Source organism: Strix aluco, chromosome 6 (genome assembly GCF_031877795.1).
Source record: "Strix aluco isolate bStrAlu1 chromosome 6, bStrAlu1.hap1, whole genome shotgun sequence".
In the NCBI taxonomy this organism is placed as follows: Eukaryota; Metazoa; Chordata; class Aves; order Strigiformes; family Strigidae; genus Strix; species Strix aluco.
Window position 1 is genome coordinate 23574108 of NC_133936.1, and position 121226 is coordinate 23695333.

The window sequence follows — 121226 nt, forward strand, 5'->3', positions numbered from 1 at the left end:
TTTGTTTCATTTGCAATAAGATATTGTAAGATTTCCAAAGGAAGATAAATAGAAGGAAATAACATTCCAGTCATTTTAATGTCAGACATATCACTTAGTGATATCTGTCTGATAACTTTGCACTAGGAGGTGAGGGTGACATCATTTACATTTTTTCCAGCATAAATGAAAAGTGCTGAATTCCTTGAACCGTAAGTGTCCCATCAGTTCTTTTACCCTCACTGTCCCACCTGCTATTATTAACATACCATATCCACTCTGATGCTTTTGATCCTTTTCTATGAAAAGTAATTTGCCTTCTCAATGGAAATAAATATGAAATTTGCTTTAGTACATTTCAGGAGTTCGAACAATGGCCCATAGAAATTTCCACCTACAGAGGTCATCTTTTAACTTTACAAATTTAGAATTTGCAGTCATTTAAAATGTTTACTTTTAAATACTATTTGATATTTAAGAAAAATAGTATGTTCTTCTGAGCTGATTATGGAACTAGGAGTTGGAAGGGCAATTTTTAACTGTCACTTGAATATCTGTGACTGATCTTGAGTTAACTCCTGTAAAACCATGGATAATATTTGTCACCCTTACTTTATACCTCTGTCATGAGGGTAACTGTCAGCTTATGAATGTGGCAGGAGGGAAAGCTCAGAAATCATGCAGGTATGATTCCGTTGTTGATTTCTTTATTAGTAAAGAAGTTAAGATCTATGCCATGCAGATATGATTTTAATAACACTCAAAATTATATATGGTGCCTTCCATTCAAAAAGCTTCCTTTCAAATATCAATTCACATAGCTTTAGCTGTAAGAAATATTATTATTGAAATAAATATGGTTAATTTAACACATTGAGAAACTGAGACTAGGAGAAAATAAAGGTATGTCTGTAACCTAGGAACCAGTGGCAAGAACTACTGGTGGCAATGTACTTTTCCTCCTTTGATATCAAGGTTAAAAAGACTTGACTTAAGTCACTTACTCCCACAATTCCAGAGCAATGACAAGAGCTGGGAAAATGGTTCCTTTTAAGATGAATTGTTCTGTGTACTAGCCACAAGCTTCTTTCTCTCAGAGAAAGAAATCCTACAAAATGCTTATCAGTAAACATAAAAATGATAAACATAAAATTGTAAAATCCAATGGATCTGTATTTTTTACTTCACCTTGAACTCTAAATGGCTGTTGTAAATGTATCACAACAGTTGGTCAGTAACTGTCTGTAGACATATACAATGAATTAAGCAAGCATCTATAGTGGACTTTTTCCTCACTCCTGAATTGCAGCCACCTTTAGGGTAATGAATAGCAAGAAAATATAAAATTCTTTATAGCTACAGCAAAATGAAAAATAATTTCCCCGATTAATGAGATTATTGCTTAAATATCACATACATCCACTGACTTTAAAAACAGCTGTAAGCACATTTTGCTCCTACATACGTATCTGTAAATATTTGTTGGAGCTTGTTAGCGTTACTAGCATACAAAATACTAACAAAAATAATGATGTTTAATTTTTGTCATATTGCTATAAAAAAATTAGATTTAATGGGTTAGACCCTCCTTTGCCTATGTAATGCAGAACAAAAACTGCCAAATCATACATGTAGACTTTTTTCAAGAATATCTGAATATGTTCTATTTCCTGTAAAAATAAATGCAAGTCCCCAGCTATAAATATATTTAATATTTTAATTAAATGAAATTTAAATTTTATTAAAATATTTTTCTGCAAGTATAATGTAGTTGAAGAATTGATTTTTTTCAAATTGTTTATTTTTTGCAGAGAAGCAGAGTTTGATTGTAAACTACTAAAGCTACATAAGATTCCAGATTACTGTTTCACAAGAAGGTGTTGCATGAGAAGAATTACTTCAGTTGTGGGTTTTTTTTCTTCCTGTACTCACAGCACAGGGAACAGACTTGGAAAGAGGAACACAGACTTGGAAAGGACATCCAGAGATCTAGTCCAACATGCTTTAGCAGAATCAGTGTACTTTAACATATAACAGCTGTCTAATCTCCTGTTCAAAATATCCAGAAGAGATTCCAGTAGCAAATTTAACAAAACAAAAACCCAAACTGCTTTCTCTGAGACAAACAGGCTCCTATCTTATAAAACTTTTTCTGACAGAAATGACAGATTTGACTCCACAGAAAACTGAATACTGACAGACATCAAGACCTGTGGTGATGACGACTATGGTTAAAATCATTTATTGGATAAAAATTTGCCAGCAGTAGAGTATCCACTTATGTATATGCATACCAGCAAAATATACCTTATTTGCAGGAAATTGTATACGTCTCTCAGCCTTTAAAAAACTGAGAGCAGCAGCTGTTTGAATTTCTAACATTATATAATGTGTGTATTTCATTGTCTTATGGCTTTCTTGAGTCTTAAAATCATGTGTCACGGGAAAGATGTAGATTTACTTAAGTGCATAAAAGTTCACACATATATATTCCATTTACAAGCCTTACAGAAGGCCTTTTGCAGTTTTTTCCCTTGTTCTGTCTTAATACAACTGCACTGATGTAATTAAGGGAATTGAATGATGTACCATTTAAACCTTAACAGACTACTTTTGTTCAAAATGGTTTTTTTTCTAAACAAACTACTTGCACAGATCAGACTGTTTCACAAGAAAACATAATCCAAAACACTTGTCAAATAGATTAAATAACAGGATATTAATGTGGTCAAAGTAGAAAGACCAAATTTATCCTGGTTTTAAAAACCTCAACAAACAGTTTAAGACAATAGGATGTGTTTGTCTAGAAAACCAATCTAGAAATAAAACAAAGAAAATCCTGTTTGTTTGGAGTATACAACATTAAACTAACATTAGTCCTGAACAAGCAAGTAGATGTTTTTAGCTATCCAAATCATATTTACTAACGTTATATGTGGTTTGAATTTAAAACTTTTTTCTATTATTTTTTCCATAGGAATGCACACAAATTTTGCAGATTCTCAGTGACTGATTTTAACATTTCTGAAATGCAACAAAAATCTGAATCAAATTCAAATACAGTTTAGCGGCAACAGTCTTCATTGACAGCCAATCAGATTTTCAAAATACAAGTTTTTTTTGCATAAAAAAAATCTTGCAAGATCCACAGGAAATCCCCTTACAAACATTCCAAATGATACAAGGCTTAAACACCACTGTTGGGACATTACCTCTGTGAACAAGGAGGATAAAGTTCTATCATACTCTGGTGAATATTCAGCCAGAGAAAAGCTACTTCCAGTTTGGACCAAGTCTCTATAGATTTGTGTGGAACACAGAACACATCCCTGTTACCTTGTCCCTTCTCACTGCATTTGCTCTGCCACTTGTGATATGTTCCAGCAGGGTGTATACTATAAACCAGTAATTGTTACAGATTTACTACATCATCTCCTTTCTGCTCAGGTGCTTTACGAATACGGCCTGGGAGCTTGAGTTCTGCTAGTAATAAATACATTTCCAACTATCTACTGCCTTGCAACTTAGGTTAAAAATAAAGATTTATTTAAGTTAAAAGGAAGAGATATTCTGCGAAAAATCTTATATTAAAAACTGCTGGTTATGTGTTTGCTCTATAGTTTAATTCCATGTAATTTTTCAGACCTTCTTCCAACACATTAGCAAGTTTCTTATTAAAGACCCAAAAAAGGAACAAATTCCATCTTTACTTACATTGCTGTTAGCAGTAAAATGACTCCATGGCACCAGTCTTTATTGAATAGAACTGACTGATGCTGTGAGTCAGTGACTCAAATAATTCTCAAAAGAATGTGAAAACATGAAAAATTATCTGTCACAGTTAACAGTTACAGAAGAATAAATATTACTTTGTGGTTAAGACGACCAGAATGTAGGAATCCTAAATTCTAATCCCTGTGGTCTTGTCACTTTTTAATTCTCTTATTTAATCTGTAAATAATTATGAAGTACTTGATATGGGTAATTATTTAACATTTCTAGAATGAGATAATTTGATGTCACTGGATGCAAAGTGCATTCATTTTTAGTAAAATTTAGTATTTTAGTGTGCCTTTGTTCCTATTAATTCTCATCTAAAATATACTTCAGGATTATATAAGACATCCCTTTTACTTACATACAGAAAAATAATTTAATTCTTAATGAAAAGGTAAATAAAGCCCATGAAAAAAAGTGAACACTTTCTCTCACCTTATTTATCCTATTATCTTTTGGCAAATAACACTAACATAATACAGACAAAAGCAACTCTGTTATCATCTTAACCAATATTCTAACACAGTCTCCCTTTGATGAATACACAAAACTTCCATAAAGGTTAATGGGAGATAGATGCACAAACTGAGAGTAGAATATAGCCTGGCATATCTGAAAATAGTTCTTTTTGGCTGATCTCTTGGCAGTTTCCATACTCTCTCTTAAAACCATTAGAACTAGTGCAGGTTTTGGTGCATTACAGGATCCCTTAAGAAGCTCCCATTATCTCCTCTCTTCTTAACCACATAATAGGAAAAAATGAGAGTACCGTACACAGACCACACAGAGGAAGGAGAACTTGCCTTGGAATTTTTCAACTGGTAAACCTATTTTCTATAATGCTTAGTAGTGAATCACTCTTAAGTGCTGGACCATTCACTAGTGTATGTGTTTTGTGCCAAAGGTTACCAGATTGCAAAAGTGTTCTCATCTCAGAAAGGACCCATCATTCACCATCACCTTATTTTGACACAACAGAAGAAAAATACATCCACCTAGCAGAAATAGGAAAGGGGGAAGAAGGACAGAGAGAAACCTAGATTAGCAATGCAGCAAATTTTCTAAGTGAAAAGCACAAACTATTAAATGATACTAGAAAAATTACATCTTTACATTATGGGATGAGATCTTCATGATTATTTCAATTCCAGCAAGTCTGTAAGATGGACTTTTAACTTTCCTGAAATATGAGAAAAAAAGAAAATTAAAATGGAGCCTCAATGGAGAAAGGTAAGCCAGTGGCGTTTTCCCAGTCTCGGACTGCTAGAGAGGACAGTGCAGCAAGGCAGTTACTTGAGGAGGGAACTACCCTCTCCAGCATAGATCTCTGGCCCATGCTCCAGAGCAAGTCAGTGTTCTCCAGCAGCCCATTGAGATGGCAAAGCAAGCTGAGGGCCAGTTGCCTTTGCTATCTACCCTTCTGATTCAGGCAGCACGGAAGTCTAATGTTTTCCAAAAGACAAAAGTAGAGGCTCTTCTGAATTGAATTACATCTTCTTGTTTAGTCTGGATCCCATCTGCAGCAGAGACCTGATTTATCTTTATCATTCTTTTACATGTCTCAAAATTACTTCTCAGTAGTACACAAATTCTGTTTCATGGGCACAATCACTGCTAAAGCTGGTGTTCACATCTTAACCAAGCTGTGTTCATCTTAGACCCAATGCATAGGATGGGTGCACGAAATTCCCTCCAAGCTGTTTTCCTGGTCCTAGATACAGAAAGGGTCCACCTCACTGTGTAACTTCTCCACATTCCTAGAGACGATTATAAAAATGGGGTTCACTATACCAAAAAATACTGTCACCAAGAAGCTGAGGCTAGATGAAAACACTTGTAAACATCTACAACCAGTATGCTTTCTCAAACCTGTCCACCCACCATATACCTCATGAGCCTTCCAGCTGATGAAAAATGTATCATTTAAACTACTATTACTTGTGAGATCAATCACAAAATCACAAATGTATTTGTATAGAGTTAGCATTCTGTCAGTGTTTGTGTCATTGCTAAACTGACCCAGATAAAGCTACTTGAAAACTATAGCTATCATTTACAAAGAAAAAGGGGGGGAATGTCAGTGCTGCAAAAATTAGCTATTGTAGTTACTGTGTTCTGAAATGAAAGACTAATGTAAAAAATAATAACATGACCTTAGGCAAATACATGCAGGTTCAGGACCAAGAAATAACACTTCAGGGTTGAAGATCAATTACCAAAAATCAATTGGCTAAATTCATTACAAATGTGAAATATCTGGCTCCTACATTCATAATTTTAAATGTAAACTTGAAAAATATTACTGGAAAGCTTCAAATATGAAATTAATATTTTACAGCCAAACAAGAAGCTTTTGTGAAATACAGAAATAAAACACATATTCCTGTTCTCAGGTGTACACATTATTGTAAGTGATATTAAAAAATCCTGGCAAATAAATTCAAATACAACAGCTGTTTGTGGAAGTTCATTACTATCATCTTCATATCTCCATCTCTGAAGAAAAATACAACCCCTTCTCTTGCACATCATACAATTTTCTTTGACAGTTTCACTTACAGCTTTTCTGAATGGTAACACCCATACTCTTATGAAATGCATGAGGGTTATTCAATGATCAGAAGCCATCTAGACAACAGACAGTTTTTCTAATTTTTCTTGAGGTACAGTAGGAACCCTGACTCACATGCAAGACTACAGAGGAGTAAATAATCAACACTGATTCCTGCAGCAATTTAAGTTCTCCTGGGAGCTATCCCGGCAAAGTACCAACCAACCTGTTCAGTTTATTATACATAACAGAATTGCAGCCTGACAGAGCTTGACTGCAAATGCAATCTTTTTCCAGTGCTTGTCAGCAGGAGTTCAGAAGATATACTCACCAGACATAAATGTTTGTAGATCCAATGATTTTAAATATATTATTCCAATTTGTAATAGCAGAAAATTTAACCGTCTCTGAAGCTGATAGTTATTGCCTCTAAAAAAGTCATTTCATATAGTGTTGTGAACACATGCTCCACTTGAACTATATGAGTTGTCCATATTAATTCTGCTTTGGTAGCCCAGTTTTGGAAGATCATCAGTCTGCAGAATTAAGCACTTCATTGAGATAGTAGTCAGTAGCACTAGCTCTGCAGTTGGGAAAAAAAAGCAGAAAAACTTGATATAAGTTTCCACAGGATACAAGTGGCAATATTAATTTAGGATGACTGGGGAACAGCAAAGCCACTTACTACAGGTCGCTACTTGTATCAAAATGAACTGTGTAACTTCATTCCCACATGATGCTCATTGAGGCAGCTTGGGTTTAGCACAGCTTTACCCCATTCCGCACACAGAATCATTCAGGTTGGAAAAGACCCTTTGGATCATCGAGTCCAACCATCAGCCCTACTCTACAAAGTTCTCCCCTACACCATATCCCCCAGCATCTCATCTAAACGACCCTTAAACACATCCAGGGATGGTGACTCCACCACGTCCCTGGGCAGCCTATTCCATGCGGTCTGCTAATGTATAATGGCTCATCAACCTGACAACCTAACTCCACTTGCTGACATCCATGCAAAGCAGACTTAGTGTGGGTAATTTTGTCCCTAGCCTGACGCCCACAGCAAATAAGGTTTTCATATATTTTATCCTCAGGTCACTGCAGCGATCATGGCTACCACCCAGTCTAGCCTACGACTGAAATCATACAGTGAGCGCACCGGGTTGACTCGTTTACTGCTGGCACGGCAGTGCCTAGCGCGGGTCCTCCCTCCCCGGGAAGCCAAACCGCGGGAGAAGGCGAAGCGCGGCACAGGCGGGGCCCCGTCCGGGCCTGCTCTCCTCAGGGCCGCCCGCTGCCTCGGGGCGCCGCAAGGCCCTGCCGCGCCCCTCGCGCGAGCCACCCAGCCGCCGCCGCCCCGCGGTCACTGAAGCAGATCGCGCCTGCGCGCGCACCCGCCGGCCCGCCCCTGGCACGCGGTGGCGCTCGCTTCCCGGACCCCGCGGCCGCCGGGCGCGGCCGGTGTGTCCCCCCGAAAGACTACAACTCCCATCGTGCAACGCGCGGCCTCACCGCCCTCGCGCCGTCGGGCCCCGGGGACGAAGCCCGCCCAGCGGGGCGCGTTGCATGCTGGGCGTCGTTGTTCTTAAAGCCGCTTCGTCCCCGCTTCCCGGGAGGGGTTCGGCCTCTGAATCAGCCCATCCCCGCGTCGTCTCACGCTCCCTCCCTGTGTGAATTCCTTCCAGATCGCTGCCCCCGACGGTGCGAACGAGGGGAGTATTGGTGGCCGAGCGCATCGCGGTGCCCTACAAGGCTCCGCGTCCTTCCGCAGTGCCTGCAAGTTCCGGCGCATCCTGCAACGCTTTCGGAGCTGGTTTGATCCTGGGCGCCCGCCGTACTCTGCTGCCTGTCAGCTGCCGGTGCCTTTGTGGAGCGGCGGAAGCGGAGCGGGGCGCTGGGGCGAGGGGCAGTCGGAGCAGGAGGAGGTCCCGCTGCCAGGTGTGCGGGGGTCCCGCGGCGGCCGCGCCCGACTCGGCGCCGCCGCCTCCCGGCGGGGATCCGCCGCCTTTCGGCCTCGCCCTGTCGCGTGAGGGGCGCGGCAGCAGGGTGGGGCCGGGGGGGTTCGGTAGTGCTGCCTTCTCCTGGGCCTCAGGGTGTGGTAGGGCCCTGTCAGGGCGGGAGTGCGCTGCCAGGCTCCCTCCCCGGTACGACCCGTGTGGGGTCTGGGTGGGGAGCTTGCTGCTGGCGGCAAGCGGTTCGTAGCGCTGTCATCTCGAGGTGGGGCGGGGTGGGCGCTCCGCTCCTCGGGGCTGGCTCGGTTTGTGCCGCTTGGCTCTCCTGGCTCGGCATTAGAAAGACGAGTGGGGGCGGGAAGTCGTGGTGTGGTGACAAAGCGCGTTCCTAGTACTATTTTAAAGCGACACGGGAATGCCACTTAAAAATGCTGACAGTATATTTTAAAATTCAGTTATTAGCACTTAAATGCTTGCAGGCATCATGGAGGAATACATACATTTACCCCAACATACATACTACTGAGTATATTGGGGTAGATACATGGGGCTTGCATCACTGTGAATCCTTTTGTGTGCTTGGATGTGCTATGCAAACACTTGCAGGTGTTAATTTTGATATTAATAACGCTTAATCTAATATCTTTGTTATCAAACAGTGTAAAAGCATTTATAGATCCCTCACCTGTTGTAGAACTACTTCTGCACTTTTTTTAGTGACTTGGATTTGCTTAAAAACAGTAAAATTGATCCTTTATTCACTCAGCCCATTCACACAGTTTTTTCATACCTGTGTTCTAAATCTTTGTTAAGTTCTGAAGTGGGTTTTGTTTTCACCTTTTGTTTATTGTTGACATTCTTGTCTGTATTTAGTTATGTAGCAAAACTTGTAGAATTTTTGTCTTTAAAAGATCCACCAATTTCTTAGCAGTGTACAAAAAGTTTTGGCAAAAATTGATAAAGCATGTATTTTACAGGTTTTTTTGACCATTGCACTTGTATTTACATTGCCTTGCAATTTATAGCAGTCATACTAAATCTTTTAATAAATCTGTATTTTGAATCCTACAACTGTATGTGGAAGGATAGCTTACATACTGCTGAGTTATAGCATGTAAATGTTTGAGCTGTTGAACTCAAATGTAAAAGATAGATCTTGTGTTGGTACCCTCCTTGCTGTTTCCTGTCTCATGGTTGGCTCTGGAGCTGTACAGAATCCTATGGCAAGGTCAGATAGCCCCATCTTCAATGCCTAATGTTGCTTTCAAAGCAGTTCCTTCAAACAGCATGAGAACTACTTTAGGAATGGGTGCTGTCACCATGTTATAGTTCTGTTTGTTTTAAATCAGTCCCTTTAGTATGGAGTATGTGTTAAGTAAAAGAAATGTGGAAATAAGAATATGATTTTTTTTTTTTAATTATTGTGTTAAGACTTTTCACAGTTCTGGTTTTAGTAAGCTAATGTAGTTCCTTTAATGATAGCTTATTTAGAAGAAAGCTGCTATCTTAAAAACAAAACCAGAAAACCCAAACCAAAACCAAACAGTGGTATGATTTCTGTTGATCAGTGTTACAGCCATGTCTGACAAAAGTGAACTGAAGGCAGAGTTGGAGCGCAAGAAGCAACGATTAGCTCAAATCAGAGAGGAGAAGAAAAGAAAGGAGGAAGAAAGAAAGAAAAAAGAAGTAAGAAATAATTTTTTCTGTGAAATTTGACTGTTTGCATATGTAACTTGCCCAAAATTTAAGGTAGGTTCACTTAGACGTTTGCTACATGTTATTCAGGGAGCATCTATTTAATGGTTGGTTGCTGATGCAAAAGTAGCAATTTTGTTTCCTGGTGAGAGCAAACACCTTCTGGTTTTTTAGAATTATCCATATGGTAAGCTAGATTTTAATTTTATTAAGTCCTACACTTGCATAAAGCTTGGATTTCTAAAACTACTTGTGTGCATGGGACATCATTAATCAAATCACTGAAGTATTGCACAAAAGCTCTGCTTCATGAGTTGTCATGGTGTTATTTAGAGAACTCATTTCTGAAGTGCAGTTCCAAGGATGTCCATATGAATTGTCCAACTGTCAGTATTATTATTGTACAAATAATGTGCTGTGTTCTTCTGCTCATTGACTCATCTTTAGCCTGAATTTTAAAATCAGAGCAATGCTCACGATGTATGGGCTACTTGTATGTTAGACTTTGTTAACAGTCTTCTGGATTTCTCTCTGCTAAAGTATGTGTCAGTCAGTGATTCATTCCTACGTTTCTTCTGAATGCAGATTATACCTCATAAATGAAACTTTTGCTGGAATGTTCTGGGGTGCTTTTTCAAGACTTCGCTGTGTTTTGGTTATGATCTTGTAGGTGTTCTAAATTACCATATGACTGAAGACTGGGCAGCTGCCCAGTAATTTTTGTTCTTTTTGTGTGTGTGTGTGAAATCTAGCAGATAATAACACAACTTAAAGAAAGCTACTTAAATGCTCTGTAAACTTGCAGTTACTGCAAAGTTTTTTTTAAGACTTCCTATCTTTTTGTGAAACCTTAGGTCCAAAAGAAAGCTTTCTTACCGAACAGCTTTTTGATCTTTTTGTTTTAAAAAAAGCTTAAAATGCACATATAGACAATCATCACTTTTTCATCTTACACATATTTTCTTAATTGCTACACACTTTATCATGTGCTCTATCTAGCCAAGTGTCCTAATACTTTCTTGATGCAAGAGGGGTGTCTCTTCCAGTCATTCTAACTGTATAGGGTTTTCTTTGACAAATTTATTGTAATTTCAAAAATGGAATGAGATGACTGTGTCTTTAAAATACTTTTATACACAGGTACATGATACATTTTTTTCAGTCTTTGTATTTTACAGTGCTTAGCATTAGTGTGAAAAAGGTATTCTTGATCTTATGAAGTGTCAGTCATTTTGACAAATGAGGAGACACTTTTTGCATGTTATATGTCTTTTAAAGACTGTACCAAAGCTACAAAATTTTATGATTACTGTCTGCTGTTTATTTTATCTACAGAAAGGACCATCAGAATTACTAGAGTCAAATATCTAACCTATATGATGATAGGTTTCAGTAGCATAAAAGAACTTATGAGATCTCAAAAAATAAATGAAACAGTTTTCAGTACCTGTTAAATGCTGTAACTTAATTATGGAATTATTTTTAGACTGATCAGAAGAAAGAAGTTCTTCCTGTACAAGAAGAATCTGATCTTGAAAAGAAGAGAAGAGAAGCTGAAGCATTACTTCAGAGCATGGGGTTGACACCTGAGTCTCCTGTTGGTAGGAATGTTAATATTAGTTTGAGATAAATGTGGTGGAGGTGGTTTGGTTTTGGTTTTGGGGAGGGATAGGGTGTTACTCTTTGTTAGGCTTATGGTATTCATATAACTAGCATGAAAATACTCTGGCCACTATTTTTTGCGCTATACATGTCTGGGTTTTATACTATCTTGTCCTGCATGACCTCTGTTACAAATGTCAAGCGATGTGCTTCAGTACACATTGCTAGTACTATTTTGTAAAAGATACATTTTACACTTTGTGGATTATTTGGAGTCTTTTAGTTAAAAATATATATGTCTTTGGGGATTTTTTGTGGCTTTTTTCTTCCTATTTTTCCTGCACGTTATTATCCTGTATTTTTTCCTTTTTTTCATAATGCTAAATTTTAATTTTGATATTTTTGTGCAAAGTTAGCTAGTTTCCTTTCTGCATCTTTACACCCTAATTTTCCTAATCTCAAATATCTGACTGACTAGCAAGGCTAACTATAACATTTAACTATCACAGATGATAATTTATATCTGTGCCACTCTTAGATGGGTTAGAATATTGGTTGTTGCTTTTTGCCTTTACATAGCCACATCTCTCTGGAAGACAAAAGTAAAGAGGGTGATAATTCAACTCCACTTTTTGTCTCTAGCTCTGAAGTCTAAGGGGTTTAAAACTTAGTGTTCAGTTTGGCTCAGTGGTGAGGGTCTATTTCAACTGTGTTTGCAAATTAATAATAATTTGTTATGGATATAGTATATCTGTGACTATATAGTCATAATAGTTTTTGCATAGTCCTCAAGTGTATAAAGGGAACGTGGAATAAACACCATTATAGCTGCTCCCATTCCAATGGCCACAGCAGTCATTTTTAGTAGTTTGAACTGCTCTCACAGTTTAGAGACTGCATTTGGGCTACATTAGCACTAGTGTACAGCATTTTATGTAATAGGTTCTTACCTACTATAAATTTTGTCAGACAAACGCTGAACACTTTCTTGTGTGAGGTTTTGCTAAGGTGACTGATGAGACTCTTGCAGAAATGCTTATGGTGGTGGTGATTGGTTTTTTGAATCTGTGAGAGAATCTAAAAATGACTGGATAGTCAGTCCTCAAAGCAAATCACTACGTAGACTTAGAGTAGCAGTTTGTGAAAAGCTCTTTAAGGTGCTAGCATGTAAGACTGGGGCACACCTCTGTGAGCATTGTGTTTAATTCCACTGAGCATCTGCTTAACCACAACCTTCAACATACACAGATGCACAGGGAATTCATTCTGTTCCCTTTCAAGATACCCGGATCTGATCTGGATCAAGCTAAATTGTCCCACTCACTACCTCGCAGTACCATGCCTGAGTCACAGGCTCGGTCTGCTGACTGTATAATGGCAAAGTACGATACTACAATGATCGTATGCCTGAACTGAAGGTAACTTACAGCTGGCCAGCTTGGTGTGCAGATAGCTCGAGCTTGCATTGTCGGTGTAGGTGGATAGCTTGAGATTAGACTACTTCATAGAAAATTGTATTAAAAATTCCTAAGGCAATTACTGTCCCGTTAACTGCCAGAGAGAAGTAGCTCTCTTTTGGGAGAAGGGACCCTAACAATGTAAGTATGCTTTTGATCTCTACCATACTCATTAATAAGAGTCATAAGTTAGTGAACCAAAATATCTTTCAAGAAGGTATTATAGTTTCATCCTCTGTTGGGGTAGGTGGAATTTTGCTTGGTCTTTTCACAAGACTGCTGGTCTTTAAATATGTTTCACCTCACGAATGGGAAGACTTTCTTAAAAGCGGTTTGTCCCACACGAGGGCACTGCAGCATCAAAGCTAAGTCACTGGCTGCTTCTGGCCGTGCCTACCTGACTGGCTTTTGTAAATGGGAACAAGATATGTTTTTAATATCACCCCTTCCATTAAGAAAGGCTGACGTTAAAATGTCATTGTTTCTGATAATGCACAAAAATAATGTAGGAATATAAAGCCTTATGGGCATTTACTTTAGGATAAGTTATTCAGTAGATGGTGATGATGAGTTGAATATATACACCCTTTTATATGTGCACATATACACCCTTTTATATGTGCACATATACACCCATATTTCTATAGATATATGTATAAAGTGTAAGTGTGTGCATGTATGAATTTATGAAGTATAACTCTATAAAAGTCTCTTCCATAGGAGGAATGAATTTTTAATAAATCAAAGTATTCACTGTGATTTTTGTAAATTTAGAGTAGAATTTTTGTCAACCAGTGTCACGTCTCTGTTTTGGGATGGAATGGAAGCATTCTTCAGAATTCACAATATACTTGTGATTTCATGAAATTCTCTAGAAATGTTGCAGATCTAAATTCAGAATTCTCCCTTGCCTGATCACTAACAGAGCGGATACGAATTTATTTACATAACTTGTGTTCAGCTGGTTAAAGGTTCTTTTTAAGGGTTGTTGAGTGAACGTGTTCTATGAATGTTTTGCATATCGCAGAAAAATGAAACATATAAGGACCTTCAACACACACCTTGATTCTTAAGCATAAACTGAAGTTTCATTAAATAATGAGTTTCACTATTTCTAAAAAGTTGAAAGAAATACTGCGATAGCTTTGTGTTTGTGTCAGATTGCATGATATCATTCACTATTATGTATCAGTTCCAAAAAACATGTTGCTTTTTAAATGGCAATTGCAATCTTCATCTTCATGCTGAAAATGAACTGACTTTTAAGAAGAAGTTTCATTATAACAGTACTAGACTGTTTGTCCAGTAAAAAGAAAACAAAAATCCCCCAAAACCCAACACTAGCAACTTCGTTGTAATACACAGGATTTGTGTTGCTTTGATTCAAACTAGAACAAAAATAACAGTATGCTGTATGACAAAGCCACTTCTTTTGGTCCACACTTCAGTGATTATATATTTTGAAACGAAAGTACCGGTTAAATACATTCAGTGTCTAATTTTTAAGAAAAACTGATGTCAAAGCTATATTAACAACTATCTTCCTTTTGTTTAAGCAACATGATTTAGTGGAAATCACCCTTTCAGAATTAATGCCATCATTTGTCAGAATTTCAGTTTAAAAATATATTTTCAATTCATTTTCTCTTAAATGTCTTTCCCTCCATGTCTTTTTTTGTATGCTCCAGATGCATAAATGCCAAACAACTGCATGAAAGTCCAGCATGAATTGTTAACATTGTCTTTTCCCCTCTCTTTTTACTGTTCATTTTCATCCATGTATTTTTTGTTTGCCATCACTTTTTTTTTTTAATACTTCATGTTAAATTAATTTGAAAACATCCTAAGCTGTGCAACCTCTGCGAGTAGTAACAGCGGATACCTGTCTGTTTCACTATTTAGTCCCTCCTCCTACCTCCCCGTCTTCCAAATCTGTGAGTACGCCAAGTGAGGCTGGAAGCCAGGACTCTGGTGATGGCGCTGTTGGATCTAGGTATGATGCTTTCCTTGTCATATTCCTTCGCTTAATACTTGTATTCTGAACAATTAAGCTTTAGAAGAAATCAAGGTTAATTGCTTGATTGTAGTGTAATATGAGGTTATGGTGTTACTGAATCTGTGAACAGTGACTGTTTTACAGAAGTACTTTATTTTAAAATTTGAAATGGAACTACACTTTCTAATTTAAAATTGCCAGCATTAATGTGGAGTTGTTTAAACTTGCAAGTTTAAAGTAAAATGAGTCTGAATGTCTTGTGGTAATGTTCTTGTAAGCATTAATGTCTCAGGACAAGAGAAAACTGGCAAAGTCCAACTTCAGGGCTCTTCCCAGCTTTTTCTAAAGCAAGGTGTGTATGGATGATAGGCTGTTTCCTTTTTCCCTCTATTCTAGTTGGTCCAATAAAAGATACTGTCTACAAACTTTGCCTTGCTTCTGATTTAATTTTTTTTTCGGAACTCAGAACAGTATTTCTTGTTATTTCACTTTGCAGCCATTGCTGTAACATACCTATATCACTCACACTCTCATTTGACCAAAACATAGCACCACATTAGTACAGCCATAGGTTTTTTTCAGTTCCAGTACTTGCTACATCTATTTGACCATTTTTTTGTGCATGGCAGTTTGAGAAATGCTGCTCTAAAGAGAGTCATATAAATACTTCTGTTAAACTAGGAATTCAGAGTGGCAATATATGGGTGCTGAGGTGGGAAATGCTACTTCCAAAGGGTATTTCTACTGTTTTTGCACAATCTGCAAATAAGAGCAGTATTTGCCTAATTAATTTTGGTAACTTATATTTTTTCAGCAAATTAAATTCGTGTACTTAAAATTTACTGAGTATGCATTGTGAATGAAGTTTAGTTAAAGCACAGTTACTAAAGCAGTTATCAGTTACTTTTGTGCTTATATGAGTAGCTGTTTTGGAGAAAGGGTGAATACTTACAGCACTTTGAATCATCTTTTAAAAAGACTGCAGTAATGTCTTCTATGTGTGTGGATTATGCATGCATGACTATATGCAATCTTAGTCTGAAAATATTCAAGATTTTAATGACCTGAACAAAGGTTACAAGGTGCCTATTTCTAAGTAGCAACCATTAAGTTAAAACAGGGAATACATCAAGCAGCAGATATGAACCCTATGAACGCAAACTTTTTTTTTAACCGATCTTGCACGTTGCTTATTCCCTATGCAATTGAAATTCACCTGTCATGTTAATAAAGAATTAATATAATTGTTCCTTAACTGAGTAACAAGCAAATTTTAAATTATTTGAAATCTGTGATTATTACTTACTAAACTGTCATTTTATATTTAAATTCACAGTCTAGAAGAAAAAACAAGAATCATATGATCATGACTTTTTTGAAAATATTTTCTTTCCATGCATACATAATTTAAATGCAGTATGAAGCAATATGTATAGGCCACATATCTAGTTGAATACAATGTTGTGTACTGAATTTATCTCCACCTCATAGGTGTACTGTGTTCTCTGATTGTATGTTCCTCAGACATAGTAACATAATGTTGGATGCATACATTTTCTTACGAAGCCTTGAGAAAATTAGTATCCTAAGTCTCTATAGCTTCATGCATTTGCAAACTTTAAACCTAAATCTGTCTCTTGACAATTTCCCCAATGTGGAAACATAGAAAGATTGTGGTCTTGAAGGTGTGGAAGTATGAAAGTCTAGCTAAATTGAGTTCCCTTGCTTGTTCTCCGACCATTGGGTAACATTCTTCCCTTCCCCCAGTGAACAGTTGTCTATATCCTATTAGTACAAGTTTGTACAGCATTCCTAATGTACACATACACTTGAACCTGAAAGTTAACAGGAGAAGTTGGACTGTGTGATATCCCTTAGCGTTATATCTATCATGTCACAGGTGACTTTCATATCAATATGAGATGTGTTAGAAAGCCCGAGTTGTTCCACTATGTTTGATAATCTTAAAAAATCCTTTTGTATTAGTGTATTATTTCAGTTCTTTTTTTTTTTTATTTTGGTCTGTGGCCGTTTGTTCTCTGGTCATGCTGCAGCTATACTTTACAAAGATGATCTACTTTCAGTTTAGTATTTTCTCCTCTATGATGCTGAATCTTGCCAGTAACTTTACTTATTTAGTAATTAGTAGAGCAGCATTCAGACTGTGTTCCTGCTGTTACTTCCATCTGTCTTGCTTTATTTTCATCAGTAAAAAGTTCTGGTTCCCAGTTTGATACTGTTCTTTCTTTCTTTTCGTCAGTTAAGAGTATAAATTCAAGACTGGAAATTAATACAGTTGGTTTACTTTTATGTTAGGTAGGTGTTTCATAGAATTAGTTTAAATGCAGAAAATACTTTTTGGAGATAGGGAAAGCATTAGGAATATGCCTGGATATGGAGAAGTTCAAGCACACGTGGAAGAATAGGAACTTTGTTCACTGAAGCTTGTAGGTAAATTCATTTAACTTAAGGCATAATAAACATCTGGAAAGCAAAACAAACAGTATTTTACATCCTTCTGGTACACATATAGTAGGTGAATTTTGTCTCGGAATGTTACCTTTATTTTAAAAGAATATCTCTGAGAAAGATATAACTGTATGTCCTATCCTGCTTGTTGACTTGAGCTATTTTAAAAGGCAGACTATCCCTGGTACCACTGAAACAACTGTTGAAAGTTAAAAGAATGCTTTGAAAACAGGAAAGTAACCGCAGTAAGGGCCAGGTCTTAAGCAGGCATGAAAGTTGGAGCCTTTTAAATTTGTAGCCATTTCCCCAAGATCCTCTCAAGTGGGATTGAAAAAATTGAGAAAATGTTTTACAAGTATTGTAGTAAGGCAGCATTTGGATCTGTAGGTAAGTCATCCTTTGCAGAAGCAACATGAAGGTTCGGGGGATGGTGGTGGTTTGGTTTTGCTTTATTTGCTTTTTTTTTCCTTTTTTTTTTTTTTCTTAATGCATGATGAACAACATATGAACAATATCCAGCTTGAAATCTTAGGCATCAAATTAAACTCCAAGCTTAAATCTGGTCAAGAAAAACAGCAGAGACCAAAAGAATAAGTATACTCAAAGTAATTAACTTTATGGTAAAATGGTATGTTTTCTGATGCACAAGATATGGAAAGCTTTTAGAGATTTAGGTATTCTAAGATATGGAAAGGTTTTAGAGATTTAGGTGTTCTGTGGATGCAATAGCAGTTATGTAGAATGATTTGCTAAATATGAAGACAGTGGATTTGTAATTCTTAAGTAGACTAGAAGCAATTATTTTTCTAATCATACCTTCTACAAGAACAAGGTAGTGCATGACACACCCATATTTATGAGTGTTTATGGCATTGCCTGTACATTTTTTGAGATCAACTTTACCTCTAGGAATTCTGCACCTGGCTTATAAGAACATTACCATGTATGGGATTGAAATGGAAAATTACCCTTTATTGCCTTTATCATAGCAAAATATTACATATTCTTTATAATTTTTTTTATAAAATATGATTTTTTAAAAAATAGAATAGCATCTAAGAACTTCAGGAAAACCATGCATGTTCATCTGTTAATCTCTCTTATAAGCTTGTTTTAAAATTCTGCCTAAGCCTGATAGCAGGCAGTAGACTAAATGAAAATTTGTGGAGAAGGAATGAAGACTAAAAATGAAGGGAGAGGGAAGATCTATTTCCTCCTTCATATTTTGTCTGGTACAAAAGTGACTTGAAATGGATCTATTCTGTTCATTATTCCACATGACTTTGAAATGTGTCATTCATATAAAGCCACTATTTCTAAGAGATTTAAATATCTTAAATGGAGTTGGCTCTAAATCAGATGACACTTATAAGCCCAAGGCAGTGCTTAACCCATAATTACTGCAGTGTCACATCTTGGAAACTCTAGCAGTTGTCTATCCCAGTGGAAATGCATTTTTGCCCCTCTACCAAAAGGCTTATGTGTTGACTCATTTCCTTTACCAATATGACAGTTTCCTCCACATATTTACTGCTCTGGGCAAGATTGCATTACGTTAACAAATCTGTCTTCATATGACACGAACAAATCTGAACAGATTTTAAAAGGACTTTGAAGTTTTTAATGGTTCTTGCCAGTATTTAAAATATTTTTATTTGCCTCTCATAAAGGCTACGTTTGTTTGCAGATCTTTAACTTTCAATCTTTAAAATAATTCTTTTCTAATAGCTCTGAATTCCATGTTTGCTTTTTAACTTTTGTATTTACTGCATGTATTATTGCACTGAATGTTTGCTGAATTTCCCTTAACTGATGTTACATTGCTTTGTTTCTTGTAAACAATGAAATAACTGTAAGCTTACTGTAACTCTAGCATTTCATAGTGTGTATTTGCTTCACTAATCTCTGGCCTTTTTTGCTAATGCTGCATGATTGTTCAACCTGGGGTATCAGGACGCTGCATTGGGATACTGATCCATCAGTTCTTCAGCTCCACTCTGATTCCGATCTGGGGTATTGCATAGATTTCTTATATTCCCTCTTTCATGTACTTATGGATAATAAGTATGAGAGCTTATTTCTTCTTTAAGACTTCAAGTTGTTAAGAGACTGTTCTGTAACAGAAATTCCCTATCCCTAGACTTAATGCAGTTTGCTTGCAATGGGAAATTTTTATGTTAGTTAATATACATAAGATGCTTATTTCTAATAACAAAACTTACTTATTCATGTTTTTCTTTGAGTCTTTCTTTAGTAAAATGTAAACATTAAAAAGTCATTTCTTTAAAAAGCTTAGAATAACTATTTAAAAACAGAGTAGCTCCCATCTTTTCTTATAAATATGTTTATAAAAGTTGTAGCTCATTATAAGCACTTAATAAAACCCATATTGTGCTATAAGAGTTATGATTCAGCCCACCAAAACCTTTCAAAAGGAGTTACTCTTTTTATTTTGCTTTTACCTTTTGAGAGGGGTGGATAATAAGAAGCTAAATTTGATATAGGTAAACTGTTGTTGGATCATTACAGTATTACTACAATGCGTACTGAAATAGCTTTTATAGGAAGTTACAATGACTGAATTAATGTTGTGTGGTTTTTGGAAGTATGTTATGCATTGTAGTTTGATACTAGCTATATCTGCATTGATGGGATCTTCCATAAGCTAAAGTCAGAAAGCTCAGAGGTTTTCAGTATCATATTCTGATGTATTACGGATAAATCACTTGTCAGTGTGTGAGTTTCAGATTTGAATTCAGTTCTGCATTCTAAATAGTACCTTAGAGGTAGACAAAAAAGGGCAGCAAAGTTAAAAGGACTAGGAAATGCTTTTTCTTTCAGAATAACTAAGCTGGTTTTTAAACTTTAAAATCCTAGAACCATTGCTGTAGAAATCTGACTCGTGAGCAGATCTGTTCCACTAAAAATAGGGATAGTCATATATGTAGCAGTGCCTTAGTCAACCACAAAGACCAAAACTTTAAAGTCATATCCTATAATCCATATATATGTTTGCACATCTTTCTTTGTGTCGTAGATATATAAATAGCTGATGATTTCAAATAATAATTATAGTAAAATATTAGTCATAATCATGTGACTCCTTCAGATTTAAGTTCCACTGGATTTAAGTTTGACTAAACAGTGCTATGGCATGATAACTTGGGTATTATTCTAGGCAAAATATGAAGTAATTAATAAAGTTAAATATTTTTTTCTGATTTCTCTATTAATTTTATTTAGACGTGGACCTGTTAAACTTGGAATGGCCAAAATTACGCAAGTTGACTTTCCTCCTCGAGAAATTGTTACATATACAAAGGAGACGCAAACACCTGTTATGACTCAGCCAAAGGAAGGTGAATGGTTAACTTGTTACTACCTAAGTTGTTTTTCTTCTATTATGATAATGACTGACTGAATTAGAACCAGCACTTGTGATCTTAAAACGTAATAAGGTAGAATGAAGGTTTGTCTGTGAGATAATTGATATAAATTCTATTTTTAAATTCACTTAGGTCTTGCTTAAGACTGTTACTGTCATTCTGCATCTTGTTTAACATTACTCTTATTACTAATACATGGTATTTTCTCACTCCTAGTAAATGTTCAGATTAGACACCAAGTTGCTTAATTAGCTGGCAACTGATAAATAAAAGTGGGCTATATCTTGCGTTTATGACACTTAAGAATCCACACACAACTTACTTGAAGGCTTTGTATCCTTATAACAAACTTTGCAGTTAAACGCCCCAACTTTTTAAGAATTTACATTTTTATACCTGGAGCTTATACATTGAGTTTTAAAAGAAGGAACTCATTTCTTTATTAACCCATACAGTTTCTGTTCTTGGCAATTGAGCATATGCTTTCTTTCAGTCATGACTTGTTTGCTTTTCAGAAAATAAATCTTTCTGAAGAAAACATAGTTGGCTAATAAATTTGCTTTTCAATGTTGGAACACTTGAATTTAGCTGCAAATGAAAATACTGATCTTGACCTAGTTTGTGTGTAGTTCCACAACAAAATCTTAGTTGTTTAATATGACTGACTTTGAGTATGTGTCTTCAGTAGCAATTTTAGCACCTAAATCTACATTCATAATTTTGCATTTTCCTGCTCTTCGGTATGTGAACTTTTGGGTGTTTATGCAAGACGATAAAAGCACTTTTTAAAACCTGAAGAGAATACTCAACTGAAATCTTATGCTGGTGTTTCCAGAAACTGTATAATTTACCTGAAAGTGTAATACAGATGATGTAAAGTGCAATACAAGTGATGCAGAGTTGTTGTTGTTGCTCCAGTTTAATCAATATGCTGCTCTTGTCTAGAGTGTGTCTTGAAGTCACTTTGGCAAGTTTAACTAGATGCAAATGACACTGTGAATGAGTTTAAGTGGGAAGGAAAGGGGAGGGCAAAGAAAGGAAGAAATTGCAACAATACTTAGTGTTGAGAAGTTTCTTCCCTTCTTATTTCTGGATATCCAGTATAAGGGATCGTGTGTCTTCAGAACATAAACCAGATCTTTCAAACTTCATTATTCAGTGAGCCAGAGTAACAGAGGATATGCTTTTTCTCTAACTGCATTTCTTTTCCATTCTTCATTTTATCTGTATCCCTGCACAGACAAGTGTTTTGGGTTTTCCTGCTTTCATTTCTCCTATGCTTTTACCTTTCCCTTTCTCTAATCTCTCAAGTTTTTTTCATCCACTCTGTCAGGATCATGGTGTCTGAAGACTTAGTTCATAGTTTCTGTGCTTGAAGAGTTTACTTCTGCTTGCTGTCAGTGGAAATTGCCTGGGATCATACGATCTTAGTTGCACAGTCAGTAGATATGCTGTAGCTGAGGTTTACTGTAGCAGAGCTGGAAAGACGGATCATCGGTATTTCTGCGTTTACCAGAAAGCGCTCTCAAAACAGATGTTGTCTCCTGATCTATTCCACCTTAAAAATAATACTGGTTTTTTGAGGGTCATCATCATTATTTTATGTATGTGTACTTCACAAAAGTAACTTACAGATGCGTTGTCATCATTTTGTGTCAAGGATCTTTTTAAGGTCCTAAGACTGCCTAAATACATTCATAAATAAGCTTTCTGTTCAAAATTTATGCTGACATCTGAAATAGGACATGGGTTTTTTAAAAAAAAATCACACTGCCTCCAAAAAAAGGGAGTCACTAGGTGACAGATCTTGATTATGGGAAGAAAATTTTGAAGTCTTTAAAACAATTGACAAAAGCAATATGCTGAATTTTCAGAGTGCAGTTAGATATATTCCATCTAATTTTAATTTATCTCAGTGCTTCTTATTTATTCACACTACCTTGAGTTTTTGTGGTTTATTTAGTGAGTATACTGTAAATTAAAAATAATCTTACAAAGTACACTTGAAAGTTGAGCTTGCAGCTGAATTACACATACAAGTAATCTTCAGTAGTTCCCTTGTACAGCAACAAGTTGCATCTCAGCTAGGTTACATCCAGTGTTCACACTCTCTTATGAAATGAAGTGGACTGGACTTTTCATATCTTCAGATTTTAAAATGCTGTTAGAGCTGTGCTTTTGAACAAAGGAAAATAGAAGCAGTTTTATTAGATATGCTGTGCAGTCATTCTGCAGGTTTAGGTCCACTTGTGCTGTAGGTTGAATTGTGCTAACACCGATTTTGAGGAAAAAAGAAAGAAAGAAAAAAAACCCCAAACATAAAAAAACCCAGCCGTCTTTGTTCTGCTTGTGTGTGCCACAATTGTTATGCAGTTATATTGTAACCTGAATTGGGAAACAATCGAGTTTACAACTAATCTATCTGGTGGGTCAGATAGGAAGTAGGGAAAAACTAGTTTTAAACCAAAACAGTTCCTAATTGTCATGAAAATATTTATGGCAACACAAACAAAATGACAGTTACATGGGGAAGATTTGTGTCCTCAACTTCAAGTTGGCCTTTGGAGATGCCCATTTTGTATTCAGTGTAAGAAACAGTTAAATATAAATAATGAGTATCTTTTACCTGAACAATTCTGGTTTTAAAATGTGAAGGTCACTTGTCTTAGAAGTTGATAGAAAAGACTGCATTCAGTAGTTGAGAAATCCAAAACAGGAAAATTCCATAGTTAGAAAAGGGAGGTAGATTAAGTTTATGTGTTCATGCTTCTGTATAGTGCAGACATGTTGCACTTTCCTAGATGATATTCAGATATGAAGTAACTCCCCCCCCCACTATCTTGTAGATGTGAGGCTTCTTGGCTGCAACTGTTCTAAGCCAGTGATCCTCTCCCTTTGTAATGAAAGAATGACCAGTTTGCATGCAGCCCTAGATGCTAGAGCTAGAATGTGACCTCAGTGGTAGTGGCACTATAGCCTCTTTGTGCTAAGAAAAGTATCACTGCTGGAATTACGACTTTTCCACATTTCTTCACCCCCACTCCTTTGAAGTGTTGTATCCAAAATAGTGGATAGCCTCGTCTTTCTCTTATACAGTGCCCAGCTCTTAATTTTGAAATGTGCCGGCTTCCTTAAGATGTGGAGACATTGAGTGTGCTAACAGTTCTCACAACTTCCCTTATTTTATTGCAGTACTAATATGTTGTTTATTTATGACCTCAAAGTATTTCAGAAACTGCCTGTCTTAGGAGGCTTGATTCTTTTTATAATCTTATAAAACAGTAAAATCATGATATCTTCTAGAAATCAGTTTCACTCTGATAAGAGATTGGCTCAGCACTCTAAAGATGATTCATTCACTGTTTTCTGAGCAGTATGGAATATTAAATTTCCCCATTAACTGAAATTAATAAGCATGTTTGTATAGGAAGATGCCCACATCCAGAGTAGACTTAGAAGGTAAATCTGCAATACTTGTTTTATGGGCTTTTCATATGATGGATGTAGCCCACAGCTGCTCTTTCCTCAAGGTCCCATATATACAAGTGACTAAGGATGTAGAAAAAGAGAAACACAGTAAGAAATGGTGTTGGGGGTGGCAGTCTTGCTGCTTTCCAACTTCTTGCTTTGATGAAAATACTGACACATATCTGTCTTCAGTACTTCCCACACACAAACACTTTTTTTTTTTCCAGAATTTTCAATAGCCTTAGTCTTTTAACTCTACTGTTTCTGTAGCAGTTGTATTTATTATGTAAAAGAAATTAAATGAAATCACAAAATGGTTCATTGTTCTGAGGAACAGAGCAGAAAAAATGTGCCCATTTTTTTCCTTGTTCTCTTGGCACCTCCTGTTCCTGTGTTTTGGGGGTTTGTCATTCTGTGATACAGTAATGGTCTTTTTTGTTTAGAGACGAAATAAATTTATTTTGGCTTGATAAGTGTTGTGCCATACTCAGTGTTGTTCTCCCTTAATTCATAAATAATAAGCCTAAATGTCTATGTCTCTATGCCATTACTAGACTTCAGTAACTTTTGTCACCATCATAACGTGAACATCCTGTGTTTAGGCTGCTCCATTCCCCAGCATCCTTGTTCTGCCATCCCCTTTTCTACTATCTAAATCCATTTCTCACTTCCCATGATGCTGTGTATAACACTGGTGCCTGATTCCCCCATTGTCCAATTTTGGTGGACATGTTTTTTAGCTAGTGTGGTCAACTGGTTATTAGGGCTGTTATTTAGCCTCTATTTGGCATGCTTTTTCAGGCAGCAGATTTTCAGATCTACTCTCTGAAAATACATTTGAAACTGTGTTCTCTTCATACACTCATTTCCTTCTAGCAGGTAGCAGAAGCAGTTTCAACAACAGAGATGCAATTCAGATGTGAACTCTGGTATATGTCTTAATGTTCTGCAGGCTCCATGTTGGCCACCACGCAGAGTACTGTAATCATTGGTGCTACATTTTTTTCTTATCTGTACTTCTTGCTACACTGCTCTCTGTTATACTGTTTGATCTCTTCCTTTGTGATTTGCTAACATACTGTTCAAATTTGCACGGAAAGAAATTAGTCACCAATACACCAATAAAGATGTGTTATGAGTCCTTGAAGTAGTTAATCCAAAGAAAGAGGCATATAGGGGAATATGATTCTGCTTAGCTGTCACAGTTAAAGCTTTTCCTGGGCTAATGGGATACTTGTTATTTACTGCTGCTGTACAACATAGTGCATGTGCAATCACAATTAACTGTAGACAGTATTATTGCATTAGCTCCACTCTTTGAGGAATTATTGTGTGGTAAAGTCGCCAAGACGCAGACTGCTTAAGTCAGAATTAGACAAAAATGCTTAATATTTTCAGAGTAATAACAATTTGGTGTATGGGATTGGCTTCCTGGATGCTGTTACTGTGAATGTAGCATTTTTACATTTTAATATCTTAGAAAGAAATAATAGACCCTTATATATTCATGTATTATCCTGTACATGCCTTAAATGCACAGTGAAATATAGATGGGAAAACTTGATATGAAGACATTCAGCTTAACAAAAGCCACCCATTTCACAGATGATTTAACTCTGATTAACCTACTCTGCAGCAACAGATTACTCAGACAACTGGAACTTCACTCTACAGTGTTATTGCTAGGTGCAGCCTAATTTACAGCACTGCTTTTCTTTCTGTCTTGCCAAAATACATCACAATTTTGATGTTAACTCAAAGTAAAAATTCAGTGGTTCATTAAACCTGTTTTTAGCATTCATTGACAATTTGTGGCTATTAAAGTAGTTGCTATTTTTATGCAATCTTTACTGCTCAGTTTGTAACCTTAGATTCCCTGTTTGCCTGTCAGAAATAACATGGAGTTAAAACCTTAGCATATTATAATGAATATTCATGAATGTTGATGTCACATAGAGTCCACTTTCCTGTCTTAACGGCCCTACGACTTTTCTAAGTCTTAGCAGCCTTTTTTAAAATGTGAAATTGTATTTGGTATATTGACAGTTGAAGTGGCATAAAATGCCAGTAGGTGCAGTCAATAATGAATAAGGAGGATGAATTTAGGCAGTGCCTTTAGGGTTTCCAAATTGATGTAGCTGGCTTGAAATAAATGCAGTACACTACTGTATCATGGTTCTTGACTTACTAGATGTGGAACTTTTTCAGAAATAGTATGTCCAGTCTTTCAGTGTTTGCTGGGTAGTATCTTATTGTTATGCCAATTCCTTGAAAATACCAGCACCTGGCCTGTTATTAAATAAATTCAAGATAAAGGAGAGACAGGAAAAGTAATTAAAAAAAAAAAAATCTTATCTCTGGTTGTCTAACAGCTTCATGTTGCCCTTTTTGATTGTAAACTTCTACAAGAAAGTGTCCTAGTTTTGGATAAGAAAGCATCCTAGTTTTGGATAATGAAGTCAAGAACTTGCGTATGTGGGCTTTTTTTGTTTTGCGTTGGGTTTTTTTTCCTCCAGATCCCATAATGAGAAAGTTTGCACATGACTTTTCTTTAGAGAGGTTTTAGATTTACGTAGTTACAGATAAATCACAGTGAGATGACATGTTCAATTTCAAGTCTGATACTTTGAGAATATTAAAATAAGTGCTGTATCCTGCATTTAAATGCACTAATATCAGCTGGCTGTATGCAGTGAAAGTACTATGGAGGAATTTAGATCTCTGTATAATATATGCCATTTATGTTTCAAACATTAAAAGGCAAGAGCAATCAACTATATGATCTTTTGAATAAAATATGTAGATTAGAAGGTCACTTAGCACTAAGGGGTTGACCATCTGCATTTGACAAGAATTTGACTCCTGTCACTGAAAATGGTACTTAGAATCAGTGTAGTATGACTAATGGGGGGTTGGGCTGCAATTTCTAATTTGGGACTTTCAAAGCTAGAATAATGTATCCAGGGTGACCCAAAACCAAATTTTTAAATTTGAAGGCATCATTTAAATCCGCAAGATTGATTGGCAGGATGAACAAGAAGGGGATTTTTATCCAAGTGGCTGTAATGTGAATATGTCGTCCTGTATTTGTTGTTCTCAAAATCATGTGTGTTAACTCGTATTGCATTTTTTAATTAATAAGTGTTCACACCTATAGTGATTTGACATTAAGAATTCCATCCCTTAGAATTGCTACAAGTTATACAGTTTTCAGATTACTGGTCTGCTGTACATGTGAATCCATCTAAAAAGGAGCAGTGTCTTTCTGTTTCTCTGCGTGATTATTTTGCCCAAAAAAGCTTTCATTTTTTTTAAGTAGCACAAAAGCTGTAATTGGCATGCTTTGTAAGGAAGTGTCAATGTGCAAGAGAGTGGAGATCACCAAGAATTCTTTTACGCGTTCTTTCCCCTTTGCACCACCGCCTCCTCAGCAGGGTCACTGAGATCACTAGCTTTTCTTGAAATGGCCATTTTCACTGGCAGGTGCATTATACCCTGTATTTTCAGATTGTTTTTCCATTCTGAATGTTTGGCAGGTTGATTGCTCTGGCTGCATTGACGGAGAAAGGGCTGACAAATGCGGTTGGGCTGGCTGAAAAGACAGTGATTACTGTTTTCCTTTGTGGCTGATTGAGGCCCTTGAAAGGAAAGATTTTAACCTTCACCATTTGGTTCAAAAGTATGAGCATATATTGAAATCATTCATGCCATTTATCCTAGTTCTGTAAACTTGTCAGAACGTAAAAATCGCTCAATTTCAAGTAATGTAGGATTGGCATACGTCATTATCATTTTGATTAAGTTGGAGTTTGTATTATTGTGTGCATTATACAGTGTCATTTAAAGCTTTCTTTCCTGCAGGTACAGTTATATTTTTATTGCCTATACTATGGAGTTAGAAAGATTTTCAGACCTCTTTAAACCTATCACTATGTGTGTGGTTTGGCAGCTGGTATGGCCTACAAGCTGTATTTTGTTTGCAGGGTAAAGGCTTGTCTGTAGACCTCCTGGAGTGCTGGTAATTGCACAGGCTTGCCATTGGGGAAAGACATGATTGGAAGCAGTCAGGCAGAAAAATGTTGTGCCATCCCATTGCCACCTCATAGCAGAGAGACAATCCTAGCAGTACCATCTGGTTGTTGCTATCTAGTCAGCTGGCCTAGCTGCTGGGACCATGGCTTGGCAGCTGGTTCCCATCCCTTGACCACACTTACTTTTTTTTTTGTGTGTGTGTGCATGCATGTGGACTTTTTTTTTACTTTTTTTTTTTGTTAGGTAACTTGGAACATGGGTCAGGGAGATGGCTGCAACAAACAAGCCTAGTCCCTGTTGAATACTGTCTCATTACTTGTGATGAGGCATGCAGCAGACTCCTGCTGCCATTCCCTTATAAACAGATGACATAGCTGTTTAACCAATAAAAATAGTCTTTTCAGAAGCTTATCCTAGAAGGTGGATGAAGAAAAACCAGAAAATGCATATTCCACAACACTAAGTAATTTAAAGTTATTTTCTGGTTTACAGTATTCAAGAATAAAATGTAGAAATGCAGAAAGTGTTGTAAACCTTGTCAGTATTCCTGAACATTAACATTTTATGTTATTCATTGCAATTAGGGAAAACACATTTTGCCGTAAAGTTCTCATTGCCAAACATGATACAGATAATGAGACTTGCATTTAGAATGACAGAAAAAATGTAATCTCCCTGCTATTATCTTTAGCAAAATTTGCCTCTCAGAATAGCAACCTGAAAGCTAATGTAAGCCATCTTCATGCCATGCAAAGACCCATTAGACTCTGATGGTTTCAGATCACAAGTAAGCAGCTGCTCAGTAGACTATTTTAGACATTTGATTTTTCTTTATTCTGCAGCATTAATGTGTCAGCATGTTACACAGAACATGCATCCACCACATGGTTTTGTGTGGAATCATAAATGCTTGTAAGAGAGATTTCCACTTTGCATTCTTCTCAATTTCTTATGTGTCTTATTTCAGTTTATACAACCACATCATTTAGTGCAACTAAAATCCAGGTGTAGACAGTGTTCCAATGATCTTTTGGTTTGAGATAATGTTATCCTGGGGACTGCATTTTACAAATATAACCATTTTAAACTAAATGATACCATTTTACATCATCTCGTTTGAGATTCATATGGAATGTTACTGTTCTTCTTTAAAAACATTGATAGTCTCACCATAATGTTTCTCCATAGATGAAGAAGATGAAGATGATGTGGTTGCACCAAAACCGTTAGTTGAACCTGAGGAAGAAAAAACACTAAAAAAAGCGGAGGAGGAAGAAGGTACAGTTCACCTCATTCTGAATGTGCTGTAAAGAAAGGCATCAATAAATTTTAAATTTCTTTAAGTTGAAATTAATTTGATTTACATTTCAGCTAGCAAAATATAAAATTCAAAAATGTTTTTAAAACCTATGGATGTTAGGAAACCAATTTTCCAACATCACGATAAATACTGTTTTTCTTTCTTGGAAAGAATTGGTGAAAGTATGCAGTCCAGAGACTGTATGTATACTTCTTTTCCAGCTGCCCCTCATGAACTTACAGAAGAGGAAAAACAACAAATTTTGCATTCTGAAGAATTTTTAAGTTTCTTTGACCATTCCACAAGGATTGTCGAAAGAGCCCTTTCTGAGCAAATCAACATTTTCTTTGACTACAGTGGAAGAGACTTAGAAGACAAAGAAGGGTAACATGAATGTTGAATACTTCACTGTGAATGTGCAATATTTGTAATCGAAAAAGTGATCTAAGATTAATATCTGCTAATTGCCTTTATAGAGAGATTCAAGCAGGAGCAAAACTGTCCTTAAACAGGCAGTTTTTTGATGAACGTTGGTCAAAGCATCGTGTTGTCAGTTGTTTGGACTGGTCATCTCAGGTAAAAAATAATGCTTATGTTAAGCAGTTATCTTTGTAAATTCTTCTAGTTCTATGCATCTGATCCTTTTGTAAGTTCACTTGATGCAAGCTGTATTTCTAAATGTGTTACTTACACGCTCCGTAGTTTGCAAAAACTAAACAAAGCTGTTAATCTTCTGTGAAAAGTAGCCAAAGGTTTGTATTATGAAGAAGGTCTTTGGCATACTTGTTCCTGGTTTATGGACTACTTTGTAGAGGTAACTGTTAGCTTCACTTAAAAGCACTGTTTTTTACATTTAAAAGCAAGTTATGAAAAACAGAGCAAGACTCTAATGTGTTAATACTGTTTTATGAGCTAAATTTGAAACAATTACAGTTTTGACAATTTCTCATTTATATATAACGTAAGGTGGCTTTTGGTATTTGGTGTGGGGTTTTTTTAACCCTATTTTGTTGAAAAAACCCAAAGATTCTAGGATTGTCTGGACCATTAGCTAGTCATCTTGCTTACTTTGAGTCTTTTTCACTTACTGTACAGTACCCAGAACTACTTGTAGCCTCTTACAACAACAATGAGGATGCACCTCATGAGCCTGATGGGGTGGCCCTTGTATGGAATATGAAGTACAAGAAAACTACTCCAGAGTATGTCTTTCACTGTCAGGTATGATTCTGTCTCGGGAGCCTAAAGATTTTACGTTGATGAACTTAGACAAGTACCTTCCTTATGCTTGTCAACATAATGATTTCATTGGGCTGGCATTCACTTTAACCGCATGTATTTGCAAACAGATGTGGATAGCTAGAGATTTCAGTTTAGAAACATTCTGTTTTGGAATTTCTGACAGCATTCAGAATTCAGTCTTGTTTGAAAACTCATTTTCTTATTTTAATTTATTTAAAACCTTGTGTAATGGTTGAACCACAAAGAAGGTTTGTATGTAAGAGGATTGAGTGGGATCATATACTACTAGAGCTTAGTTTACTGAAAAATGAAGATGGCCTGAGGAGACGGAGCAAGGATGAAAACTAGAAACATGTGTCAAGAAAAAGGCAGATGGAGGTTTTCTGGTAGTTTTCTGAAAGATAAAAACATGCAAATCTCTTCCATTATGCCAAGACTGGGATAGCCACTTTATTTTCAAAATGCCATAATTCTGAAAAATTACGTAGTTGGGTCAAAATTTAATCTCACATTGTCAGATTACTGTCAAAGCCCAGATCACAAACGTAACTTTATTGTACCAAAACAGATTTGTATATTCTCTAAGAAAATTATCCGAGAATGTGGCAAAACATTATTAAAATCTTGTGCATTACTGGGCCTTTTTTTGCTAACAAACTATGATAGGAGGAGTACAAATGTATACATATGAAAGAAAAGAACTTTAATTTTATTAATACAAATTAAAAGACTTGGGGGTTCACAAAGGGTTTGTGAATCCTTAAGTAATTGGACAATGATCTAGGCAAAGAACTTACTCTGACATTTGGTCCTCTTTTCTTTAGTTTTAGACGTACCATCGTTGAATGATGGTTTCTTGTGTATTTTGTTGTTTGTTTGTCTTTTTCCTTTCAGTCAGCAGTGATGTCAGCTACATTTGCAAAATTTCATCCCAATCTGGTGGTTGGTGGCACGTACTCAGGCCAAATAGTGCTATGGGATAATCGCAGCAATAAGAGAACCCCAGTGCAGAGAACTCCCCTTTCAGCTGCTGCTCACACGGTAGGGGGTGAAATATCTTCAAGGACTGTTCCCTGTTGAGATGTATTTAACCTCTAGGAAGCTCTGTCCAGTGCACTTGATTGATAGTGCTTAAATGTTTATGTCCATATTTTGCCAATGCTATCACTGAGGAACCCGACTTTTCATAAAAATCAGTGTCAGAAAAACAACTATCAGTTTTGTAGGGGAGTATTCTTTGTACTGTACTGTGATCAATCTTTTAAGCTTTGTTAAATGGTTAAGTTGTATATTTTGCTGTGTATTAATTATACCAGATTTGGTTGTTACTTGGAAATTCCTTTTCCTGATAGTATTTTACATTTTTTAGCACCCAGTGTATTGTGTAAATGTTGTTGGGACCCAGAATGCTCATAATTTGATTAGTATCTCAACTGATGGGAAAATATGCTCTTGGAGTCTGGACATGCTTTCCCAACCACAGGTAAGATAACTTTGAATATATATAGTATCTATTCCAGATTAATATCTTGTAAAAACTTAGTGAATCTAAAAAGCATTAATAAACATTTTCCCAACACACAGAATTATACTTAAGGTAGCTTTGAAAAAATTTTTAATAAAATATTACCCCACCTGTGGAATCAAATATAGTCTGTGGATACTTTTGTATATTTTTGTTGCACTTGTGTTAGTGGCAAACACAATTTTAACAATAAATAATTTTCTTATTCCTGCCCAATTCTGTACAAGTAAAATAAAATTTAAAAAACCTCCTATTGAGAAATCTAAATGACTTTGTAGATATTAATGTTTCAATTTTTTTTAAAGTAAGTTGCTGACATTTTCACTACAGGATAGCATGGAGCTGGTTCACAAACAGTCCAAGGCTGTGGCTGTTACCTGCATGTCCTTCCCTATTGGAGATGTCAACAACTTTGTTGTTGGCAGTGAAGAAGGCTCAGTGTACACTGCATGCCGTCATGGCAGGTGAATACAAACTTTAATTATTCAAAGGAAATAAAAATAGTGAAAGGATGAGTCCCTGCATGCTTTACACTCCTAAAATTTATAGTGCATATTTACTCCTTTGTCCTGAAGGAGTTCAAAATAGCTGTATATGAATTCCACTGCACACTTTTTCCTGGGTAACAGCTTCATTAAAACCAGAGAAGTTGGAATATTGAATTGGTACTGTGTTGCCTTCAGTGACTAGGAGTTGTTTGTGTTGATGAGGGCAGCACAGGTCACTGCTGGTTTATTCATTTGAATTGTAGCAGAACATTCCAAACTTCGTATCGGTTCTGTAGATAATTGTACAGTAACATCACGCACAAATCTTAAATTGGCTAGCTTTTCTCCTGCTGTTCAATCTATTTTGAAATTGTCTGACTGTATCTTATCAATTGCTTTCTTAAATATAATTGAGTGTCCAGGTTTCATCTCAAATACACATCACCCTTGCTGCACAGCTTTTTAGTTCCAAAATAGCCAAAATTGTATCACTTTTGTGTAACATCCTTCCCATCTGTTCCCCCCCTTCTTTTTCATCGCTTCTGATAGGAGGCTATTAGGGATATATTGTTACTGTTTTATGTCTGAGCCCTGTGTCCATAAGGTACATGGAACTTCTCTTAAGTCAGTGGTAGTTTTAATGCTTATTCCCGAGGACTGGATTTTGTTCTTCGAATGAATGGAAGTTTTAGCTATTGCCTAGAGAATGATGTAGTTAAATATGTGGACTTGTACCTGCTGAATGAGTCTCTTCTCCCTGTGGTATATTTTGGCACTTAAGGTTAGCAGAAAATAGATGTTGAAGTTAAGGTCTGTATTCGAGCCTGATCTTCTGTGATCTTGTGGTGAACGAAGCCTTTTGCAGTGGGGTAACCTCCATACAAAGCAGCAAAATCTTCTCTTGGCTATATTTAAATTGCATTTCAGTGCTATCTCTGTCTGCAGATGAATGGTTTCCAGATAAATTAACCTTGGTTATATATTCTAAAACAGCAAAGCTGGAATCAGTGAGATGTTTGAAGGACACCAGGGACCAATCACAGGTATCAACTGCCATGCAGCAGTTGGACCTGTAGACTTCTCACATCTTTTTGTCACCTCTTCTTTTGACTGGACAGTAAAGCTTTGGACAACTAAGGTAACTTAAATAGATAGTTCAGTGGTTTTCTTCGTAGTCCTTGACACAAGGTGGTGCTATAATGTAAGCTACTTAAGAAACTTCAGTAAACTGAGGTCAAATCCTGTGAAGCGCTCTAGGTTCCCAGCAGCAGTCCTGCAAAGAGGAGACGGCTGATGAGCAAAACTGTAGTTAACAACAAAAAGCTTTGCTTTCAGATTATACATCCTTTGTATACTTCTGATCCATTCTGTTCATCCTTTTGCCCTCTGTTATCCACATCAATTACGATGTAATCAAATGTAAATCATGTTGTAAAATCAGTTACTTCATATTACACATAAGGCAAATGTTTTGCTACAATTTTGTGGAGGACTAAAGGACAGCACCAAAACTGATGTCAGTTAAAACTCCATGAGGATCACAATTGAAATACCTATCATTCCCATTGCCAGAATTACCCTTCTCTGTTACTTTGATAACCTGAGGAATGCAAAGCAGAGAAAGCAGAGTTAGAATCTCCCAGTAACAGTCTGAATTGCTGTCACTGATTTATCAATGGCTTGATTTACAATATTCTTAATGCATTAAATTTACAATCTCTTACAATATTGGCTTGCTACTGATTTGTTTTATAGTAGCAGCCAGTAAAAAGGCTGCATGCTTTGGAAAGCATCCCTTTAATAACAGCATTAATTTTTTGCTGCTTTTTGCATAGACCTTTTTTTTTAAAGTAAGTCAAAATATGAATCATGTTTTAGTTACTGCTGATGATGCTGTTGAAGTTCTGCATTTTGATTTACCTGTTAGCTTTACAATTTTGAAGTGCAGAGTTTGGCTATCACATTGTTATGTTTGCTTTTTTCAGAATAACAAACCTCTCTACTCCTTTGAAGACAACTCAGATTATGTTTATGATGTGATGTGGTCTCCAACTCACCCTGCTTTGTTTGCCTGTGTGGATGGGATGGGCAGGCTTGACCTGTGGAATCTCAACAATGATACTGAGGTGAGGCAGTCAGGTTGACAGTCAAATGTAGCTGGAAAAGTGTTTGTACACTTTGGAAAAAAATGTCAGGAGTTTACCATAGCATTTTGGTTTCAGTTTTTGTTGTTATTCTTAAATATTCTGTAGTTCCAGTAGTTTCTGTGTAATAGATACCATTCTTTAATTACAGGGTTGTAACTCAAATGACTCCTCATAATGAATAACAGCAGTAATTGAATTGCTTTTACCTGTAACAAGAGTGCAGAACATCTGTCGGCGTAACACTGATCCATGTTGTGAAAGTGATTACAGACCTCCCCCAGTATGGCCTTGGCAGCCTATAGCTTAACAGTGGGAACAAACCTGTTACCCACACACCACTGTTGTTCCTATTGCCATTGTAATACTGCAGTGAAATTGTAATTTGTTTCTAAACTTAGAGAATTGAATGTTTTCTGGTGTGAATTATAAACATAATTATAGTATAAATCTTTTCCAAGACTAGAACTTGTTGGAGGTAGGTAACAGGAAAAACCTGACAGATACTCAGTACTTAAATTTCACCTTCTCATAACTGCATATAGAAGAAAGCAGTTCTGTAGGAGCATATCCTAGCCTATGGCTTTAAATTGGAATTACCTGGTTTTAGCCTTTGGACAGGATTCAACCTGCCAAAGCAGCTGATTTCATCCCAGCCCTCTGTCATAATCTTTCTTGAGAACCCAGCGCTCCTCCTTGCTGTCTGACTGAATGCATGCCTATGCCTCCTGTCTCATGACAGGAATGCAGATGTGCTTTTTGATAGAGGGTGTTTGTACTTTGCCCGAGGGACAGATGATGTGGTGTTCTGGTCATGTGACAGCTTAAGGCCACTGAGAGTCTTTGAGATCTACGTACTCTTCATCAGCTGAAATGTTGGACACTTCTGATTCAACACTGAGGGACTAGGTGTGTTCTGTAATCTATATATAGCTTGTGGAATCCTCATGAATTTTTAGCAATGTGTTTTAAATGGATACAGGTGCCAACTGCAAGCATTACTGTGGAGGGCAATCCTGCTCTGAACCGTGTGAGATGGACACATTCTGGGAGAGAGATTGCTGTAGGTGATTCAGAGGGACAAATAGTTATATATGACGTGGGAGAGGTATGTATACCATGTATTTTGTGAAGTACATTACAAAACACTTAAGTTTCTTTTGACAACTTTTTTCCCTTGTGATTAGAGGAATAAGATTGAATTTTTATTTCAAATTCATGTTTCCTTTTTGTGTCTATTTCAGGTATTCTAGCATAACTTTTTAGCTTGCTATCTGGCAGCCAGTCAAAAAGTAAAAACATTAACATAAGGCTGGTGAAATAAGATGAAAGAATCAATGGTTTTGTTTGTAGAGATTTTATCATCTTTAACTGTGGCACATGTGAATTCTGACCATAGCTTGAGAGGTACTGAACAAACAGTTTTGCAGTGAAGCAGTCTTGACTTTGTTCCTACAGGGAAGCTGTTGCTATTGCAAGTATGTGTACTGCAGTAGTACGTAACCAATTGATTGGATAAGGATATGGCATTAGTATTCCCCTTTGGAGGTAGTCTGTCAGGTGGAGACATATCATCTGAACTTGTAATTGTATTATTACATACTCAGATACAGGATTCTCAAATTCTGCTTCTTTTACTAGTTAGAGCTTTTGCTGTTCAGACTCTTTTAAAAGTTACACTAAATAAAGGTAAGCTTTTCTATCGGAACCTCTCCTGAACATTATTTAAACACTCTGCTGTTCAGAATGAGCTGGTTTTATTTATCAGTAGGTTTAAATAACATTCTCTTTGTCAACAGCAAATTGCCGTTCCTCGCAGCGATGAGTGGACTCGATTTGGTCGAACACTAGCAGAAATAAATGCTAACAGAGCTGACGCAGAAGAGGAAGCTGCAACCCGCATACCGGCATAGATCTTTAAAAATAGGCAGCAGTGGTAGACTCGTGAATGATTTGATGCAAATCTTAAAAGTGTTAGCATGCGTCAGTTCAAATAATAGCTTAAGGAAGGAATATATGGATTCAACTATGGACTTTGAAAATGTATTAAGATCACTGAAAATCAGATCTTGCGTTGTCACTTTTTATATACAAATTACAAGCACATTCTTGGATTTGTGTAACTTTTTAATACAGTTAACTTTGACTTTGCGAGAAACTTCTTTTGCTGAAACACTAACCTGGTGTAAATTTGCTCTTGGGCTTCTGAAATCTCCACTTTGTAACAGTATCTATTTCTGAAAAGTAAAAGTTCTGTTTCTAAACTAAACTTTCTATATTATACAGACAAACCTTCATTAGGTAGTAGATCTCTGAAGCATTCTTTTAATTTGAACTCTTCAAATTACCCATGGATATGCATGCATATGTTCCAAGTAAGTTCAATTGTTTATATATAGATAAGCCTCAGGCTCTGGTAGTGGGTAATATATGTGAATAAAAATCTGTCTGTAGTTACGAACTTATTTGATAATTGGACCTGAATTAATGAAATACATATTTAATACCAAGTTCTTTTGTTTGAATTAGTGCATTAAAAGGTGAGACTGATTCATAAATAAAGTATTATATGAGCATTTGTCAGCTGCCCTGACCCCTAATCTGTGTCCTTTCAGTAGTTTGAGAGTAGAAAGTTCCTGGGACCTGCTGCTTTCATTTTACTACACACATCACAGAATTGTTTTCTATCCCCAACCTCCACTTCCTACCATGGCAATCAGCCAAAAGTAAAAAAGGCTACTGTTGTCAAATTTTTCTTTTCGAAATCATAAGGAAGTAGATTTTGACTTAATTTCTGTAGCATGATGATTTGCATTCTATTAACTACAGACTTGCTGCTAATTTTCTATATTAAGTTAAAGAAAGATGTTCTCATTGCTTTTTAACATAGTTATTGAAACAAAACCTCTCAGTGGCTTGAAACAAAATGCTTGGAATTTCTGTTAAAAGTTAAATTTTTTGAGTACATCTTTCTTAGGACATTATCAAGTTTCCCATCAAGACTGGATTGGGGGTGGTGGGTGGGTGTGGTGTTGTTTGGGGTTTTTTCTGTTTCTCCTTGTCTCAGTTCTGTTACGAGCAGCTCAGAGACACAGGCAGCAGTAACAGCAGTTCTGTCTTCAGGTGGTTCTCTTTCAGTGAGTTTGAAAGTGAAATGTATTTAGGTTTCCATTGGTGTTGGCTTGTCAGAAGTCCCCCCCCTCTTTCCAATGCAAAGTCACGCTGTTCAGTTTGACATTTTTCTTGTATGTTTTCTTCAACCTTACAACAGCAGCTATCTGTTGAGTAATGTGTGAACTCTATAAAGAACAGGTACGTCATGTGATGATTTTTACCCTTCAGGCACAAGAATTCTTAACGAGCAGAATGTTATTTTGTCTACTGAATTGTTCTTTTTTTTTTTTTTTAACTGAGATTGTTACCTCATTTAATAATACATTTCTTTCAGACTTATATTTCAGAAACCCAGTAGATAATGCTTTCTTTAAATGGATTGTGACATAAATTTATAGATCATATGGCATTAGTTTTATGTAATTTCAACCTTTTAATAGTTTTCAACAAAACTATTCTGTATTCATTCCTGCTTGTGTTCTTCCCTCACAGAATAGTTGAGTACAGGTTAAAAATGCTGTAACAGTAATGTTACATCATGTAACCTGATGCTACATACTGTAAATGAACCTCCTGGGAGCCACACTGTCCAGTTTTGGAGCTGTAAGAAATACAAATGCTATCTTGCACTGTAAGTCTCCTAAGGCCTTGATCAAGTCAGTCAACAAGCTGTGGCTAAGATTAAATGCCAGTGGGTACCTACCATTTTTGTATCTATTTAGAAAAGCACAGAATGAAATACATAGATATGGGAGAAAGTTCCTGGGAAGCCTGTCTCTGGAAAACTGCACAGAACAGGTAATTCTTTAAACAGAAAAAAAACCCTAATAGGCAGGAAGCCTTCTAATGGGGAGATAGATATATATATATATATATATAGAGAGAGAGAGAGATATATATATATGTTGCAGAACAGTGATCAAACTCCCAGGCTCAATATGGTGTAACCTCTAGCTCACTAAGTATTATTCATCACCAAAAGATTTTGCATCTTCCTTAGAGGTTAGAACTGAAGGCTGGCTTGTCTGTGTTTGTAGTGTTCAGTTTTTAAGCAGCCATTTCTTCATAAGCTAAAACTTTTCATACTAGCCTGCTGTCACCTGAGCAAGAAAATAACAGAACTTCAAATCAGTTTATAGTGCTGGGATACACTGTACTCCAGGATGTTTAACTCTGGGGGGGGGGAAAAAAAAAACAAACTAAACATTGGAGGTTGTCATACTTCAGTAAGCAAGGCTGGAAACCCACCCCTCTCTCCTCTGGCTGTATGGGTAGTATAAGTACTTTTCCTCTAGGATTGTAGAAATCTGGACTCCCCTATTTTCTCTGACATTTTTGCATTTTAAAAATTATACCAGATAAACTTTCATCAGACATTAAGCCAGAAATAGTTCAAGCTTTTCCTCCCTCTTCTCCTTTTACTTAGCGTTCCACTCAATTAGAAGTATAAACAATGATTTTGCATTTTAATGCACATTGCATTTTAATACCTTTGCTGTAACTAGCAGTGAAATGCATCCCTTCAGAGGCTCTCCCCTACTGTACAATCATTAATGGGTATATCCAATATTAAAATTTTAATCTGTGATCTGTAATCTGTGGAGGAAAAAAAAAAATCACACTGGACAACACTTATAAAAACACAAAAAAGTGAACTGACTTAAATCTTTTTAAATATTTTATTGTCACGATTGTTACCAAAACGCCTTCAAAACATTCTGTACATTTCCAACTATTTTGAGCTGCACTACCCGTTATATAAATGTCTGATGCCGTGATGTCTCTGTACAGAGATGTACAATATGTACAGTAACACTGAACGCAAGCTGTGCAAGGCAAAGTCTAGGCTACAGATTCATGCCACTGGTTAAAACAAGGCATAGAACCACAGCTTCAATCAGTTCCTTGTGTGCAAATAAACAAATAAATGCAGGTATATATTAATATTAGAAAGGAGTAATTAGATTTGCAAGCTCAGTTCAGCTAGAACAACATGCAGCTGACTTGGAAAAATACAGTACTACTCTCGTGAACTTTTTCCACTGCATCACTTTGTTAGGCTGAAACATTTTCAGGATTCAGCTGCTACTTTTGGTTGAGCTGAGGTGACGCCAGGAGATCGAAATTTTGGAAGATACAAACCAAATTTATTTTCTATACCAGCAAACGTAGCTGTAGCAAGTCTGTATCCACCTATGTGCTCAGGGTTAACAGGAGGAAGATCTGAAATTTGAGTTTTTGGGGTAGGTTCTGATCCAGAAGGTTTGCTGTTTGAAGAAAGAAAAAGAAGAAAAACCTTTCCTTTATTTGAAGTGTTTTCTTAAGCCTGAATAACTTTACAAAATCCAGATTAAATACTTAAGGCTTTGTCTGAGTATGGAATACTGTTAAAGCTGACCTTAATTAATTCACTTCTGTGGTCAAGTAAAGTTGAGTTCAGATCACTACTTAATGGGAAATCAAGGCCAAAAGTGAAGTTACATTTTTACTGATAGCTTTGTAAATTCTTTTTAACTTCCAGTGACACAGGAAAAATGGACAAAGTCTCTTGCTACAATGGAAATACAAATTTTATGTAGTGTATTAAAATAAATATGAAATGGCTCTTTATGTCCTCATCTGTTTAGAAGTAGCATGCAACTTTCAATTATATAAGGATGGGGGGTGATTTTTTTTTTTTGCATACTGCAATTTTAAGTACAGGTGCTCAAAATCACCAAGTTTAACTGGTCCCATGCATGAAAAAAAGTAAGATTTTTTTTTAACTTGGTAGGTTTTTTGTGCAAGCTAAAAAGCAAATATTTGACTTACAGGCCTCCGAAATCGACATAAAGCCATCTTTGCAGAAGTTCATAAGTGACCAAAGTAACACCAAACTGGGGTGAAGATCTGAACACACGAGCTGTTAAATATTACAAATCTTAGTGTCAAACAAAGAAAAATTTCTCATGAGAGAAGCTAAACATTTTTAACACAATATGTTTTTCAAAATCAGACCTTGTAAATACTGCTCTAATTTGAGCCCTTAACAAAGCATGTACTAACTTACAGATTTGGGGTCAGCTTTATTATTCAGAGCGCATTTCTCACCTGCAGCTCCCTTCCAAAAAGCCGAAGGGCCTTCTTCCCTTAGAATCTTTCCAAAGCAGTCAATAACTCCACTGTATGTTGTCTGACCAGCGCGAGCTGCCACTTGCAGTCTTGTCTTGATGACATCAGCAGGGGTTACCAAAGAAGCAGCAGGCACACCTTTTAGAAGAAAACGACATTTAATTTGCACAAAGAATCTTGTAAAAGATGAAACACTTCTAACTGAAAAATACAACTGCAAACTTTAATATTTTTTGCAAGGATTAGACATTACTAAAAATGCAAGTTCTTACACTTGATGCTAATACAAACTCTTGTGATTGGTATAGTCATTTTGAGTTTCTTCTAAATTTAAAGGCTATAACTGATAGTAAAGAAAATAATAAACTATCAACAGCAATACTCTCAACATCTTCTAGTAGTCTGTCAGTAGTTTCAAAAAGTTAAAAGAGGCATCTCTAAATTCACGCAAATGCTATATATGTAATAAGAGATATCCATGACAAAAATTAGTTGTGCAGCCTTACTGTATTTGCTAATACTCTTCAACATATTTTCCAAGTTACATAGATGATTTGATTTGGGAACTGGAATCCTACACAGCCATTTGTTAAAGGTGTTAGTAAGAAAACTACTACTTAAAACACCTATTCTACAGAAAGAGGTCTGTGCTGCTGTTTGGACTGTTGTGTAGGAGAATAGATGCTGCTTACTTCAACAGGCAAGCCATAAAAAGACTGAGGACAATGAAGGTGTTTTACAAGTCTGCTTAGTGCCAACAGCGTGATATTAGCCAACAGTGATGGAAGAACAAATCTCCACTTCCAAGGCACCACTCTCAGCTTTCTAGTCAAAGGAAAGGAGAAAGTTTTCAGAAATGTACTCCACAGTATATAACTGTGTCATCTGAGATATTTCTGAATACTTCTGAATACTGTAAAAATGTCATCCTCTTAAAAAGAGGAACCATCTTCTGACTTAGAATTTTGATGTTTATTTTGACTTCCATTAAACATTTACAATTGGTTAATACTGAATTAAAAATTTAACAAGTCACTAATTTGCATAGGTGATCATAAACTAAAGTGTCACTGATCAATTCAGGAGGTTTTAAAGAAAAACAGAAGCAATGTAGTTAAGCCTACAAGCATACACTAATAGCAACCATATGCAGATTTTCCTTTACAGGCAGATATGTTCAGACTGTATTCTTCCCTGCTGCACATGCGTAAGAGGAATGGATAGAGCAATCGCACATTTGAAATCTGTAATTCAGAAAGGCAGATTCTTGTACGTGCCTCCAAGATTTACACACATTTTTAATAGGGTTCATCATTTAGTATGAGTGACCCAGAAACACTAATCAAACGAAGAGAAGCTGTGAAGTTTGCAATCTAAAGTAAAAACAGTGAGTCTTTATATGAGATACAAGTTAAATAATGATATTTACATGTGCTTCTATGAGTACAGTAAGCTAACTAATTTTCCATTTATGGCAGCTCTGCATTACTTGAGAATAAACAGGGCTACAAATCCGTTACTAGTTTCCTAGCTGGTCTCTCCCTTCCCTCTGGCACAAGGAACATACCAACTGGCAAAGAGCAGGTGCAGCCAAGCCCTGTATCAAGTCCGATATGGGAAACTGCTCTTCACACACAGATGGCTCATGACTGATGTATAGTGATTCCTTACGACCGTAACAAGTAATGAAAGGTCTCTTCAGCCCACTGATGTTTCTAAACTGCACAGATTCCAACACCGAACTGTTCACAATTGAGGGGCTTTTCGTGGTTTTCATCCTAGTGATCTAATCCTTGGCAGTGCAAAATCTGGCCATCTGTATCCACATTTTTCAATATCCACCACTACAGTTCCTCCATCTAGTATTTTTATACCTCTTACTGTTTAGCCAGAACAACTTTTTATCACAGCTGCATATTCCCGTTATAGTAAACATTTTTGAGAAGCCTTAAAATATTTTATATTTCAGGGTATGGTACTTTAACTTCAGCTTCTTTACTAACTAATGCCCTATTTTTAGCAATTACATTTGAACAAAGTTTCTTCTCAGTTATTCAGGAATCCAAAACTAGGTAAGTTATTTTCTTCTTGGCTCTTATGATCTCTCATTTTACGTTCATCAAAGATTCAAATTAGCCTTCAACTCTGAGAGCACAGTAACAAGTAAAACCCCATTGAGACAGACAGATCAAATTTGACTACAAGTTGCTGAGCTGCATTACGCTGTTTATCCACATTATGCAAATGTAATTAGCTCTCATCAAAATTACATCGCCTCCCACTAAGGATAACAGTGATCAAATTTAGATTAAATCAGATACAATGGTACAGTACCCTTCCTTTATATGGGGCTACTGAATGAATATTAAATATTACTCACTAGAAGAAAAAAAGAATTACTTCTAGAAAACATTCTGTGAAATTACCTGCAATGGCTCCAGCTATAAGGAGATTAAGCCCTCCCACATGGCCATTTTCATCAGCAAGCATCAGTTTACTATGAGCATAAACAGGAAAGTAGATTGCAGAAAAGGGAATGTCTCTGAGGAAACATGCTTTGGCACCCTGTCACACAGAAAAGAGACATAATACAAATAAATTTTGTAAATAAGGTTAAAATTGACATCCAGCAAGCAGCCTGAGCCCAGGAAGTACCAACTCTTTTGACCTACCAGCAAATAACACAGAAAAGAAAATGTCTCATGAAACAGAAGATGTAGGGTTGAACTTGAAAAAAGAATAAAGAACATCTAAAGTAAGTTTCTAGAATGAGGAAGATTCAGGGTTCATGTCTAATTTTAGTAAGCAATACGTGACATCAATCCTGACATCAGCACCCAGGCTAAATACCTCTTTATGTCTTGCTGACAACAACCCACAATCACGGAAGCAGCAAGGTAAGTCCTTGCATGCCACTGTTTCCACCAAACACAAAAGCACTACTAAAGAATCAGTGAGGACTGTTGAAAAACACCAGTCCTTGTCTAAACACCCAACTGGTATGCTCCAAGCCAGCAGCCTCCACACATTGGACCCACCTGAGGCCAGTCACCCAGCAGGTATATTAACAAACAGCACACATTACAAACCCTACATGACTTAAGCAGAAGACCTGATAAGCTCGTTCCTTCAATTATTTTCACACAGATACTTCATGCTCTAAAATGAGTTCTTACAGCTATTCACAAATGATAACGCAATTCTAAAAAACAGAAGAATTTTTAGTAAGCTCAATTGTTTAATTACTGCAAACAGAAACAGTAATTTTGTCCCATGTACCAAACACCTGTCATTTTTAGAAAATATAAGGGTCATGAATCTCATCTACTGATTTCAAACAAAAGCTTCAGCTCTAAAAGTATATTTCCACATTTTTATAGTATTATTGCAGGTCTATGGACAAATCACATAAAACAGTGTTTTCTAAGTGCACAGCTACTATAACTGCTGAATTTACGTATTACCCCTTGCACTGGCAGAAGATACAGGAAGAAATACTCTTCCTTGTTTAAGAAAACTAATAGCTTCTGCTCCATTACATCTGATCTGTAATGATGGTAGTAAGTATACCTGCAGGGAAGGCATCTGTTGACTGGCATTCTGCTGAAGTACAGTACAGTATGGGCTTTTTTTTAGTGGAATTTGTTATTGACAAATCCCACCACTTAACTTCTTAAAAATCTGAATCCTACTAAACTCCACTACTGTTTCACTGCCATCAAATTATTAAGACAAAGAGAATATCCTGCTGCAAAGATAACAATAGAGATAACAGAGATTCAAAATAAATGTAAGAAAAACACACAGGGAAAGCTAAAGAAACTTTTCACAAAACCCTACCAAATGAAATGATCAGTGCTAGAAGCCAGCAGGTCTGCAATACAGGACTCCCTGTAGCTTGGCATAAAAGCCCAAAGGATAGAATGGGAAAGTATTTTTTTGTATCCCACTGCCATTAATATAGAAGTGGGTTTTCTTCAGTTTTCCACTGTGGGGCTGCCCTGCAGGAAGATATTGGTTTTAAATTCAAAAGATGTCTTTGTTTTTAACAGGTTTTGTTTCAACAATGTAAAAGTTTAGCATCAAACATAAAACGACAAAGCCACTCAAAGCAGAAATACATACCTTATAAAGACCAAGAAGGCCTAAATCTTTTATAACAGAGAGGGCACTGACTCTGGGTCCTGTAGTAATTTCTCCCGCTACCTGCAACCGAATTTTTACAATCTCCAGAGGATTAGTGAAGATGACCTGGGAAGCTCCTGCCTACAAACCCAAAGAAAAAGAAAGTAAATTGTGTTACTGGAGCATGTAGCGACAGGTTGACTTTTGCAAGGTGCTGAGTGCCTTCACTTCTCACTGCATTGGCTGATATTCTCACGTAAAAATATGAGAGATGTTTAATAAAGCACCTGTCTGGAAGTTAAAAGCCCCAAATCAGAAATCATGGGTTTGTATGAATTAAATTTTTACATTTATATGTTTATAGTTCACAGAAGTGGATTAATGCAGTTTGTCTCTGCTTTTCTCCTTGACTTCACTTTCTAGAAGTCATGGCTGTGTTTAAAAGTCTATCAGACATTACACAAAATACTAAATTAAAATAATTATTAGACTTGTGCTACTAGAGCATCAAACACATACAAAGAAGACCTTGTGTTTATTCAATAATAATCCATCACCAATGTGTAGACATGTTATTTGCATTTAGTGGTGATGTTGTTTAAAAGGTAAATTTGCATTTAATGGTGTAATTTAAATTATTAGAAAAGGTGTTCTGTAGTTTTGTAGCAGCCTTTAATTGTCCTAAGTGGAAACAAAATATAAAATTTAAATACAAAGAGTGACATTTCAAAATATGGTATTAGATAGAAAGAGGAGTCATATCTTTCTGTGAGCTGAGCATGACAGATACTACATGCAGGAAATACTCTGTTAGCAGTGCTGAAGGACTATCTGCAAACTTCCTAGCAACAGTGTTACAGAGCTGCTTCAGATTCTGCACTTTAACCAAAGACTTTCAAAGAACTATGTTTCAGATTTGACAGAGATTCAGTCTGACAGTTCAGTTTCAGAAGCATGTGAACCTATTTAAACTGACATGTTTAGATTTCTCCCTGGTTTGCTGTAGGTACTACCATTCACTTCTAGAGAAGTGTGTGGTTCATCACAAAACAGCTAAATTTTACTGAGCTTTCTTTTACCCCCTTTTCCCAAGCCACCTTTTTTCATTTAAAAATTAAAACCACTTCCTTAAAATTTATGGCATGTAACCACTTGAATACAGCCAACTTTAAAAAGCATTTATTCCACAATCTAAAAGCTCCTCTTAATCCTGATCTATTCCTCCAACCCATCAAATTTTAGTAAGGGAAAAAGATGCAGAACATCTGCAATTAAAGCTTTTTTCCACTTCTAAATTGCCCAGGAAGCAAACTCTCTTTGTGATGCTGGGGGGGTGTGTGTGTGTGAAGTGAAATCAATAGTCTGCTACAGCACCTCCTGGACACCATGCATGGTGTGCTCTGCCAAATGATTCAGCACTAAGGAATGCTAATCCTTTCTGCCTATAGCATGATCTTCCTCTCTCCAGCAGCAGGCAGAACAAATTTGAGATTAGTCCCAAAGCATGTCTTAGACTTGAGACGAAAGAGCATTGCAAACTTCAACAGCTCTTACTGAGAGGGACCAAGCACTTGGGTAGTATCTATGGGATGGGGGGCATGAAGCACCAAAATCTTCACTGACCAAGCAACCAACACTTCACTGAACCTTCACTGAGCACACTGCCATCCTTTTATTGCAAGCCCCATTTATTACTTCACTCAATATTGACATTTAAAATCATCACTGTTGGCTTTACTAAAACATCTTGGCCCAAACAGTGGGAGATCAACCCCTACTTTTGATTAATTATCTCCACTGTAGTAGTTACTGTCTTTAACACTTCCCACTCAAATAATCAGTCTAGGTTGTTAATCTTTGTTTTATTCCCTCACTTCTTCACCTCTCTGAAAGAAAATCAAAGCCTACATTTTTGTGGCCATTTGTTGCAACCATCACAAAGATCACTAGAACTCCCAGACCAGCCAAACTGATCCCATCTTCCGTGTTCCTTGGACTTACTGCATTGTGTTTACTCAGTTACCTGACACCACTCATGTCCAAACCATTCTTGACACTCTCTTCTCATCTCACCTTTTCCTTCCCAGTTCATACACACCTAAGCATGCAAGATGACATGGCTGTCCTGCTAGGCAAAGTTCCAATTTATATAAAATGTATAAAATTCGCATCTGTCAAGTTCTGTTAAACAATAACCAATTTTTTTGTTCATATTGCATTAAACAGAAAATCAATTTCAAATGTTTATCATTTCCCCACATAATTTTTAAAAATAATTTTTGTAGATAAAACATTAAGCGGAATGCTCTTACTGCATAATACAATGCACCACACAAAAAATTCAAATAACTTTAAATTTAGACTCTAAGCTAGAAATTCACTCCTTCTAGACAATTACCAGCTACCTGCCTATTAAATATGCATTCTTTGTTTACATATATATGTGAAATTCCACTTTTTATTTTTAACGTTATAAATTAGCACATCCTGCAGAGCAGCCAAAATAACTCTTCCTATTTGCCTAACACCCACCATAGAAACACAAATAGGCCAATTTGTAAACATTTCTGTTTTCTACCCTGAATTCAATCTTCCTCCAATTAACATTCTCCTCTCCTAGGTGCACAACTGCCTACCTTTCTGTTAAAATCAGCAACAGCCCTCTTCTGATACAGAAATGAGAAGACTCTAAACAACACATTTTAATAACTTAGTAGCAATACTAATTATATATACAATGTTACCAATTGTATTATAGTTAATACAGAATTATATATTATGGCAATATTAATATTAAAATATGACTTGATGATAGGGTTATCAAGCAAAATAAAATATAAGAAAAACCCTAACATATGCTTATATTATCAGTAGAAAACCATTTGAAAAGCTCTTTCATTACATTAACACTTTGAACATTGAGTATTTAGAGTGTAGACAAACTTCTCAACAGGCAGCTTTCTCAAAAAGAGCTGTAGCTGTCGAGATACCCAGTTAAATACTCCATATTAGCAATATGTACTTCTGTGCAAGTCTTGACTTTTTATACTGTTATACCTGGAGCTAGGCAAACTTTTCTGCACAGCAGTGATCTAGTTCACATGAAGAGGAGCACTGAATTCACTGGCGTTGCATGAGTATGTTAGGTCCTTAGACATGTCACAAGTACATATAAGACCAGCATTGACTTTAATACAGAACATGTAACACAAGTAAACTCACATTTTCATTGCATATTTTTTTAAAAATGAATGCAAGAGTTGCTTTTTGTTTGCTTGGGTTTTTTTCAAGTAAATGGTTGCCTATCTATCTGAGGAAGAACGTGTGAAGCCGAGAAGAGTGGGGAGCAGAGGGAAAGCACTCCCCAGAAGAGGGTGTAGAAGAGAATGACACAAAGGATCTTAAAAAAAAAAAAGAACTGGCAGTGTGCAGGGTTGCAATACAAATCTCCATGCTTCTGTGCAAGTCATTGGCAATCATCATCATTCTTTTCCAAAATATCTTACTTCAGCTGTCAGCTATGCATGCTAAATACACGTGCACATGGATACTATACACACAGAAGTATATATTGCAGTCCTTGAATTTCTTTTGGAGAAGGTGTGCTAAATCTAGATTTCCCCCCAAAAACCTCCTTTCACACATAAATTACAACAGACACTTTAAAAAAGGTTGACAAATTTGTTTCTGAATGGAGGTTATTCATACACATCAAAAATACCAGTAATAAAAGCTTCTACTTAACCTTAATGTCATGTAAAATAACTCTACAAGGAGCAAATAAAGGAACTAAATCTGACAGCAAAGGTTATGAGAGAAAAGATGTAGTTTGAGATCCCACAGCAAACGCCCCATGACATGCCAAAGGCTGAAGGAAATACACAAATGACCCTGCAACATGAGACCTCTTGCCCTTTCCAATTCCACCCGAGAGGCATATGCTACAAAGGGGGAGAGGCCTATTTCAAGCCCTTCCTTCCTTCCTTCCTTTTTGAAGCCACCATATCCTGGACCACAACTATGTCCCATACAAGCAGCTAAATTAAGATGTTCTTAAAACAGTCTAGTTTAAAAACATCAAAAGAACTTGAAATTCTTTCTCAAGGCAAAGCTGTCATTGTTCATGCACCTACAGTAAGTTTACTCTTTTACTAAAGAATAAATTTCTCCCTAACTTTAAATGTCTACAGCTGAGATCAAGATAAAGCAGTAAAGTTTAATTCTGCTTCTAACTTTATCTGTTTAAAGTATATGAAAAGAAGTAGAGTATCTTCAAGATTTTGAAGGAAAAGTACTGACAGTTATAATTCTATATTTTTGTGTTTGTTAAATAAAAACAGTAAAATTTTAAATTATTTTTTAAAAAAAAATATTTGACATATTCCTATTTGCCTGATAAGCCTACAGACATGTTTGTGTGCATGTTTAAATAAATGTGAAAATTATTTTTACAAATACAGCAAAATATTTAGACTAAATGTTACATTTGTTGTTTAAATATATGAGTTTTTAAATCAGTGGTAAATTTGGACTCCTATGTGTATGTATGCACAAACACCCACTCCCCCACCCCCCCACCCCCCCTGTAATCATCAACAGATGCATTGCCTACACCTCCAAGAAGGGTTCTTAGACCCTTTCTGTCTGGCACCCCACATCCTCTTCCTCCCTGCAGCACGAATCAGAAACACCTTTCTGATGAAACAGGATTCATTCACTCAAAATGCTAAGCACCAAGCACACTGCATCGGTGGGAAGAATCCATTTTTTCCCTGTGTAACTCATAGGAATTACAGCTTAAAATCACAGCATCTTTGTCTCCTGCAACAGTAGTTATGAATCATTTACACAGCATTAGATGTCTACTTCAACATCACTTCCCAACTGAGGATGAACAGTTGCCCTACAGCACCTTGCCCTTCACCATGTACTCACATGCGTCATGCGTGTAAGTCCCTTTGAGAAGCACTGTCCGTATCAGGTATGCGCGCTCTGCTTCCCCAGCTGCTGTCGGGATACAGGAAAGCATTGTCGAAGCCTCACTCAGTCCCCCTGCAACTCAAAGCTAATGGTAGCTGAAAACTCCAAAGGCAGGAATGCAGGCTAATCACTGAATTACAATGAAATGTAATTCAATTAATTACAGTAACAGTAGGGAAAGAAATTGTTTGCTCTGAACATGCGTAAGTGCGGATAGTGCTGCTGATGATTAACGAACCAGCGTACTCTTGGGAAGGTAGGCAGATGGGATATCAGTTTCATCCATCAGGGACCAGAGCCCTTTCACTGACAGGTATGACCTGACCGCTGTAACTGAGCTGCCCCACGTAGCTGTTCTGCAGATTTCAAATACAGCTACAGCTTGGGAGCAGCTGGGAATATTTGGGTTCTGACAGAGCAGACCCTACCCTTCCCAATGACATTTACATTGCCCAGCGGCTAGCAGGTAGGTTTCAAGGAGCACAGGGCACGGGCTGCCTGCGGGAGGTCCCTGCCCTGCAGTAAGGAAGGAAAGACAACAGACAGGCAGCTGACCATATAAACAGGCCACTGCATGGGCAGATGTCTTTGTTAATGGCTATGAGAATTAAGACATTTCCTCTTCCTGGGAACGGAAGTTTATTCCATAACCTTACAGGAGCTGAGAATAACTGGAGCCTGAGAAGTAAGATTTTGGCCAAAGAGATCCAGTCTCTTGCAGTTACTGTTTCTGAAGGAGGCACATGCCTGTGGGTAGCCCTTTTGCTGGATGGTATAGCACTTCCTGCAGACACTCCAGAGCTGAGGATACTGAACAGCCCACACAGGTTCTCTTGAATCACTCTGTCTTAATGTCAAAGGTTTCACCTGTCCTCATGTGTGGGTCTTAGAAGACTGTAACACCATATGTAGGCTTTGACATGGCACTGCCACCCAGAGAGGAGAATTTGCTAGGTCTGCTGGAGCCCTTCCCAAGCTGCCTCCACTTCCTCACAAGAATTTTTTTTGTTCCTGGTTGAGGACTGTGGCATGCACAATGTGCTTTTGTACAGCTCACGAGGGTGGGCCTTCAAAGGTCAGGAAGGCCTCTGGTGGAAATGCTACAGAATGACTGAAAATATGGCTTGCTCATCTTGCTCATCCACTACCAGTTCCATATCAGAAATGATGAAAAAGTGCATTATTCCTGTTAATCAGGAGGTTCAACACTAAACACAGGCAAGTGATGGTCAGGGATAGTAATAAGTACATCTCTGAGAACTACACGCAGGCATAATGCTGTTTCTTCTGATGTTACAAGGTGAAAAGCATGTTTTGAATTTAGCCTGTATTTATAGAGTACTATTAGCAAAATACTTAAGTGTCAAACAACAAAGAAAAGTCACAAAAAAACAAGTTACCCAAATCCAGATGTCAAAAATAATTTTGGCATATATAAAACCAAGAGTCCCACAGTAACCCATTGTTTTGTTATGAACAGAGAGCAAAGGAATAGAATAAAGGAAAAACGAAGAAGATAGCATCACCCAAACAGAAAGTCTTGCATGCCCTTACACACAGAAATCGACTAAGCTTACTTGTACTTCCTCAGATTAACTGTTGGTTATGTCTCATAGTATTTTGTAAAAAAAAAGTATACAAGGAACACCAGAAGTGCGAAGATCAACACTATTTCTAAGCAAGTTAACAAAGAAAAGAGCTGTCACAATGAAGATGAGAAGGATTGAGGATGAGAAAGACTAATGTATCAACTTGCTACTGCTTTAGTCAACTGATACTTTCAGACTTTTAGAATAAACTTTATAGGCTTGCTAATAAAGATTCTGGTATTAGGAAGAAGTGAAATTGCTAAAATGGAACTAAGCAGCAATACAGACAGAAAAGTCAGATGATCCAGAGGAGGCTACAAAGAAATTAACATTCCTGAGGCTGCTAAAGTGTGGCCAACTCCTCTCCTACAAAAGCCAACTTTATTTAAAATTCTCCCAAACTGAGTGAGATAAGTATTACCTTGAGAAAGGAGATGAGAGTATCAGCTAAGACAGTCAGCTAAAAGAAAAGGTTGTGTTTGGACAGATTATCATCTGCTCATCTTCACAGAAACATCAACATTTCTGAAAACTTATCTGAAACTCAGATTTCTCCCCAATTTTTGCATGTTCACTATAGTAAGACAATAAAGTTATTTTGAAAAAGGAGTACCTACCAGGAAATGGAGAAGCCTCTAATGTAGATTGAATTTATTATTATACATTTCAGTACAAAAGAATGTAAAACAATAAAACTTATTATCAGATGTCTGATTTTAATTATGAATTTAACCACAGAGAAAAACACTAATGTATTATATTCACTTCTGTTATAAATGACCTGTATATGCTTTCTGTGTTACTGAGCTTTCCAGAAAAAGGTTAGTCTTTTGCTAGCTATACATCACAGCTGCTTTCTCACATTTCTCAGAAAATAAACTTTGTACACTGACAGGTGAAGACTCAAGCATGTACCAGGCTGCCAAATTCAATCAGGCAGAACTATAAGCAGCCTCCCTTCAGGGCTGCTTCTTTGAATTAAAAGTTTGCAGAGGTCAACAACCTCTCTGCCCCAGGTTTTGTTGTAAGCTGAGGAGGTTTTATACCAGCCTGTCAGCCTACTCAACTGGAAGTTATTAGTGTTCTCCACTACAAAAGAAACCTAACTCAAGTCTTAAACATTTTATAGGGTTAACAACCATTGGGGAATCCCACAAATGAAATTAGCCAATGTGCAAAATAACAACAAAAAAAAAATCTATCATCAATATCAATTCAAACAACTTACAGATTGCTAAGAGATCCACAGCCCTCAATCTCAACAAAACGCAATTTGGTTTTGAACTGTATTTAGATGATGGATGTAGATAGTGTCTGGAGTAATGCAGCTACATTTTATACGAAGTCATTTAAACAGAAAATTCACTCGTATCTATTACCTGAATTATAAGACTACACCATTCAGTTTTCCCACATTTTCACAAACAGAAAACTTACACATATAGCAAAGTTGAAGAGTGTATTTCTTTTCCTTCTTAAAATCTTGAGCAAGAAATAGATTTGCTAAACTGTTCTAGCTCCCCACCTCCACCAAAGGAAACTCAAACATGATCTCTATAATCCATTCTCAAGGTCTACCTCTAGCTTTCCAAAGCAACCATGAACACCGACCCAAGAAAAAGGATGGAAAGGGAGAAAAGGCACCCTCTCTTTAGCCTTTCATAATTAAAACCACTGCCGAAACTGAAAGTTAGAAACTCGGCAAAAGAAGTCGTTCATGCACATAAATCCAATGGAACTCAACTCAGAAGTATGCAAAGCTTTTCAAACACAAAAAGTACTCTTTTTAGTACTTGTGAGTGGGAGAAAAAAGAATAGTTCTGTTCAAATTGACAAACTACACCCATTAACTGTCATTCCAACTATACTGCACATGACTGAGAATCAATTTTTCTGAGCAATACAGGAAGGATACTTACACAGCCTCCAGCAAGGATCTCTGCAGGGAGTGGAATGGAACCATCTTTCTTAGTAAATTTGTCTCTGACAAAGTCATTAACCTAATAAAGATACAATACATTACACATAATTTTATTTTTCCTACTTATTAACATATATCAAGTACATCTGTAACATATATTAGAGTGCTTGTAAGTGGTCATCTTTCACACATTTTAGGAAATAAATCCTGCGTATGTTAACAAACAAAAGGATGCCAGGAAAAACAAAAAAAAGATACGTACAGTTAGCTTAATAGCCTTTTCTGGAGCAACACCTATCAGCTGTGGTAACAAGCCTATAGAAACAAAGACATCATAAGGCAACATTATCTTCCTAATACAGAAACTAGTATTTTATAAGAGCTCTACAGAAATGCCTTTCTGCACATGGGATAGATATCCTTTGAGGTGGATGGCATTTAAGTATGTGATGCTGCTAGAGCACTGTATATTCATACCAATACAATTTTGTATTAAGATTTCTGTTGAAAATGGTAGTGAACAGGATGACCAGATCTGCCTTCCACAACCAAGTCAAGCTTGATGCTGTTGCTGTACAGAAGGAAAAAAAGGGTAAGGACTGAACATATACCTTGGAGATATCTACTGCATAAGAGTTCATTTGACTTTAAGACCATTAATACCATATTCCCATAAAGCTTGCAATTACTTTTTAAAATAGGAGAGTAATTGTGACCTATACACATGACCATGATAATTTATCAACTCACTTCTACCTGACTCACTAATGTGAGTTTTCTAAAGGCTCCAGTCAACTAAGGATATAAAGGATTTTCTCTTGTTCAGTCCAACATGGTAGCATGAACTTCTTTAAACACCATTACTATTGAGGATTTTTTATCTCACCAAGAGGAAGCATTAGTGGACAGAAACTGATTTTGGAAAGGTCCTTCCTCCTGGAAAACAGCTACGATCAAAATGAACTGCCATTTGACAAAAGCACATACAGTTTTCTAGGAACTAATAGGTTTAAGAAAAAAATCAGTAGATGGCAGTCTTAACTTCCTAACATACAAGATTGTAACAGTTATCTGTTATTTTTAAATCCATTTTCTCCACAGTCATTTTGGCGTATGTATAGATTATAAGATATAAAAGGTTTATTCTTATTAGAAGTCTTCATTTCCTATTGTTATTCCATGGTTAGGGAATATCAGTTTATCAAAAGTGTTTGCCAGTTAACTAACAAAAAATCCCATGATATCAAATATCAGATAACAGCAACAAAACTGTATCGATACAGTTTTCCACTATCTGTTAAGTAAAAGAATAATGGCTAAAAATTCATTAAAAATGTTCAAAATTACCAGAAGTACTCAGACTGCAGAATTTTTACATTACTTCCTTAAAAGAAAGCTTAGAGCAAACGCACCTAAATAGAAAGTGCAGCAGTTAATATATGCAGTGTAGTGCTTTCTTCCAACACAGTACTTTCTGTGCGATTTACAGACTTACTATGCTGAGGAAAGGTAGTTATTAAATACAAAGAAAGGCTGACAATAACAAAAAGAAATGCTGCCCTCCCAGCCTGAATCTCTGATCTTCCATGAAAAGAAAATCCAGCACTGCAGTGCCTACACTTTAAAAACCCAAAACTACCAGACAAAACACCACAAGACAATCCCCCCACTCTCGTTTATGCAGCTAAACTCACTGGGCACACACATTTGGTGAGAACCTGGGACTGTGCATGGTCTATTGAGGGACCTTAGAAGATACTTCGTTAGTTCTGAAGTTGGATGCCAGCATTCAAAAGTCTCCTAATTTTCTTGACCAAAAATCATATGTTTTTATTTAAAAATATGAACTTTCCAGTTCTACTTTTTAAACTGCAGTAAATTATTACATTGTACCTTTATATTACAATACAGTTAGGATAATCCAGCTCAGGAATATAAGAACCCAGTAATAGACCCACAGACAACTCCATAAATGTTTCTGTTGTTCAGTCTAATACACTTCCACAAAGCATCTAACTCCGTGAGTCCAAGATCTTAGTAAAATGCTGACCATTAACTGTAACATTTTCAAAACAACTACATGAATTTATGCTAAACAATCTTAAAGACAATTATTAAACAGACTATTAAAAAGTTTAACAAACTGACATTCTTTCAAACAAGAACATTTTTTCTCAAGTGTAATTCATTGCTTTTAACTCATAGATGGAATCATCCTTGATTTCAAAGTGTTTGAGAAAGGTTAGTAAACAAAAATAAAAATAACAAATGATTATTTTTAGAAGCTGCTATGCAATACCATGTGGCTGGGGAGAGGGCAGGAAGAGAAAGAAAACAGTACTCTAGAACAGCACTATAGAAATAGTCTCAGAAATGTAATTCAAGGACTATTTGCTTTTGTGAAAGATTCAGCAACAAAAAGGAAAACAATTTACCAGTAAGGCACAATTTACAGAGGTTACAGCTATTTCATTAACATTTCCACTGACATACTCCTCCCTCTACTCATCTGCATAGCAAAATCCTGCACAAAAAACTCTTTAGACAGAATCCACAGATTCTCACATGAAAAAACTTCTCAGACACTGTCCTTAAAGGACACCGTCATGTCTTCATTGACAGAACACATTGCAAAGCAGAAAAAAATGCTGTGATCATCACAGAGTTAAGTGACTTTGCTCCCACTAAAAAAAAAAGTGTGCCAATTAATAAATAAACACCTTACTGATCCTTATGAAAATTGTGCACTTCGTTAAGTTACGTGAAATGACCATTAAAAATAGAGAATTGAACTAAATATCAATTTCAGAGGACTGGCTAGCATGAACCCTCTATGTAAATCTCTGCTGATGTGATAAAAACCCTTTCACAATCTTCTCCTAAACTAATACAAGATACAGGATAGCTTTCAGTCTAACTGATAAAGCTGATAAAAAGTTGCTTTGAATTCTTAACCTGTATTTTAGAGGAGGTTTTTTTCTTTTTATAAATTACAACTTTTATGAGTTCCACTGTTGATATTTTAAAGTAAAATAGAGCAACATAATACAACAGCAGGATGCAATTACTTGTTCACAGGATAAAATCATAAAACAAGTCCCACTACCTGCAAAAGTATGAGGCGTAAGATCTGGCATCCAGTTTAACAGGTATATTTCAAAATAACTGTCTTTTGTCTCTTAATAAAAAATATTTGCACTAAAATAGATCTTTATTCCTCAGATGCTAATCTGCTCCTGATGTTTGCCACCAGCCAAAATTTACAATCCTCAATTTGTGAGATAACAATGATGTCCACAACACTCGCACCATAGCAATTAGGACTTTAAACAACCTAAGCAGCAAGGAACAAATCAGTAACAACAAAAAAATGCCCAGTTTTTTCCCAGCAATTGTTTGCGATGAGCAGTGTTCAAGGGAAAGTAAATATTGAGCTCTATGAAACAGAAGCAAAATTGTATATGATATCAAGTTTCCTGGTTTTCCCATAAGAAACTAGCTGTTGAGGTATTAAAAAAAAAAAAAAAAAACAACAAAAAAACCAACAGAAAATCCCCGACTTTTTTTTTTTTTTTATTCACTTACCTCTGTATAGACCAAAAAAGCCTTCAAAACGCAAAACCTTTTTGAAGCAGTCAAAGCTGTTTTTATACATCAACTCTCCTACAACTGAACCAGAGGAGCGCTGATTCTGCATACGAGTTTTCACCAGGTCTATGGGATATACTGCAGTAGCACCAACAGCTGTAAGGAAGCATTTAGAATATTATTTCTGCAACATCATTGTTGGTGTAGTATATAATGATGATTTCCTATATAACGATGATTTCCTACAACATTTATTTAAATACAAGGAATATATAAGCTGGTAAGATCTCTGGTATGCTGGAAGTAAGAAAGGACAATACTGAAAGTCTAGAAAAAAGTCTCAAGCAGAATAGATTACACTATTACATAAAACAAGGTGTGTAGAACAAAGACAACCAATCTGAATTACCAGTAAGGAAATTCATTACTGGAGTAGTTTCAGAGGACTGTGGAGGGATACTAAAACAGAAGTGATAAAGCAAGGAAGGGAAGGGCACAACCAATTCTTCACGTGTCTAACCAAGAAATGCACATTAGATGACACCAAGTAGCCTGACAAGACAGTGTTAAACTAACGCAAGCTTGAAAACAGAAACCAGAAATATTACTCACCTCCAGCAATTGAGCCCAAAGTGAACCTGTAAGCTGACTCAGCTACCTGGAGCCAGATAGGCCTGCCTAACCCTCCAAAAGATTGCTGTGTGAGGAAAAGAAAAGGAAAAAGAAAAAAAAAGCTTGAAAATCTGCATGGGAAAACAAAGATACCTGTGAATTGGCTTTTATAACATTACAGAAAGAATCTGATAAAAATCCGTAGCTTTTAAGGAGGAAAAAAAGAAATTACTATATAACTTCCATTACACCTAATGAATGAAGCACATTTTTCAAATACTCCTTTCAGAAAATATTCTTCCTTACACATTCCTAGTATAACTGAAACAGCTATGGTCAAGAAAAAGTAGACAGAAACTCAAACCAACTTTGCTACTTTCCATTAATGTTGCCTTTGAATTTGTAAGGCATGGAACTTCCTTTTGGCTCAAATAAAATTCAGTATCTCAAAAGGAATTCAGTATCTCACAGACAACATCTATCAGCACGGGATATATTTTAAGATTACATATACATTAATACATTGCATAAACATGGCATTTCATGTCTTCAAGAGAAGCAAAAATTCAATTAGCCCCCAAAGTATTCTCCACAATACTTTTTTAGGCAGTTGATAATTTACAGATACAATGATGATCTCACTCCCTTCAATCACATATACTACTATAATGTATTAGCGTTCTAATGTGCAAAAACCTGCCTTTATTGCATAATGTTACAATATATGTACACAATGTAGGACAAAAATCTGTAAGATTAAGATGGGATTATTACCTGTAAAAAAACATGAATTCTATTTTATACAGTTTTTCCACAGAAGAAAAAGATACAGCTACCACCATTGCCTCCCACATGACATTTTTCTCCCCCACCAATATAGCTTAACAGAGAAGAACAGAGAAATTCTAGGTAGCAGCAAAATTGTAAACTGCACGTGTGGACCAGCATAAAAAAGCATAAATCAAATGTATTGCCTTTACAAGCAAACAGAAGCAATAAATCTGAAGAATGTTCTCACTATTCTCAAAACACTAAATTTTTCTATCTAAAAAAAAAAAAAAAAAATCACAATAAAACCAAAATAACCACAAAAATAAATTCTAAAATACAGATATATTTCTTTTGATTCATGTAAATAAAAGACACATGCAATAATAATACCCCAAAAAGGTTTAGAAGCAGGACTAGTTCTTTATTCCAGAAAAATTTTCTCCTAGTTTAGCACACCTGCTTCCTTTGAGCTTTTTTAAGGTTATTCTTTTTCTTCTAAGCTCCACACAGTTCTCATCAAAATCCAATCATTACATTCAGACATTAATCTTAATGAATACACCACTGGATGTTAAAAATCAAATTCTTTCTGAAGGAAATGTCACTTTTATATTATTAAATAAGTGTTCATAAAGTTTGCAGTTTACTTGTATGTTCAGATGGATATGTAAATGAATGTAATTAATGCTATAGCTTTCAAATCATGAATATTTATAAACAGAAAATTACTCTATCTGTCATCCCCATAGGATATTCAGCTGCTAGGCTTTAAGAAATTCTTACACAATGAAAAAATTGACAACAAAGTAAACATAGTTGAAAGCAGGCTAATTTCCATTTCCAGCAAATCTACACAGAGTGAGTTTATGTAAAAATTTAGATTTTTCCTTTAAGAAGGAATTTTAAAATCATATAAAAGTGATTACAGGCTTGTTTTCTTTTTCAGGAACAGCTGGACCTCACTGGGATGATATTCTCTCTTCCACGAAGGGATATCTTTCATTTTGTCAATACAGTTAAATAATGTAATATAAGGTTCACTTAGGATAAGGTCTAGTAAAAGACTGTTCCTTGTAAACCAAAGAAAATGAAATTACTTTGCTTTCTGCTGTCCTCTCTTAACAGAGAATGTAGAATAGGATGAAAAGATAATGTATTACTCCAAGAGTGTGAAAAGAATATATTCTGTTCTAGTGATGAGTGAAACTTTTATCAGTGAGCTCATTTTATAACAGTGCCAAGCTACAAAGGTAATTCTGAAGTGTAAAATAAAGTCAGTATTTTGTCTACTCAGAAAGGTGAGTACCACAAAGACACTGATTAAAACCAAAGTTGGCAGTTAGGAATGTAATTACAAAACTTCATCAAAAATATTTCTTATTAGTCTAGATAAACACTGTATACTCATTTTTCTGCATCAATCCATTCCATCATTCTTTTCTTCAGGAACCCATAGGAAGACTGTTACCACTAAGTAGATTTTGGACACTTTCATTGGCTCAGATATGTCTAATTGTCTAAGGACAACAGAGTGGTAACCTTAAGAACAGACCAGATACTGCATTTCAGATCAATTTGTTTGAAAGAGAGCTGAATTATTATATCCATCTGTAATAACAGTAACCAAAATACACTCAAAAAGTGCCATATATGGAAGACTTGCTATATTCCATACAGGACAATTTTTCAACCATAGCAGTTGAACTAATTCAAGATTTTCCTGTCACTGGTACATATCCTAGATTTTGTAGTGGATATAACTGCTTAAAGGAACCTCTTTGCAATATGCATAAAAAGTGAGCTGAGAAATAAAACGCTTTATAGACGCAAGCTTTCATTTTCAGATAGACTCCTGGGACTCCTCATCCACTGGCAAATACAGGACATTCATGTGGCAAATAAGGCATAGGTGATTTTGTCACCCTGCTGTCACTTTAGCTCAGACCACCCTACAGCAATACTACCTGTCACTGGCATCACCAGGGTATAGAATCTGAATTTCACTTTATGAGAGACAGTGTAGCTTGGAATGGCTGACAAAGGTATTGCTGCCAGCTGCATGTCCTCCTGCCCCAACAGCCCAGATGGCTGAGCTAGTTGGGAATCAGTTGCTGAATCACTGCAATTCAGGAGCGGCATTTTAACACAGCTCATCACCAGCGTCAGACTGCCATAAACGCTGAGCTGCAAGATGTGGCCGTTCAGCAGCTGATTCCTTAAGAAGCTCAGCTGTCTGCATACCAAGCGAGGTATGGGCAGCTGGGAGCAGAATCCAGCCCAAGCCAGGCTATGCCCACTTGGGAATCAGAGCCCTTGGATGTCTTGAAGGGTATCCCATAAACTCTTATACAGACTGAAAGAGAGAGAATTAGAGTTGCTTAGACACTGTAAGAAAACGGGAACCTTCAGGATGAAAGATTTGTGTATCTACTGAGTACACAAAGATGTATTTAGTCAGAACTATGGGATATGCTCATACAAGACATTAAGAATTAGATATCCTACTTCCCTTTGTATATTACAGAGGAAAAGGGGATGTGGAGATACCCTTGAAGCAAAAGGCACTGGTTCAGATGAACACTACTGTATTTCCTTGTAAAACTTACTCGAGAATGTACAGCTCTGTTTGGAATTGCAATTTCTCATGAAGTTCTAACAGTAAAAAGAAATAAAAGATTGCGCATGAGAAACTTTTAAGATCAGATCCTATTTTTTTTTGTTTTGCGTAATAAACACCAATGTGCAACCGGCCTCTGTATTTTATGATTATGCAACCATGTAATTCACCACGTATGTATGTCTGCCTTTCTGAATCTGCTGTGTAACCATTTCAAGGATTTTCTTGAGTGCATTACTATCTTTACATTATTAACAGTTGAGTTAATTCCCCCTGAATTACTCTCATGAGAGACATCACCTACAAAATGCTTCAGAAAAAGGGTCTCCCTAGAATATGAATGGAATAGAATGGAATAGAGTATTTCTATTAGCAGCACAGCAGATGCCCCATTATGTTGCAAGCTTCAATATCAGCAGTAATTCAGATTCAACCTTAGATGAAGTCATGAATTTAATTCACAATTTAACTAGCGTTAGACATAGCTGCTTGCAAAACAAAACTTCTCAGATTATATGCTGAACCAAAAATATAGGGAAGATAACCCCCCCAAAATCTAGATTCATTTTTAAGACAAACTTGAAAGCTATACTCCTGAAAGTGAGCAGTATGGTACCCAGTAACTGTAGTGTAAAGTCTAAACACAAGTTGAACACCTGCATAATGTTCGGTCCTAAATCTTCAGTTCTTACAGTTGTAAAAAGAGCCATCAAAATAAGAAAGAATTTATAGCAAAATCCTACTGCACAGACTGGGACTCTTATGCTGTACTATACATGTTTATGTTTAATAAGAAAACTATGATAAAAGCAAAGCTAGCAAACATGAATGTAAACGTCTGGTGAAATAGAGGATTAACATTCTACTCCAATCTTTTTCATCTTCTAATTCTACCCTTTTCATCAGTCCCAATAAACGTGAATGCCCCTTCTACCATCAGATAACCAACAAGTACAGCAAAATTTGACGATCTTTTTAGATAAATGGTTAAGCCAATATTTAATCCATTTTTTTAAAAAAGAACACATTTTTTTACTCATATTTTTTACTATCTGTATTGGGTTTGCATGGCAAGGTTTTGGTAGTGAGGGGGCTACAGGGGTGGCTTCTGTCAGAAACTGTTAGAAGCTTCCCCTATGTCTGATGGAGCTAATGCCAGCTGGCTCCAAATCGGACCCACTGCTGGCCAAGGCCGAGCCCATCAGTGATGGTGGTAGTACCTCTGTGATAATGTATTTAAGAAGGGGAAAAAAACCCTGTGCAACTGCAGCTGGACAGAGGAGCGAGAATCTGTGAGAGGAACAACTCTGCAGACACCAGGGTCAGTGAAGGAAGGGGAGAAGGTGCTCCAGGCACTGGAGCAGAGATTCCCCTGCAGCCCGTGGTGCAGACTATGGTGAGGCAGCTGTGCCCTGCACCCATGGAGCTCCACAGTGGAGCAGAGATCCACCTGCAGCCTGTGGAAGACCCGAGGCCAGAGCAAGTGGATGCCTGAAGGAGGCTGTGACCCCATGGGAAGCCCATGCTGGAGCAGGCTCCTGGCAGGAGCTGTGCACCCATGGAGAGAGGAACCTGTGCTGGAGCAGGACTTGTGACCCCATAGAACACCCACGCTGGAGCAGTCTGTTCCTGAAGGACTGCACCCTGTGGGAGGGACCCACGCTAGAGCCATTTGTAAAGAACTGCAGCCCGTGGGAAGCACTCACATTGGAGAAGTACATGGAGGACTATCTCCCATGGGAGGGACCCCCACGCTAGAGCAGGGGAAGAGTATGAGGAGTGCTCCCTTATGAGGAGGAAGGAGCAGCAGAGACAACGTGCGATGAACTGACAGCAACCCCCATTCCCCGTCCCCTTGCACTGCTGAGGAGAACTCGAGAGTAAAATTAAGCCCAGAAAGAAGGGAGGGTGTTTTAAGATTCCATTTTCATTTTCTCAATATCCTACTCTGATTTTGATTAGTAATAAATTAAGCTGATTTCCCCAAGTCTGTTTTGCCCATGACAGTAATTACTGAGTGATCTCCCTGCCCTTATCTTGACTCACAAGCCTTTTGTCATATTTCCTCTCCCCTGTCCAGCTGAGGAGGGGAGTGGATAGAGCAGCTTTGGTGGGCACCTAGTGTCCAGTCAGGGTCAACTCACCACACTATCTAAAAATAATTTTATAATTACAGAGTTAGATTATTTAGTGAAGTGAAAGGCCTTTTCAGGAATGAATAAATATATTCACAGTAAGGAATCCAAGTATCTATACATGCTCATATCTAAACAGGCCATCCTTCTATACCACATCTAGTATCTTGTTTAGACACATACTCAGTAGTCTGCTCCATTTCTATCCTTATAGCAACACACACAGCACGTTTCACTTGTTAGGAATCTGTTTAAAGTGTATTTTCTTCTTTTTTCATATGCAAGTACATGTAAACATTCACTTAACTTCAACAATTTTATTCTTCTACTTACCTGCCTCTGGAGTTCTGCCAAGTTGTAAGGTAACGCACCTTCAGCCAGTGGTGCTATTCTCTCAATATCTGCCAAAGTCAAGCGCCTTTACACAAGGCAGAGAAAAGCAAATTACTGTTAGATAAAACATCAAACGTATTCAGTACAGTATTCCTGGCCACACCCCACAGAATACATCCTGAGTTTAAAAAAAAACACCTGTCATATCTGAATGTACATCTAAGAAGCCTGCTACACTGCAATAAAGAATGCTTGGAGTTAGAAGGGCATTCTCTTCTTGCAGCTCGCAAGCTGAGATAAAGGCAGACTGGATTATTCAAAAGCCAGTTCTTGATTACTAGCAATAAGAGATATAATACATAAATTAAACTACATCTAGATATTCCTACCAAAGATTTTACATGTGTTAAAGACCCATGCAAAACATAATCAATACTTAAAGTTAGTAATACCAATGTACTGTAGTCTTTTGGAACTACTGTAATGTGTTTTGCTATTTTATATGTACACCTATGACAATTAATAATTGTGCTTGATATACACAATTCACTTACAAAACCCATGCATACACCAAGGTCAGTTTATATTGAATAAATTACTGTAATGAAATACAGTGGAACACAACACTTCTTAAAATTAAATTAAAATTAATAGTTTTCACACAGAAAACAGCAAAGTAATTATTGTCAAATTATAAAATTAATTATTATGTTACCCAGTAACACTGTATAAATCTGCAAGTTGGTAGAGAATATCTATTTCCAGTGGTGTAACTTGTCCAAAGTGGATTGCAGAGTGGGTAAATTCCTCTGGATTTAAAAGGGAAACAGAAATAAAGAAATTATGTTATTTGTCAAATTTCCTCTTTAAATGCTCACAAATAACTTCAATATCATAAAAATGAAATCTATCACCAAGTAGAAAAATCCATAATGCAAAGGGAAAATATATCTTTAGGAGAACATCTATCTTGAAACAGGCCTTTGCAACACAGAGCAAGTCTGATTCCACAACTCTGATTTAGGTAAGAATTCATCAAAGTCAACAAAAATCCTCTTATTAGGAAGCTTAATAAAACCACACCCACAATTTGTGTTTCTTGTTTCTGAAGTTCTGCAAAACAGAACAGAACAGAATAAGGGTCCACTATTCACAGCTTTAAGGGCAACTGACTCATCTATTGCCATCATGTTCAGATTTCTTTCCCTGCTAGCTCTGAATAACCCCAAGCTTAGGTATTCATCCAGCCAAATTACATGACATGTTCATGACATAATTGGTAAACTACAGTAATCAAGTCTGAGCAGGTAACACACAGTAGCTTTTTTCACAACACAAGCAAGGTGTATTTATGCATTTGCACCAAAAAACATTGCTAGGCAATTTGTTAGCACAATTTGGAGGATGAGGACAGGCATTTTGTGCTTTCTTTTAGGGACAAAAGGTATGCAGAGCATATGAACATAAGTCAAACAAAGAAGAAGGGGGTAAAAAAAAAAAAACGAACTTGGCATGCTTTTTAACACACATAGGCTTGGCTGGTCCTATCCACACAGGTAATAAAATCAGTGATAAAATCTGTCATAAAATGACTACAAAAGCAGTCCGCTCACACCTGTGGCAAGACTGAAATAAGGCAACCTTTCACATGCACGGGGATCAGCTATGTCCTAACAACAAAAACTTCATATAAAACCACTCAGGCAAGTAAGCACTAAGAAGTTATAAATTATTACCATTTTTCAGAAAAGATTTAATCATGGATAAAGTAACTAGAGCTAAATCAACATGGAGATTACTGGTGATGGATTTTAAAACTTAATCCATTCTATCACATTTCCTAGGTACTTTCTATCTCTAAGCAACCCTGCATCCCTTTCGAGGAGTGGTAAAATCCTCAATAATATATTGACCTGCAGTTATCCATTCAAACTAATAAGGCCAACATAGCTCCTGCCAGAATCCCAATTCTTCTCCTTAATGAGCTAGCTGAAAATCATTACTAACATGTGAGAATGAAAATCATGCTTTAAACACTTTCACAGTAGCCCTAACCTTGCATACTATTGCAGTTTCTGACTTGCTTTAACCCATATGCAACACCACATTACAAACTGGACAGAACTAAAAAATTAGTAAAATGTAGGAAATATACTTTACCTTTTGTGACTTCAACATCTTTTCTTGTACCTGCTATATTACTGTATATCTTCCTAACAAGATCCATGTTATTCAAAAGGGCATTAAATGCATTGAAATAGGAGAAGCTGACCTGATGTGAAACAGTTCCACCAGCTACCTTTAAAAATTAAATGAATGCAGTTAAGTGCCTTAAGCCCTTCTATGACATCTTATTACAAATTACAGAAACATCCATTTGGGCAAGTAAGGAAAGAAATAAAGATATCTTTCTATTCCTGTGATTTTAAGATACTTTTAATAGAAACATGAGGGGAGAATTATTAGATGGGATACTACTTTTTTGGTAGAAACTGAACATTAGGAAACGATCAGGAAATCATCATATAAGTAGATTATTATTCAGTTTATCTGATACATTAAATGTGTCACTATTTTTCTAATACTCTCTAATAGCGAAATGCATCTAAATGCTACTTTAGATAAAGGCACTAACTGACTTCTTGCATCACATACAGCAGTGACCATTTATTTCAAAGTCTAAAGTTAGTAGGTACTATGAATTTTACGGAAGACGGTATGCCTTATTAGTTAGGCAAAGCAAGATTTATAGGTAAAATAGTAAGATAAAGTTATTACTTTATATTTCATGTAACTTTAATTCTTATATACTTTTTTATACTATATACTTTTAGTTTATAATGTTTATGTCATTACTTTACCTAAAGATCTTGCCAGACTATCACAGCTGTAACCATTCTACCTCTAGAATCTACATACTAGTTTTCTAAATTCTGATCTGGAAAAGAATGTAAGAGTATATAAAATGTAAGAAGTCTCCACCTTTTGAGATCTGTCATACATTCACATATAAAAAATAGATTATTTTGTCCTAAATGAGTGTTCTTTTTGTGCAAAGTACAGTTTGCCCTGCTTTAGTGGAAGGTACAGTAGACTAACTTAAACTGTTTCCAATGGCACTTTAGGCATGTAAACCAGACTGCCAAACTTTTCCACTGCTGCTGCCATGTCTCACGCTGCCCACTCTGTTATGAAGGTGATAATCTTTAGCACCAAGGCAGTGATAAACAGGTAGGAGAAGACAAAGTGGCAGAGAAGCAGTAACATCTTAAAACATTACAGCTATTAAACGCTGAATTCAAGGCACTTTTCTTTACACTTACTGAAACTAAATTTTCTTTCACAAATGGAGTTAGCATATGTGAGCGAAGGGTAACCGTGATGTCACCAAAGTCCAGCCCAGTTATCATACCACTTTTATTTTTGTCCTTCAATGCAAAGGCTTGTCTTGCATGTTCTGACTGCAGCTCCTAGAATGTTCAGAAATAGCAGATTAGAAGCAAATTCTGTAACTCACTGTTCACAAAACTCTCACTAATCTCATATTCTTATAGCATGCCTTAATATGTCTGTGCATATAGACTACACCAAAACTGCAGTGTAAACTTAAAGACCAGTTCAACTAAAACAAGAAGTCTGCATACTGATTCTATCCACAGATTCATTCCCCTGTCAAAAAACAGCCTCAATTCAACTGTAAGGAAATATGCATGTTCACCAAATGATTTGAGAAATAAACTTCACATACCCATGTCCTGTCTGCTATCTATTCCTTTATTAAATACTTAACTGCTAGAGAAACTTCTGATATGGATCTTGAAGACTCAAAGTGAGCTGATCTCTTACACATCCAAGATGAAATATGACTGGGCTATTATAAACTAACTCATTGAAAAGTACTTGAAAATAAACAGGACAACAGTGAAAATTATATAATATAGATTTAGACTGCCCCCAACAGCTACCTCCCATAATGTCAGAAATGGTCACTCATTTCAGGCAATTTAAAACTCCTATATAATCTGTAAAAATCTTCATATAAAGCACACTGCAGTAACCTAACCTCAAGATAATAATGATGGTTGTAAATTCTATGTCCAGAAAAAGTTGTTTCCTTCTATTCAAGCAAACAATAAAGCTCATTCAGCTGTCATTTAGACCTCTAGAAGCAGCTAAAATAATAACCGTGTTCTGACAGACAATAAGAAGAGGGCAAACTATGTAGTTTGTATCACCTTTACAGTAATTTCTCAAGTCTTATAACCTCAAGATCAAGGTTTTCTAGATCACAGTGCAACAAGCCTGCTCTGATCCAAGTCCCAAACCTCACAAGATGCTGTTAAACCAAATAAGAAAAACAACTTGATGTAAAAAGAGGGACAACAATATCCAACTTATGTACATACTGAAATTACCACAGTCCATACTACCCTTCCCTACTAAGGCGTTTTATTATATGATGGCAGTAAGAGGTTACTGTATCTTACACAACAGTATCTTGGAACAATAAAAACAGAACAGGTATTTATCACTTTGCTCTGGGTTTTCAACATAAAAATTCTTCTCACTAGCAATCTGATTTTTTCTCTGCACTAGTGTCCCAAATTCATGCCTGGGATCACTTAAAATATGCAGTATCAAACACAGGACACAGTTTATTCCTTGAAAGTAACATCAAGTTATACTGCAGCCTTGAAAGACTGTGCCAAACATCAGTATCTTAATTTACAATATAGACTTCAGATCCTATCTGTTAGACATATTTTTCTAGAATCTGTTCTAGATCTATTTTTATCCTGGGCAATAATTACAAATTATATCAAAGCACATCTATCACTCCCTACTTTTAAGACAGAATGTCCAAAACTATTTTGTACTAAAGGCCAGCTCTGGAAGTGCATAATCTGTTTTTCTTCAGGTCTACTGATATCATGAGCTGATCACTGCATGTTTATTTATGGAATTCAGTGCAATTACCTACAATTCTGCAAACTCCTTTCTCATGAATTATAATGTATATCTCCTACTTTCCTCTTCCTTCATCAACTCATAGTATGTTTTTAACTTTTTGGCTTAGCAAAGTCCAGCTCTAGTAGTGAGATCCTTTAAAGCCTGATCCCTAGAGGGTGCTTCAGCAACATCTCAGGAAAGCAGATTTGCCTCCTGTGAAGTTGGCTGCATTTAAGACCAAACTCCCAATATATGTGTGGTAGCATGTGTTACAGTGAGAGGAAAAAAAAAAAAAAAGGTAAATATTAGGATAATGTTTATAAAACTAAAAGAAATGTTAAAGAAGCTAAAATCTTTATATGAGAGGTTATATGGTTAACAACAACTGGTTATATTAAGGATGCAAGCTTTCTCTGGTAGAGGTTAGTTTTGCTATTAAATTCCTATGACAGAAAAAGTAGACCTTCAACCAGTTTTACAACAATCAGTAAAATGGTTAATTTCAAAAACAGTGTATTTAGTCCCATTCTTTTATAGGATGGTATTCAAATTAAAGCACAATGAGTACACACTCCTTACAGAACTGGTATGGAGAAATAACAGTTTATCGTAACTGTCAGGATTAGTATCAGATAATGATTATCAGTACCAGAATAAGCTCAGAATTTATAATGGTATTAGTGTATTATTAGAAGTGAAAATGAATTTCAGTTCTACTTTGGAAGGAGGTTAATAACTGACCTGAAGAAACTGAGTGAACTCTGAATAGTTAAGATGCTTCTTCCTGTTATGTCCAAAATGCAGTCGAATGAACTCACAGTCCCAGTTGAAGGGGATTTGAAGATGAGTAATAGTTTGTTCAAATATTTCTTTGACATTTGCTTTGGGAGAGGGAAAAACAACAAGTGAGCTTTGGGGTACAGTAAATCTACAAATATTCCAGAAAGGATAGAAACAAATGATGTTTTAAGCAGCTGTTTAAGAAGTTGTTTAGTTTGTTAAGAATAATTGCTAACCGACCCTTTATAGACCTGTATAAGAACACATTTGTGACACAACGTGATACTTTTTGTATTACTGCATAAAACCTAGGAGTGTTTTATTTAGTTTTAATTAAGAAGCAATTTTCCTCATACATGACAAATAAGAGCTATTTTGCATTCTGATATAAAAATCAATAGTGGTTCTCCATCTCTGCTAGGAGTCAAATTAAGCCCTTTATCAAGAGCACGAATACCTGCATTGCAATCTCATGCAATATTTGTCGTACTAAGTATGGTTTGATTGAAACTCGATTATTACAATCACACTGTCTGAATATGTCTATTGAAGATAGCTATAAGAAATGGCATCTAAAACATATCATTAACTCAGCAGAAAGCACCTTATTAAAAGCTTTTGATAAGGCCTTAGCACAAAAATCAAATCCTATAAAACGTAATTGGCAGTCTCAGTTATTAAAATGTTTTAAGATAACCGAAGATAGAGATGTCCTCTTTTAAATGAAGTAAAGAAAAAACTGTCATTTCAGAATATGGAATTCTCCGTATGTATACTGTACAACTGAAATCTCAATGCCAAATGTATTATCTGAATTCAGTCAAAAACTTCATCTAAAAAAAAGCATGCTTTATTCATATACGGCATTGCCGTGCTGCAAAATAAGCCTGCTCTTTGTGCAGATTATCGAACCACATAAACAGTAAAACTAGACATCTATCCATACCACATGAACACTTTTCAAAATCTACCTCAAGGTATCTGAATTTGGTTTTACCAACTAACCTAGAACCTCCTAACAACCAAAATAAAATGTGGCATATAGCTTAAATTTAAAACAAAGTACAAAATATTTTAGGTGAGAACACACCATGTTTAAATAGTTCTGCTAAAAGACAAAACACAATGAGAGTAACTTTCATATCATTTGGTAACTCCATCAAGAGCTATTTACTTGGAGTAAGCGTGTTGCTTTCTCTGTGCTAAAGGACTACTCGATTCAGTCATCGTTTCAAACCTATAGTCACTCTACTAGTTCTAGATCAAATCTAGGCAAATCACTATACGGTTTTATCTTTTCAGTGAGGAAACGAAGGTAAATGTTTGGAACAAATCTCTCAGAATAGGGACACACACAAGTAGGATTCCTTGGCTAGATCACCTGCTTCACAATTCGGGATTACATATTCAAAGGGCTAGTAAGTGATTTAAATGTAATTTAGCCCTTACTTAAAGGTCAAACATATAGTTAAAAAACTGCAATTTAAACCATAGTTTCCACATCAAGGTAGGCTAAAGGAGTTGTTCAGGTAAACAAGAAACTTAAAAAACTACCCTGACTTCTGTAACTGTCCACTCATACCTATTTACCAGTATCAATATGCAAGGTGAGGGTTAAAAAAAAAGAGATAAAGCAGCAATACATAGTGCTAAACTATCTTATTTTGCCCATCTTCGTTTGAAAGTTTTGTCTGTAGTAGATTTATTCACCATTGCTAGAGATCAAGGAACCAGGAGATGTAAATATAAATTCCCCACCTACCACTGAGTCAGTGCAGCTTCTGATCAAGCTACCTAGAGTCTGCATGTACTACAAACACAACAGATGACTTCAGCTCACTATTGAGCCTGAAAAATGGCACTGAACTGTGAACGGAACAGAAGACAGGCCTGCTTAGTTGGATCTATTGGCTTGGCTGCTTCTCACTACTTGCACATCTGTAAAACTGACTTCTAATACACATTGAGTTCTCCTAATAAAAACTTATGAAAGAACATGCTGAAGCAGGCAGAAAATTTAAATTGTATTTTCAATTGTTTGCAATGATTGCTTCTTTTAACATTAGAGAAAGGTTAAAAAAAGTCTCTTTTTTGTTGTAAGAAAAAATTCATACATGCTCATATAGACAGATCTTCCAATTATTTTTAATGAGTCTTAACCCCTGGTCTTTTCATAACTCTCATTCAAGCATTTAATTGTATACTACTTAAACAATCAAGAATTGGTTTCTTACGCTATTGATTTTTTCTTCTTAAAAAACATTTACAACTAGTTGTCAACACAAGTCAAGATTTTTCAGCACATAAAAATAATACTGATAAATGAATTAATAAATTTATATTCAATAGTTGAGTGTATTGGTACTTAAAGGATTCCAGTAGTGGCTAACTAGCTTTAAAAAATGGTATCCAGATTAGCCTGTTGCTTTTCTGAGAACTGAGGTGCCTTACCCATTTTTTCTTCCACAGGCAATCACTCACAATCAGTAATGTATATTGCATGTATGCATGTATTACTGTAGTCTGGCTTTAAGGATATGCCATTGTATCTAAGGCTTAATTAATTCCATGTTGGCTTTGTTTATGAAACATTTGGGGTACAGGGGCAAAACCGTGTACCTGTTTTGAGTAACTGACAGAGTTAAAACCACCGAAACTCTAAATACGATTTTCCAAAGCCATTTGGGATTCTCAAACATCTCTATCTAAGCACTAAAATTTACAACTTCTATCCAAGTGTAGTGATACTTTCCTCACAATATTTCAAGAATACCTTTTTAATCCAATTTTGTTGGATATTCTCTTATATTAAAGGAAATAGCCATCACCACAACCAACAACTCGTGTGATGAGAAGCAGCAGACAATCATATTTCAGAAATTATACATAACGTGATCATCACCTACACTTTCACCATTTTGAATGGTGAACAATCAAATGTCTTATTTTTAATTTATTTTTTTCACAGCAGAAGCAAAGCACTGACAACAAAGAAAACAGGTAACATTAAGGTACAGATGCTGGGGTTTTTTCCTTTTTTTTTACCTCCCTCAGTCAAAACCCAGTAATACTTCCAAATTAAGATAAACTACAAGTACTTCAAATTTCCAACAGAGCTATTCTGCAGGGGGCAAACAGCAAATTATTTTTAAACCCTTTCATTTTAGTATGACATTTTACAGAATGCATTCATTGTCCCTGTCAATATATGTTGCTCATTTACTAATGTCTTCTCCTACTCTTTGCTCACCTTTCCACAGTGGAATTCTTTCCTACTGAGCTGATAACTTTCTTTCCAGGTTTATAGCGATGCATTTTCTTCTCAGATAGGCATACAAGTCAGCAGCCTGATGACATACTCAACTTACCATCAGCCCCAGGAACAATAAACCTACTACTCTAGTGCACTAGTATATTACCTCCAAGGCGACATGCATTCTCTCAAGATTGCTTCGGATTTTCCCCACCCAATCATTTTAAACAAATTATAGATGCCTGGAGCAGCTATCTGCAGGCAGCATATACATGACTGGCTCAACCTCCATCAAACACTGTTACCTATCAGGCTCAGAAAAATGATACAAGAAAAATAAAGTTTTTAGGCAGTACTGAATTTCACAGAAGGAGGAAGAACACTATGATGTCTTGTTGATGGCCCATGGTGGGGATAAGCTCAGTACCCAAGTAAGCCTTGAGGTAGTACCTTTTATTTGTTTTGACTTATCAGCTCCCCAAGAAGCAGAGCAGAAAACTCACACAACTCCGGTGCCATCAACATGTTAACGGACTTTGCCATTGCCTCTCACCAGTGATGGAACATCAATCACATTTGTTAGACACAAAAATATAAATGTGGTAGTTTAAAGTGCTAGCATAAGTATGCTAAAGGTTTGTTGTTTAACAGGGGGTTTTTTAAATCTATCTACTCAAGTCATCCACAGTCCCATTTGTACATATTTCAGCCTTAATGTACGTAATGCTTTTTAACGTATTCTATGTTGCTATTTTTCACTACTTCCGCTAACAGCAAATTTTACATATTTTCACTTTCAAGCATAAAATTTAAAAAATCGCAGTTACAGGCAAAAAGACATTTTTTGTAGCACCTGATACAACAGAAGTATATTAAGAGTGATCCAAATGTAAATAATACAATAATTACTTCTACATGAGAGCAAAATGACAAGTGGCAGGGCAAGTGAGAAAGCTAAACTAGAAATAGTTACAGTTACCTTGTATTTCTACTCTCATTTTAAAAGGATTAGTAACTGTTTAAGGTTAAGATTAGTGACAGCCATAACAACAAATTGTCAATATATCTAATTTCACCATGGACTTCTTTTCCATTTGCTCTTGATGAACTATGAACTTAATACTACATTATTATTATTATTATTATTATTAAAAATAATGAGGTGCTCCCATCCTTCACTGCTCACAAGTGTTTAAAACTGTGGTTTTAAACCACAGGAAAGAAGCAAACAAAAACAATCCACAAGGACAAAAGAAAGTCGTAACATACAGTGATGTTTCCTACATTATCTCCATGTGTTAAGCAAAAGACATCTTGAAAACAGGCAACTAATGTATGGCTACTGGGAAGCCAAATAAAGTAGCAGTTCTAGTTTACAGCACACTTGATGAAAACATGGTGTTTTTCTTATATCCTCAGATCTGTAGCCATGTGATTATGAAATTTTTTTCTGTTTACATTTTAGATGGTTTCCAGCCTTTATGGTTGCAAAGAATATTTTATAAAGCAGAGCTCTTAAGATTAAATCCAAATTCTAGCATTTTCAATCCAACTGGTCTTTTCAAAATGGTGAAGGAGTGAGTACAAGGAGTGATCTGTGTCTCCTGAAAACTGTAACAACATATATTCAACGCCTTTCTCTTGGTCTTCATACTCACCTTCTTCCAATGTTCTCAAACTCTATGTCCTGATTAAGGGAAATCTGAACTTTCTCTCCCAGATTAAAATTTGTTTAAGAAAATAAATGGACAAAATTTCAGTATCACTGTATACCCAGCTTCTGAAACTATTACACTGATGTTTATTATTTCAGTTCACCAATATCATGGTAATTTTCACATAATTGCATTACTAGGTATCCAATCCCCTTACTCTCCCCAGTGCCTTTAAAGAGGCCATTATACTCTGCAAAATGTTTTTAATTGGATTTTGAGTTGCAGGATGTTTTTTAAAACCTTATGTTCAGTTCCATAAATATTTTCCAATTATCTCAAAAAAAAAAGTAAAAATTCTGAATACAGAAAAATCATGAAGATGAAGGCAGTAAAAATTTCAAAATCTCATTATTTTAGTTCTTTCTATCCATACCAGCATGGGTATTTAACCAAAAAAGTGTCTCTGAAATTCTCAAATTTATCAGATATATTTCTGGTGACTCTACAAGGAAGAGCAGCTGGAAAAAGCCTTGAAATTGTACATTCCAATTAAAAATAGTACAGTCCAGATCATTGTATGGTTTGCCAAAGAGATAAATTACAAAGAATCCTTTACTTCCAGTTAGACAACCTATTTTTGAAAGAAGTTTCAGTGGTAGTCACAGACTTTTACCTTTTAACCACAGTAAGGATCATCTGCTTCAACACTGAACCAAACAAAATAGCTTGAGCAGATCTAATATTCAGGTTTTCTTTAACCTGAATTTAGGTCAAAAAACCTGCACAGGATAGCAATAAAAAAGAAGTTTCCTTAGTACAACAGCATTGATTTTATGGAGTGTTTTTAAATTTTTCACTCATGTTAAGTAGCTTAGTCAGTTACATCCTGTGATCAAAAAAAGCAAAGTGGTTATCAGTCTTCTCTGGCTACAGAGAGCAACCCAAAACAAGAAAGACAATGCATGAAAAAAGAAAAAAATCACTTTTCTTTATCAGCTTTAGCTATTACCTTATAAATATTTTATGGTTAAAGCAATATTGTAAGGGCTCATCCGCAACATATTTCCCATAAAATATTCACCTCTGAATCATTTATGAAGACGTACAAGTATTTGATCAGGAAAATAAATGTTTTTTTCCTATTTCTCCATGATTAAAAAGTCATTTAAACTACACTGTCACTTGTATCAATGGGTTATTAAAACAGTAGTTTTACTGTTTTTTATTCACCAAGCTGACAGCAAGTCCAGTGCAGCTGAAAGATGTAGACTACTGAGCATGCTGTACAGTTTGCTCATACAAAGTATGTCCAATTTCATATTCTTGCAGTGGACCCACTATACAAATATTGCAGCATACTATCTGCACAGTTATGGCAGTCATTCATACAGGATTTCTGGATGTTCAAAACTCCTGGAAAAATGTCCTTAAGCAATAAGAAAGTAGATGACATTAAAGTGACAGAAGGCTCCCTGTTTCAACAATCCCAGTTAACATATGGTATTGCACAAAGACATCGATTAGCATAGCATAGCTGACAAGTATTTCTACCAAATAGTTTCTAAAGCAGCATAAACTCTTCGTCCTCTTCCATTTCTCAACTCATAATACAGAAGTTCTTCCGTAATACAACTTAATTAATAGTTTCCTCATTGGAGAGTTGGAAGCTAAACTTTTGAAGAGACAAGTGGCAGATTGAGGCTCAAGAGGACTGCAAGAAGCTAAAGTGCTCAAGTATGATCTGAGTCCATGTCAGTGAATAAATCCTAAAAGGAGATGTGAACCTGACAGGAGCAACTCGCTTTCAAATACAGAGCCAGCTCTAGAAATCAGCATGTAAGACTTAACTTTCTCCACATAACTGACAATTTGATTAGATCAGGATATGTTTTGAAAATGCCATACAGTCATACCCAAACAACTTTGAGGCATTACCTCACGTCCAGCAAGGTTGTGAGTTCAAGTTACTCGACTAACAGACCCAAGCTGATTCTGTGCTCCACTCCCCGGCACCTCCACCCCTTGTTCCAGATGCACAGTACAGAAAAACCTCAGTAAATCCATGTCACTTCTGGCAAGACTCAGAGGCTTGAGTTAGCTTTGGAATAATGCAATCACATCCGCATAGCATTGCATCTGAGCTAGAAAATCTTGACTCATGTTTGCTCCCAAAACCAACATGGTTTTATCTGCAGACCGGATACATTACACACTCATTCATAAAAGCAAGCTGACTTGTCTGATAGCAATTCTCACACCAATTGGCTAAACTTACTCCAGTTCAGCGTATTTCTAATAATTTATTAAAACTTTTAACTTTAAGACCTAATTTCATATATTCTCCTAGTTTTCATGAAACTAAACTCTGTGCCTTTCTGTTTATGTGGTGTGAAAATGGAAGAGTGCAGGACTCCTTTATGAAACAGCCTCTGTAGGCCACAAGACTGACTTGGAACTAGACTGCAGAGTTACCAAATTCTGAGCATGTCATATATCATCATTCACATTTTTCCCCACATGAATTAATTTGTATGATATGCCTATGAAGGAAAAATAGGTAGCCCACGTTACAAACAACAAAAAAGCAAAAAAGCAGCAGTAAACATGGGAACTGTAGCACAAAAATATGTACCGCTGATACGTTACAACATACTATTAAATACAGTAATAATTGCAATATAATTAATTTTGTAAAAGCAAGAAACCAATAGTAAATTTTAAATTCCCTAAAAGCTTCCTATTTCTTGGCCATATAAAAAATAATTTAGCGGGAAATATACAGAAAAAAATCAAGCAATTTTCTGTTTTACAGTTTCTCTTGTGTTGTTCTTTTAGCCTTTAATATAATGATGTGCTCATAAAAATAACAATCCTCAGTCTGATTGAGGAATCTGTATACAATCTGAAATTACTTTTTGTTCATTTACAGAACCAGCTATTTCAAGTGTGTTCATGAGAGCTACAAAGTGCGTATCCCCATTTTGCGAGATTATTAACTATACCATTGTCAACACAGTCACACTGATTGTAGTAGTTTCTCTACTTCCTAAATGACTGCATTTACTGAATTCACCTTTACTTAAGTTCTAAAATACTTTCTTTTCAAGATGTTGTGTATCCAAATTGCTTAGTATTTGACCCTTCAGTTAATGATGTAATTTATCAGACATGGTAAGTCAAGCAGTTTGCTTCCATAGAAAGACCCTTGCTTTTTTTTTTTTTTTCCCCAACAAGTTGCAACAATTTTCATAAGAATGAAATAGTACAAACAGCAAGTGGTTACAAATCCAAGCATAGTTTGTATTTTCTTTATTGAGAGCTTTATTCTTTTGGATAGAAATAACATTTAATTCTCATTCCATTTTATTAAAATTCTTAGCATTGATTTATCTAATCTTCATAAGCATATGAAGTTTTAAAAATAAAACCGAGTCCTCCTTAATCTGCAATGTTAATAACAGTTATTTAGCAACACCATAAAGCAGTATAGTTAGCCTAAAGGATTTTGTCCAATTACTAATTTATATTATTAGGAAAAAAAAAAAATTAACAAAACTTGAAAGGCCATATTTTCTTCCTAATTTTTCAAATATATGATCTAGTTGGAAGTTACACTCATAACATTAAAGTAAGATTTACTCCTCAACAAAAGGAACACTAAACTAGCAATTCAAAAGATGAGACCTCCTTCATTTCTATATTGAGCTCTTACTGTATGTAATGACAATTCATCAAAGATAATGTAGAGACCCAAAACATATTTTTTAAATCCCTCATAATTGAAGGACTTCAAAGTCCATGACAAAGAATTTTACTTAGGATGGTACTGAAAAAACAGCACTGTATCAACTACTTCAGGATTGTGAAAAATCTTGATTCAAGAAGACAGAGCAAAATATATTTTGTTGCTGTGTATTTCTTAAACTTGTATCACTTGAAAGAAAAAAAATGTTTTACTCATGCAAACTCTTAGGAAATCAGTACAGTACTGCACAATATGCATTTCTATGCACCCATGGTGATGAACCATTATTACGATTTATACTATTATAATCACTTTCTTAAACTGTTTTTCTTTAGATATTCTTACCAAATGTTACTTCTCCATTGCCACTCTTGTCAAATAACTGAAAAGCAACAATGAATATTGCATCTGGAGTACACAAAACAGATTCAAATGCCAAAAATTCTTGATAGGAAATCAACCTACAAAGGAAAATACAGAAGTTATAAATATTTCAAAAACAGTATTCACAATACCAATGATATTTTCTGTTTGCTCTTGAAAACTGTATGATCCAATTATTAAGATAAAATTCTAATATAAAAAAAGACTCCACACTAGAAACTGAAAAAGTATTTGTTACATTTAAGTAGTTACTTAACATTTATGTAACTCAGTTTCTTCCTCTATAAAAGGACTGAACTTTTTATATCCATGAACAACAAAATATAATCAATTCTCAGTGAATACCTACGATTTATTACCTTGTAATTATAAATGTAAGCAGACAGCACTTAAAAATGAAGACAAAAAACCCCATAGATGTTCTACCACCATGAAATTCACAGGGCTGTCATTATATTACTAATTTTTATATATATTTCTACAGAGAAAGAAAAGATAGTTTCATGCAAGTATAGGAATATACTATACAATATATGTATTTTCTTAAAACAACATATAACATTCATAAAAAAACAAACAGGTTCAGGGAAAAGTTATACTTTACTATGTATATAGAAAAAATATTACACTTCAAATATAACATGAGGGAGGGAGGGAGGGAGGGAGGGAGGGAGGGAGGGAGGGAGGGAGGGAGGGAAACTATAAGAATGTTTGGACATAAGGACAGTTAGACAGGACCAAGGCAGGGAAGGATTTGAGTTGAACAGCAAATCACAAGATTCTGAGCTGCATATGCAAGACAGTCATCATGCAGAAAAATGCAACTCAGGATGCATTAGAAAAGCCGTTTCTGTGCGAGATAAGGAAGCAGCAGTATCCTCAGATAGGGTTCCCACATCTCTGGAATGCTGTGTAGAAATCCAAGTCCTTGTGTTCAACACATATAAACTCAGACTTGAACATATGCACAGTTAACTTATTAGGATAATCATAAATAACTTTCCTAGAGGAACTCAGATTATTTTGACTAACAAAAAAAACATTTAGAAAGGATCCTAATGCTGTATGTATGAACAGCTGCAGAAAGTTTTTCTGTGAACAAGAGTGAATGGTTTTAAACTGCAACAGGGGAGGTTCAGACTGGACATTAGGAAAAAATTTTCACAGAAAGAGTGGTCAGACATTGGAATAGGCTGCCCAGGGAGGTGGTGGAGTCACCATCCCTGGATGTGTTTAAGGGTCATTTAGATGAGATGCTGGGGGATATGGTGTAGGGGAGAACTTTGCAGAGTAGGGCTGATGGTTGGACTCGATGATCCAAAGGGTCTTTTCCAACCTGAATGATTCTGTGATTCTATGATTCTAAGATAAGCCCTAAGCCAGGAGAAGATAAAGGATAGTGTTGGCACAAGAACAAAATCACATATGCATAAAGATATTTAGAGCAGGCATATACTGTGGGCTTTCCAGAATACTGCAAACAAAAGCCTTAGGCTTTACTGTGAGCTTTCCAGAATACTGCAAACAAAAGCCTTAGGCTTTAACAGCGAACTTGGGTTTATTAAAACTACTGTGTGTTTTCACCCTTGTAAAAATAGAGGACTTAGCCTGATGACTTAGAATATTCCATCCAGTTACAAGTTCCTGAGCTCAGTTTATAAAAATACATGATGGGGTATCTATTTTAGCATAAAATAAATTAACAATGGGAATAAGGATTTTAATTACATTTTTTAATTAAACAAAAAAATTACTATTTCAGTAGATGCTGTTAAAACATAGAATATCACTGTAGATGGTACATTTTTGTAGAAAATGTACATAACTGATCTGAATTTAATACTCTTCACAGATCATAAGCTCACTGTGATTACTTCACACATATACTGCTTACTGCTAAAGAGCCAAGTATAAATTCTGTTCCCTACAGGAAAAAAACCCACAACAAAAACAAATCAAGCCACACTATTCATTAGTTTATCCTGTCTCTCTCTGTCAAAGTATACATAAAGCAGAACTGAGATACTTTAAACAAGGTTACATATGTTAACATTCTTGCATATATGCATTATACAGAAAATACAGAAAAAGATGTGATTTTGAAAGGAATTAAGATATGGGAAATACAGAACTATGATATTAATTTGTCACACTTTAGCCACAAAAATCAGAGAAGTGACAATGGTTCTTCAGATGCAAAGTCAATTTCATTCAAAGGATGATCTTGTTAAATAAGGATTTAGTATCAGAGAAACAGAATATCCTTTAAAATAATTGTAAATACTATAATTTCAAAATATACCTCACATACAAGCATAAACCTGACACACAAATTAATTCCTAACCAGGAATTCCTAACCACTGACAGAATCAAGTGACGATCTCTGTAGAATGCATTTGAGGAAGCCTGAAAGAAGCTGTCTTCTCACTTTAACAGTGCCTACAGCAGAAGGAGATAGACACATTCAATTTCCTTTCCATATATTCAACTGGAAATGACTAAGAGCAGGGATATCCCCTGTGATCCTCCATTATCCATTAGGGTGGAGATAACAGGAGCTGGATTAAATGGAATGATGAAGCTTCCCACCCAATCGCTACTCAAGTATCATTCAGTGAACCCACTGCATTACAGAGTCCGTAACAATATCAAATCACTCACCTTTCATTTTATCTGTAACATTTTTTAAAATTTCCTCTCATTTCTTCTGTACTGTTACCCTTAAAAGCACACAAAGTAAGCCATGTGTTTACAATTGTCTCTTTCTTTTTTTCCTACTACAACTCCTTTCTCTTTTTTCCCCCCACACAACATAGCTTTTAGACATTATGTATAGCTCTGCCGTGATTCTCCATACATAACTCTTTCTTCAGGACTCAGCTTAAGAACACATTTCCAAATTTTAAGAACAATATGCTGATAAAAAGAGTACCCAGAAACAAGCAATTACAATGAAGGAAACTGAATGACAACTGTGAAATTTTGAAGGTCTGAAGAGAAGAAAATCTTTGCTTTTAAAACTGCAATACCTACTAATGTTAATTGACTCATATAACTGGGAAGCTGGTTTTGGTGTGCTTATGTAAGTACATTATTCAGAGAGGATATTTATCCTAATTTCAAAACTAATGCCTGCAGTCTGAAGACAAAGGAATGCTTACAGCATCTGTGAAACCCCATTGTATTAAACAGATAGCAGACAAGGCAGTTTAGGCCAAATTCTAATTTAGAGTTTATCGCATAATTTCTCAGAACATTTGTAACAATGAGGAATAAACACTTTGAAAGTGAACAGTCATCTGTTTTAAGAGCTACCTTACAGAGTTCCACTAAAGCAAACCAGTCTTGTACGGTAGTAATGGAAGAAGGCAATAGTACTCCAGAAGAGTTAAGTAAAGATGAAATTACCATCAAAAAAAAAGTAGAAAATTTTTTTTAAACATATGCCTACAGATAGCCAGTTACAAAATGTGCTTTTTTTTTTTCTAAAGTGCCAGACTTAAACCTAAATGAAATTTTAAAAATATTAACAAAGAAAAGTTACCAAGAACATTTTGAATATTTATTTGAAGGGGAAGCAAGGCTAAGAGAATATGATGGCAGATATGGGAGTGAAATTTCCTAACAGAACCCAAAGCTTCTCAATGACTTGCTGTGTGATGTCATTGGGCTGACATTTAATTTACAAATGTATGTGTGCAATAGGACTACTGATACTTCCTTGGACTTCACAAAGTAGCTTTAAGTCCTTGGAAAGATGCAATACATTCCAGAACTCAGTTGAAGATAACAATAATTACTCATGCTACAGATTAAACGCTCTGTGCAGATGATACAGGTATTACAGTCTGGATTTTGATACTTTACAGCACACTACAAATGGAAGAAAGCGCATGTAAAAATAAATGATGATGGGGTATAAAAAATTCTTCACATGAAATACAGATTAGAGATAAATACAGATTAAAACATTTAGGAAGATAAGTTTCAAAGAAGTATTCAGACAGACAAAACATTTTGCACTGCAGACCATATGGTAATAACTCCCATTCCCACTGTTCCCATACAGAAGTAAATAAAGCACACTTACCCATATTTGATTATCTCACTTCAAATATTACCCAGATTAAAAACAAACAAAATAACAAAAACTTATATTCACAGGGAAAGCAACAAAAAAGTGATGTCTCAATGTAAAGTTCAGTTGTAGCAATAAAACAAATTATTGATTTCTTACTGTTAGAAAGATCCTTTTATAAGACATTTTCTGAAGAAATGCGCACCATAAAAGATAACCAACAGCTTTCAGAGAAACAAGATACTCAACGTCTTGGTTTACTAGTCATCAATTAGACTATTATTTCAACAGATACATACAAAATAGCCTTTTCAATCCATAACAATTTAACAAACTGCAGCCAGGGACTGCAAACAGAGGGACAGGTTATTTGGATTTATCAAATGTATGTATGTATCAAATGTATTATCAAAATGCTGCAGCTTTATTTAAAAAAAATCATGTAACGTTACATCAAACAGGAGATCTGACATTTGTCATTTAGTGTCAAATGTACACAGCATATACCATCTCATTTGTAAAGCACAGATACTGTGCAAGCTGCTCAGGAGGCTATGCAAACTAATAAAATATTCTAAAGCAGAAAACAGGAAAACAAAAACATTTAGGTGATGCCAAAGGTCAGATTTAGACTCACAAATCCAAGGAAGTTAAGGGGCTTTCAATTTAATCAAAATTACATCTATATATTTACAAACATATGATATACTGTTTTAACAGCAACTTTCTCTCTCTTTACAAAATACACACTTCTGCATTCTTGACCTGTTCTCTGACCCGTTTTAATCTTCTCACTTTACTTTAATAATGTCCATGCTTCCTCCTACAATCCAAGGCCAAAACTAGCAGCCTACATACAGCAAGAGAAGACTTCTTTGAAGACAACTGAGTTAGAAGGTACTACCTCAGCAGAGTGGACATTCTGTATTTTAGTTCAGAGAACTGGCTAAAAGCAAGCAATATCACATGTAAGCAGAGCTGGAAAACCTTTATGTGGTGACCTTATCTTGATTAGGCAAACACCACCTTCCTTCATAGAATCATTAGTGTCTTCCTTTCCTTATATCCAGCACTTTAAAAAGACCTCAATGGTTTGATTTGAATTGCACACTACAGAAATAAGAAAGCTTTCCATATTTCCACGTTTAATTACAGCTACTAAAGATTCTACATAGTATCTAATCATGGAGGTGAGTATACAGACAAGAACTTTTCCAAGGCAATCATACTGCATTAAACTTATTCGCAGTTCAACTTCTGCATTTGTATTAATTGTTAAAACCCCGATAAAATAAATTTTAATTTTAAAAATACATGTTAAACACCGTATTTTTTCCTAATTTCCACAAATTATAGTCTATTTTACTTGAGAAAAAACTTATCATCTAAATAAGCTTAAAGTGTAATAAAATCAATCATGTATTTCAGAAGATGATCAGACTCATTCACTCACACATTTACTAATGCATTACAAGCTTCTAATGGAAAGCAAAATTCTCACCCATCCTTAGTTTGATCTGCCACTCCAGCCAACAGCTGCACTGTTTTAGGATTGTAACGCGGATCTGTATAAAGTCCTAGATATTTTTGTACAAAATCTTCTGGGGTCATGTAATGCTCACCATCTTTCTCAACACTGGCATACTAGAGTAAAAATAAAAAACAAAAGCAAACAAACAAAAATGAATCCATTTAGATGCTAATTATCGGTGATTACCAAACTAGTACCTTTACTGAATATCACTCAAAACGGTGCACAACTGTCTGCATGTAACTGCTCTGAAATTAAAGGGCTTGATTAAACTAATAGCATTACTATACTAGTTGCATACCACCAACAATCAGATTATCCCTGTAGAACAGATTATTCACATAATGACCAATATCTTCTAATAAAAAGACAATTACATATTTTCAGAAACTGTCACGTAATTGCATAAATTTATAAAAATTACAGCCATGCCGTAGCTTTCCATTTGCAGCTACACTATGAAAGCACAGTACATGTATTTTCTTACAATTTCTAGTAGCAAATATTTTCTGAATAATTGTTCCTGATCATTATTATAATTAGTTTGGAATACATATTATTTATTTTCTCTTTTAGTGAGAAATAAATTTTCTGATTAATTTTTCTCCTGAAACTAGTGGTTCTGGCGTTTTTCATTTAAGTAAAAAATCACACACGGACAAAAAGGATTTGAGTCAACTGAAATGTTTTAATTTGGTTTTGATTTTAAATTTTATTAACAATAAATTTTCAAATAAAAATCACAGGCAAATTTTAAATTATAATTTAAATATTAATAAAACTAACTAAAAATAAAATACTACTTGTACACCAAGACAACCATCAGATGTCTGTATCAGTATTCTTACTGATCACTTTTCTGTTTCAAATCATTAATCACTGGTTATCTACAGGTCAACTTTAAACGAAAAGTGAACTTTTTAGCATAAAGTAAATTCCATACTCCCAGCTGTCCAGTTACACTGCGTAATACCAATCTTCAACTAAAAACATGAGGAGACAGGACGAGAAAGCATTACAAGTGATGAATAAAAGGGAACTGTATTATGGAAGTTCATATCCCTCAGATCTTGTTTCAAGATGGCAGTATAGTTGCAGGGAAAACATCTTGTGGTTTATTTATGACATAACAGTAATCTTAGAAATAAAACCTAAGTTTTCAGATTGCAAAGTTAAACTACGTTTGCATCCTGGAACACAGGAAAGTAGCTCTCCAAAGATTTCTAGTTCCCTAAACTACTGTGACCCAATCCAGTTTGATGACTGAGTTTGTTTCTCAGCATTTTTGCTCACAAAACGTGTAAGCAAGCTCATTTCATAGTTTAAAATCCACCTCTCCTGTCCACTTTCTACTGTACAGTCCACTTGTACATACGATGATTTAAATGCAGACCTTCAAACATATATATAGCGCTGTGTTCATTCTGAGAATGGGAAGTTACAAAACTACACAGCTGTTTCATTAGAATTTTGATTTTCCTTTTTAAAAATATAATTCGCCTTTCTAGGTTCTAGTCATTAAAAGATGACTACATAAGCATTCTCTGTAGAAAAAGAAATGGCAATACCCCCAAAGACCTACAGCACAGCATCTATCCTAAAGAACCCAAACTTCAATTAATGGCCTTACCTGTAATTTGTAACTTTTCCACTATATACTGCAGTATCTTGGTTCAGTTGGCACAGCTTTATGTGAAAGAGTAACAAAATGGGCCCTTACTCTGCCAGGGACCCACAAGAATTACAATATTAACAATTAGACCTACACACAATACCTGTTAAGGTGTAGTGCTCCATTACCATAAAGGGGGTCAGTCACATGTCTCATGCTTGTTTAGGCTGTATGCAACCCAGCCAACTCAGTCAGAACACTACTTCAGTGTAAAGGAGCTTGCATCAGCATCAATGCCTGCTTAAGCATCTCCTGTACCTCTTCCACAATACGAGCCCCTCACACCACCTCATCACCTCTCCCTCTTCCACCCTATAGGTGCAATGACAGCTGTTCGCAAGACTGCACTGTAAACCAGATTACTAAACTAGCGCAGAATTAAAAGAGATATTTTCCACAAAAATAGGAACACAAAGCAGTGGACAGCAATCCTTTAATTCAGCACTGCTGCTGACACAACAATGTAATAAAACTGTGGCTTCACTGAATCGACTCAGAAAGGTTCTCTTCTCAGTCGTATACACAAGTGACAAAAAATGCACAATTCTGCTGTAAGACATGCAATCCAAAGAAAGTTTTATGTATGAAGGACCATCAGACATGCAGAGTATTGAGCACAGCTTCAAGAATAACAGAATTCAACTCTATGACAGTAGAGTGCATATCAAAGGCAGTCAAAATCTAAACACAATCATCTTTTTCTCTTCAGACACCAATTTATCTGAGTTTATTACATATATTGAATTGTTTTGCCATAAGAACTGTGTGTGGGAAGTTTTGTTAAAAAATTTTGAGACAAAAATAATTAACTGACAGGTACACTGAGCTTCATATGAGAAGGTCATGGTATTTTGAAAGAGCTTGGCAGCAAGCCAATAAATTAAGGGCTGACAAAGTAACTAGGCTGTTCCCTTTCGGCATTTACATTTGTCCTCAAGTTATCTTTTCACCATACAACTTTTGAATAAGAATCTTTTAGCACAAAATAGGCAATTGTAAATTACATCTTAATGTGCATATAAAACATAACACATCAATTAAATCTGTATTTTCCTCAGTCTTGAATTATATTACTTTACAACACAAAATTCTTACATTTATAGACTGTCTCAGGTAAGCACTTGATGAATTTGCATGAGACATGTTTTAAACATCATCTCATAACATGAACATACAAAACCCCTACTCTAGTTGTACAATACAGCACTAGGTATTGCCACACTGTGTGAAACAATGCGTTGTATGAAAAATAGGTTAGTTTTCAATTTAAAGGGGTTTTCTATCCCAATGATTTTATCTGGGCAGAGGAGAAATAAGTTCCAAAACAAAAGAGACCTCTGAGTACTCTTAACATTTTTTTTTTTAATTAAGCTAAGCTATAAGGCAGGCAGGCTGTTTCCTGTATTAAAATTGGAAATTTGTTTTTGTTTCTCTCCCCACCTTGCTGGAATGGGTTCCACTTGCATTCAGCAGGCAGGGAATAATTCAACTATATTCCCCAACAGCTGACTGTGTCTTGCCTAAGAAAAATGAATGAAGGCTCACTAAGAAATCTGTTAATGGTTGTTTTACGTAACTCTTTTATCACACCTGAGAGGTAACTTATTTGATTGTGCACAAACATGAAACTTCAATGCCTGCATTTCATAGTTACAGGGTTGCATAGAAATAATAGCACCTTTTTTTAATACAAGTCAAATTTAAGATTTGTAGCAGTTTAAAATAATAAAAAGAAATATATAGCAAGCTTCAGAAATTCTAAGAGAAAGGTATGTATCAAGCATCCATTAAGATACAACTTAAACTGGATGGACAAAGGGCATGTACCACATTAGAGGATATGCGTGAACAGAAGGAAATTTAAGCACACTCTCTATGAATAAGGTGGATGACGAAGAGGCCTAGAGTTCACATCTCCCCTTCCGCCCATTTCCAAGGGAAGCCAAATTTAGGAAGGAATGCACGACCTTTAGCTGAAGCTCACAGAACAGGCCAGCACTCTCAGCAAAGAGAGTATCTGACCCCTGATGTGTGCAACACTAGCAGTATTTCATAACAAGGCTCTCTACAACTTAAGTCTTGGAAAGAGTGGGTTCTCTTTTGATTTTTTTTAAAGTTTGCAACTAAGTTTGCTTGCTACCTATCGAACAAAAAACACAATTTCAAACTCAATTCTAGTCAAACATAATCCAACAGAAATATAAACTCTCTTTCTATAACAACAGGTGTCTGTGTTGTTTCTCTTTTTTTACTGCAAATCTCAGCTACTCAACTGGACAGCTTTCATATTTTTCATTCCTCAGAGCATGAAACAATCCACAACTTAATATGAATGTTTCTTTGAAGATTGCAAGACAGACATGGAGAAGACCAAAAAGCTGTTTTAAAACCAGACTGTCTGCTTTTTAGGTCAATAAAACATGTATTATCAGAGAGACAATTTCAAGATCCAGTTGTGCAATGTTGTTGTTCTCCACTTTTCCCTGTATGAACAAAATCAAGGACTTCAAACAATTACTTATTTCCAGAAGCAAGCACTTCTACTGACTGGAAGCCAAGAATCACAAAAAGTCCACATTTCCAAGTTGAGTAGAGTATTTTGACACCGTATTTCACTTCTTTGCAATCAAACATGCAAAAGTATCTCGCAAAAAGTTGGAAAAGACCTGTGTGATGTTCTAGAACCACACATTTTTATATTGTATTAATATATACCTAAAAAATCATATTTCTACGTTGCTTATTTTATTAACATACTCTACTGTATTCCTTATCTGCAAAAGCTAAATGTCAGGTCAGCAGTAAATGTACCTGTGATGGAAGATCTTTTACTAGAAACTAAATGCTGGGCCTTCACGGTTTGGTTCCAACATTCTAAGCACTCCAGAAATGTTACCAGTGTAATCCAGTATGCAAGAGCACAAATCCACAAAAATTATGTTTGGAATATAACTTCTCTCTCTCAGGCAAAAATGGCTCTCTGTCTACTTATCATATGTGGAAACTGTTAGATAATATGGCAGGACCAAAAGATAGATGTCAAAGATGAAATAATAGATTCTATTTTTTACAATATTAGCTCTAAGACTTGATTTTGTATTCTTTCCTTTTTCATAGAGGAAAGCTTCCTGAATATCCTGTGTAATACCCGATATAAAGAGAGAAGAAAAAGGGTATTTTAGTGATTTTGGAGATACCAGCAGCCTAAACGATGGACCTAAAACATAGTTGTTGTTTTTCTTATTCCATCTGCCTGATTCAAAGCTTATTATCAAAGTTTTAGGATTGACTGGATTTTCCTTTCAGATCGTGCTTCAATGTAACTAAGGGAAATGAGAAAGCTTCATGCTGTTATTTATATGTGTTAATTCTAAGGCCCTGCACACAATAATATTATGAAATACATCAATCTTGAGAAATGAATTTTAAGTTCTAAAAACACTGCCAGTCATCCATCCATTTGTAAGAGGATACATATAAACCTCAAGGACAAAACACACAGCCATTGAAGAAGAGTTTTTCAGAATCTTATGAAAGTGTATTTAAAAAATAACAGTACTTAGTTGTGGCTATAATAATTTGCTTTGTAGGAAATTAGAAAATACTTCAGAAAATCACTTAAGATTATCATTGAGAAATGGTTAATCACGATTTGTGTCAGAAGCCGTTTTCCCCCAATGCCTGATGGCCCTTCCAACATAATGTGCCTGCAAAGTGAACTTTTAAGCGTCCCACAAGCACAACACGCGTATGAGGCCGTGGCAGACTGCAGAAAGGGCAAAAACCAAAAGTCTGTCAATCAAACAATATTAGACAGATCTTTTTTACCTGCAAAAAAATATTTCGTAGTTCAGTGGGATCCGCTCTTTTGGTTGATTGCACCTGTGAACACAAGCACGTTAACGCCTCGCTGGCCGGGCTACTGACAGAGCGCGGGTTAAGAGCCGCCGCGCGCGCTGATAAGGGCAGCAGTAGCAGGACCCTTATCAGGGCGACCTCAAACATGACCCGCGGGCTGACCGCGGGACGCCGGTGACAGCTGTCAGACTCGGGGCTGCCCGGAGGAGCCGCGGCCCCACGCCGCGCCGGCCGCTACCGCCCGCGCCCGCCGGGTACCGACCCCGCGCCTGCCGGGCCCCGCCCGCCCCGGGGCGCCCCGCGCCCGCAGGGCCCTCGGCCCGCGCCCCCACAGCCTGGCCGCTTCACCTCAGGAGGGGGAGGCAGGGCAGGCTGCGCTGCCCCTTCCCCGGGGCCGCCGCGCCATCACCGCCCCCGCCGGCGGCTTCCCCTGGCCCCCCGCGGGGCTCCCGCAGCGGCGACTGCCTCCTCCCGCCGCCCGTCTCCCCCCACCCCCCCCCGGGCCTCCCCGCGCGGGCAGGCGGGGGGGGGGGGGTCCGCCCGTCCCCTCCTGCGACAAGCGACGGAGGGGGAGAGTCACCTTGACCGCCATGCTGCGCCCGGCGAGAAGGAGGAGGAGCCGCCCGCCGCTACCCACCCGCCGCGCCGCCGCAACAGCCGCCGCCTCGGCGCAGCGCTGTGGTAATGAGCGCCCTGCCCTGCCCTGCCCCGCCCGGCGCGGCGCGGGCCGCTCCCCTCGGCGGGCTCCCCTCAGCGCGGCGCGCGCCGCAGGGTTCAGGGTCGAGGCGACCGGCGCGCGGCCCAGGGTACCAGCCGTGGCCCTTCCTCCGCTCCCGGCCGGGGCCCTCGGCGGGCGCCCAGCGCAGGGGTGGCGTCGCTACCCCCTCGCCCCCGCGTCAGCCGCCACACGGACCCACGGCGGGCGGTGCTGGTGACCCGCATTAGCGCGGTTTGGACGGCGTGTCACCGCGCCACCGACGGCACCAGGAGCGCGGCTGGGCGTCCTTGCTGGGGGCCGCTGGTGGCACCTCCAGGGCACAAAACAACTTTCTTAAATGCTGCTGAAACTCATTTCTGGTTTAAGAGTTGAAGCCGTTCCCTTGAGGGACAGGAAGGCTGTACCTGTCGATAGCAAGTGCTTGAAACTGTTTATAGACTGATAACACTGGCACCATGGCTGCGAAGTGGTAGTAGCCCTGTATTTCAAACAAAGGAGCAAGCACAAAATAATTGTGTCTGGAATACAGTGGCTTCTGGCAGGCTCTCATAATACTTTAGCAGTAGAGCACGCTGACTTTTGCTTTATACCTCAAAATGAGAAACATGCAGGCCACAGCCTCAAGAAAGGAAAATGTATACTTTGTTTGGACAGTTCAATCACACTAAGTGCTTATAAAACCAGCGTTAATGCATGTTTTGTCTTGCTGTACTATGTCAAGGGGCCAACAAGATCTCTTTCAGTACATGTCACTGGAAAACATGAAAAAAGGGCAGCTTCTGCTGTACCTCAGATGACAAACACAGATATAAAACTAAAACACAGTAATGGGAGTTTACAATGGTAGTCATGAAACAATGACTCGAATCTCTTCGGTTTAAAACAACTAATTTGCTCGAGAAAGCAGAACTTTTTTTGGCTACTGGTCAACAAAAACTTCCTGAAGATAACTTGGGAGTTCACATAGTATGTGTCTACAAACCAGCTGACAGCAGGAACAGTTTCACTAGAAATCTGCCTATTTGATAAGTATTTGACCACTAATCCATCTTGTTCATCAAATTCATATACATACGAGTTGCAGGGTAACTCTGCACCAGAAAACAGGTCCTTAAAAGATTGCAGAAATCTCCACAGTCTTTCCAGCAGCAGCTGTAACAAGTGGTTCAGCACATGGCTTTCTTTTTTACTAGTAATAAAAGCTCTATTTTTTTTTTCTCAGTTGGAAGCATAACAGTGAGCCATGAGGTCCCTATGTGAAGGAAGCGGGGAAGAATCAAAAGTTGCTCTGCCCGCCCCAAAGCGGGAAGGGGAGATGTTGTATTTAAGGCCTCTTCACAATTTCGTTGTATCAGTTCACGTTCGATTTAGCCCCCGGGTGGGGGCCGGGTGAAACTGCCCAGGTTCAGCGCGCTCGGCGCCCGGCGGGGCCGGCACCCCTGCACTTGGAAGAGAAGCGGCGGTGGGGGACCCGCCACCCCGGCCCGGCCCGCTCCCCCCGCCCCTCGCGCTGCCGGGGCAGGTGCGAGGCCGCGGCCGGCAGCACTACGCATGCGCGTCGGCCAGGCCGAGTCAGGCCGGGCTCCTGGGAGCGGCTCCCTGGGGGCGGAGCTATGCAAACGAGCAAGCGCGCGGATGAGCTTCTTAAAGGCTCCCGCCGGGGCGGTGCGGCGCGTGGGGCATGCGCGCGGGCTACGCGCCTCGCTCAGTGCTGGTATTGGCTCCTCGCTGCTATTTCGGCGGGCGGAAGCGGAAGTGTATGTGTGTGCGCTCATTTCCGGTGAGTGGGCGCGCGGGTTGATTCGTTCTGCCCGGGTGACTCGGTCGCCGCCGCCGCTCTTCGGAAATGGCGGGTAAGTCTCCGGGCCCCGTGTGCACTGTGCCGCCCGCCAGCGCTCCGAGGGCTGGCAGGGCCCGCCCTGACCGTGGCAGGGGGCGGCGGCTTGGCCGCTGGCGGGGGCAGGTCTGGGTGCTGCTGGCGGCTGTCCGTGAGGGGGAGCGGGGCCCCGGGGGCGGCCAGCCCTGCCCGCCTCTGTCGGGCTCATGGGCGCCGGCAGGGTCCCGCTGCCGCACGCGCTGCGGCTGCGACGGGGAGCAAGGAAGCGGCGTGGGAGCTCGGGGAGGCCGCGGCGGGACCAGCGGGTGAGGGTGCCGGTGAGGGCTGATCGCGGTGAGCTCGGCCGGCCGGGGAATGGGGCGTCTGGGCGGGGAGCGCGGCGAACTTTCCGAGCCCCTGCTACTATGGACGTGCTGCTGCTGGGCAGGCAGGCGCCCACGGCTCACGGTCCTATGCTTAGCAGTAGTAAGCCAGAGTGTACCTCCATGTCCACTAGTTTAGTGGGGGTGGGGAGGGGATAAAAAACCCAAGCTTGTTTTTACTTACTTTACTATCTGAAGTTAGAGAAGGAACTTTCTGATGAGGCTTCTAGAATGAAGGGGAGCCTGAATCTGTAAAGCACTTGAAAAATACCGTGATAAGTGAAACATGTCTTATGTGCTGTGTTACGCTTTGAAGAACAGATTAGACACAATTTGTTTGTTACTTTCTTTTGCATCTGCTCTGGAAGAAAAGTGGTAACTAGATAATTGTTGGCGGTATACATGCCACTATAGTTCATTAACACCTGTTTGTGGAAATTACTTAATAGAAACACTTGAAATGCCCTGAAACATTTTACTTAACATGTTCTTTAATAAAAGAAGCTTGCCTAAAGCTTTCAAATATGTTTTATTGGTAATAACTTAGAATGTTTAGATATTTTTACTGTAATGCCCTTCGTTCTCAGAAAGTAGGAAGAGAGATACTTGTGGTCTGTTTTCTAGTTCCAGAAAAGTGTTTGAGATAAACCTCTATATTCCTTTTACACATTGTAGCAAACTGTAGCTTTTTTCAACTGACTTGCTCAGTGGTTTTGGTGGTTTTGTGTTGTGTGTGTTTCCTGGTTTTGAGAAACTTTTCCTAAATTTTTCTAAATATGTTGAGTGATAGTGACACATAGATTGTACACCTCTTAACTCTTTAAAAAAATCTTTTCTTCAGGACTTACTGCTATGGAGAAGAAGCTGGCTGAATACAAGTGTAATACAAATGAAGCAATTAAGCTGAAACTAGGTAATGTCACTTTTTAAATATTGTGCGTTTGTTACTGGAATATTTTAGTACCACCTTAAGAAACTTCCTTATACTTAAATCCCAGGTTTTAATATGTACTTACTAATGTAAATATACAAACACAAGAATAAGAATACATAGTCTAGTTTTGCTACTACAGTTAAAGTACAGCTATAGAAATTCAGTCCTGTCTCTACATAATAATGTCAGCATGTTAGTAGACTGCATGTTAGAGTGCATTGGAATTATATCTTGTCTTATTTTCTCGAAGTATTCAATATGTTCTTTTAGTTTCCCTTTTCTATAATCCTTATACTATGGTGCAGTCCTAAGTATGTGTCATCTTTATGGTGACCATAGCATCAGAACTCATTTCTTTAGGGTTACAAATTTCTTCTTATATATTTTTTAACATCTTTCCTCTTTGGGGGGGGGTGGGGAGGAGAAGATAAAAGCAAGAAAAAAGACTGAAAAGTGTTGTTGGGTTGGAGTGTTTGCAGCCCTCCCCGCCTGCCCTGGATTACACAAGACATTTTAATGAGAACTGTTTAAAATCTGAATAGAAAAAAAATTCAATCTTTTGAGAACTGTTTATTGCTCTCTAGCTAATTTTATTACTAGGATACCCAGAATACAGACAGAATTACTGAACTGTCGGTGGATTTGCTTATATATCTCAGACTTACATGCATCAGTATATGGAATAAGTATATGAATAAGGCACCCCTGTCTAAATTTTAATCTTTACAGCCCTTCAGCAATTTGTTCCCTTGAGCAGTACAAATACCATAATTTATTAAGAAAATAAAAGTAATGACCCTGTTAAGCACTTTTCAGAACTACTACTAGCAATCTGTTCCATATAGTTTAGTAACATTTTTAACACACAACCACCTTTGGCTTGTGAGCCAAGATGTCATTATAACCAAAATACTTAAGTTTTTAAGCCACTGTAACTGTGAAGTATTTCTCTCTCTTAAACATTATTTCAAATAATGGTTTTATGACTAGGTCTAATGTTTTATTTTTCTCTTCCACCTTTCTAAACAAAAGGAAAGAATGAGAGATAGTGACATCTTGTCAATTTTGTCTAGAAATCCAAGGAGCTACTATATCAGGTTTCAGGGAGACTGTGAGGGGGGTTTTAATTAAGGTACCATCTCAGCTAATATTTTTAGCTTGCTTTTTTTTTTGAGAGTAGATGTTCCACATACAAATTATATTAAGAGAAGAGATGAGAAGCTACAAAGTGGTACCATTTAAAAAAAAAAAGCACGTATTTCCCACGTGCATATAAAAGCAGTCATACACTGTCCTTTTCAGGATCCCAATTTCTTCCATGGTGATGGTTCAGAATGGTTCTTTGGGTTTTGTTTTGTTTCTTTTTTGGTTTATTGTTTGGGTTTTTTTTTAAGCACTACTACTTTGCTTCAGATCTGTTGTGCTCTGAATTAAACCTAAGAAGACAAGAGCAACTATTCTCTTTTGCTTTCGAGAGGCCAAACTTTTCTCTTGTCACTAGGACACTCCTCATTTGTATTTTTCTCTTTGAATAATTTCTTCCTAATATTATCAGAAAAAACTCTTTTTCTTCATCTCTGCTTTTACTGGAGTAAAGCAACAATGAAGCTTAGTTTAATATTCCACATGCTCTAAAAACTAAAGCTTTAATAGTAATACTAAGTCCTAAACATTGTATACTCATACTAATGCAATATTAATTCATTCGACATTAAAAATGTGTAACTGTTGTCTTGAGTTACTTGTGCCTTGTTAATGTGGCTGAACTATCACTTTAATGCCTAAGTTAAGAGTTATATCCTTTACAACTGTAGTAATTTTTTAACTGCAAATACACAGAGGATGTTTGGGAATCAAGTTTCTCAGTCTTCTAAAATTTTTCCTAGAAAATCCTACTTTAATCTCTAATTTTACCCATGAATCATAAATCATATATTTTATGATGGAAGAACTCCTGTCACAATTGCTGTGGAGCAACTGCTGTACCTCCATAAGCATGAATAAAATGCTTGTTTGCGAAGTTACTGAGTTTGAGTAGATTCCATTATAATGAATATTTTTCGATTACCAGAAAAGACATTGTTTAATACTAGGCTTTGAGGAGAGGTAAAGAGTCAGGAAAAAAAATCACTACTTATTTTGGTAATATTGGTACAAGTACTGGTATAGTATTGGTGCAGCTGTTCTGTATGTATCCATGCTGATTCTCCAAAACTTTTGACATGAACATAAATGCACCTAAACATTTCTTTCCATTCATCACTCCATGAAGACCCCCTACAGTGAAATGTTCTCACCTACATGTGGGAAAAGAATGGCAGAATGAGAAGGCAACATTGATTACATGATCGATCCGGCTTACTGTGGAAATATCCAGCTGGGCAGTGTCCTCAGTGTTCAAGATGAAGTTAAAAGCAGTAACATTCAGGAGAGATATATATGAAATATATACATGTATACATCTTTGTCAATTTCTCAGTTTTATTCTGCTTAATGTTTTGCTCTCCTCAGATCAAATAACATGCATCTAAATTGCCCAAGGTGTCTTTATTTCATTTGTATGCCAGCCTAACATAGGTTGTCTGACTCTGTAGTGGAAGAATGCGTGAACATCTAGCAGGGCATCTGTGGATAAACAAACTGAAGCTGATGACTTGGCTGTGTTCTTTTTTCTTTTCCCCTCAGTTCGCTTTCCTGAGGATTTAGAGGATGACAACACAACATTTAATCCAGAGTATAGCCATCAGGTGTTTGGAGACGAGTAAGTTGAAGTATCCAGAGTCGAATTAATAGGTCTGGAAGGGAAAACCTGTTTCCAAATTGTTAGAAAGCAAGAAATCTTGCTATGCCAAGCTAGTTTAAATGACAGCAATACTTCAATTTTATGACTGTATCTCATAAACAGTGGCCTTAGTGCCTAGCTCATAGAGTTTGAACCTGTAGTCATTTTATATGCTATTTTTAAGGTAGATTAGCAGAGAATGAAATACCTGGTTTTGCTGTAAGAATTACTTGTTTAGTAAGTAGTGTTTAATAAGTTGTGTTCATGGCACTTCTATAAGATTAAGAAGGAATTATCAGTTCTTGCTAATAACTTACACGGTAATCTGTACAAAAAAGCCCAATATCTAGCAACAGTATATCAATTTATTTTTTACTATTACATGAATAAAACATAGAAATCAAGTATTAACTTAAATTCACATTGTTGGTTATTCTAGATCATTGAATGTTAGCTGTATTAAATTCAGGGGTTTATTGTCTCTAATATGTACATTTGTAGCCAGCTAGACATGCAGGGGATACAGAAACTAGAAAAGTATTGTTTCTCTTTTTTCAGGTATGCTGACTTTCATTAACGTTGTAGGGAAGTTAGCTACCCTGACCCTAGTGCTAAAGTGTCATCTAATATTTTCAGTAGAGTGATATTCAACAATCTGGCCATAGCTTAAAAAAACCTCAAAACCCACACTACTAAGGAAAATCCACATGCATGTATCTCGACTTCTTGAAGTAGTTAAGTTTTTAAATTTCCAATCACTTTAAAAGACATTCAGAGTAATCCAACTAGGATGAACTACCCATATTAATTGTAATAAAATTACTTACACTATTACACATCTACTGCAGCTATCATTGACAATAATTACACTTTTAGAAATGGGAGAACTCTCCAATCTGTCAGTATAACTAACAAGGAAATCCTTGTTCTGACACTTACAGTTCAAATTTTAAATTATAAATGTGCTACCATAAAGGAAAAAAAAAAACAGTAAAAAAATTTTAGCTATGCATTAAAATAATAGAAAAGGAACTTGTTTCTTTGTGAACATTACCATTTCCTGCTGTTCAATTTTTTGCTTGAAAATAAATTCTCTATACTTCCCAACAGTATATGTTCAGGCAACTCATATTTTCAAAGTATAAAAAAGGCTTTTGTATTCCATACCTTTCTTTTGCATTTACTCCCTTCTAGTTAGATTGGATAACTAGACAGAAACTGTCCACCAAAACCACACTTATTGCTATGACTGGTTATCTATCTGTGTGTTCCAAAATATTATATTACACTGCAAAGTAAGTTGAAATAAATGTTACTGATCAATCAGTATATATAAATGTTAATGAGTCTAAGATATTGAAAAACATAAATGCAGTATTAGCTATTTCAGGTATTCTTTCTTGAGCTGTCACAGTAAGGGCACAGACACTGCCTTACTGAGTTCAGGGACATGTTCTGTTGTTCCACTAGAGGAGCAAAATAACTAGTAGAAATAGTGTAAGGCATTATCTCTGTCTAGACAGCGCACATCCAGTTTGATTCCCTTTTCCTATTAGGAAGCTTAGTATACCTCACTGGGAGAGATGATGTGAACTTCAAAGCATGTTAAATGAAAGCCCTATGGTGTGAATGTTTTGCTGTGTATAGAGTTCCTGATTGTTCTTTTCTCCTTCCTCAGTGAAGTTGCTTTTGGCTACAAGGGACTGAAGATCCTCTTGTACTATATCGCTGGTAACCTGTCAACGCTCTTCCGCATCGAGTATACATCTAAAGTTAATGAAAAGTTTGACTGTGTAGAGGTAAAGACAGAACCAGACTTGCACTTAAAATATTATTGCGAAGGTTTAGTTGAGATATGGACAAGTATTCTAGGTTTCCTAATTGCCCACCCAAATATGATTTACATTAAAAGCAAACAAACAATGCTTCCTCTGTTGCTAAGCGGAAAAGCTTTCAACTTCATCTGTACATTTTCCCACTGTTCCTCCTTTGACTGCAGCAATATCAAAATTGTGTCAAACAGTACAGTCAAACATGAGGTGCTAATACCAAAGCCAGTTCTGCCAAAAACCACAATAATTTAGCACATCTGTATTTTCATGTTAACTGTCTTCAGGAAGAGGGCTAGCATTGGTGGGTTTTTATATATTGAAGAGAATTCAGTAAGAAGAAAAGGAATGTTTCTGTAAACACTTCTTGAGGTAGGATACTTGACTGTATGTGGAAAACGAGTAAAGCAGAAACGCGATGAGACAAGTGTCGTGTGTGCTTTACATCTTTCTTAAAAGGAATACAATAATACCATTACCTGCAAGATGTTTTGTTTGGGGATTTTGGTGGGGTTTTTTGTTTTTTAGCTTTTTCTCTTTTTGCTTACAGGTTTTCCAAGCTTGTAGAATACTCTAGAAAAGCGCTTTTTTTTTTCCCACCTATATGCTCTCAGAATATTTTTGAGATAACTCCACAAAAGCTAAGCTCATCAGTCTTTCAGTCAACTTGAAGAAAGGTATATGGAACTTAGAAATAGGAATAAAATACTTTCTTAACAATGTTTTTAACTGTTAAATACTTGTATAAGTGCCTGTACAGTTACTTAGAAAAACTTGGGTTTCGGAGTGGTCTCTGCATTGAGAAAACTTAGTATCATCTGACTTTTGCTTAGCTATGATGAAGAAAAAGTTGAGTTGATTTCTTTCCAAAACAGCTATTGATACGGTTATTGATGAATCTTCATAATACTCTGTAGTGTGAAATGGCTGTATGTTTGCACTGACTTCAAATTACTCTGCGTGAGAAGCTTTTTTTTAAAAAAAAAAAAGTAAACATCTTCACGACTTCAAGGTGTATTTTAAGCTTCTAATTTCAAATTCATCAGAGTTTAAGTCTTTTCAAGGAAAGGCCTATTGTAAAGGAAAAAGCATTGGAATGACTTTGTTAAATGAATTTTAAAGATTTGCCCTTCCTTGTGTTGTATTAGAATATACTTAGTTCAACAGGCTAAGTGCCTGGACATGTCTGAAATACTTTTGAGGCTAGGGCAACACATCTTAGGAGTGAAAGGTCATGCTCTTCAATCTTCAGTTTTTTAGAAATAAGGAAAAAAAGAAAGCCTGTTGGCAGTAATCATATTAAAACCAAACAGTCCAACCTTTCACCAATATAATTTCAAAATCATGTCACAACAGGATGCGGACTGTCTGCCATGCATGACAGGTAATCTTTGTGCTGTGAATAGATGATGTTTAGGAAAGGACAGCCATTTCTGCCTTTTAACATAACTGTTACAAGTGAGAACTTAGTTTTAATGCTCTGCAAAGTTATTCAAAGTTTAGGATTTTTTTTTATCTAAATACCCACACAAGCCCATTCAACAGCAGGTGGTTTTATTCTGTGATACTAAGTTTGATTCCATTATTGCTAAAGCAGCTGCTACAATGTCTGCTAGGGATTGACAGAAATATTCATCCCAACACCACTATTTTTTTTCTCCAAGGTCTTTTCAAATATGAGGTAAAAGAAAAGATCCTGAAATGTCAAGAGCTAGAACTCCAGTCTTTATACATCTTAATATGATCTCCCTAAAGATGGGTCTAAACCATTTTAGCAAGGAAGGCTCAGGAAAGTCTGATTATGTTTTGAACAGAAGTTGGCACTTCATTTAATGAAAACAGACAGAATTTATCCCTTGGGTGGAGTTGATTCTTTCAAATATCTGAAGAGAGGCTCCTTTCTTCTAGTGTAAATATTAATAGCATTGACCTCCAAATTGCTTGCTGCTTTGAGATTTGCAGCTGTTCAAGCATCTTCCTTTTCATCTGCATTTTATGATGGGGTGGGGGAAGGTATTTCACTAACCTCTGAAACAGTCTTTACTATAAATGTATTTATCTTGCTTTGCAGCTGGTCTAATACATTTGCTTTACAGAAAAGTTAATGAAAAAGTGTAATTTTAGTATTGGGCATTCCTTTTTTTCAGTAATACTACTGATCACTCCATTGCTCCCCACTATATAATACATATAATTGTTAGAGAAATTCAGCTTTCAAATATGTTTCTATAATTATTTTAAGTCACTTTGAAACGGCATCTACATGGTATACAAATGTTGTAACTGCTTGTTAGTACAAGAATAATCTCTGTTAAAATTATCCAGAGTCAAATGCAGCCTGCAAAGAGACATGCCTACTTAAGCAGTCCTACTACAAATCAAGTTTAGTTACAAGCTTATGCCAGATTCCCCATCATCACCTCACATGATTCTGATTACAAAGGTAATACATTACAGGCAGTACTTCCATGAACTATAAGCTCAACTTGGCTGACTTCATTCAGGTTTTTGCACACTATATTGTAAGTGGCTTTGCCTGTGTTCAACACTGCTACTGTAGTCAACTGGATTGTTTTTCTGAAGAGAACGTGTGTCATCGTGTGCATCCATGCCAGTTGGTAAGATATGAGTGCCTTGCTCTGATAAAAGAAATTAACCTCTCAACAATATCAAAGGACTGCACAAGGGAAAGAAAGGCAATAAACCAATTTTGGTAAATCCTTGGATTATGAGCACCTCAGAGAGAAGTGTTTGGAAAGGGCCTACTAAGTAATGGATGTTTCTATTAGAAAGTACAGGTACTAATGAAACAAATTTGTATACTGTTGATATTTCAAGATTCCAGTATTCCAGGACTTACTAACTGAAAATCGGATCACTTAAATTCATGCTACCACTCAAACTGAGGATTCTGGGATTTCCTCTGTAAGAAAGGGAGATCTTGTTAACCCTAAAAGTAACTGAGGAATATAGTTTAAGACAAGAAACTGTCAGACCCCCTTCAAGGGGAGAGAAATTTTAGGAGGCAGTAGGTGAAAATATGTTGTAGTCATATAGAACTAAGAAGGATTTTTCTACTGCTTTATCAGCTAAGCCTATGTTTTTATGATTTAATTCTTTCTATTTTATGGAAAACAAGATTTTTTTTTTTTGTGGTCAGAACCAGTGATGGATGTGTTATGTCACATGCTTTCAGCAGGTGAAAGTTTGTCTTCCTTCTTCTCACTAATGAAGAAACTTACAAATGTGAGGAGAGCAAAATTACTTAAACATGATTTATATAATATTTCATCCTGCATATTCATCTGTTTTAGATATCTCCCACGTAGTCTGAATTATTGAACTGATGCTTGGAAGTATTGTTTTAATTTGAGATTATTTTTGCATGCCTTTTTCAGATATATAAGATGGAAGTTGTGGTTTCCTATGTAAACAATGCACTTGCACAGTCTTTTTTTTAAAAAAAATCAAAACTGTTCCATACAAATACTTTTTCGTTACGTAATTCATTGATTCTGCAAAAAAGGCTGATTTTGTGTAATGTCGTTAAATCAGTAAGTGTTAAGAAAATATATTTAATATTGCTTTAAAAATAGCAGAGTTTCCAATAACTGCGTCTCCTTTGTTTTGAGAATGAAATGGATGTAAAGATTGTATGCATTTTAACCGGGTTCTTACACCAAGTATTGTAGAGCTATATTTTAACTGCTTAATAGCTCTCTCTACAAATATAAATATAAATGTTGGTAGTACCAAACCATTAAGAATAAAACTTGTTTGTGCTGAACTACATCCATCTTTCTCTACACTAAAAATGTAACTGAATGATAAAGTGCTATTCATTTGCAGGTGCATTGCTTCTACTTAAGGGACTGTGGTTGAAAGGACAGGAATTAGTAGCATGTTGTATTAGCCTTTTGTAGTGTATTTTGTTCTAAGCATCTTAATTTCCCTGTTTTGAATGCTAAGTAGCAAGGGTCTTGGTTTTGAACTAATACCCATCATGCATGTAAACGGTGTGAAAGAGCTGCTTAGTAAGTTAACACAAAGTGTTCTTGTGTCAGTCCTTGTGGAAATAGATACAATACAAACATTACAGCTGAACTCACGGCAAACTCCATTAAGTAAAAACCTGGATTCATTGTCCAGAGGAAAGTTTGAATTGAATGTAAGCTCATTTTGTTGAATGTAATGTCAGGCTTTTAGGGGTTGTATTGAGGAGTAGGGTTTTGTTAAGTTGAGACCAATTCATTAAGTTTTATTGCCTGGTGAGAAGCAGTAATACGTTATTGTGAAACTTCATCAAATATTCATGGTTAAAAAGAAGTAGTAAATGTATTCAATCAAGTGGTCTTTTTGGGGTCTGAAAAGGATTATGAAGTCTGCTCAGCTGATAGTCTCTAACTTTCATTTTGGTTATCTGAAAAGAGTAATTTTAATGTCGAATTTAATTTTGGTGTCAGAATATTTTGTCTTACCCAGTATGTTAGACTACAGATCAGATTTGCTGACAGTATCCTTAAATTACTTTTTAAAAAATTATCTTCTGTCAAACTCTGTTTTCAAAATGTTCTTTGGTTAGAATGCAGGATGTTGTCTTCTGAGTTTGTAATGTGTTTTGCAGCTGATCCTATAGGCAGGCATTTCAAGCAGGGAGACAGAAGAATGCAAGAGTCTGCTAGCTGTCACTTTCCTGTTTGGGAGCTACCACTGCTGGTCTTTGTGCCTTTTCCTCCACTTAATTCTGCACCAGCTAACACCCCTTGTAAGCTGTTTGTTTGGGAACCTGAGTTTCACAAGGCTGAGTAGCGTAGTCTTGGAGAATTGCTGGCTGGAAAGTCTGAGCTTCTGAATATGCTGCACTTTCAGAATAGCCATCAACACTCTTAGGTTTTACTTGAAAAAATGTAATAATCTCTAAACATAAAAGTGCTCATGAACGCTGTAACTATGAGCTTTTTGATGCTTACAGTGGCTGGACTGTGACCTTTCTGGATCTTGTCAGTGCAGTTCCTTTACTTGCTGGAAGTTCACTACTGGACAACAAGAACGCTTGCTTTTTCTCTTTCTTTTTTTAAAAATTACTGTTAGGCCATAGCATCACTCTTATATTCATTTCTTATAGCACAATAGTGACATCAATGCTGTCTTTTTCTAATCTTCCACTGATCCTGCCCCCTTTTGTAATCTCCAGGCAGACGATGTTGAAAGTAAAATTAGAGAAATCGTTCCTCCTGGTTTTTGCACAAACACGGATGACTTTGTGTGTCTGCTGGAGAAGGAGGTCAACTTCAGGCCCTTTGGAATGCTGTTACACACATATTCTGTCCATAACGAGGAAGCTGGTGAAGATATAACATACCAGATATACAAGGTATGAAAAATTGAACTTCTGCTTTTGAGAAACAAAATTAAATTTAATTTTGCAGTGATGCACTTGCAGTAATGTTTCAACTATAATATATAAATACTATCATGTTACCATTTTATTTATAATTATAAACATTCTTTTTTATATTGGAGAATTTAATTAGGTTTTGCTTTTTTTCCCCTCTTACATCTGCGATAGGTTTCACCTGACTTCTCCTGGCTTTTTCCCTAGGCTGACATGACATGTCCAGGCTTTCGAGAATATCATGAAAGGCTTCAGACATTCTTGATGTGGTTTATTGAAACTGCAAGCTTTATTGATGTAGATGATGAAAGATGGAACTACTTTCTAGTGTAAGTACAGTTCTAAAGCAACAGTAGACCTTATTACCTCCACAAAGCCTGCATTTTAATTGTGGCTAGCCAATTATTGGAGCGGTATAATGATATTTTTCCCAGGAAAGAAAAACCATTGTTTATGAGGCTTGAGTTTTCCTCCATTATGCTTTGGGAAAGCTTGAGAATAGAGCTGAATTAAATGCTGTTGTCCGTTAGAGCCCTGAATGTAGGCTTAAACAGTAAAATGAGCTTTGCCTGTGTTTTCTTTTACTTGCCACCTATTCATCTTTATAATAGGCAAGTGCACTGAAGTGCTGTAAAGAGGCCTGATTTATCCAAGTTGCTGCACACCAATTAAGTGAATTGTACATTCAGAACATAGCAGGTGTACCCATTGGGCCCTCACAGAGTAGCTTGCTGACACTGAAAATTCAGTTGGAGAATGGAAAAGAAAATGGACACTGCATGGGAGCGCGACTGTAATTGACCTGCTTGGCTTTCTGTTTTATCTGCAGATTTGAGAAGTATAATAAGGATGGAGCTACGCTCTTTGCGACCGTAGGCTACATGACAGTCTATAATTACTATGTGTACCCAGACAAAACCCGGCCACGTGTAAGGTAATTGGCGGTGTAACTCGTGCCTTGCCTTTTATTTCAGAAGAGGGAACTGCTGAAGTTCCCAATACTTGTTTATAATGGTGTTGATTTGTTTAAAAAAATCCCCATTATTAGCTGGCTATGCACTGATTTATTTCATTGTTCCCTTCTTGAAGCGGAGGGAATCTCAAACAAGTTTTGAATATTTAGCAATTTTATGACTCGTTAAAAACGATATTTTAACATGAAGATTGCTGCGCATACTTTAATCTGAAATGAAATAACATTTTGGTTTTAAGCCTTTACATTATAATGTTTGCAAATGAATGCATTTGAACTGAAAATTCCTTTGTCTGTAGCCAGATGCTGATCTTGCCACCATTCCAAGGAGAAGGCCATGGTGCTCAGCTGCTTGAAACAGTTCATAGATACTATATGTCTTCTCCTACAGTACTTGATATAACAGGTTTGTGTTAAATTTTTAACTCTGTTCACCTGTTTAATAAGCAACTTGTAGCATTCACAGGTTGTTAGCCTGCAAACTAACTTCCATGTTCATTTGTCAGAATTAAATGGCCTTTTGAAGATTTAGCTTCAACTCAGTTCAGGATTAATAGTACCCTGGTTTACAGAAGAACTGTATATAATGTAGCTCTTTAAATCCTTTACTAAGAGAACAGCACACCAGGAAAATTCAATCCCTAGCATGAACGGATTACCAGCTAATTAGCCATTTTATTGTGAGATACACAGCTGAGTTCGCCAAGAGATCAAGCTTTGTCAAATTCCTTGTTCGACTCACTTCTATTAGCCAAAACTCAAAATTGGGGAGGGTGGGACCAAACTAAAATAGCATATTAATATTAGAGTGCAAGCCAAAATTTTACAGACAGTAAAAATCTGTAGTGAATTTGTCCTCCAGGAATATGTACTGCTGGCTAAAGGCACCCATGGTATTAGATGTGAGTGCATAAATACCTTAAAATAAAAAAATATTGAGGAAATGGCAGAAGGGAAAAAGGATTTATGTGCATAAGAAATATAGCACAAAAAATGGCTACAAACATGACATCTGTCTTGTGGTTTCAAATCCAGTATAGGAAGAAATGCAGTTCAAATACATGACTTGATCATTCAGTTCTAGGTGCTGTCTCAGACCTCATCTTAGTTAGAAATAACTCTCCCATTCCAATTAGAATGCAACGGAACATTTGCTTTCATAATGCATTGCTGCAGGATAATCCTAACATAAAGTAATCCACCTCATAATTTTAATCCACTTCATAGGAACCTAAGGAATTATAACTTCATTTATGCAACAGGAAATCATGTGCATAATGCATTTACTTTCTTCTTATTACTTTTAATAGTACAAAGCTTTACATAGCGTTTATAGCTGAGGATAAACGAAGTCTTAACATGATACTGCATAAATCATGACATGTTCATGGCATAGTGCCTTAAATGCAGGGTTGTAGCAAACAGTAAATATGCACTAAAACAGATTTTAATTTCTGTATGGAATAAAGCAGGAGGAAGCTTGCAATATTCTACATGGTACTCAAGTTATGGAAATAAAGGATTTTAGAAAATTATTTATTGTCCTTTTTGAGGGGAAAGTCAGGCTGGATAATCTTGATATGGCCAGGATATTTAGTTACATAGCATCTAAAATTGTGAAGTAAAGCCTTTAACCTTTCTGAAAAAGAAGAGATGAAGATCTGCTTAACCTCTTTGAAAGAGCTAATGCTTTTTTTAAAAAAAATTAATTTGGAGTTTCACACTTAGAACAGATATTTTATTCTGCTTATTACTTGTCATCCTGCCACAAGCAAAATATATGCTGGTAGTGCTTAGTGTACAGAAACTGCCTTGTCTCTCTTTTAACTAATCTGAGCAAAAAGGAATAGAATCAATTAACTGTAGCACAGCTTCTCCCATCTCTTTTGCAGAATAAGTGGTGTAGGACTTGCAATACAAGATTAGGCCACTCATGCACAAAACATTTTAACTGATACAGTCATCATAAGCAGTCTCCCACCCAAAAGATAAATTGCCAGTTGCGCAGTGCTGCATATACACAGCAAAAACTTCTATCCCAGTTCTCCTTCTTGGTAACTTACTAGCTTTTGATCACCTTTAACTGCAAATTTCAACTATTTACAGTCACCCTCAAAACTAAAAAAAACCACAGCTGGGATATAAGCTGTTTAGCAATAAATTCCGTAATGCTAGTCCGTGGAAAAATGAATGGTGGTGGGGAAACATGACCCTGCTACTTACTTGTAGTAAGTCTGTCTGAACAATTAAGTAAGGAAGAAAGAAATATATTCACAACGTTGTAAGAATTTTCCTTCTACATAGTTCATAAGTTGGAATAAAGTTGCATGTGGAACTGTTTTGATGTTCATCAAAACTAGTTCTCAACTTCCGTGTTTTCCCTAAAGCAACAGTTTTGATAGTTGTGCCACCATTTTAAGCAAAATGGAAGTAACTTGAAATTATGATCAGCTTTTGCTTAGGTCCTTCCCTTTAATTTTGGATAAGCTTGTCCTTTGGGTCCTTGTATCTCTTCCTGTCTTCCTTACTAACAAAGACTGTAACTCATGGTTAATATGTATCTTTGGCTAGTTTAGTTGTATACAGTAGGATAGTTTCACCAGTCTTTTTCCCCATAATTAGTTTGTGTTCTAGTAGTTGTACCACTCTGTCAAATGTAGAATAATGGAACATGCAAGAAAAAGGGTTTATACATAGAGTAATTTCCTTTTCCCAAGGAGTTAAATTGGGTTAACATGTATATTGACAGTCTCTTAGAAATGTGTATATGATACTGTACAGTACTGCATACACAAAGGTTTTTCTTTCTGCAAGCTCTTTAACGTCTACTGTCAAGCATCTAAAACTTTGATAGCAGTACTTGCAATTAAACACAGGTGTTTATTTAATGATGAATACTGTATCTGCTTTTGTTTTCCGTAGTTCTTTGTAAGTACATACCAGAGATGAGGAAACAAATAATGCTGATATTAACTACATGCTTTTTTATTCTTTCTAGCGGAAGATCCATCTGAAAACTATGTGAAGCTGAGAGACTTTGTTCTTGTAAAGCTCTGTCAAGATTTGCCTTGTTTTTCCGCAGGAAACTTAATGCAAGGTTTAAGCCAAGAAATGGTGATGGAAGCTCAACAAAAACTGAAAATAAATAAGGTACTAAACCAGAAGAGTTGTAGTTGGACATATTCTTATCAAACTAGTAGAATAACAGTTTAAACATAGAGGTGGAGACTTGGAATTTACACACTCTGCCTTATTTCAGCAGGTTTTTAAGATGTAGCTGGAAGGGAGATACCTGGCTCGTGGTTTTAGATGCTTTTTTAACCTACTAATTCTGTTGATGTAATAGTTTGACATGGTTTCCATTTCTTTCAAGTATATTCATACAAATACAAGTGTTGTTTTGGGAATGCAGAACACTGAAGTAGCAAACAACTGCTACTAAGGCAGCTATAAACACTTGAACAACTAAACAAATTGAACAATTAAACTTGCTGGTAATCTCAGTAAGTGATTAAACTCACTAGTGAGTATGGTAGTGAAAAGGCAGAGTTGCTTAATTAAAAATTTATTTAAATGTGGTTTAATGAAAACTTTGAGGCTTGAAGGATGGGGGGTGTAAAGCCATATACAAATGTGTTCATGAAAACGGTATACCTTGTATAAGGAAACTCCATCTGTAGCCTTCTATGCCTGACATCTTAAACCTGAAAGGATAAATAGGTTGGGTTTGGTCATTTTTTTAACAGTATCTAAACATGTGCTAGTGTAGCAAACCAACCATCCTATTTTTGTTCTGTTGCTCAGCAAAAGAATAATTGGTCTTAAATTCTGCTTTCATACAGATGCAACAGTTAGTAGTATTATACTACCAATAAGATATTTTTTTTTTCTTCCCAGATGTGATACTATCTGATTTGGGTTCCAAAAGCACTTTGGTTTTTCCATGTACTAATTCTTTCATTTTCTTCCCTAGTAAACAGAAAACTTTCAATATTGTTTTTTCATTCTCGTATTTAGAACTTCCAGGGGGACTTATGAAGGGCATTAGCTATATGGAGATTATTAAAATCAGCAAGGTAGATACTGTTTAGTAAAATATCGCTTAATGTCATTCTAGTTCCAGTCCTTCAGTTCTTTGAAGTATTTTTGGACTCTGGCTTCTGTACTTTCTCTGCTCACTTACAGCAGGTCCTTGAAGCACGTCTACAGCTGGTGCAACATTTGGAGAGATCAGACACTGGCTGTGTGGAAGAAAATGGTTTTGAAGGAAAACCAAAAATGTTTATTCACCTAACCCACCAGATAGGAGGATAGGTTTGACAGAGGCTTTGTCCATGCCTCTTCCTGTCTTCCGATAAGCTGAGGAACTACTCTAACATTTCAATATTTCTCCACTTCGAGTTCTATTGAGTGACCTCTTTATTCAGACATGTTTTTTATTCTCCTTTCTGTTCATTAGCAACACACAAGACGAGTTTATGAAATTCTCCGATTGCGTGCAACAGATATGGGTGATGCAGAACAGTCCAGAAGCTATCGGTTGGACATTAAAAGAAGACTGATTGGCCCCTATAAGGTGTATATGACTTAAGTATCATTTAATACTTATTTCAAGGCTAATTATACTTGATTTTACTTTCATTTCCATAAATGTAGTTGATGCCAATTATGTTGCCAATCAACTACTATTAGTTAAGCAGTGTTCAACTGACATGTATACAGATGCAGTCAACATCAATATATAGCAGTGCTGAAGATTCTGTGCTTGCCTCCTGACTGTTTCCTGCCCAGTTCCAGCAGGAAGTTACTATTAAGCTTACGTTATCTAACTACAAGTGGCATTGTGCCCAGGTAGGCTTAAAGGGGAAAAACATGTCAATTTCTTGAAAAGGTTAAAAATACCTTAAATAGACAAGCCAAAAATTTGGAGAGGTAAATGCCGTGATAAATTTACGCTGCAGACTAGGCATAGTTTAGATTCCTGTTCTATTTGTTAGTTAGGTCTTAAAGCAGCCTGCTAGAAGTAATCAGCTATGTCAACATAGAACTCAGTACAGATGGAATATAAAATACTTTCAGCAGTAAAGTTCTAGCAAGTACTAAACTTAGCACAAAGTATTTTTCTTAGTTCCTAATAAGTATGTTTCTCAGGAATCTTCAGTACAGTTGGTTCGTGTTGCATAAACTGACCCTTTGAGATACAGATTTCTAAAAAAAAAATCCTAGTTGCTAATGGTATCAGTCTTTGCATTAAGAGTCAATAGACCATAAATAAATCTAGGTTTATTGGTATAACTAGCATGTTAGCTACTCTCTTCAATTAAGTACTTGCTAAGCAAACCAAAACCCTGTTGGAAAAGTTTCATGAAGTATGAGAAGTACCTTGATTAGCTTGCAAGCCTTCCTAAAGCAGCACTTACCCTGTTAGACTGAAATAGCAAAACTTTGATTGTACTCATGTTGGACTTAAGGGGGCTGTTAGTAGAAATGAAAACCCAGCACTGTATTAAATACTTGCCTGATCTGGAGATAACACCATGTCATGCTGAGTGGCAGGACCTTAATCAAAATACTTTCTATTCTCTTCCATGAGTGTCTTGTTTCATTTGCTAAATCTCACTCAGCGTCCACTATAAATAAGCTGAAAAAATCGTGTACTAACAGGACTGTTACATGGTTTCAATTCATTCACTCTGCACTGAAGTCTTACAGGGGAAATCCAAAATTCCATGAGCAGCTTCAATTCTAGTGCTTCTAGCAGTTGTTTCCACTTCAGTCTTTGCATACAATAAATGCACTAATAATGAATAGATTTTGTATTGCTGGATGGCAATATTGCTAATTCAGAATATTGTATTTTTAATTTTTCAGTTATTTCAATGAGGATTCAAAAGAATCCTTAAAGCAGCCAACACATTTTACCTGAGTTTAAGTTTCATGTTCTGAAATACAGCCATCTTGTTTATGGTAGTTCTGCAAGTTCTACAGATTACTCATGCACTCATTTTAAACAGTATTTCCAATAAATTTTAGTCATGGTGCTGTTTTCAAAAACTTCACAACGGCAATTAAACTAAATTTGAATATATATATAGTAATTTCGAGCAGGGGAGAAGCAAATTCTAATAAAGAAACAGGAATATTACTGCATACTCCAATGCTGGTATCATTTTTTATATAAATCACTTGGTAGCTTCATTTGAACAGTGTTGTACAGATGTAGAATAATTCTAAATTGCTACTACTTTAATTTAGTAAAAATAATATTGCATCTTACAGCTATTTCCCAGCTAACAGAGGCAGAAATAAAATTGTATGCAGAAACCCCAGATGAAAAAACCTGTAATACATCTATTCCCCTTGAAATCATCACATTAGCAAGGAGGCTGTTGCTAAAAATACTGAGATTTTTATGTACATGGCACCACTAGATTGGAATGACTGACACAGCCAACTATGTTGCTCTCTGTATAAGTACTGCTAATACAGGAAGTAAAAGATTTGATATCTTAGTGAAAAGGGTATCAATCTAAGGTAGTTCAAAGGGTGAGCAGCTTGTGAAATTTCAGTTTCACTGTGGCTTCTCCATTTGTGAAGAACTGTGCTTTTTATGCTCATTAGTGGAATGTGCTGGTAGACGTGTCTTTGCTCTTCATGTCACCCCTTTTGGAAGTGAACACCACTGCTGTGTTGCTGTTCTTAATCACAATACTTTGTTTGGCTTTGCTACTTAAAGAGAATATACGTTTCTGCCCAGCCCAATAACTTGCTCCCAAAGAATCCTCTTGAAACTGCCCAGGTAAAATATCACTGATTGCAGGTCTCAATCTTATGTACCTGGACATGCTGGTAGTATATCTGGGGGGAAATGGATATTGAAACAACTGGTTATCTGAAACATGTAGAGGGAGTTTGTTTTTTACCTGGAATCTGGACCTTAGAGATGGCCTAACACTACAGTATCAGATGTAATGGGCATTTAAAAACTGACACCTTTGTTTCAGAGCTAATATTTATAATCTCAACAGATAGTCCTGTTAATTAAGTAGACTTTGAATTCTAGACAGAAATTCTGTCAGAATTTCTACTGACAGAAACTTGATCAGAAGGTACTCATCTCTGTGTTCATTTGGGCTACTCATCACGTCTTGAGTATCTTACTCATTTTGACTAGATAGAACTAATGCAAATCTAAAATTTGAACAGCTGTGCTGCTTTTGACATCTTTCTACAAGGAACTATTTCTTGATTATTGGCCAGAAATGTACCTGGAGGCCTTATCAGGACTCTGATACAAACCTCATTTTCTGAACTGAGCTTTGCCTGTCTATGGGATCTGTGGGAGACTATAAAAGGTTTTCTGATCTTACTCATTTACCAGTTCACTGTGGTCTACTCCTTCCTCCTGACCCTCAGCATCAATCATAGAAAGACAACAAATTTTCCTTTGAGACATAAGTGTAAAATTAGACTACAGAAGAGCTTTAATTTTTGAGACTGATGGTAGGAGTAGAATAGTTTGGGAAAATTTTGTTGTTTTAACAAACTATGATTCCATAGACATTGCAAAGATTTATTGATAAGATACCAGGCATACATAATGCATATATTTCTCTTTTTTTAAAATTAAATGTTGAATGACATTCTGCTTTTACAAAGTGAGGGAAGACTGAAGAACGGAAAGTAACTAAGGAACTGAGCAGTTCAGAAATAGGTATCAACTGTATAAAAGTATATCTGAGGAAAGAAAAAACACCTCAAAATACTTGGTATTTTAACTGTTTCTTAAATACAAATGTGACACAGCAAACGGAACTCCTTATCTTCTTACTGTACAAATATGTTTATGCTTGTAAATAACCTTACTGCATTTCAGTGCTGTTACTGCTAACCCGTGGTAGCTTTTGACTAGGAACAAGTTCATTAAATGTTTTCTGTGTACAGGAGGCTTAAAATTAGTTTTTGATAGTCAGTTATGGGGAAATCAGTTGTCTGAACAGCCACATAATGGGACACCAGTGTGATTTAGTGTCAGCATAGAACTAAATATCCTGGTTAATTTTTTACAGTCTAGTTTTTCATGCCATACATTTTCAGTACTAGAAGTACCATTAGACCTAATCTGTTTGGTCAAGAAAAAACTTTGAAGCCATTTCTCAGTTCACTGGTTCATTGGTAATGCAGAGACTGAGGCTTTAACAAAAAATGTCCTAATCCAACACTGTTACTGTCTTTTTCTTGGGATTAGTGACATCTTAACAAACTAGATACTGGAATTTATTAAATGTAATGAAATACCATATGTTTGATGATGACTGGTTGTGTTCAAACTACTATTTGTTTGATTGCATAGAAAAAGCAGAGAGAACTTGCCAAGATGAGAAGATGTCTAAGACCAGAGGAGCTGACGAATCAGTTGAACCAAATAGACCTAAACATGCAACATGAACAGTTAGAAGAGAACTTCCAACAACTTGTTTCACATTACCGAAGAGTCCTAGAACGACTTGCACAAGCATGAGGATCCTGCCAGTACAGGAAACTTGCAAATTTCTATACAGTGTTGTAAAGCACATTCTTAATTGCCACTTAACTGCAAAAAATTTCATGTGACGTTTTAATCACATTAAAGGTGACTTGTGTTTCTGTGCATTTTGAATATTTTCTATTTTTATGTTGTAGATTTTTAAATGTTGTACTTCAGGTTTGGGGGCACTTATTGCTGAAATAAACAATGTAGATTCTCAGATATAGTATCATTTCAATTGCATGAATTTTCTTTCACCCTTCTGTTTTGCCTCGAGGCTTAATAGATACCTGAAGAGCAAGTTAATACATAAATTTAAGCCACATAAATATTGCACCTCTCTTAAATTTCTCCTAACTTGATCTTCCTCAGGCTGTTTTACTTGGATCCTATTGTACAGTGTAGGGCCTGTGCACTCTTTGGTTCAGTGCCTGGTTCTGTGGTCTGGCTGACATGCTTCCTGAGTACAAACTCTTTACCCTTTTTTAAAAGTAGATCATGCTCCCAGAAGCCATCAGACCCATTCTATCTAAGCCTCTGAAGGGCCTTAAGCATATTCTTTTTCAAAGCCCCAAGTTTTCAGGTGGTTAGTTTCAGCAAAATACTTCACAGCTGGGGAAAGAGCCAAGACTTTGTAAGGACTCCAAAAGCGCTTTTACTAGTGTAAGAAACATACAGATCTGTAGGAAGCAAGTGCCTTTATATAGTTCCTTGACTATTTGGCTATCCATTACTTCTCAGACTTGAGGTAAGGTCTTAAATATGCTGTCTCTCCTCCCTTAGAGAGATCAATTACTCTATCTTTTCTTGTAGTTCAGACTTTAGAACTGTTTTGTCTTGATTTGTAATCAAGAGGACTTAATCTGAATAAGGATCATTGAAAGTTATTAACCATGTTTCATGGTCCTAGTGGGGGGATTCACATCTAGCTTTCAAAACTGGAGTTTGTGGATTGATAGTGCTCTACTACCATCTGATATGTTGTGGAGAAAAAGTAATGTTTTCCAAATGTTTCAAGACTCCTGTGGAATTTTTTTTCATTTTCTATTAAATTTTTTAAAAAAACTTCTATTATTTTGGCTAGGAAATCTTGTCTGTATGATAATGTCATTCATCTACTGTAGTATCCAAATCTATTGTACTCATTAGTAATAATAACAATTTTTAAAAGACCTCTCCTGATTGTAGTAGTAAGCCTGAAGGTAAGCTGTGGGATTTGTGGGGTTGGTTGGTTGGTTTTGGTTCCTTATTGAACATATTCAGGTGTCAGTGAAAAACCAGAAGAGGGGAAAGCTGAACTGAAGAACTGTGCTTAAATTTGGTTTCTGCATAGAGGTCCAGGATACTACCTGTGCTTCTGAGAAAGTCTACACTAACACTGCCTGAGCTTTTGCATTACTAAGGCTGACACCTTTTAAGAAACTGTAGGACTTGACAAGAACAGTCTAATGGGCTGTTTGGCCACTTAGAGGGGCTGAACATTGTTTCCCTCTGCATAAGCTATTTTCTGGGGAGGGGGGGAGCATAAAAAAACATAACTGTTCCTTTCATCTTTCTAGTACCTGATGTGGGAAGGGAAAGGAGGTTTGCTCTCACCCTCAGGTTATATGGATGTCCCAAAAGGGCTGAGAAATGTCATGAAATGCAGAGCTGATGCTAGAGGTAATGAAGATTGCCATATTCAATTGATGGCACGGGATAGATATGAAATAACTCACTGAGCCAAAAGGACAGAATCGCCTCCTTAAATAGTGAAACTTCTCTCACATAGTGATTAGGGCAGATTAATCTTTTCAGAACCTATCAAAATTATTTTTTTTTTCCTTTTTATGTTGACTGTTGAAAGAGGTGAGCTAGTGCCTCCAGTTCCCTTAATGGTAAAGGTGCAGTCTTAGGCTGGACGTGGCCTCTCATTCCGGTATGGTCTAGGAATGTTCTAAGCTGTTGGGATGTGCCTCTGAGCAGCAAAACTTATGACCTGGTTTGCAGGAACTATCTTGTTTCTAATTTTTGGCACCAAATATATGAATAAGCAGCCTCTTGGAAATCTAGAAACTTTGAATCCTGCCATCCTGCAGCAGGTTACAGCTTCTGCAGCACTGCTGCCAGGAAAGACCATGTGAGTTCTCCCTAATCCATTACAGTTAAGCCAATTACCTGAAACAACCTTCATCAGCAAATTAACTAGCCCTGCTGTCTTTGCCTGAAGTCAGAGAGACTCAGCAGAGAGAAAGAGGCAATAATCCCTTGTGTAACAGAGAACAGTAATAGTTGTTACTGACACTGCTGCTTGGGGAGTATATGCCCGTTTAGTTCAGTAGGCTTTTGGGGTGAGTCTATTCAAACTAACATTTTAGACACTAAGCATTAAGGGTAAAGTTGACTAAATCCTCAGGTTTCAGTGGATGCTACTAGACAAATTCCTAACTTTCTGGCTTGCCAACGTGGATATTTTGTTCCATGGTTTTCAACAGGATAACAAATCTCACCTACAATTGAGCTGTGGGATTCTTGTCTCTAAAGTTCATACAGCAGCAGCTCCAGCTGTTCAGTGAGTCATATTTATGAAATAAAAAAGTTTAATACTGTTTATAAAGGTTTAATAGGTTTTGTGTAACTCCTGTTTATATTTCTGTGTTAATGTAATTAAGAACAGGGACCTCCTACCGTATTTACAGAAATACTTATCAGTGTATTATAAAAAATAGCATGGCTATCACTAGTATTGTCTGACTTCTGCACGCTGAGGGAGGACCTGTGAACTAATAACTGCTGTCTATATAGAATTGCAATTCGATACTGGAGGGCTCCAGTTTTGTGGATTTGTGAGCTGACAAACATTGAGGCTTAGTAGCAACTTTTCAACTCTAGATGTTAGGAGTGTAGGAATGGGATAGCTGAAGCTGAATGCTATTAGAGCCCTCTGCTATTTTGGGCACAATATGACACTAAAGTAATCCTGGATAAAAATTATTTTTGTTCAAACTTATAATCTGTTATCTTAGGTTTTTTATCTTAAACTGCCATTGTTCTTTTGAGTTATTACATACTAACAGGAATTTAGAGCAAACACAAATAACAGGTTTATGTGATTTAATTTATGTTTTTCTGCATTTTGATAAAATCCAGATTCTTCAGTCACTTCACTCAAACATCAACTTTGCACGACATACTGATACAGCATTTAAAAGAGTTTTGTGCATTTGAATATTCTTTTCAGAATGTACATAAGATCTGTAAGTATATTTAAAGTTTTTCATTGTGGACACTGCTGGCATCAGGCTGCTGGTTTGCCCTTCCATCACTTACAAATCCAGTCACAGCAACAGTGAATTTTCTTCAAGAAAATTCAGTGGAGTATCTAAAATGGTGAATTTAGTTCAACTGGTAGAGACAAACTTTCTTTCCATGTAAAGCTATTGTCAATGGTACTAACCCAGGATTTTGTCCTAAGAGGTAAATCAAGCTCTGAAAAATGTTTATGTTTAGAAACCCGGGTCAAACTGTTCCCTTTCATGTGTTTTGAAACATAAAAGTTACCTACTGCAGATACTAGGAAACAACTTCTAGCTCAACAACTAATAACCTGAAGAAATACAACAGAATACCTATAGTTTCAGAACTGCGAAAGCAAGCTAGCTGAAGCTGCAGGATTTGAAGGACATTTTAACTGCTGTAGCAGGGGGAATAAAGGTCTGTGTAGGTGAAGCAGTATCTTGGGCAGTAAATATCTGTGCCTCCTATGAACATACACACAAAGCTGCTATGTGGCAGTTTAGGCAATTCAAGACTGACCTATTGTCTCTCTCTGCAATGTCAGCAGGAGGGTAAGCAGCCCATAGTGTCTATAAGAAGGATTTACGTCTGCTTGTATAGATCATTTTTTCAATTCCTTTTTGTCTCTCACTGAGACTTAGTTGCTCTTTATGCTTTTCCTTTATCATATGGTATGACTGACTGTCAGATGCTAGAAGGCTTGAAAATCTTATGTTGCATATTTTGCCATTTTACCTTTTCTCCCAGTGTCAATTCTGACCTGATTTCATCAGTATCAAACTGTTAGAGCTAGAAATACCTGTTATATTCGTAAGCCTATCACCTAAAAGCTTGGAATCTCAGCTTTCAAATTGAAAAATATTATTCTCTAATGCTACTGCTTTATGAAACATTGCTTGCTAGGATAATTTGGACTTGAAGTTGACAAAAACACAGCATGGTAAAATATTAAAATCTGTATCTCATAAGCAAGTATCTGTTGCAGATATTTCCATTTTCTCAAAAAGATCAACTTAAAGTCATGGGGAACATTTTTTCCCCATGCCATCAGTATTTCCAGCCTTTTACACTGCTAGCTCTTTCTTCAGTGATAAGAAAGATTTCAATTGAACCTTGAGTTCTATCTTAAAATGTTTCATTTACAAAAGGCTATTAACCACACCAGTGGCAGTATTTGGAATTGTGAGGCTAAAAATTTAGCGCAACCAGTACAAATGGAAGGCTATTACACAAAGCAATACAAATAGATGCCATGATACTGGCTTATAACTGTGGAGGGAAAATTGTAGGAATGGGCTTGCCTCCTTATCACTCAAATCTTTTTTACAATGTAAAAAGAAGAAAATGCAAATACCAGTTTCTACTCAAAACTATTCATTCAAATACATGCTTACTAGGTTCTTTGTTCCTTATGCTAAATCTTTCAGTAACAGCCATTGCAAGAAACAAGACTACAGACTCTGTATATGAGCTTCCTTTTAGACCTATAATGATACAGGCTAGTGTAAAAAGGATCATTAATCTACCAATTTCCAGATTTCCATGTTCAAAATATTTTTAATTCTCTAGACTATAGAAGCAAAGAGATAAGGGGAAAAAATATCATCCTTCCGCTCTTCAAAGCTCATTTCAGATATAAGGCTCCCACCCAAATTGAAGGAATCTCAGGCAACGACATGAAGACAAAACCTTAGGAAGAGCATTTGAGAATTTCCTCTTTGCTGTTATAAAAAAATCTATATAGCAGGAGCAGTACTGTGTGCTGTTATTTTTCTGAGAGTAGCACTAGCTTCTTTCTTTAGTAAATAAAGAACATGTAATGCTGTAAACATTCCTTATATAGGAGGTATGTGTTCCATTTATGGTTGTTGCACAGTTTGAGCTGAAGAGATAAAATGTAAAGGAAATCTAGATCAATGGGAAGAGCTTGACATCCCCTTTTTGTTTCTAAATGGTATGGCAATAAGGGAGGTATTCCGTGTTCAATAGCTGCTATTTTTAGATGCTTGTCTTCTAGTTAAGCCTTCCTCAGAGCTGTATGGGGCATTCATGTTTTTAAAACTTTCATAGTTTCACAGAAAAGAGATAATCTTTGCCTAGAATTAATTTAATATGATAGGGACCATGAATATGTCATTTTGCTTTCCCTAGAGCTGTGATGTAATACTTTGGTGTAGCTTTGACTGATTATCTATATTTTGTATCACTGAGGATGAGGTTTTTGGTTTTTTGCAGGTTCGGGACTCCAAACTATCTCACTGTGGATCAGCTGAACACCAGCACTAACAAAAAGGACACCTATTAGTGATTAGAGCAGGACCCAAACAGCACCAGTCTCATCAGCAAAAACTGCTGTGGAACTAAATAGTCTTTTAAGACAATCTTAAATAGGAAAGTCTAAGCCTAACCCCAGAAATATCCAGCTGCTATACTTAAATTAGAAACAGATTTCTGTATTGTTCTATATAAGATTTCATGTATAAATAAGGCATAACTCCCTTGTTTTATAGACTGTTACAGACTGCTTTCAAACTTGCATTTAAAAGCCTAGCTTTATGTCTTCCTTAGCACACCTGTTGCTTATTTTAATATCAGCCTGCCCAATCTTGTGAGGAAATGAAGTTGAGATTCTACATTTAGAACATGCTGACTCTGACAGCACAGAGCCAGTCTAAGTGAGATAGGATGTGAAAGGCTCTCCTTGAAGAATGTAACACACAGATATGTTCAAAAGACCCTGGGCTGAAAAGTGATTTCTCCAAAGCTGCCTCCCAACCTGAAGCTCAGGACAGCTTGAGACATAACTGTCCATCTTAAACATTTGTAAACAAAAGACAACTATATACATGAGGAAAAAGTGATGTATTTTCTTTTGGTGACAGAACTTGAACATGACAGAGTATGATTTTTCAGGTTTGCTATGTTAGGATATGGTGTTATCTCTCCTTTTCTAAGATATTCATCCCCATTTTACTGGTATAAAGCTCCTAACAAACCTATATCTGCTATTTATATTTCTTAGTAAAAGGAGGAAAACTGCATCTAAGCATAAATTAGAGACTACTGAATAATGACTGTTGTTAGGCCTAAGATTCATCCAGAGACTGCAAAAATTACACAGTTCTCTTGGAATGTAATCGATCATAATTCTTGGTTTCTGATATGCGAAAGGAATTGGTCCAATCTAACCACTAGCACATACCTACAAGTGAAATAACCTGACACTTAAGGACAAGGTGGTAGCAACACAATCTACTATCGTTGCCAGTTTCCTGCATTTTATTATGCCATCAACCAGTTTTCAGGCTGTTACAATATGTAATGTTGGTCTTACGGCTGCAGACAAAAGCCAAGCATTCACTTAATTTTCTCTAACAGTGGCCTCATTCCACTGAGTAGGAAATACTTATTGGCTCACACAAGAAAGGTGAGACTAGGCTACCTTAGAGCACTTTGTTTCTCTCCTTCAGCACCAGTTCAGGAAAAGATGGTGAATTACTCATCATACATAGCTACTTTTCATGTGAAGTGTGCCATTCTCTTCAGGCACACACAAGCACACCCACTCCAGCACACATGTAGTTACTTATGCCAAGCAGCACAATGTGTGATTGCTTTACACTGTACATCGTTGTCATAGAACCAACAGTGGTTGGATGTCTGCATTCCTAAGCCTTGCCAAAATAGAAAATAAAATAAAATGATGCCTGATAAGATTCAAACTCCTGAAAGAACATACTACGTTGTAGAATTAGGAATAAGGGGAAGACATGAACATTTCTGCCCTGCAAATGAAATATGTGCATACCTCTCATCAGCGAGCAGTGAGTAATGAAGCTCACAAGGTGTAACTGGGTAGCTTAGCAATGCTATTTCTTCATTTATTTCTAGCTCTATTTTTCTTTTGTTAAAATCCTATCACTCTCTCCTCACTGGATAACTATGATGAAACATGTTGGTGCAGAATGTGGCCATAAGAAGTGGATTGTTTTATTTTTTGGAGGCACTGCAAGGTATTGTATTGATCTTTAAACTATGTGATCTGGATATAAGCTATATGATAGGCTGCCTATCACGCTGTGGCAGCTGATTAAGTGATGCACTTTTGCTAGCAACATCTGTACAGGACCCTGATCACAGCAGATTTTCTTGATCAGAGAACGCTTGGAATTTGCTCCTTAAAGGCAGACATACTTGCAGTGTAACTTTTAAGTCCACACATTTTTCAGGCTTTTTCCAGAGTACAGGGGGGTAAATAACATCAGCATTCACATTTCCATCTGCCTTGGGCTTTGAGTCTATTCTTGTTAACTACATTATGAACTACATTTAGCATGGGATAAAGCTCTGGAGGGAAGAGGGGCCCAAGAAAGCTGGTTGATAGTCAAGGATCACCTCCTCCAACTTCAGGTGTGATACATCCTGACAAAGAGGAAGACTGCCAGGAGGCCTGCATGGATGACCAAGGAGCTCCTGGATAACCTCAAACACAAAAAAGAAGCCTACAGAGGGTAGAAGCAAGGACAGAAAGCCTGGGAGGAATACAGAGAAACTGTCCAAGCAGCCAGGGATCAGGTTAGGACGTCAAGGGCAACAAGAAAACCTTTTACAGGTATGTCAGTGATAAAATGAAGACTAGGGAAAATGTGGGTCATCTCTGGAAGGATATGGGAGACCTGTTTATCCAGGATATGGTGAACACTGATGTACTCAACGAGGTTTTT

At 36.7% G+C, this 121226-nt stretch overlaps 3 protein-coding genes across 4 annotated transcripts; 2 read left to right on the forward strand and 1 right to left on the reverse strand.

Annotated features, from left to right (window-relative positions):
* The first annotated feature begins 7866 nt into the window (after positions 1-7866).
* Positions 7867-37642, forward strand: DYNC1I2 (dynein cytoplasmic 1 intermediate chain 2). Of its 2 annotated transcripts, XM_074829109.1 has the most exons (17): positions 7867-8248; positions 9831-9948; positions 11444-11558; positions 14919-15009; positions 19435-19494; positions 20725-20840; positions 29556-29645; positions 29889-30051; positions 30144-30243; positions 30763-30888; positions 31804-31950; positions 32279-32392; positions 32765-32898; positions 33916-34060; positions 34908-35048; positions 36049-36174; positions 36866-37642. In XM_074829109.1, the coding sequence occupies exons 2-17, from the start codon at positions 9841-9843 to the stop codon at positions 36977-36979; spliced, it is 1890 nt and encodes a 629-aa protein (XP_074685210.1). In that variant the 5' UTR covers positions 7867-8248; positions 9831-9840; the 3' UTR covers positions 36980-37642. The 2 variants fall into 2 exon arrangements, with proteins under 2 accessions (XP_074685210.1, XP_074685211.1); XM_074829110.1 differs by lacking the exon at positions 19435-19494.
* A 2198-nt stretch (positions 37643-39840) lies between these two features.
* Positions 39841-90508, reverse strand: SLC25A12 (solute carrier family 25 member 12). The gene is made up of 18 exons (XM_074829108.1): positions 90450-90508; positions 89840-89893; positions 84310-84452; positions 78691-78806; positions 69654-69793; positions 67286-67432; positions 66123-66261; positions 64678-64771; positions 63963-64047; positions 58107-58191; positions 57492-57650; positions 54169-54221; positions 53905-53985; positions 45417-45557; positions 43718-43856; positions 41271-41429; positions 40992-41082; positions 39841-40447 (listed from the first exon to the last, which is right to left on the reverse strand). Exons 1-18 carry the CDS (start codon positions 90459-90461, stop codon positions 40252-40254), a joined length of 2034 nt encoding a protein of 677 aa, XP_074685209.1. The 5' UTR covers positions 90462-90508; the 3' UTR covers positions 39841-40251.
* A 1754-nt stretch (positions 90509-92262) lies between these two features.
* HAT1 (histone acetyltransferase 1) lies at positions 92263-113445 on the forward strand. Its single transcript, XM_074829111.1, has 11 exons — positions 92263-92440; positions 93628-93699; positions 96406-96481; positions 98181-98301; positions 103526-103705; positions 103934-104055; positions 104556-104660; positions 104999-105105; positions 107698-107849; positions 109159-109275; positions 113053-113445. Exons 1-11 carry the CDS (start codon positions 92434-92436, stop codon positions 113218-113220), a joined length of 1227 nt encoding a protein of 408 aa, XP_074685212.1. The 5' UTR covers positions 92263-92433; the 3' UTR covers positions 113221-113445.
* Positions 113446-121226: the final 7781 nt, after the last annotated feature.

Coding starts and splice junctions, on each gene's coding strand:
- DYNC1I2 (XM_074829109.1), top strand. CDS start 9,841: ATGTCTGACAAAAGTGAACTGAAGGCAGAGTTGGAGCGCAAGAAGCAA. Junction 30,052..30,143: donor GACTTAGAAGACAAAGAAGG/GTAACATGAATG, acceptor TTGCCTTTATAG/AGAGATTCAAGCAGGAGCAA. Junction 32,899..33,915: donor ACTGCATGCCGTCATGGCAG/GTGAATACAAAC, acceptor ATTCTAAAACAG/CAAAGCTGGAATCAGTGAGA.
- SLC25A12 (XM_074829108.1), bottom strand. Junction 84,453..89,839: donor TACGAAATATTTTTTTGCAG/GTAAAAAAGATC, acceptor TTTTTACTCTAG/TATGCCAGTGTTGAGAAAGA. Junction 43,857..45,416: donor GCCTTCTTGGTCTTTATAAG/GTATGTATTTCT, acceptor TCTGTGTGACAG/GGTGCCAAAGCATGTTTCCT.
- HAT1 (XM_074829111.1), top strand. Junction 96,482..98,180: donor CATCAGGTGTTTGGAGACGA/GTAAGTTGAAGT, acceptor CTCCTTCCTCAG/TGAAGTTGCTTTTGGCTACA. Junction 109,276..113,052: donor GACTGATTGGCCCCTATAAG/GTGTATATGACT, acceptor TTGATTGCATAG/AAAAAGCAGAGAGAACTTGC.